Genomic DNA, 144,179 nt, shown 5'->3' with positions numbered 1-144,179 from the left:
CGGTTATGAAGTCGTGACCCAAAAATAATGTAATTTCCGAAACATCATTTATTCCATAAAACAACTTGTACGGTATTCTACAATGTATACACGCTTTTATAAACAGAAAACAAATGGCTTCCTTCCACATTGGACAGTGCAGTAATCACAGCGCTAGTGAAAGTGCTGTAAACTAAACGGTCATTGAAACTAGGGAAACGTTTCGCCCGAAAACACCCCTTTTGGTCATTGGCTGAAATTAAAAAACCCCGCCCCTCGCCACCACCAGCCGCTGCTCGGTAGTTCTCAGCCTTACCTGAGAAACCATCAATCGATCCTGCCACTGGGCATAGAGATGAGCAAAGGAAAGATGGCCTCCACTCATCTCTATGCCCTTGGAGGACCAGAGCGATGTCACTTCCGGCTCCACCCATTTTATTTATTTTTTTTTAAAAGAACTAGATCAATGCTTTTTCTTGATCCAATGCTTTACATTGTAGAGGAGACATGTGGGGTCTTGTTGACCCCATATCTCTCCATAAAGAGGACCTGTCACTAATTATCTCTATCACAAGGGATGCATGCATTCCTTGTGGTAAGAATAAAAGTGATTACTTTAAAAGTAATTATTTTAAAAGGGACAGTGCAAAAACAAAACCATTAAATAAATAATAATAAAGAAAAAAGTTTAAAAAGTGCCCCGTCCCCTCATAGTAGTGAATGCATACATAGGCCACACCCACATATGTAAATGGAGTTCAAGCCACACATGTGAGGTATCGCCACGAACATCGGAGCAAGAGCAATAATTCTCACACTAGACCTCCTCTGTAACTTTTAGAAATTTTTAAAGCATCACCCATGAAGATTTGTAAGTACCGCAGTTTCACGCCATTCCACGAGCTTGCGCAATTTTAAAGCGTAACATGTTGGTTATCTATTTACTCGCCGTAACATCCTCTTTAATATTTTACCAAAAAATTGCAAGAGATATATATATGTGTGTATGTATGTGTGTATATGTATGTGTCTTCTGTCTGGTATTCTCAGAGTGGATTAGATATTTTGTTCCCTAACCATACAGCTGATTATTTATATTTACAACTACATAAAGATATTGGGGCAGCACAGTGGTTAAATAGTTAGCACTTCCTCCTGGCAGTACTGGGGTCGCTGGTTCGAATCCCAACCACGGCACCACCTGCCTGGAGTTTGCATGTTCTCCATGTGCCTGCGTGGGTTTCCTCCAGGTACTCCGGTTTCCTCCCACACTCCAAAGACATGCTGGTAGGTGAATTGGCCCTAATATGTGTATGTATGAATGTAAGTTAGGGACCTTAGATTGTACACCCCTTGAGGGTTAGGGACCTTAGATTGTACGCCCCTTGAGGGTTAGGGACCTTAGATTGTACGCCCCTTGAGGGTTAGGGACTGATGTGAATGTACAATATATATGTAAAGTGCTGCGTAAATTGACAGTGCTATACAAGTACCTGAAATAAATAAATAATATAAAAGAAAAAGAATAAATTGACTTTTTTAAGCTTTATATATTAACTAAATTTTACAAATTAGGATTATCCAATTAATCGAAACAATAAATCGGCCAACTAATTGATTCTGAAAGTAATAGTTAGTAGCAGCCCTATATTGTACATTGGAAGTGTAATTCCAGCCTCCAATGAGAGCCAAAATATTTAAGCCTTCAGTGGGAACTCAGAAAGAAATGTTTGTGTGACCTGGCTGGTTATTGAGTCTGAAAGGCCGGATAATGATGACAGACAGAAGCAGCAATGGAAAATATGGAAATGGCCGGAGCAGACGACTCCATGTAAACAAATCAGTACGCCATGACTTCTGCATTTGCATGTCAGGAAGCCGGACCGATCTTATCACACGGTGCAACATTCTAAAGAATAACATGGGATTCTGTACTTCCTGTTCTCTTGTCATAACCCCACATTTCCTGAACAGATGACGACTTTGTGCTTTTTGAAGGTTTATGGTTTTACATCTTGCTGCACTCTGATTGTGCAATCTTCTTTAGCTTTATCTAGAACTACACGGCCCATGAGTGTGCGTGGTATAATAAACCATGAACGGTATCTGCAAAGCATTTCTGACCCTTTAAATCCCGGATGCCTCCGGCCCTGTTGACACTTTTCATGCGACCCTCTAGGTCCCTGCAGACACCAGTTTGTGTTTCCTTATTGCCCACTTATAGTAGTGATTTCTAGCAATCTCTTGGATCGGGTCTGCGGTCTCTGACCGGCTCTCGGAGCGGGTCTGCGGTCTCTGACCGGCTCTCGGAGCGGGTCTGCGGTCTCTGACCGGCTCTCGGAGCGGGTCTGCGGTCTCTGACCGGCTCTCGGAGCGGGTCTGCGGTCTCTGACCGGCTCTCGGAGCGGGTCTGCGGTCTCTGACCGGCTCTCGGAGCGGGTCTGCGGTCTCTGACCGGCTCTCGGAGCGGGTCTGCGGTCTCTGACCGGCTCTCGGAGCGGGTCTGCGGTCTCTGACCGGCTCTCGGAGCGGGTCTGCGGTCTCTGACCGGCTCTCGGAGCGGGTCTGCGGTCTCTGACCGGCTCTCGGAGCGGGTCTGCGGTCTCTGACCGGCTCTCGGAGCGGGTCTGCGGTCTCTGACCGGCTCCTGGAGCGGGTCTACGGTCTCTGACCGGCTCCTGGAGCGGGTCTACGGTCTCTGACCGGCTCCTGGAGCGGGTCTACGGTCTCTGACCGGCTCCTGGAGCGGGTCTACGGTCTCTGACCGGCTCCTGGAGCGGGTCTACGGTCTCTGACCGGCTCCTGGAGCGGGTCTACGGTCTCTGACCGGCTCCTGGAGCGGGTCTACGGTCTCTGACCGGCTCCTGGAGCGGGTCTACGGTCTCTGACCGGCTCCTGGAGCGGGTCTACGGTCTCTGACCGGCTCCTGGAGCGGGTCTACGGTCTCTGACCGGCTCCTGGAGCGGGTCTACGGTCTCTGACCGGCTCCTGGAGCGGGTCTACGGACTCTGACCGGCTCCTGGAGCGGGTCTACGGACTCTGACCGGCTCCTGGAGCGGGTCTACGGACTCTGACCGGCTCTTGGAGCGGGTCTACGGACTCTGACCGGCTCTCGGATCGGGTCTACGGTCTCTGTTTTGAAGAACAACAAAGAAATGGGCAACGCTGAGGACCGTAGATGCAGTGGTCGGCCAAAGGAACTTAATGCAGCAGAAGAAAGACACATCATGCTTACTTCTCTTCAACATCGGAAGATGCCCAGCACTGCCATCAGCACAGAATTGGCAAAAACCAGTGGGACCCAGCTACACCCATCAATTGACTGGAGAAGTCTGTCCAGAAGTGGTCATCATGGAAGAATTGAGGCCAAGAGCTATACCTTCAACGTGACACAGGTACACCCATCGACTGTCTGGAGAAGTCTGTCCAGAAGTGGTCTTCATGGAAGAATTGAGGCCAAGGGCTATACCTTCAATGTAGAAACAAGGCTAAACGACTCAACTACGCAGGAAAACATAGGAACTGGAAAAAATGGCAGCAGGTGCTCTGGACTGATGAGTCGAAATATGAATTATCTCGGTGTAGCAGGAGGCAGTTTGTTGTTGAAGGGCTGGAGAGCGGTACAATAATGAGTGTCTGCAGGCAACAGTGAAGCATGGTGGAGGTTCTCTGCAAGTCTGGGGCTGAACTTCTACAAATGGAGTTGAAGATTTGGTCAGGATCAATGTGTCCTCAATGCTGAGAAATACAGGAAGATACTTGTCCATCATGTCATACCACCAGGGAGGTGGGTGACTGGCCTCACTTTTTTTTTGAAGCAGGACAACCCCAAACCTACAGCCAATGTCATTAGGAACTATCTTCAGTGTAAAGAAGAACAAGAAGTCCTGGAAGTGATGGTTTGGCCCCCACAGAGCCCTGATCTCAATATCATGGGATTCTGTCTGGGATTACATGAAGAGACTACATGAGGCAGCCTACATCCATAGAAGATGTGTGGTTAGTTCTCCAGGATGTTTGGAACAACCTACCTGCCGAGTTCCTTCAAAAACTGTGTGCCAGTGTACCTAGAAGAATTGTGCTGCTTTGAAGTATATATTTTATGTATTTTAAATGATCCAGAGTACCATAATCCAAACCCCACATGACTGTTGGGAAAGTTGAATTACACAGGTGTCCATTCAGAACTGAAAATATCCCAGATCCTTATTAGTATAGGAGTTCAAAAGAAAATCATGTTATAGAAACACGTGAAGATGTCAGTAATTGGCAGCAGGAAACGACAAACACCGCGCTAGCAGGAAGGAACCAAAATGAGACTCATCGATCGGTCACTTCCACTTCTCACTGAACTGAAGGATTAAGATCAGCACTGTTTGAAAGAGAACGCCAGGAAAACTGCTACACAAATGCCTTAAACACACACATTGGAAGTGCTCTTCCTGCCAAAACGTATGCATTTCTGTTCGGTCAGTGTTGTGATCCAGGTACCCATGCCAGAATGGTGACGCCACAACTCACTACAGCCACCTCCCATCTCACATGACTGCTCATTGGACGTGCTCTGTGTATACTCGCCCTCCACGAATGGTCTGTGACGTCGTAGCCCCTCCCCAATCGGCTATTGATTTTAACGATGAGATTTTAAATTGTATTGAATGTGAGAGCATTTGGGCACCTAATAAAGTAAACTCACCTTAAAAGGATAAGGCACTATCTTTGCATTTCTCTCCCACTGAGGAACACCTGAGGAAAACAAGAGAGTAGCAGCAGGAGAGAGAGATCCCTGCGGGGATAGGAGTACGGGGAGCTGAGAGATACCCACCACCCTTCATATGATGCAACACAAGTTTCAAAAGTTCCATAAGTGAACAAAAAGAGCAGTAAGCCTATCACAGGCAAATAAGGAGGTGAGCGCACGACTTAATCACACTAAAGGAATCACCGGAAATTGATATTTTTTTTTTAATCACATCACTGGGGGTTATCATCTTATTTCGACAGACTTCTTTGCATTATTCAATATTTATTTTTATAGTAGTCACTATATATTTATTTGATCACATTGTTTTTTGTTTTTGATCACATTGTTTTTTGATCACATTGTTTTTTGATCACATTTTATTTTTTTTTTTGATCACATCGTTTTTTGTTCACATAGTTTTTTTGATCACATCGTTTTTTGATCACATCGTTTTTGGATTTGATCGTTAAGATGTTTTTTTGGGAATATTATTAAGATTATGTTTTAGGGATTTATTGAGCTGATTTATATATATTTTTGATATTTTCACTCAGATTGGGAGCGCGACATATATTAATCTTTTTTTGGTACTTATATACACATGAATAGAGGATTATTATTATTATACAGTATTTATAAAGCGCCAATAGTTCGCTCAGCGCTGTACATTACAAAGGGGGACAGAACATGTGACAGAACAATACCAATACAATGCAAAACATGAGGGGATTGAGGGCCCTGCTCCTTGGAGCTTACAATCTAGGAGGGAGGGGATGGTGGCACAGGAGGAGATAGCTGTGGGGGATGGAGTGGTAGGAAGAGTGGAGGAGGTCGGCAGGTTAGCAGGGGGTGGGGTAGGCTTCCCTGAAGAGATGGGTTTTCAGGGTGCGCCTAAAGGAGAGGAGAGTAGGTGATAATCTGATGGGTTTGGGCAGGGAGTTCCAGAGGATGGGTGACACCCTGGAGAAGTCCTGGAGGCGGGCATGGGAGGAGGAGACCAGGGAACTAGAGAGAAGGAGGTCTTGTGAGGAGTGGAGTGTGCGTGCTGGGCGGTACTTGGATATTAGGTCAGTGATGTAGTTCGGGGCAGTATGGTGGACAGCTTTGTATGTCAGTGTTAGGATGTTTAATTTGATCCGTTGCGCAATCGGAAGCCAGTGGAGGGATTGGCAGAGGGGGGTGGCGGAAACAGAGCGGTTGGAAAGGTGAATGAGTCTGGCAGCCGTATTCAGGATGGACTGAAGCGGGGATAGCCAGCGGCGAGGCAAGCCAGTGAGGAGGGAGTTGCAGTAGTCCAGTCGTGATATGATGAGGGAGTGGATGAGCTGTTTAGTGGTTTCTGGGGTTAGGAACGTGCGGATTTTGGCGATGTTGCGGAGGTGGAGTCTGCACGAGTTTGTTAAAGATTGGACTTGGGGCTGGAAGGATAGGATGTGTTTGATGTCAGCGCACCTGTATTGATTTTAATTAGTGGCTCACAAGTAACAGTCAATACTGTTGTGGGTTTAGTAACGCTTCAGCTGATTTTAACTTTTTTTTAACCCATTTTCTTTACATCTGCATGGAGTGTGGCCTTAATGATTTTATTGGAAGTGAAGATTTTATTAGATGCAGAATACTGCTTTAAGATAGAATTGACGCTAAAGACATCGAGGAGTATTCATTTAGTGTGTGCGTCTTATCTGAAGATCACGCAGCGAGGGTGACGTGAGATAAGCTGGCTTACTGCCAGGAGTAATGATATCAGATGCTGTAGACCTCGTTCATCAAAGTGGCTGAAACAAGAAACACATCCGGAGTGCCTCATGGCCATGGAAGCTATTCCGTCTTACTGAGATAGAGAAGTAAAAGAATAAAGTCCTCCATAGATATTACAGGACAACTGGACATGCAACCAGAACCCGGCCACCCTGGCGGTGTTCTCGGCAGCCACACAAAGGGTGCGGGGAAGGGGGCGTGCTGACAACACCCGGGGAAGATCGTTCTGTCCTGCATGACTGACATTCCCACTTGTGCTGGTCATGTGACCAATAACCATTCCCTCCTGATGTGCTGGTCATGTGACCAATAACCATTCCCTCCTGATGTGCTGGTCATGTGACCAATAACCATTCCCTCCTGATGTGCTGGTCATGTGACCAATAACCATTCCCTCCTGATGTGCTGGTCATGTGACCAATAACCATTCCCTCCTGATGTGCTGGTCATGTGACCAATAACCATTCCCTCCTGATGTGCTGGTCATGTGACCAATAACCATTCCCTCCTGATGTGCTGGTCATGTGACCAATAACCAGCGCCTTTGGTCACATGATCTCTTGATTAAGGCGAGGATAAGCCAGTTTTCAACAGACATCACAGGACTAAACACCGAAACTAAGAATACGGAAATCATGGAACCATTTTTTTTCCCCCCATTTCCCATCACAGATGACCGGTCACCCCATTTGCTACAGCCTCTGCTTCCTTAGTACATCAACCTACACAGAAGAAATGGTCACCCCGAAGTTTACGCAGAAAGCTCTTTCACCCTCCACAATTAACCTTTGCCGCTCTCAGACGCACATCTACATTGAGTCCACCCCAACCAATCCACTTTTCAATATTGGATGGATTCTGCTGTCCGTACAACCTCATTCACGCTGGCAATGACATACACTGTATTGCCAAAAGTATTGGGCCGCCTGCCTTTCCACTCACATGACCTTTAATGGCCTCCCAGTCTCAGTCCGTAGGGTTCAATATTGAGTTGGCCCCGCCCCTTGCAGCTATAACAGCTTCAACTCTTCTGGGAAGGCCGTCCACAAGGTTTAGGAGGGTGTCTATGGGAAGGTTGGACCATTCTTCCAGAAGCACATTTGTGAGGTCAGGCACTGATGTCGGGGGAGGAGGCCTGGCTCACAGTCTCCGCTCTAATTCATCCCAAAGGGGTTCTATCAGGTTGAGGTCAGGACTCTGTACAGGCCAGTCAAGTTCCTCCACCCCAAACTGGCTCCTCCATGTCTTTATGGACCTTGCCTTGTGCACTGGTGCGCAGTCATGTTGGAACAGGAAGGGGCCATCCCCAAACTCTTCCCACAAAGTTGGGAGCATGAAATTGTCCAAAATGTCTTGGTATGCTGATGGCTTAAGAGTTCCTTTCACTGGAACTAGGGGGCCAAGCCCAACCCCTGAAAAACAACCCCACACCATCCCCCCTCCACCAAACTTTACACTTGGCACAATGTAGTGAGGCAAATAATGTTCTCCTGACAACCGCCAAACCCAGACACGTCCACCGGACTGCCAGATAGAGAAGCATGATTGGTCACTCCAGAGAACACGTCTCCACTGCGAGTCCAGTGGCGGCGTGCTTTACACCACTGCATCTGACACTTTGTATTGCACTTGATGTAAGGCTTGGATGCAGCTGCTCGGCCATGGAAACCCATTCCATGGAAGCTCTCTACACACTGTTGTTGTGCTAATCTGAAGGCCACACCAAGTTTGTAGGTCTTTAGCTGTTGACTCTGCAGACAGTTGGCGACTTCTGCGCACTGTGCGCTTCAGCATGCGCTGACCCCGCTCTGTCATGTGACGTGGCCTACCACTTGGTGGCTGAGTCGCTGTTGTTCCCAGTTGCTTCCACTTTGTTATAGTCCCACTAACCGTTGAATGTGAAAAACAACCCCAAAGATATAAAATGTATATAATTTACATAAATGGTATAATTCACACTCTACATTTAGGTGTATTTCAGTTAGAGAAAATAAAAATCAGAACATCCGGGGCAGATGAGGCACTCTTACGCCATGTTCACACTTTCGGGCTAAAGTAAGAATTCTGACAGCAACAATAGAGGATCCCTGTGGCAAACATGACGGGTGTTTGTGGTCAGCTGTAGCTGCTCAGCTTATACAAAGAAATGACAGGCTGACAACATCCGCAGCTGATTGCACATCCAGAGATTAGCTACATCCAGGTCCAATCACCCGTCCCTGAATGCAGCACAGTGGCTATCACGTCTGCCTAGCAGCACTAAGGTCATCAATTCGAATCCCGACCACGGAACCACCTGCCTGGAGTTTGCATGTTCTCCCTGTGCCTCCACCCAAGGCAGGATGGATCCACTACACCAGCCTGAACCACTGATACAAGGCAGGATGGATCCACTACACCACCACCAGCCTGAACCACTGATACAAGGCAGGATGGATCCACTACACCACCACCACCACCCTGAACCATTGATACAAGGCAGGGTGGATCCACTACACCACCACCATCCTGAACCATTGATACAAGGCAGGATGGATCCACTACACCACCACCATCATGAACCATTGATACAAGGCAGGATGGATCCACTACACCACCACCATCCTGAACCATTGATACAAGGCAGGGTGGATCCACTACACCACCACCATCCTGAACCATGGATACAAGGCAGGGTGGATCCACTACACCACCACCATCCTGAACCATTGATACAAGGCAGGATGGATCCACTACACCACCACCAGCCTGAACCACTGATACAAGGCAGGATGGATCCACTACACCACCACCACCACCCTGAACCATTGATACAAGGCAGGGTGGATCCACTACACCACCACCATCCTGAACCATTGATACAAGGCAGGATGGATCCACTACACCACCACCATCATGAACCATTGATACAAGGCAGGATGGATCCACTACACCACCACCATCCTGAACCATTGATACAAGGCAGGGTGGATCCACTACACCACCACCATCCTGAACCATGGATACAAGGCAGGGTGGATCCACTACACCACCACCATCCTGAACCATTGATACAAGGCAGGATGGATCCACTACACCACCACCATCCTGAACCATTGATACAAGGCAGGATGGATCCACTACACCACCACCAACCTGAGCCATTGATACAAGGCAGGATGGATCCATTCTTTCATGTTGTTTACGCCAAATTCTGACCCTACCATCTGAATGTCGCAGCAACCAGTCTGCCCGTTCTCCTCTGACATCAACAAGGCATTTTCCTCCACACAACTGCCGCTCACTGGATATTTTCTCTTTTTCGGACCATTCTCTGTAAACCCTAGAGATTACCAAGAAAACAAAATAATATAATCTTGTGAGCTTCTATGGATAACAACAACCCTTCTCCTGAAAACACCTCAGTGTAGATGAAAAGTAGAACCTAAATAATTTGTTTTTCCAAAAATAAGAAGAAAATATCCGCTCGTGTACATAACTCTTATCTCATGTCAGGCATAACTAATAAACACGGTGACCAGCGCAGCACTACAACATATAGTGAAATCACTAAAATGTGTAAATAAATCCATTCATCGCTAAAATGCTTCCATCCTCCTGTAACCACCAAGTGCTCCAAAGCATGGAAGTGCAATTATCCCACCCGCAGAAGTCTGCTCACCTCCCGCAGTAGGAGCTCTCATAGTACCATGTTTGGTCTAATTGCGCTTTTGGTCCCAAGACGGACGCTGAAGATCAACGATGGATTCCAGCTATGATTCACAACTTGTCCGGAATATAACTCCACCAACACATCACCTCAAAAACAAAAGACTCCGCATAGAACAACTTGAAAATATTTTAATATCTGAAAAATAAATGTAAAGGGTGCCCAGCCGCGCCAAGTACAATCAGCCTCTGATTATATCAATTACTCCGCGGTCTGTGGAACTGTGCCATGGGGGGTCGGCTATGATGGGGCTCATGCAGTGGCTAAACCAAAGTTACCATATATCAATCAGTGAACACTACTAATGCCACTACCATCGCCGGCTCCGTAGAGCGTTGTGACGTCATCCAAAGCCCCACCCCAATGTGTTTTGTCACTCGTCACAAGACCTTCTCAAGAAGAACGTAATGGGATTGATCAATACTTCGCAGTCTGTGGAACTGTGATGTGGGGGGGTCAGCTATGATGGGGCTCATGCAGTGGATAAACCAAAGTTACCGTGTATCAATCAGTGAACACTACTAATGCCACTACCATCGCTGGCTCCGTAGAGCGTTGTGACGTCATCCAAAGCCCCACCCCAACGCGTTTCACCACTCGTCACAAGACCTTCTCAAGAAGAACGTAATGGGATTGATCAATACTTCGCAGTCTGTGGAACTGTGATGTGGGGGGGTCAGCTATGATGGGGCTCATGCAGTGGATAAACCAAAGTTACCATATATCAATGAGTGAACACTACTAATGCCACTACCATCGCCGGCTCCATAGAGCGTCGTTACGTCATCCAAAACCCCACCCCAACGTGTTTTGTCACTCGTCACGTGACCTTCTCAAGGAGAACGTAATGGGATTGATCAATACTTCGCGGTCTGTGAAACTGTGATGTGGGGGGGGGGGGGGGGTCAGCTATGATGGGGCTCATGTAATGGATAAACCAATACTTCGCGGTCTGTGGAACTGTGATGTGGGGGGTCAGCTATGATGGGGCTCATGCAGTGGATAAACCAATACTTCGCGGTCTGTGGAACTGTGATGTGGGGGGTCAGCTATGATGGGGCTCATGCAGTGGATAAACCAAAGTTACTGTGTATCAATCAGTGAACACCGCTAATGTTGCTACCATCACCGGCTCCGTAGTAGAGCGTCGTGACGTCATCCAAAGCCCCACCCCAAACGTGTTTTGTCACTCGTCACATGACCTTCTCAAGGAGAACGTAATGGGATTGATCAATACTTCGCGGTCTGTGAAACTGTGATGTGGGGGGGGGTCAGCTATGATGGGGCTCATGCAGTGGATAAACCAAAGTTACCGTGTATCAATCAGTGAACACTACTAATGCCGCTACCATCACCGGCTCCGCAGAGCGTCGTGACGTCATCCAAAGCCCCGACATGGGGATCATGGGGCCCCTGTGTCCTTGCCCAAACTCAAAAAAGCCTATGAAAAAGGTACCAGGGACATCTCATGGGGCCCCCTACTGACCCCGGGCCCTCGGGCAGTGCCTGAGTTTACAAATGGTCAGTCCGCCCCTGCTAGGGACACATTCAAAATGATCCGTGGTAAAAACGCATATACGGTTTTATCGCAATTTTACCTGCGTTGTTTTTCACAGGACATGCAATTCAAAAACCGCATCAAAAATGCAACACAGGTGTGTTTTTGGTGTGTATTTGCTTCATTTTCAATGCATTTCCAAACTGATCAAATATGCCTCGAAAATGCGGCAAGCAGGATTTTTTACGCCGCAATGGACCAGTGTGAAGATATACATAGGGAAGCATTTTTCTTCAGGCTTTTAAAAACTCCTTAGTGTGAAAGCAGCCCAAAGCTTGCAGGCGGCTGACCGCTCATGTCATAAATCTCCTCTGACCATGTTGATCTAACCTCCGCCAGACACCGTCCATTACAAACAAAACAATGGCAGTCGCCTTACAACAAAAGCACTTACAGAGCGACCCGGAGCAGAAGCCCCGAGGTAGGAGGAAGGTTATTCCCGGAGATGTGGTGGAGCACAATCTTCTGACAGAGGAGAGCGCAGTGTGGTCAGCCGCTCTCGGATCGCCCGTTCATGTACAGTAATCTGATCTAGATTGCACATTAATGACCGGCACTCCAACCAACTGCCTTCCCTGTCCACCAGCTGCTGCCGCTGCGGAGAGCCGTGTGAGTGACACGTAGAGCCGCTGCTTCCATATCTGGAGGGGAGGGAGAGCCAGCAGTGACACCGTGTCACCGTCATTTTGGACAAATTATAGTGGGGCACTATAAATACCGACTAGATGAAATCACATCTCTCTGTAGAGGCGGACAGGTATCATTGCCTTGTGTACACAACCTTCACACTGGGCTGTGCTTAACCCCTTCCAGTCCGGACGCTCTCACCCCCCTTCCAGTCCGGACGCTCTCACCCCCCTTCCAGTCCGGACGCTCTCACCCCCCTTCCAGTCCGGACGCTCTCACCCCCCTTCCAGTCCGGACGCTCTCACCTCCTTCCAGTCCGCACACTTTCACCCCCTTCCAGTCCAGACACTCCCCCCCCCCCCCCCCCCTCCCTCCAGTCCAGGCCAATTTTCAGCTTTCAGCGCTATCACACTTTGAATGACAATTGCGCGGTCATGCAACACTGTACCCATATGAATTTTTTAGCATTTTTTTGAGACAGATAAAACTTTATTTTGGTGGTATTTATTCACCCCTGGGATGTATTCCATTATCTTTTTAGTAAAAATAAATAAGTAAATAACACAAATTAGTTTATAACCAAAAATTATAATTTTAAACTTTTTTTTTATTTTAATTTTATTTTTTTTAGATTATTTTTTTTTTTTTTACATACTGTCACCCTAGCAGTACAATGTCACCATGGTGACACTGTACTATTTGTGGGGGGTGATGAAGATTTTTTTTTTTTTTTTTTACACAGGTTGCTTTTACACCCTTACAAGCAATCATTTCTCCTTCTCTCTGGCTGCATTCCTGCAGCCATTGAGAACTACTGTGTGAGCTGTGATTGGTCACAGCTTGTCACATGGTACAAGGCTGTTGTGAATAGCCCTGTACCTTATGACCTCTGTAATCATTCACAGATTTCACACGTAGTAAGCAATGATGTCAGAAGTGACATCTTGCTTACTACTCTGCATGTGATCACGGATTGGCCGATCAGTGATCACATGATCAGGACCTTGCACAGAAGTCCCGTACGACGATCGGTGTTCCACTGTGTCCTGAGGACACAGCGGGCACCGGATCGCAGTGCTTCGAGCTCCCAGGGAGTGCGTACAAGCAGGAGACCGTTTATAAATGGCCCCCCGATTCTGCACTGCTACCATCCAGACGTTTATATACAACTTCTTCCCACTGACCACCAATGTAAGGAGCGTTCTTCCCACTGACCACCAATGTAAGGAGCGTTCTTCCCACTGACCACCAATGTAAGGAGCGTTCTTCCCACTGACCACCAATGTAAGGAGCGTTCTTCCCACTGACCACCAATGTAAGGAGCGTTCTTCCCACTGACCACCAATGTAAGGAGCGTTCTTCCCACTGACCACCAATGTAAGGAGCGTTCTTCCCACTGATCACCAATGTAAGGGGCATTCTTCCCACTGACCACCAATGTAAGGGGCATTCTTCCCACTGACCACCAATGTGAGGGACATTCTTCCCACTGATCACCAATGTAAGGAGCATTCTTCCCACTGATCACCAATGTGAGGGACATTCTTCCCACTGATCACCAATGTGAGGGCATTCTTCCCACTGATCACCAATGTAAGGGGCATTCTTCCCACTGACCACCAATGTAAGGGGCATTCTTCCCACTGACCACCAATGTAAGGGGCATTCTTCCCACTGACCACCAATGTGAGGGACATTCTTCCCACTGATCACCAATGTAAGGAGCATTCTTCCCACTGCCCACCAATGTAAGGGACATTCTTCCCACTGCCCACCAATGTAAGGGACATTCTTCCCAATGACCACCAATGTAAGGGACATTCTTCCCACTGATCACCAATGTAAGGGACATTCTTCCCACTGACCTCCAATGTAAGGCGCATTCTTCCCACTGACCACCAATGCAAGGACAGGTCCGCTCCCCTCCCCTTCTTGTCCTGACCCGGAAGTGACGTTATGATGTCACTTCCTGTCCCTGTTGAGAGATTCCCAAGCCGGGAAAGAATGTAATGTGGTGCGTTGTGCACAGCATTACATTCAGTGGAGTACAGGGGAGACATTGGGGGTCTTTTAGACCCTGGATGCCTCAATAAAGAGAACCTGTCACCAAAAAATCATCACATAGGGGACTTTGTCCCCTATGATGGAAAAAAAAACAAAAAGTTTTTTTTTTTTTAATTGTACGCACGTACAAATGTAAAAGCACACGCTGGGGCGCCTACGCATGGAAACGTCGATTGCGACACACGTCACCGCGCACGCCATAATGAGAGCGATAATTCCAGCAGCAGACCTCCTCCGTAACACTAAACTGGTGACCTAGAAGGAGCTTTAGAAGTGTCGCCTAAGAAAATACGGGGTACTGAAGTTGGTCGCCATGTCACGAGCGCGCGCAAATGTAAGGTTTGACAAGCTGGATATCCATTTACTGGCTGCAACCTCGTCTTTTATATTTTACAAATTGGATCATTTACTGCTTTTTGTGCCCTAAAATTAACTTTTCTGTATTTTTTACTGAAATGTTGTGGTAATATCATGCGACATAAAAAATTGGAACTACCACTGTTGTATTCTCTGGGGTCTCTGCTTTCAGAAAATATATCATGTTTGGGGGTTTTGTATCTTCAGGCCGAAAATCATTTTTTAAATGTGCAAAAAAAGCAGGGAAGCATTTAAATACGGTTTTGGTTAAAATTTATTTTTTTCTTCTCTGGACATGTAGATTGCCACGAGGGACCTGTACAGGGTGGATAAAAATCAATGATTTTTTGAAAAAAAATTAAAAAAATCTGATTTTTTTATTTAAATCGGATTTTTTAAATTTAAATCAGATTTTTTTTAAATAACATGCTTTTTGAGGAAAATATATTACCATCCAAAGGTTATTCCATCATGAAATAAAGATTACTTTTTTAATTATGTAGAATAAGGCTGTATATGTTTAATTTTTTTGGTAAATAAATTCCATGAATCCATTCACAATGTCATGCTCTTCCAGAGGTTTTTGTAAGATTATTGGGCAGTTTCTCTGCCTACAAGATATTATCACAGATGATCGGTTTACTTTTGCAGTTCTCAAAACTGAACTTGACTCAGCGGAGATCACATGACTCTTCACAGCAAAAATGTTATAACATGAACAGAGTTAAGAAAAAGACCTTCATCCTAACTTCTACAAACCTATGAATACAGAATCAACCCCTTCACTGCTAAGGTTCAAGAAGTTCAGTGAATAGAATAGAAACAATATTTTTCTGATTGTTTGGAGTGGAATAGATCTGCACAAGAAGAAAGTGAAACTAAGTGTGAGGGGGAGGGGCTGACAGTCTAAGGTTCTTAAAATATATATATTTTGTTTAGCCAAATTAGTTCACAAACATGGATGTTTAAGCAAATCACATCTGCTGGAATGTTATTGTTTCAGATGAATAAATCTATTTAAATTGTTATTATTACGGTAATGATTATTTTTCTCCTTCCTAATTACAACAGAAAAGTTGTCCAAATATGAATGATTAACCTATTAAACTGGGGATAAAAAACTAATATGAAAAGTTGTTATTCTAAAAATCTTCATCTACTTGTATATTAAAGTTATACCAGCAAGAATTAGTCTTTATGTAGAAAACTAGGATTACATCAATCCTTACTGACTAGTGATTTCAATCAAATCCACCCTGGACCTGGAGATGGCCGCGAGGGACCTGCAGATGGCCGCGAGGGACGTGCAGATGGCCGCCAGGGACGTGCAGATGGCCGCCAGGGACGTGCAGATGGCCGCCAGGGACGTGCAGATGGCCGCCAGGGACGTGCAGATGGCCGCCAGGGACGTGCAGATGGCCGCCAGGGACGTGCAGATGGCCGCCAGGGACGTGCAGATGGCCGCCAGGGACGTGCAGATGGCCGCCAGGGACGTGCAGATGGCCGCGAGGGACCAGCAGATGGCCGCGAGGGACGTGCAGATGGCCGCGAGGGACGTGCAGATGGCCGCGAGGGACGTGCAGATGGCCGCGAGGGACGTGCAGATGGCCGCGAGGGACGTGCAGATGGCCGCGAGGGACGTGTAGATGGTCACAAGGAACATGTAAATTAGGACCACGATTTAATCCCTGGACAAGAAGTTTTGTCAAAACTTTCCACACCCTGATTATATATATCACTGCTGGGGGTGCATTTGGTAGTCAGCTTTGACATAAGTAATATGGAGGGCCATGGCAACCAAAACACCTTATACCTGTGACATGGGACACAGCACATACCTAACACAGAACATCCCTGAATGACATAACAATAACATGCCACGGCTGGGCCCACCACATAGAGCCGGTGCCAGGGTGGTTCTTATCAAGCACTTCCCACACCACAGCTGTGCCCATCGCATGCCATGACTGAGCCCATCACAGGTGCCACTACGGTTCTCATCCCACATCGTGACTGAGCCCATCTCACGCCACCAACAACTGTGCCCAGCGTGTCACAGACCATGATCGTGCCCATCCCATATTGTGACTGTCCCATCACGTCACAACAATTCTCATCAAGCACAAGACACGCCATAACTATGCCAGGCCCATGCCTTAGCTGCATCCACTTCACATGTCCCACGCTACAACTGTGCCCATCACAACGCCAATCACACAACTGTGCATGTCACAAGCAACAACTTCACCAATCACACACCACGATGATACCACACACTAGGACTGCGCCGCTCATGCGCCACTACTGTGCCCATCACACGCTACAACTATGTGTGTCACAACCGACAACTGCACCAATCATATGCCACAGCTGTGTCCATCACACGCCATGGCTGCGCCAATCACACGCCACAACTGCACCAACCACACACCATGACAGTACCACACGCTACGCCATGCGTCATGACTGTGCCCATCACGTCACGATTGCACCAATCACATGCCACAGCTGTGCCCGTCACACGTGGCAACTGCACCAATCACACGCCACGACTGTGCCCGTCATACATCACGACTGCACCAATCACATGCCACAGCTCTGTCCATTACACACCATGACTGTGCATGTCACAAGCGACAACTGCACCAGTCACGCCAAAACTGAGCCACACACAACAATCTTACCACACACCGTGACTGCGCCTGTCACGTGCCACAACTGCACCAATCACACGCCACAAGTGCATCAATCATATGCCATAGCTGTGCCTGTGAAACGCCATGATTGGGCCAATCACACACCATGAATGTGTGTCACAAGTGCACCAATCACATTCCACAACCATAACATGCGCACAACTGTGCCCATCACGCACCACGACTGATCACACGCCATGACTGGGCCAATCACACACCATGACTGTGCGTCACAAGTGCACCAAACACACGCCACGACCATACTACAACTGAGCCCGTCACATGCCACAACTGATCACACACCATGACTGCCGATCACAAGCCACGGCTGTGCCCTTCACACGCTACAAATACCCCAATCACATGCCACAAAAGTGCCAATCACGAGCCATAACTGCACCGATCTCACATCACAACTGTACCCATCACACACGATTGCACCAATCACACGCACTGACTGCACCAATCACATGCCACGACTACACCAGTCACAAGCCACAGCTGTGCCTGTCAAATGCCACGACTGGGCCAATCACACACAATGACTGTGTGCCACAAGTGCACCACACCACACCATGACTATACTATGCGTCACGCACCACAACTGCGCCCGTCATGCGTCACAACTGATCACACGTCACGACTGCGCCGAACATACGCCACAAATACACCAATCCCACGCCATGACCGCACCAATCACACGCCACGACCATCCCACGCCATGACCGCACCAATCACACGCCACGACCATCCCACACCAATTACATGCCACACCATGACTGCGACAATCATATGCCACAACTGCAACCATCACACGAAACGACTGCACCCATCATATGCCACGACCATCCCACGCCATGACTTGCGCCAATCACACACTACAACTGCACCCACAAATGAACCCATCACACATTACAACTGCGCCAATCAAGCGCCACGACTGAGCAAATCACACACCATGATTGCACCCACAACACGCCACGACTGCACCCACAACTGTAACCATCACATGCCATGACTGCACCCACCACACCTGTGCCAATCACATGCCACAACTGCATCCACACCATGACTATGCCCGTCACACGCTACGACTGCGACCACAACTGAACCCGTCATGCGCCACGACTGCACCCAGCACATGCCACAGCTGTGTCAACCACGTGCCACGACTACACCCACAACTGAACAAGTCACACGCCACGACTGAGCAAATCACGACTGCGCCCACAACTGTAACCATCACATGCCACAAATGCACCCACAACATGCCACGACTGCACCCATCACACACCAATACTGCGCCCTTTACAAGCCATCCCATGCTGCCCATCACTAGTCCGGACCGGTAACCAGCCACAGCGGAGCCATCTCACCCCGCGCACAGCGGAGCCATCACACATCACACCCCGCGGAGCCATCACCGCGCACAGCGGATCCATCACACACAGCGGAGCCATCACACCCCGCGGAGCCATCACCGCGCACAGCGGATCCATCACACACAGCGGAGCCATCACACCCCGCGCACAGCGGACACGTCCCGTGATGGGATGTTACCAATCATGTCTCGTACACACACCTGTACACGGGTCACATGACCCCCAACACATGCCCGGACACATCACCTGACCCCCCACACGGAGCCATCACACCGCTCCCCCCGACATCACATGTCCGGTCACATGACCACGGGAACACACACCGCCCCCATGTACGAGGCCCCGGTGCCCCAGTGTAGGACACTCACCTCCAACAGGCGGCCGCTCCTCCTCCTCGGTGCCGGCTCCGCTCCTCTCTCCCCCTCTCTCTCTCTCACACACTGAAAATGGCGGCTCTGCCACAGCCTGGGGAGCGCCGATGTCATGGATGCAACCCAGACGGCTCCCCTTCCCTCCGCCTCTCTGCCGGTGACGTCAACGCTGCCAGGGCCTGTCAATGGCAGGGAAGCCGAATGACGGGGATGGCCGAGCGCATCGATGCACCATCAGCACCAGCGGGGACCGGAGAGAACAAAGGAGGAGCGCCGGCTGCTGGAGGCGGGTGGGGACAATGGCTCCTGTCACCCCGCTGTGTGCTCGCTGAGCGCCTGACCCCGCCTTCTCAGTGTGAGTCTCTGTACCGGTCAGTGTCACCCAGGGGCAGTGTGAGAAGCCTGCTGAGGGATGGATCCAGGTGAGAGGGTCACACGTGACTGACCAGATGTCTGCCGGGAAATGTTCAAATCTCCAGAAAATGACAGAAAATCCCGGCAGGAAGTGACCGTGTCCCGCACACGGGAGGAGGGTCACGTGGTGGCCGCCGTGCGATTGTGTGTCGCAGGATAGTCGCACAGATCTTTGTCACGTGTTCAGGAAAACTGGATATGGAGATACACAGGGAGTGCCGGGAATGTTCTACCCGAGTCATGGAGAGAGACCTTCACCCCCCGTGTGACCCCCTTTACCCCCATCCCCCCGTCCTGTGTGACCCCCATCACCCCCCTGTGTGACCCCCTTCACCCCTGTGTGACCCCCATCACCCCCACGTGCGACCCCCTTCACCCCCACGTGCGACCCCCTTCACCCCCGTGCGACCCCCATCACCCTCTTCACCTTGTGCCAACCCCGTGCGACCCCCATCACCCCCGTGCGGCCCCTTCACCTTGTGTGACCCCCATCACCCCCGTGTGACCCCCATCACCCTTTTGTGACTCTCGTGTGACCCCCCTTCACCCCCCTGTGTGACCCCCCGTGCAACCCCCATCACCCCCACGTGACCCCCTTCACCTTGTGTGACCCCCTTCACCCCCATCACTCCCGCGTGACCCCCCTGTGCGACCCCCATCACTCCTGCGTGACCCCCCTTCACCCCCGTGCGACTCTGTGCAGCAGAAACACTCATCCTTGGTCGAAGTTAAAGTCACACTCATCCAAAGTCACATGAAAGTCGCACCTGAATGTTGTACATGCGACTTGTTACTTTGTACAGCAGAAACAATTATCCTTGGTCAAAGTCGCACGCATCCAAAGTCGCATGAAAGTCACACTTGAATGTTGTACATGCGACTTGTTACTTTGTACAGCAGAAACAATCATTCTTGGTTAAAGCCAAAGTCGCACTCATCCAAAGTCGCATCAAAATGCATGAAAATTGCACCTGAATGTTGTGCATGCGACTTGTGTGCGACTTTTTACAGCAGAAACCATCATCAGAGTCACGTGAAAATCGCACCTAAATGTTTTACATGTGACTTGTGTGCAACTCCACAGCAGAAACACTCATCCTTGGACAAAGCCAAAGTCACACTCATCAAAAGTTGCATCAAAGTCACACTGTAAAGTCGCTATGAAAATGTTGAAGTCGCACGCGTGTGAACGGAGCCTGAACACACACCAAACATGCCAAGTCCTAAAATTGCGCACACTGGTGGAAACAGAAAAAACAAAAAGCATGCTACCCTAAATCCTCCATAGGTGGCGCTATAAAGGCTTTTAGCTGATCAATGAAGGCGGAGTTCCAGATGAATAAAAATAATAATAAAAGTCAGCCGCTACAAAGACCAGCCGCTCACCTGTCCCTCGGTCCCGCAGTGTACAACCCTCCCCCCAGCCAGGTCACTGGCCGGCCTTGATCCTGACGCCACCATTTTTAGTGTGGGCACCCGGCTATGACCGCTTGCGGCTTCACATCCTGGTACCCACTGAGCATGTGCGAGAAGCCCTGCGCTTTCTGAATGGCCCTGTAGTCTTGTCATTGTCCCAGGAGACTATGTTTCCAGCCGCCTTAGGCGCAGTGGAAGTGGTACCTCATCCCCCTCCCCCAAGGTGCCAATCCTTAACAGGTTAATGCATTAAAATGGAACTTCCCCTTTAAGGGGAGATTTACAGGCGCATCCAAATCTTCCCTCTGAAGTCCGATTTGTGTTTGAATCGTGCTTCAGAGGTGACTGGCAGGCAGTGAGGCCTGTGTCATGTGATGCCTCCTTCCAGCCTGTGTTAACCCCATCACAGCCGTGTGCAGGCCGGTCTGCTCTTGCTTCGGTGTTTGGTGTTCAGCAGGCTCGCTGCCCAGCGATCGCTATACGTCGGGTAAACTTTTCCACGGTGCAAAGCGAAGCGTCTTGTAACCTCCGCAATCCACTGCCTAGTGTTACTAAACCCACAACAGTAACATCGGTCTGTATATGCATTAAAGCATGCTTGTCATTGTGTAAAAACGATGTTTGATCCTGTCTTCTCTGATGCTCCCCTTCTGTCCCCAATCCATCTGCTGATAGAACAGAGCCTTGGGGACACTGCACATGCTCAGTTTGGTGTGTATTGCTGGAGAGTTGTTTTTTTCTTGGGAGAGTGCATGTGATCAGCACAGGGCCAATCACCACTGTCCAGACAGAAGTCCGGGGTTCTGCATCCTCCAAGAGAAAGAAAACTCCCACAAGCTTTAACCAATTCTCTGCTGAACACTGATAGAAGTCACAAGACTGCTATAACTGCTGATGAGAAAAGGGATTTAGCAGTTTATATTTAATAAAATAATTGCATTTCCATGTTCTGTGTACTGTGGGAGACCGGATATAGTGAATGCAGGGTCCGGGGAGAGTGGATATAGTGAATGCAGGGTCCGGGGAGACCAGATATAGTGAATGCAGGGTCCGGGGAAACCAGATATAGTGAATGCAGGGTCCGGGGAGACCAGATATAGTGAATGCAGGGTCCTGGGAGACCGGATATAGTGAATGCAGGGTCCAGGGAGACCGCCTATAGTGAATGAAGAGTCCTAGGAGACCAGATATAGTGAATGCAGGGTCCGGGGAGACCGCCTATAGTGAATGCAGGGTCCGGGGAGACCGGATATAGTGAATGCAGGGTCCGGGGAGACCGGATATAGTGAATGCAGGGTCCGGGGAGACCGGATATAGTGAATGCAGGGTCCGGGGGAGACCGGATATAGTGAATGCAGGGTCCAGGGAGACCAGATATAGTGAATGCAGGGTCAGGGGAGACCGGATATAGTGAATGCGGGGTCCGGGGAGAGTGGATATAGTGAATGCAGGGTCCGGGGAGAGCGGATATAGTGAATGCAGGGTCTGGGGAGAGCGGATATAGTGAATGCGGGGTCTGGGGAGACCAGATATAGTGAATGCGGGATCAGGGGAGACCGGATATAGTGAATGCGGGGTCCGGGGAGCCCGGATATAGTAAATGCGGGGTCCGGGGAGACCGGATATAGTGAATGCAGGGTCCGGGGAGACCGGATATAGTGAATGCAGGGTCCGGGGAGACCGGGTATAGTGAATGCGGGATCAGGGGAGACCGGATATAGTGAATGCGGGATCAGGGGAGACCGGATATAGTGAATGCGGGGTCCGGGGAGACCGGATATAGTAAATGCGGGGTCCGGGGAGACCGGATATAGTGAATGCAGGGTCCGGGGAGACAGGATATAGTGAAAGCAGGAGGAAAGAATGCACTGGTGAGCTCAGCAACATAATAAGGCATGGACATCCATGGAAGACAACAGTGGTGGATGATCGCAGGATCCTCTCTATGGTAAAGAAAAACCCATTCCCAACATCCAGACAAGTGAAGGACACTCTGCAGGAGGTGGGCGTGTCATTGTCAAAGTCTACAATCAAGAGAAGACTTCATGAGAGCAAATACAGAGGGTTCACCACAAGGTGCAAACCATTCATATGCCTGAAGAATAGAAAAGCCAGATTAGGCTTCGCCAAAAAACATCTAAAAAAGCCGGACCAGTTCTGGAAAAGCATTCTTTGGACGGATGAAACTAAGATTAATCTGTACCAGAATGACAGGAAGAAAAAAGTGTGGAGAAGGCTTGGAACAGCTCATGATCCAAAGCACACGTCATCTGTAAAACATGGTGGAGGCAGTGTGATGGCATGGGCATGCATGGCTTCCAGTGGCACTGGGTCATTGGTGTTTATTGATGATGTGACAGAAGACAGAAGCAGCCGGATGAATTCTGCAGTGTTTACAGATATACTGTCAGCCCAGATTCAGCCAAATGCAGCAAAGGTAATTGGACGGCGCTTCACAGTACAGATGGACAATGATCCAAAACACACTGCAAAAGCAACCCAGGAGCTTTGAAGGAAAAGAAGTGGAATATTCTGCAATGGCTGAGTCAATCACCTGATCTCAACCCCATTGAGCATGCATGTCACTTGCTGAAGGCAAAACTAAAGGCAGAAAGTCCCACAATCAAAGAACAACTGAAAACAGATGCAGGTAGAGCCTGGCAAAGCATCAGAAAGGAGGAAACCCAGTCTTTGGTATTGTCCATGGGGTCCAGACTTCAGGTAGTCATTGCAAGTAAAGGATTCTCATCAAAATATTACTAATTAGCATTTTATTTATGATTGTATACATTTCTCCAATTACATCTGAGCCCCTGAAAATTATGTTCCACCATTTTAGTGGCTCATTTTTAACAATAAAGTGGTAATTGTTATATAAATTTAGATTTTCTATTGTTCGGTGCGGTACCTTAAAAACCCCATTTGTTTTTTGTAGCTAGGGCCCCTATCTGCAGATGCTTTTCAGGACATTTTTATTTTTAATACTTATTGACTTGTGACTGAGGAGTGTCCTGGAGATCCCCCAGCAGGATCGGCCCACACACACCTCTCGGCCCGCACACACTTCCCGGCCCGCACATACCTCCCGGCCCGCACACACCTCCCGGCCCGCACACACCGCTCGGCCCGCACACACCTCCCGGCCCACACACACTTCCCGGCCCGCACACACCTCTTGGCCCGCACACACCGCTCGGCCCACACACACAGCCCGGCCCGCACACACCTCCCGGCCCGCACACACAGCCCGACCCGCACACACCTCCCGGCCCGCACACACCTCCCGGCCCGCACACACAGCCCGACCCGCACACACCTCTTGGCCCGCACACACAGCCCGACCCGCACACAACTCTCGGCCCGCACACACCGCCCGGCCCGCACACACAGCCCGGCCCGCACACACCGCCCGGCCCGCACACACACCTCCCGGCCCGCACACACAGCCCGGCCCGCACACAGTGCCCGGCCCGCACACACACAGCCCGGCCCGCACACACCTCCCGGCCCGCACACACAGCCCGGCCCGCACACACCTCCCGGCCCGCACACACAGCCCGGCCCGCACACACAGCCCGGCCCGCACACACCGCCCGGCCCGCACACACCTCCCGGCCCGCACACACAGCCCGGCCCGCACACACCTCCCGGCCCGCACACACAGCCCGGCCCGCACACACCGCCCGGCCCGCACACACACCTCCCGGCCCGCACACACAGCCCGGCCCGCACACAGTGCCCGGCCCGCACACATGGCTCAGAGAGACGGCGCCCAGCGTAAGCCCCCAGAGAACCCCCCATCAGCACTTCTTCGTTGTCAGTGATCGGTGTCACCTGTCTCTCTGCATTGTAGGATCGCCCCGCAGGGATCGGGAGCAGCTGTCACGGTGTAATGCTTCATCACTCTGCGGCTCGGATGTCTTCACTTTATCGCAGATAATCGCCTCGCTCTTGTAACATTCTGTAAATGAACGCTTGTCATCACACTGGCTGCTAGCATTTGGCGGGACTAAAGCCCAGAGATTAGAGGAGGAACATGGGACTTTACACATCGCAGGGGAGCCGCTAACTGTCCCCAGATACCAGCACAGCCCCCCCCCAATCACAGCCAGGATGGTCTTCCAGGACCTGTTATGATCTGCGCAGCATGCGGGGTCAGGGAGCTGCATTGTTTGATGTTAGAGAGGAGCATTATCATGCATCAATATGTCTTCCCATGTGCGATGACACGCCTTCCCGTGTGCAATGACACGCCTTCCCGTGTGCAATGACACTCCTTCCCGTGTGCGATGGCATGCGTTCTGATGTGCGCTGACACGTGTGACTTCTACGGGACTCAGATGGGATTTAGAGCAACAGAGAACTCCAGGATATCAAACACATTTCAAATAAACTCACCTTCATCGGATCCCCCTCCTTACACCAGGGTCCCCATTAAAGTCCTTCTTATATCAGAGTCCCCATCAGAGCCCCCTTACACCAGGGTCCCCAGAGTCCTTATATCAGAGTCCCCCTTTACATTAGAGTCCCCATCAAACTCCTTCTTATATCAGGGTTTCCATCAGAGCCCCCCTTACATCAGGGTCCCCATCAGAGTCCTTTTTATATCAGGGTCCCCATCAGTGTCCTTCCATCATCAGGGTCCCCATCAGAGTCCTTCTTATATCAGGGTTTCCATCAGAGCCCCCCTTACATCAGGGTCCCCATCAGAGTCCTTCTTATATCAGGGTTTCCATCAGAGCCCCCCTTACATCAGGGTCCCCATCAGAGTCCTTCTTATATCAGGGTCCCTATAAGTGTCCTTCTTATGTCAGAGTCCCCCCTTACATTAGACTTCCCATCAGAGCCTCTCTTACATCAGGTTCCCCATAACAGCCCCCCCCCCTTACATGAGAGTCAACATCAGAGTCCCCTCTTACCACTTACACTTTCAGCTAATTAACCCAGATACAGTGCACCTTTGTTATAGACAGAATGTCCTTTTGTTTACTTTTAGGGTCCCCAACACAGACAGAATATCTTTTACATCAGACTCCTTCCTTACAGCAAGGTCTCTATCAAAGTCCCCTTTTATATCAGAGTCCCCTTTACATCAGGGTTCCCATCAGAGTTTCCCTACATCAGAGTCCTCTTTACATCAGAGTTTCCATCAGAGTTCTTCTGATCTCAGAATCCCCATCAGAGTCCTGTTATGATCAGAGTCCCCCCTTACATAAGAGTCCCCCTTACATTAGGTTCCCCTATCAGAGTCTTCCCTTACGAGAGTCAACATCACCATTACCTCACACACTTTCAGCTAATAAACCAGATAAACTGCACCTGTGCGACAGTCAGAATGTCCTATTTTTTACTTTTAGGGTCCCCATTAGAGTCTGCCTTACATCAATGTCTTCATCAGAGTCCCCACTTACATCAGCATCCTAATCAGAGTCCTTCCTTACATCAGAATTTCCATCAAAGTCCCCCCTTATAGCAGGGTCCCCATCATAATCCCACTTATATTACAGTATATCAGTCTCTCTTACATCAGAGTTCCTCTAAAATTAGAGTCCCCCTTACATCAGGGTCCCCATTAGATTCCTCTGTTACATCAGGTTCTCCATCAGAGTCCCCTCTTATATCAGAGCCTTCCCCCCCCATCAGAGTCCCCTCTTACATTAGAATCCCTCCCTTACAGCAGAGCCTCCATCAGATTCCTCCCTTACATTGGAGTCCCCTCTTATATTAGAGTCCCCCTTACATCAGGGTTGCCATCAGAGTTTTCCTTACATTAGAGTCCCTTCCCACAATCCCTCCTTACATGAATCATCATTGGACAATCTTGCAGCAAAACGCACCTTTAAAAAAAATCACGTGAAGCTTGTCGCCTAGAATGGAGCAGGAGCTTCTTTTGGGCAACGAACGCGCACAGGGCAGCCTAATGAAGTTGAATGGGCTGCCCTATCCGCAACACGCGGAATTATGCAAAAGTCGCCCCCACACGAAATCGCAAGCGGGAACGAGAGTTACCGCAATACGAAGTGTGAATGGGGCCTGAAATGCTGGATATACTGCGTAGTGAGTATACTGACGCTGCAGGGGGCCCGGAAGGAAGAAGGACAAGCAATACACGGAGAAGACAACAGGTAGGTCAGCTGAAGGTGGAATGTGGAAATATGAGCTCAGAAACGGCCTGAGAGCGCAGGAATAACTGCATGAGACTAGTTCCTCCAACGGTCGTACCGGTCACGTAGGCTTGCCGGATGAAGGTGAGGGGCCTTCGTATTGTTTTGCTTCACATAGCTGAGCACCAGAGCTTGCTGGACCTGCACACAGCCATTGTTCTGTTGTCAAGGTTTTCGTTTTGTCAGTTTCAGTGTTTGGAAAGCCGAGCCTAACATCATAAACTGACACTAGGTCAACCGTTCCTCCATTAGTTCCCCTAATTCTATTGCTGTGAAATCATTCCAAAGGCTTCGCTCACATGGGTGTACTGTAGGGTGTCTGCCTACACGGGGATGTACAGGTGTTCCATGTGTAGTTCCTTTAGCTGGGATTTTTACTATAAGTCAGGGGCTTGTTAGAAGAACGGGATGAGTCAGCCTGGAAGTGAGGTTACCTCAGGACAGGCTGGGAGGCTGTATGGGTCAGGGTTTCTGGAGCTCTCCCGCCCTTCTAGAAACTAGAGGAACGTTCTAGAAGAGGAGGAGAGGAGGCCTGGTTTTGCATGTTTAAGGGAACTTGGCCAATCCCCAGGCAGGAGGCCAGGCATGGTGGCTAAGAGCAAGAAAAAAACAACATACAGGTGGTGCAAACGGCTAGTGCATTATAGAAGGTTTATTTGAAATGTAAAAAAGGACAAAAAACATACAAAACATAGCATGTACAGTTGTGTTCAAAATACTAGCAGTCAGACATCACTAACCGGATCAATCACTGTTTTTGGTAGAAATGATATCTCTACATGGCAAATAATTTCCTAGCAGGTGTAGTAGAGTAATAGAAATCCAACAGACCCAACAGTCATGACATGCATGCTGCTGATTCTGTGTAATTGAATCACTCATTGAAAGGGGCATGTTCAAAATAATAGCAGTGTGGAGTTCTATTAGTGAGGTCATTCATTCTTTGAAAAACAGGTGGCAATTATTGCCCTTATTTAAGGAAGGAAGGCAGCAAATGTTGTACATGCTGGTTACAGTGCATTTCTCTCTGAAATTCTGAGGAAAATGGGTCGTTCCAGACATTGTTCAGAAAAACAGCGTACCTTGATTAAAAAGTTGATTGGAGAGGGGAAAACATATAAAGAAGTGCAGAAAATGATCGGCTGCTCAGCTAAAATGATCGCAAATGCTTTAAAATGGCAACCAAAACCTGAAAGACGTGGAAGAAAGCAAAAAACTACCATTCGAATGGATAGAAGAATAGCCAAAATGGCAAGGACTCAGCCAACAATCAGCTCCAGGAAGATGAAAGAAGGTGTGACGTTCCCTGTGAGGAATGTTACAATTAGAAGACGCCTATGTGAAGCCAAGCTATCTGCAAGAAGCCCCCGCAAAGTCCCACTGTTGGAAAAAAGACGTGTGCTGAAGAGGTTACAATCTGCCAAAGAGCACATTGACTGGCCTAAAGAGAAATGGCCCAACATTTTGTGGACTGATGAAAGTAAGATTGTTCTTTTTGGGTCTAGTGGCCAGAGACAGTTTGTCAGACGACCCCCAAACACTGAATTCAGGCCACAGGACACTGTGAAGACCGTGAAGCATGGTGGTGCAAGCATCATGATATGGGGATGTTTCTCATACTACGGTGTTGGGCCTATTTATCGCATACCAGGGATCATGGATCAGTTTGAATACATCAGAATACTTGAAGAGGTCATGCTGCCTTATGCTGAAGAGGAAATGCCCTTGAAATGGGTGTTCCAACAAGACAACGACCCCAAACACACCAGTAAACGTGCAACATCTTGGTTCCAGACCAACAAGATGGACGTTATGGAGTGGCCAGCCCAATCCCCGGATCTTAATCCAATAGAAAACTTGTGGGGTGACATCAAAAATGCATTTTCTGAGGCAAAACCAAGAAATAGAGAAGAACTGTGGAATGTGGTCCAATCATCCTGGGCTGGAATACCTGATCACAGGGGCCAGAAGTTGGGTGACTCCATGCAACACAGATGTACAGCAGTTCTCAGAAACAGTGCGACTACAACCAAATATTCATGAAGTCATTCAAAGGAAAGCAAAATCTTCAAACATTTTTCAGTTTATATAGTGAATGTTTGAGTTTGTAAAGAAGAATATAAACACTGCTATTTTTTTGAACAGTCAAATATTCACTTTTCTTTCATTTTTTTAGAGGAACAACACAAATGTGATATATATTTCTTCATGTTTTGATTTGGAATAGAATGTGTCGTGTTCCCAATGCATTTGTGTGGATGGAAATATAACCTATTAGAAGGATTTTGAGCTTTATTCACTTTTTTCAACACACTGCTATTATTTTGAACACAACTGTATGTAAAGCCTGTAAGACCATGGAGATGGCCACACGAATGGCAGAGTGTCTGATTGATGGTGCGGTCGGCCTACTGACACTTTTCGGGGACAAATTCCTTTCCTCAGAGCTATCTGGTGGCTAAGAGCAACCCTTAAATGTGAGAAAGACTGAACAGCAGGGGAAGTTGTTGGAGTCAGGTGGAAGATGGACTGAAGGAAGGTGCTGGAGTGTGGAGCCTTGCAGGGGGCCCCAGGGAGGGAGGACTACCTACAGGCTGGAGCAGAAGGATCTCCACTGGCCTACAGTCACCTAGAGAGGACATCCTGTCAGCAGGGAAGGAGCCAGCCCTGTGTAAGGCCTGAAAGCAGCTGCAGCCCACCAAGCTATGGGAAAGGACATTGTGAGTACTTCTTCACCTCCTGGGCTACAGAAGGGAGAGGGTGGCCAAGTGCAAGACCCAACCAGGGGCAGACTGACAACTCATGGGCCCCCGGGCAATAGGGGATCATAGGGCCCCTGTGTCCTTGCCCAAACTCAAAAAAGCCTATGAAAAAGGTACCAGGGGCATCACATGGGGCCCCCTACTGACCCCAGGCCCTCGGGCAGTGCCTGAGTTTCCAAATGGTCAGTCCGCCCCTGGACCCAACTAGTCCTCCTCTGGGACTGTGTCATGGTAGATTCTGGAATCTCTTGCCCAGGGATACCCTCAGGACAGCCGTGTGAATGAGGAGAGATTCATCTGGGATCTGAGGAGGTTCACCAGAGGGGACTCAGAGACGGTTGCTGATTTTTGGTCCACATTTTGTAGTGTAGAGTGTTTGCTGAGAAGTTGTCCTCAAGTTGTACAGTTCATTGGGCATCCCAAATACCCCTAGACCCCATCCAAGTTGTTAACCCCTAATAAAAGCAGCAACAAAAAAGCTCAAGGACGGTTTTACTGACTCTGTGAAAAAGTGTGGAAAATGCATGTTGCCTGGCTGTGTCTGGATATGCTGCAGAAGACAATATGAAGCCAGGAACATGAGGGTTGTAGTGATCAATGCTATTACTCAAATCAATGTTCCTACTATAGCTGAGGTCCAAGGGCCACACATCATATACCATAGGGTTGCATGCAACCCCCGGGCCACAGATTGTGCATCAGGAGTATAGGCTATGTACAGCACAGCGATGTCCACTCCTACTTTTACAAGGTAATAACTGGGTTTGTAAAGGCATTTGCTGTACACAAAGTGGATTTAGATCATTTGTGGCTATTGAGGAATATATATAAAAGCTCTGTCCATCTTTCAAACCAGGTTGTATGGTACATCTATATTTTGGTTGGAACTTGAAACATGGTCATAATCTGTACCCCCCACATGTGCACACTTACAGAATCTGGGGGTTCTTGTCCCCGCAGGCTCCTGACATTTTTTGAATCTTTCAGCGGTGTCATTCCCTAACAGGTGAAGGGACTCGTAGTTCTCAGACGAGCGCTGGTGCGGTGACGTCATTGTGCTTGTAGTCCATTGATGAGTCCTTCAACCTATAAATGGAGGCTGGGGACCTGCGCTGGAGGAATAGTCTGCAGGAGCCCAAGCATTGCTCTCACGGATCTGCAGGCTCCAGTGCAACAAAAAAGTAATTTTTTTATGATTATGGATGCATTTATTATGATGATTAATATTTTTTTTTCTTTTGCAAAAGATAGAATTAGCCTTAAATGAAAGATTTTGCTGAAAATCTGCTACATCGTCACCACATATGATGAGGAGGGATGACTGCACCGAAAATCGATTCTTGCAAGGCGATCGCTTGCATTTTAAAACGTTATTAAGATTTGTACATTGGTGTAGATATTGTTAGGTCTTCATGGTATTGGATGACAAAGTGACTCCTCTATGACCCACCTGAGGCCATGACAGCCATTCACCTTTTGTTGGGCCAGGGGTTCCAACATCTGTGGAGTGGATGTTGCACCATCTAGTGGTGAAATCTGTAATTGTATGTGCAAATTCATTTTTAAAAAAAACTAAAAGTTGTATGTTGAGGGCCCCTTAGCAATAATGCAGGGGCGGACTGACAACTCATGGGGCCCGTGTCCTCACCCACACTCAAACCACACCCAAAAAAGCCTATGAAAAGGTACCAGGGGGCATCTCATGGGGGCCCCCTACTGACCCCGGGCAGTGCCTGAGTTCCCAAATGCTCAGTCCACCCCTGCAATGATGCATTTGGGCATGAAAGCTTATTATAAAAGTACATTTAAGATGGTCAAAACTATCCGCAATGGGATTAGTAGCCAGTTTTGTACCCTACCATGCAAGCCATACTGGGACAAGATCATCCAGAGCCCAGGGCAAAAATACCAAACTGCAACCCCACCCCCCCTTCATGATGTGCAAGCTTGGGGGATCCTACAGTGCCTTGAGAAAGTCTTCACACCCCTTGAAGTGTTCCACATTTTGTCATGTTACAACCAAAACCGTCAATGTATTCTATCGGGATTTGATGCGATAGACCAACACAAAGTGGCACATAATTGTGAAGTGGAAAGAAAGTGAGAAATGGTTTTCAACATTTCAACAAATCTGTGAAAATGTGGGGTGCATTTGTATTCAACCCCCCAGAGTCAATACTTTGTAGGACCCCCTTTGGCTGCAATTCCAGCTGCAAGTCTCCTTGGGGATGTCTCTTTGCACATCTAGAGAGGGACATTTCTGCCCATTCTTCTTTGCAGAATCACTCAAGCTCTGTCAGATTGGATGGAGAGCGTCTGGGAACAGCAATTTTCAAGTCTTGCCACAGATTCTTCATTGGATTTCGGTCTGGACTGTGACTGGGCCATTCTAACACAGGAATATGCTTCGATCTAAACCATTCCATTGTATCTCTGGCTGGATGTTTTGGGTCGTTGTCCTGCTGGAAGGTGAACCTCCGCCCCGCAGACTCTAACAGGTTTTCTTCTAAGATTGCCCTGTATTTGGCTCCATCCATCTTCCCATCAACTCAGACCAGCTTCCCTGTCCCTGCTGAAGAAAAGTATCCCCACAGCATGATGCTGCCACCATGTTTCACAGTGGGGATGGTGTGGTCAGGGTGATGTGCAGTGTTAGTTTACCACCACACATAGCATTTTAATTTTTAGGCCAAAAAGTAAAATTTTGGTCTCATCTGACCAGACCACCTTCTTCCACATTTGCTGTGTCCCCCACATGGCTTCTCGCAAACTACAAACAGGACTTCTTATGGCTTTCTTTCAACAATGGCTTTCTTCTTGCCACTCTTCCATAGAGGCCAGATTTGTGGATCGCACAACTAATAGTTGTGCTGTGGATAGATTCTCCCACCTGAGCTGTGGATCTCTGCAGCTCCTCCAGAGTTCCCATGGGCCTCTTGGCTGCTTCTCTGATTAATGCTCTCCTTGCCTGGCCTGTCAGTTTAGATGGACGGCCATGTCTTGGGAGGTTTGCAGTTGTCATACTCTTTCCATTTTCGGATGATGGATTGAACAGTGCTCCGTGAGATACTCAAAGCTTGGGAGATTTTATTTATAACCTAACCCGGCGTTAAACTTCTCCACAACTTTATCCCTGGCTTGTCTGGTGTGTTTCTTGGCCTTCATGATGCTGTTTGTGTACTAATGTTCTCTAGCAAACCTTTGAGGGCTTCACAGAACAGCTGTGTTTATACTGAGATTAAATTACACACAGGGGGACTCAATTAACCACCTCCCGTCCGGATGTTGTATATAAACGGCCGGACGGTGGCACTGCAGGGTCGGGTGGCCGTTTATAAACGGCCTCCCCACACACTGCTTGTGCTCACTCCCTGGGAGTGCGCAGTGCCGCAATCCGGTGCCCGCTGTGTCCTCCGGACACAGTGGAACATCGATCGGACAGGACCTCTTTACGAGGTCCCGATCATGTGATCACTGATGGGCCAATCAGTGATCACATGCAAAGTAGTAAGCAAGATGTCACTTGTGACATCATTGCTTACTACATGTGAAATCTGTGAATGATCACAGAGGTCACATGGTACAAGGCTATTCACAACAGCCTTGAACCATGTGACAAGCTGTGACCAATCACAGCGCACACAGTATTTCTCAATGGCTGCAAGAATGCAGCTAGAGAGAAGGAGAAATGATTGCTTTTACAGCCTTTATCAGTGTAAAAAAAAAAAATCTTCATCACCCCCCACAAGTAGTACAGTGTCACCATGGTGGCACTGTACTGCTAGGGTGACAGTATGTAAAATAAATAAAAATATAAAAAAATGTTTAAAAATTATAATTTTTGGTTATAAACTAATTTGGGTTATTTTTTAATTTTTTTTACTAAAATATAACGGAATAAATTTTGCCCAAGATTTTTGATGAAATATTTGCAAAATTTAATTAAAAAAAAACTTTCAAAATTTTTGGACTTTTTAATTTACATAGAAAAAAAAATAAAAATCCCAGTGGTGAATAAATACCACCAAAATAAAGCTTTATCGGTCTCAAAAAAATGCTAAAAAAGTCATTTGGGTACAGTGTTGCATGACCACACAATTGTCATTCAAAGTGTGATAGCACTGAAAGCTGAAAATTGGCCTGGACAGAAAGGGGGTAAAAGTGTCCGGACAGGAAGGGGGTAAAAGTGTCCGGACTGGAAGGGGGTAAAAGTGTCCGGACTGGAAGTGGTTAATAAAAGAATAAAATTAAACAAAATTTAAAAAAAAAAAAAAAGATATACTTTCATAGTTTTGTATATTAAAACAAGACCACAATCTGTGAACACTTTCTTAAAACAAGTCATACACTGCCATCTTCTGGTCAATAAAAGGTACAGCATCAGTAAGAGACAAAAGACTTTTGGAGTCAACTGAACTGAGTGGTTTATTTAAAGGATTTCAGAAACAGCAGCAATGTCGGAGACATAATCAGATGATATTCAACAATAATTTCTAAGCAAAAAACAGAAAAAAAAAAAAAAAAAACCTCACACACTCCTTTGCTTGCACCAACAAAACACACACTAATACAAAGCGATAGCCCTGTTGGGATGTGCAGTATTTGGTATATATAAGTAGTGGTCACTTGGTGAATCATCGTGGTCCTCGCTCTGTTCCTGGAGCCATTTTGTCTGTTCCATGGGTTCCGGTGGCAGTGGACATTAAAATTTGCCTTTCACGTTTCAGAGATGGTTTACACTGAAATCAGTATTGTGTACAATCTATCAGGGTGCCCTGCATTTTCAACAAATTTGAATCAACGTATAATTGAAACCCCCTCGACATGGGAGGATGCGAGATATTTTCAAAACACACCACTGCATATCATTACTGCAAGAATGGGCCTCTTACATGAACCATTGGCCCAGCTTATTGTACTTTTTATTGTATTGTACAGTGGGGAAGGGTATATACAGAAAGTGTTAGATTTCAGTTTTTATTTTTACTCCATTGGAGAGCTTTCCCCTCACTTCTTTTTGATACAGGATGTGGTGAAAAATCTCTTGTAGGGACACAGACTATGACAAAACATTTATTTATTTCAATAAAACTAGGAAGGGTTAAAACCACGGTGAGGTTATTAAAAACTATCTGTCCTGTTCCAGAAACAACCGCTCCCTTCTGAGGCAACCTACCTACCTGGCAGACGGAGACTCAGATCTGTCTCTTGTAGAGCCAAGGTGCCCAAATAATCTTTAGCATCGAACACACCCGGTTGCCTGCTTTGTGTTCTTTGGTTCTGCCCACTGGCTGCTATGTTACATGACAGAGTAGTGACACAGGGGCAGGCAGCTAGGACCAATGCACACAGGGGCAACATGCACTGAACATACGCAGAAGGGTGTTTGATGCAGAAAATCCTTTGCCTGGCAAACCAAGAATAATCGGATTTTTCTACCGTAAAATCTTTTACTTGCAGTCAATTGAGAAGCATAGGAATTCAGAAACAGTTGGGTTATGCTGCCACCCACAGGAGGTTGGGACACCGGCAAACAGAAAAGTCAAAGACCAGCCTCCGTATAACCCCTCCTCCAACCGACATGCCTCAGTTTTTTTGGAAATCAATACCAGGTGCCAGAGCACAAAAAAGGGGTGGGACCTGCAAGTACAAAAATCTTATTATCCTTTTTGTCCAACAGGAATTCAGAAACAGTCTGGACAGCCGAAAGTAGTCCAACCTGAGGGGCGGGCAACAGTTGCTGACAGGTCCTTAAAAAGAGCCCTAGGCACGGTCTGCAACTCAGGACTACCTTAAAGCGGAGCTGCTGACTTTTAAAAAACAGCCACTTACCTGTCCCTCGGTCCCGTTGTGTGTCCCCCGCAGCTCGTTTCACCAGCCGTCCTGTATTCCAGGAGGCCGGCATCTTCAGTGTGGGCACCCAGCTGTGATAGCTTGCGGCTTCACAGCCGGGTACCCACTGAGCATGCGCAAGTAGTGCTGCACTTCATGAGTGGTGCTGTAGTCTTCTAGGACCTGTCACGTGTCCCAAAAGACTACGGGGGGGGGAGGGAGGACACCTTCCGCTTCAGAAAGCCTAGGTGATAAGACCAGAAGTGGGAGCGGGTACCTGTCAAATTCAGGTACCCGCTCCTCCCCCCCGCCCCCCAAAGGTGCCAATCCTTAATGGGGAGCAGTCCTTAAAGTGGAACTTCCCCTTTTGGGCGGAGCTCCACTTTAAGGACCAATGCAAAATCTGAACCTGATGAGGTGAAACCCTTTGAAAAACAGGGGTAGCTGCCAACAACCAATGGAAAGCCACAAAGGGTCAACCCAATGCTGAAAACCAGGATAGAAGAGATCTCTGCCATGGGGGAATGACTTGACCTGAATGGACACTGAGCATGAATAAGCAAGAGGCTTTAAAATAGGCAGAACCTCATACTTAGACCAACAACAAAAGGCACTCAACAGAAAAAAAAAACAGGAGGCAAACACAGAAAAACAGGCCTCCAGAGGAGACCTTTGACAACAAAAAAAACAAACAAAAAAAGAACAAACAAAAAAAAACAAACAAGGCACGCTGGGTAGAGGTTATATACAATTTTTCTTTGCAAGCCTCCTGTAGGTGACAGCACAACCCGAATGTTTCTAAATTCCTGTGTCTCGCAATGGATGAAAATGATTAGTTATAGATTGACTTGGATGGCTTTTGTACATATGTCAGCGACTGTGCCTGAAACATGTTAGTTTAATATCTGCAGCCTCTTTTTATCTCTTTCCCTGAGGGACCTAGTAATACGTACAAGGATATCAGCAAGGCCTTCTATGACAACTACTCGTGTGTGAAGACGTCTACAGACAACGTTACTAACCTTCATGCAATCCGGATTGGCTTAGACTGTTAAAGTATAACTAAAGGGAACACAATTTTTTGTGTGTTTTCGATAGAGAGGGGTTAGAACGCTTGTCAGTTTCTACTGCCGTCTTTGCCAGTGTTATGGAGATTCAGCATCTCTAACTGTCCTGTTTACCATCATCACTGAAAGTATTTTTGGGTTGTCCCCAGAAAAGGAATAAACGGGGAAATATTCCAATGGGGTTACTAGTTCTGGTGACCAGGGGGTCCCCAAGGAATTCTCTTAATTTGCAGGGATTTCCTCTCACTTCCTGTTTTGGCTATGGGACACAGATGGTGAAAAAAAAAAATCTGTCAAGGGTTATAACCCTCCCTTGTAGCACCAAAAAAAAAAAATAGTCTTGCCTATAGTTCTGCCTTAGGCCGGACATACATTGATCAAAATTTGTCCGGATCAGCAGGGAACCGGCTGAGAATCGATTCATGTATGGACAGACTGGTTGTACCCAGGTTAATCCATCAATGGACTTGGGCACAAACTGCCTATCAGATTTTTTGACATTCGATTATAGCCAGCTGCTAGCAGTAACCATTGCTTTCTACCTGCTGGGAAGATGCCACCTTCCCCCCAAAACACAATAGTGCTGTGGGAGGCATTGCCCCATCAACATTGGCTGTGCTGATGGGGCAACTGAGCGATTTCCTTTCCTTCCACCCATAGTGGAAGAAAAGAAAATTGAGGAAATATGCACCGCTTTAGTCAAGTTCACATTTGCAAGCTTGTACTCCTCCACAGCAAAAGCATGATGTTAAATACAAAGGACTAATGTACTCCAAGGCACCTTTGTGAAGCCCGGGGCATAGCCACAATCACTTATACTGCTTATACAGCCAGGAGAAAGGCTGGGCTAAAGGACAATCCAGACCATGTCAACCAGGGTGCCCAGGTACCCTGGGGTGCCTTGAGGTTTCTTCAGGGGCGCCTTGACAAACTGTCTACAAATTGCACAAAACTTGTACAAAAGCCAGCAGGTGGGACAAGCCCGCCTTTTAGTTACACAAAGCCACAGGTTTTCATTGTGCACCATTACCACCTTCTAGCCGCCAGCGTCCTGACAACCAATGACATCATCAGTTCATAAGGAGGATGTCAGCTGCCTGCACACCATCCTAGTTTGACCCTACCCCGCCCCTCTCCATCAGTGCTGGGGTCACATTAGGTCAGTAATGGAGAAAAACTGAGGGAGAGGAGAAACAATGGTATACTAGTCAGTACCAGTGTGCAAAAGTGTATTTGCTTTGGAAGAAAAAATCAGCCCTAATGTTGGGTGTCCTACATGTGTGGATGTCGCTGCATTATATACAACTATTAGAATAGTTTTTTACATTTTAGAATGGGGTGCCTCAAGACTGTCCATAATTTTAGAGGGTGCCTCGGGACTGTCCATAATTTTAAAGGGTGCCTCGGGACTGTCCATAATTTTAAAGGGTGCCTCGGGACTGTCCATAATTTTAAAGGGTGCCTCGGGACTGTCCATAATTTTAAAGGGTGCCTCGGGACTGTCCATAATTGTAAAGGGTGCCTCGGGACTGTCCATAATTTTAAAGGGTGCCTCGGGACTGTCCATAATTTTAAAGGGTGCCTCGGGACTGTCCATAATTTTAAAGGGTGCCTCGGGACTGTCCATAATTTTAAAGGGTGCCCTGACATTGTCCATAATTGACTAATAAAAGGTTGATAAACACTGCTTTAGCCCAATCAAAATATCAGATGTACCCATTTATGAAGACATTATGTACCATTCTGACACCCATATTTTCATCACCAACAAATACCATCACTGTCGCTCGCAGGAACATGTTCATTTGCATACAAATCAAACTTTTAAAAATGTTACGTTTAATAAAGTGTTCTTGAAGCACCGTTTCAGTGCAAATATTAAACTCATGTTTACAAGCATAACACATAAAAAATGGAAAGATCAAAGCCTAAATTTGAATGCGGTGGGGTTGGTTTCTGAAAAAAAAAAAAAGAAGTGGGAAGTTGTTGCCCCTGACTATTGGGGATTTGACTATTGTGCAAGATCTGTTGTCAGACTCTATTTCAGTGTAAGGATTCAAGTAAAGAACTTCGATATATTGGTGAGATGTAAAAAGGCATTTTCACCTTACCTGTGCACAGCAAAGTGATAGTGTTTATTGAAAGCCCAGCCCTGACCATCTTCTATATCCAAATAATGGAAGGAGGTCACATACTACCCTGTACCTGCTGCAAGTATTTTGCAGTGGTGACCACAGAAGAAAGAGCTATGGGGTTGTCACCGGATAGAAGAGTATAAGGTGGTGGTAGTGGTGGTGGTGGGAGACAATGATACTTTACCCTAAATAAGGGGACAGTGCCTTTTTAAAACCATTGCAAAACATGACCTGTATGGTAACAGCCTGTAAATAAATAGTACCTGCTGAGTTCGGAGAAGCAGCCATCTTGTGCATTTATAACCAACTTGCCTGAGTGTCCTGTTTCCTGGGAGCCCTTAAATCTTCCCATAGACGGGAAGTTATTCACCCTTTTCGGCCTGATCAGGTGACAATCTCATGGTCATGAGCAGGACTGCCGGCTGACCTCTCTCAAGAGTAAGACTAATCACACAGGTCTGAGGGACCTGTTCCAACAATTGATTTTCCCATCTGAAGATTAGTGGTCCAGCAGCACAGCCAGGAGACCAGTGCAAGAAGGCAGCTGGACCATGCCTGACCACCCTCTGAGGTCTCTGGACACCCTTCTATAGCATAGTGGTCCAGGTCACAAAGTGGCTGCCTCAAACACTCAAGGAGCGGGTGCCCTTTAAAAACTAGTCTGCAAGATTCTATCTGTAAAAATGGGTTTACGCAATCCAGCACCAGGACATGAATATTTGAACACTGTAGGACAGCGTTCTAGATCAGACGATTCCTGCACAAGCAGACAGCGATCCTGCACCACGTATGAATACTCTAACACAAGCAGACGGCATTCCTGCACTAGATTTGAATATTCTACCAGCAGCAGGAAGTGTTCCTTCACCAGATATGAACCCTCAAAGCCAGGCAGTAGTCCCTGTGCCAAATTTATTTACAGTTAAGTCCTTTGATGTCAGAAGTGTAAACCAAGAAGGGGGTCTGACAATAAAGGCCTTGCCACATATGCCCTGGCCACACATGAGTTTGAAAGTTCTTCGGTAAGCTTCAAGTCTGCCAGTGCTACAAGTTCACAGAACCGGTAACGTCTGTTCCAAGGAAAGAAGGTGAAAGTAGATTTGGCTAGAACTAGGGAAAGACATCATCACGTCTGTGCTAGGCTTAGCTCTTCAAGGCCGTTTTTGCCAATCCGGTAGCGAGCGAGATCTTTCCTAGTGACCAAACCAACAACCTGCGGGTTAGAGAAAGGAGAGAATAAGACAGCAGTTCTTCTGGAGTAGTGAAGAATTTCCTTAAAGTGATTATAAAGGTTTTATTTTTTGCTTTTTTTCTCTAAAATAACAGAACATGTCATACCTACACTGTGTGATGGTTTTGCACAGATCCTCCTCTACTGGGGTTCCCAGCTGGTGCTCCTGGCTCCTTTTGAGTGCCCCCATAGCAGCTGCTTGCTATGGGGGCAGTCATGCAGGCTTGATCCCAATCCATGCTGTGTGTGTCCATAGATGCACACAGTGCGGCTCAGCCCCACCCACTGATCACAGGGGTTGATTGACAGCACCCACTGATCACAGGGGTTGATTGACAGCACCCACTGATCACAGGGGTTGATTGACAGCACCCACTGATCACAGGGGCTGACTGACAGCACCCACTGATCACAGGGGTTGACTGACAGCACCCACTTATCACAGGGGTTGACTGACAGCACCCACTGATCACAGGGGTTGACTGACAGCACCCACTGATCACAGGGGTTGACTGACAGCACCCACTGATCACAGGGGTTGACTGACAGCACCCACTGATCACAGGGGTTGATTGACAGCACCCACTGATCACAGGGGTTGATTGACAGCACCCACTGATCACAGGGGTTGATTGACAGCACCCACTGATCACAGGGGTTGATTGACAGCACCCACTGATCACAGGGGTTGATTGACAGCACCCACTGATCACAGGGGTTGATTGACAGCACCCACTGATCACAGGGGTTGATTGACAGCACCCACTGATCACAGGAGTTGATTGACAGCATCCACTGATCACAGGGGTTGATTGACAGCACCCACTGATCACAGGAGTTGATTGACAGCACCCACTGATCACAGGAGTTGATTGACAGCACCCACTGATCACAGAAATTGATTGACAGCACATACTGATCACAGGAGTTGATTGACAGCACCCACTGATCACAGGAGTTGATTGACAGCACCCACTGATCACAGGAGTTGATTGAAAGCACCCACTGATCACAGGAGTTGATTGACAGCACCCACTGATCACAGGAGTTGATTGACAGCACCCACTGATCACAGTGGTTGATTGACAGCACCCACTGATCACAGTGGTTGATTGACAGCACCCACTGATCACAGGAGATGATTGACAGCACCCACTGATCACAGGAGTTGATTGACAACAACAAATTGCCAATGGCTCCCGCTGCTGCTGAACAACCTGTGAGAGGGGAGAGCAGAGCAGTGCTGCTGCAGATGGGCAAAGCGCTGGATCAGCTCCAGCTCAGGTAATCAGTTATGGCGGGCTGACACTGAAAATTTTTTTTTACCCTAATGCAGGTAAAAAACCTTTTATCTTTACAACCACTTTAAGCAAGTAGTGAAATGAACCATTCATAGTCAGTAATAACAAAAAAGACACAAAGAATATTGCTTGAACTTAATAGCTTAGGCTCATGTCATGTTAGTGATCCTGTCACTGGTGGCAACCTGCCAACAACAGGATTGCTATGAGAGAAGAGGGGACTTGCCTACTCCTATAGCAGCAATACCTTGCCTGGTAAACCCAATGAGGTGTCACAGAACTGCCACTGCAGGACCGATAAAGTGCCCTCTTTAGCAAACCTGTGGCTGGCAAGTTGCCACCTGCATACAATACAAAACATTTAGCTCCAGCAAGTCAGTTACCAAACACTCAATCCAAAAAAGACTGATTTGGGCTATCACACCCACATTAGGATTTGTGTTGCAGCACACCTAGTGCTTGCCCTTCTCAAGTCCAGGGTTGGCTGTGATGTCAGCTCTTGGGCCAAGAATCATAGCTTGTGAATAGTACAGACACTCGGTATTCTGGCAGTTTCTGTGGTTGGCGTTCTTTTAACCAAAGGGTGATAAAATGCACACATTACATAGACAGAGACCGCCCTGTTCCATACAGGAACGCACTCGGGTCCTCCCAATATAATGCTAGCATGTACAAAGAAGCTATGTGTGACTATAATATTTTTGCTAGCACCGATGTTCTATGCTTGGATAATGAAATCACAAAAATTCTTCAGCATTGGATCAAAACAAAACTAACTGAACTCCATTACACTTACCTCCCCTTCAATGGTCCCAACATCGCTCGACGGCACTTTTTAGATGACAGGCTGCGGCCATCTTGGCTGGTGCGGGATGTATAATGGATTACAGAGTTGCATTATTGTTTGTCTTCTATGTGTACTTTGTCCTAGCCACGGGTGCCTTTACCTTGCTAGCTATTGTATAAACACTACAACAGCTGTCATTTTTGATCTGCTGGATCATAACAGAGACTTTGTGCCCTAATCGCATCTGGAGGAAGAGGTGATGCCTACGCTGCCCATACTAACCAATCAGATGCCAGCTGTCATTCTTCTAGCACAGTTTGAAAAAGAATCGCAGCTGGAATATTTCTTATTGATGTCATCCGCTCTTCTCATTTTCAGAAACCTCACCTGCAATATTTCTAGAAAATGTATTCGAATATAAATGGGATGCTTACTCTATTATGACTGTCTACCACAACCAGATGCCGCAGTCCGAGCGCACGGAACAGCTTGAACACTCGCGGTAATGATGCTTCCTGTGAATTACATACACACAGTGATTACAATATGTACATTGATTGGCATCGATATGTCATTGGGTGTTGTAGGTGGCACAAGTAATACCTCTATTTTTAAAATATATATATATAAATATATATATATATATATATATATATATATATATATATATATATATTTTAATACTGTATAATAATAATATTTTACTAGATTTTGTAAAAGGACAGCTCCATGGCACTCCGATATTTCAGGCTTGTGTGGATACTGGGCAGTTGTATAATCTTATTTGGTTAAAGTCACCATCAACAAAATCTCAGTACCTGAATTTCCATTTCTGTCTAGCTGCTGCAATCATAAAGACGCCCAATCGCAGTCCCGTGAAGACTGCGGCATTACAAACATCATCATATACAGTTTCCAGGAAACCCCTACAGGCAGGGGTGTATTTACCACAAGGCAAACAAGGCATTTGCCTAGGGCGGCATTTTTCAGGGGGGCAGCACTGCCCCCTGGAAGGAGAGACAGAAGAAGGGACACACGCGGCATGGGAACCGGGTGGGATCCAAGAGAGGCTGCGGGCTCCTTGATGGTGGATGAAGAGCCTGACTCTCATTCCAGGGGATGTCTGGAGCTGTCAAGGTGTGACTTTCTCTCTCTCGTTGAACGGTGTGGTTGGGGTTGGGGGGGGAGGTTTGGTGTATGGAGAGTGGTGGTAGTGGAAGGCTCTCTTGGGTTTGGGGTGGGGTGTTGGTTGGTTGGTGTCAGGCTCTCTCCGTATGAGGGGGGGGGGGGGCTTCCCATTTTTCTGTTGCCTAGGGCAGCACAAACCCTAAATACACCACTGCCTACAGGGGTTGGACAAAAATGGAAACGCTGAATGATTTGCAGGTGTGGAAGTGACGACATGTTTCACGTTGGAGGTGGAAGTGATGTAACATTCTTTTGCTTCCGCTGTGTGATGAGACACCTAGTTAACCCCGAAATTAGATATTTATTATACTGCAGCTTACCAATACATATATGTGGTGGTTGTAATAGTTTTCTTTTAAAGTAATACTAAAGGATTACATTTTTGTTTAAAAAAAAACAAACATACATATTATACTTACCTGCTCTGTGGAATAGTTTTGCACAGAGCAGCCTGGATCCTCCTCCTTCTCAGGTCCCCCACCGGAGCTAAAAATGGAAATGCTACATGATTTGCAGGTGTGGAAGTGACGACATGTTTCACGTTGGAGGCGGAAGTGATGTAACACTCTTTTGCTTCCGCTGTGTGATGAGACACCTAGCTAACAGGTGAGAAGCCTCACTTTTGTCATTCACTGTGTGCACGTCTAGTAATACAGAGTCATGTCAGAGCTTACTGAGCTCCAAAGAGGGCAAATTGTTGGTGCCACTTAGCTGGTGCCTCTGTGATTGAAGTTGCCAATTTATTTGCCATGCGGCGAGGTACATTATCAAAGGTTAGGACGGTATATACAGTTTCCAGGAAAACATTGTCTGATAAACGTAAGTGCAGGCGACATGGTCAGCTGACTGAAAGAGACAAAAGGCCATTGTGCAGGATTGTGAAAACAAGAAAACTGCTGCAAAAGTGACTGCAGAGCTCAATCTCAGTCCTCTGAAGACTGAGATTGAGCTCTACAGTCACTTTTGCAGCAGTTTTCTTATTCCGGGTCACAATCCTGCAAAATGGCCTTTTTTTTCTTTCAGTCAGCTGACCATGTCGCCTGCACTTACGTTTATCAGACGATGCTTTCCTGGGAACTGTATATGCCATCATAACCTTTGATACTGTACCTCGCCACACCGCAAATAAATTGACAACTTCAATCACAGAGATACCAGCTAAGAGGCACCAACAATTTGCCCTCTTTGGAGCTCAGTAAGCTCTGACATGACTCTGTATTACTAGACGTGCACACAGTGAATGAGGCTTCTCACCTGTTAGCTAGGTGTCTCATCACACAGCGGAAGCAAAAGAGTGTTACATCACTTCTGTCTCCAACGCAAAACAGGTAGTCACTTTCACACCTGCAAATCATGCAGCGTTTCCATTTTTTTGTCCAACCCCAGTAGGTGGCGCGTATGCCGAGCTAGAATGTTTGACAGCATGTCATGTCACCCCTCCCTCCACCACCGTTTGACCATTGCTGCTCACAAGGAGACAGAATATAGTTTAGCTGGGTACATACGGTCCAAATAACTGACCATGTGTACAGCCGCCCTTCCGAAAGAAGCTGGTCTAAAAACTGGCTTTTGTTGAAGGAACATATTAAAAAACCAGCATCTGATCAGCACTCGCAGCCAATGGCACGGATTACTGTGTTTTGGAGGTGAGGGGGGAAGGGGGGGGGGTAGTCCCCCTATTATAACACAAAGGCACAGCGGTAGAGATCGCGGAACTAAGATCATTTATTTAGTACAGCAACCCACTGGGTTGGTAGGTTAATTGGATCCTGTCCAAATTGTCCCTAGTATGTGTATGTATGAATGTGAGTTAGGGACCTTAGATTGTACACCCCTTGAGGGTTAGGGACCTTAGATTGTACACCCCTTGAGGGTTAGGGACCTTAGATTGTACACCCCTTGAGGGTTAGGGACCTCAGATTGTACCCCCTTGAGGGTTAGGGACCTTAGATTGTACACCCCTTGGGGGTTAGGGACCTTAGATTGTACGCCCCTTGAGGGTTAGGGACCTTAGATTGTACACCCCTTGAGGGTTAGGGACCTTAGATTGTACGCCCCTTGAGGGTTAGGGACCTTAGATTGTACACCCCTTGAGGGTTAGGGACCTTAGATTGTACGCCCCTTGAGGGTTAGGGACCTTAGATTGTACGCCCCTTGAGGGTTAGGGACCTTAGATTGTACGCCCCTTGAGGGTTAGGGACCTTAGATTATACGCCCCTTGAGGGTTAGGGACCTTAGATTGTACGCCCCTTGAGGGTTAGGGACCTTAGATTGTACACCCCTTGAGGGTTAGGGACCTTAGATTGTACACCCCTTGAGGGTTAGGGACCTTAGATTGTACACCCCTTGAGGGTTAGGGACTGATGTGAATGTACAATATATATGTAAAGCGCGGCGTAAATTGACGCCGCTATATAAGTACCTGAAATAATAAAAATAATTAATTGTACCTGCAGATGGTTGGTCATATACTGTAGCTTCTGAAGCACAGATATTTTTTTTTTTCTTTACATGACCAGCAAGTAATCTTTTATTGCTGACATTTCCTCTCTCCCTTTCAAAGGATTTTTTTAATTAAGTTTTCAGAAGAAAAAAAAAAAAAAAAGTCGTAACGGTTACGCCCTCGCAGTGGATTAAGAATGGGAAACCATTAATGCTAAGACTTCCTCTTTACCATTATAATGAATATATATATTTAGCAGGAGAGAGCAGATAATATAGCAGTTGGTGCTGTGCCAGAAACACCAACCAATCATTGCTGGAGTCTACAGGACATAAAGGACAGTGGCGGAAGATTCATTTATCTATTTTGGGTAGACCGACCCTTTAAGTCTATGGCTGAATTACTAGCCATGCAAGTCTATAAGCCTGGCCATTCTACTAATGGGTTTAATAAAAATTGGTTACCACAGAGCTCTGAGCTTGCTAAAACCAGCCATGGACAAGTCCATGTCCTTCATGGAATGACTGACGCATACATGTGCACAGTTTTGGTCTAGTGTGCATATGTATGCCTTGTGCCTATAGCCCTACAGTCATCTCAGATCTATAGGGTGCCTTAGTTAGAACCTGTACAAGTGGCCCATGGCCAGCCCACACACGAGGCCCAGGCCCATAGCTGACCCACACAAGAAAGTCTGGTCATCACCATTGGTGTATTCAGGTTTTGTGCTGCCCTAGGCAACACAAAAATTGTCTGCCCCCACAGACAACGACCAACAACCCCCCCCTCCCCCTCTCATGGAGAGAGCCTGACATTGCATTGACCAACAACACCCCTGCCCCCCCACCTGGGAGAGCCTTCCACTACCCCCACCCCACGGCGATAGAGAGAAAGACACTCATCTTCACCTCCGGACATCCCCAGGAATGAGAACCAGGCTCTAAATACATCATCAAGCAGCCCGCAGCCTCTCTCTCGGATCCCACCTGGTTCCCATGTAGCACGTATCCCTTCTTTCATCCCTTCTTCTGGTGGGAGGTGCTGCCCCCCTGAAAAATGCCTCCCTAGGCAAGTGCCTTGTGGTAAATACGCCCCTGGTCATCACCCCACCTTAGGGTTCAGATGAGAATAAATGTGTACACAGTTAAAATATCAGATAGAATGGACCCACCTGGGGCACCGTGTATGGTGTGGGATTCATGAACTCAGAGAGATCCATCAGACAGTCCTGCTCGTCCTGTGACACATGTATGGACTGGATTGGTGGGAAGCGGGGGTAAGCATCTCGGAAATCTTTCAGCTTTAACCGCCTTAGATTTAGGCTCATGTTCTCCCTCTCTACAAACACCTACAGAGAAGAGGATGTCAATCACATCAAGTATCCACACTACTAGTGTCATCTGTAGGCAATACTGTATGACATTCCAGAAACAAAGGGCTCATGCAGTACCTTATGTTTGAGAAGAACGATCAGCTGGGATCTCAGGATCAGTCCACACAATCGTGGTGGCTGTAAAAGAAAAGAAAAAAAAAAACAGAGAGAGACTGTAAAGCAAAGGAAAACCACCTGACACCATTAAAGGGCCACACATAATATGCAGTATAAAATGATGCTACAGGCAGGGGCGGACTGAGAACTCATGGGGCTCCCAGGCAATAGGGGATCTCATGGGGCCCCCTACTGACCCCGGGCCCTCGGGCAGTGACCAAGTTTCCAAATGGTCAGTCTGCCCCTGGCTACAGGATACGGTCAGACTGTGGATTTGGGAAAGCAGACATTGAAAACATGATGACGGGGATGGTCTGAGAGCCCAGAGTCGACAAAGCTGAAGATTTAAAGCGGATTTAAACCGAAAAGCAAATAAAAAAAATATATATAACAATATTTGGATGTGATGGCTGCATTCGTTTTTTTCTTTAGGCTTTGTTTCACCCTGCACAACAGATGGAGGAGCAACAGAGACACCCTTGGACAGCAGCACTGTCAGTCAGGAGGAGGGCAGTGCTGGCTACACATTATACAATTTTCTTGTTCAGATTTTAGATTTACCTTCAATTATGTAGTACAAGGGCCTCCCTGATTGCATAACATTTGAAAATGTTTAAGTTTGACCTCATATTATACGGTTCTGGTAAATCTAAAGGAAATTGTACAAAAAAAAAAAAATGTATAATGTGTTGCCAGCTTAGACTGGCATATACAGATGGACTTGACTAACAATTTTAAACCAAACTTCAGCTATCAATTTATAAGCAATTAAAGCCACTGTTTTTTTTCTCCTTTTTGGGAAAAAGGTTTGACCTCAATGAACAAAAGCTGACCATTGTAAGCACGCCTGCCAGTGTTAAATGGTTTGAATATTTTTTCTGCCGCTGGAGCAAACTGGGCCATGCATTATTGTTTTGGTTTTTTTTTTTTGTCTTCATTTGAATCAACTGTTGGCATACGATAGTGTATATGGAAGTTTTCGATTTGTTTTTTTATTTTTTTCTTGGCTGCACTAGATGGACTTTTTAAATTTTTTTTTTTTTTTTTTTAAACTTTACTATGTCCCAACCCTCTAATTACCACTTTAGCTGGACAGCTTGGTCTTTTACAGGATGTTGGGGAAACCCCCCCCCCCCCCAAAAAACAAACAAAAATAAATTACTGACCACATCATCATGTGAAAATAAAGGAGAAAAAGAATGCAGCCACCACATGATGCAACATAGTACATTTTTGTTGTTGGGTTTAATACTACGTTAAGTATCGCATTAAGTTCACCTTTGGGACAGGGGCGGACTGACAACTCATGGGGCCCCCGGGCAATAGGGGATCATGGGGCCCCTGTGTCCTTTCCCAAACTCAAAAAAGCCTATGAAAAAGGTACCAGGGGCATCTCATGGGACCCCCTACTGATCCCGGGCCCTCGGGCAGTGCCCGAGTTTCCTAATGGTCAGTCCACCCCTGCTTTTTTAGGGTTGAACATGTAACATGTTCCCCATGCTGCAGCTGCTGCCCCTCCTCCCTCTGACAGAAATACTTTGAGAAGTTCCCAGTACAATTGGCTACTTAAAAAAAAAAAAAAAAGAAAAATCGCAGCCTTGCAAGGCTCCGCCCATGCAGCCATGTCATTCATCCACAGTGTTCTGTAAATGATGATCTACTAGTCCTGACAGCCTTACCGGCTGTCAGCTTGCAGTTCTCAATGAACTACTGCAGCGCTGTGGATCACCATGGTAGTTCATTGATTCTTCCGGTCAGTATATCTGCTCACCCATACGAGCAAGCAGATATAGTGACAGGTCTGCAGGAGACCTGCATGGCACCAGCGATCTTCTGCTTGCTGGTGTAATGCTTTACAGGCTCCTGCAACAAAAAATAATAAATGCACATTTTTTACCTGCCAAAAAAAAAAAAAGTGCATTTATCATTTTTGGTCAAAAGGTGAACTTATCCTTTAAGATAGGTTGTTGGAGATCATTGCTATTATAATCCTTCTTGGAGATCATTGCTATTATAATCCCTTTTAAGTGGTTTTAATAGCAGTGATCTTTAGCAATCAAGTTCCCACATTTCTGTTACAAGCCCCTTAAAAAAAAAAAACAAAAAAAAACAGTGGTCACCACATTCAGTTGTACCTGCCGCAACATCCATTAAAAACATTACATCAAAGTATACATTAAAAAAAAAAAAAAAAAGGTAAACAGACAGCACTTTCTGTTCCAGGATATGTGCTGACCATTCAGGTCTAAGTATACACCTAAAATATAAATAGATATAATATTAGATATAAATAGATAGGTGCTACATTTGCCCAAACAATAAACTTCATATAGTAAAATAAGTACAAAATTAGTACCACCTGAGGATTATCTCAATTTTGGTCCATGCAAAAAAAAAAATTTAGGACTACAACACCTGGTATTCCCAGGCGGTCCCCCATTCAGATCCGACCCTGCTTAGCTTCCAAGATCAGACAAGATCGGGTGCATTCAGGGTGATGTAGCCGTGGGCGGCTAACTGTGCTTAGACCAAAAAGATATTGTAACCCCACCATATAGCAATTCAACCAATAGTGAAGTATAATATAATGACAACTCTTGTAACTGTCCCAAAACAGAATAGAAAATTCCAAAGAGTGTAAAAAAATAAAAAAAATGTGAAAAAAAAACAAACAAAATATATATAAAAATAAATGTGACTGTGATCTTCACTGCGTGTTCATAACCGTGAAGTGTAGATTACGCACTTACCAGATCCTTTGACCCCAGTTATGGTGGTCAAATGCGTCTTTGGTTATATAGGGAACCACCCTTTCTTTTTATATATTTTTATATATTTTTTGATTTTTTACAGTTTATTGTTTGAGCAAATGTAGCGCCTATTTATATTTTATTTGCATGTTGTAAGTGTTAATCACACTTAATTAGGGGCAGCTTCACTTAGAATAGAATAACACTGAGACAGGATTTGTCTGGGGTTACTACGATTGGCCCAGGTTTTGGGGACCGTACACTGTATAGAGTGATTAGTTATAGGGATTATTTGTATATACAAATCCCTTCTATATTGTATTTTGAGAGAATATATATATAGATAGATAGATAGATAGATATAGATAGAGGGAGATAGATATATATATATATATATATATATATATATATATCTATATATATATATCTCTCTATCTATCTATATATAGATAGATAGATATATATAGATAGAGAGAGGGAGATATAGATATAGATATATATATATATATATATATATATATATATCTATCTCCCTCTCTCTATCTATATATATCTATCTATATATTTATATATCTATAGCTCTCTCTCTCTATATATATATTTTTATCTATCTCTATATATATATACCCTATCTATTCCATCTTTATTTCCATGTATACACCTAGGCAAGGAAAACTACTAGCTACTGGAGCCTTTGGACAAGTGAACACATCAGCAAAGTTTAAAGCTGAATTCCAGGAATTCAGCCTCTTTGTAGGAAGTGAAGGCACACTATTATTATTATTATTATAATACAGGATTTATATAGTGCCAACAGCTTGAGCAGCGCTTTACTATGTGAGGACAGACAGTACTTACAATACAATTTAATACAGTAGGAAACAGAGGGCCCTGCTCATTAGAGCTTACAATCTAAAAGGGAGGGTCAATTGATACAAAAGGTAATAACTGCCTGGGATGAATAAAAGCTGAACTTTACCAATAACAACTTGATAAAAAATAAATTTTCTTTAGCAAGGAACATACATTCCACATTAATAATTATACTACCAGAATTAGTTTGTGCTGCTAATTGCTTCCAGCATTGTTCCTCTTTCTTCTTGCTGGAAGCTGCCGTTTCACTGAAGCCAGGAGCCCCTGAGCAGCAGTAAATCTTTGGCCTATCAGCAGACTGAGCTCTAGCAGCTCTGATTTTCTGCACATTGCCAAAAAACAGATTAAATGAGCATGTGCAGATCAGGGTGAGGACAGTGTATTACTGGATTTTAAACTGTATAAGCACTTATTTTAAGTGTTTTACATAGCTGTACCTTCAAAAGGGGCCAGCATAAAGTGATCTAGCAGGGCTTAATTTTCTGACTAAGTTTCCACTTTAAGTGCAACGAGGTCCATGACATCTCCTGGACTTCACTCTAGTATTTACATCTGAAAGGTTTATACCGGAGAGACACTCTGGGATCTGAGGAGAGAGAAGCACAAAAAACAGCTATGCCCACCCCTCCCCTCTGATGCCCATTCACAGAAGTCTTTGTATTTTGTGATTGAGTTCATATAATACAAAGGCTTCAGTGATTAGGCAGGAGGAAAGAAGGGGCGGGCATTGCAGCTGCAGCGACTCTACTACTGAAGATGCAGAGATCAGAAGGATCAGGCTCCCAGGAATAAAGTGATAACCATCTTCCAAGGAGTACTATAAACCTGTCAGATAAAAATAATAGACAGACGTCCAAGAGATGCCATGCACCTCACTAGACTTCACTCGTAGTGTGCCTTCACTTTTTACAAAGAACTTCAGCTTTAATACATTACAATTTAACAGGACAAAACTGCAGGGACCACAAGGTGACAATACATACTGCTGGAAGATTTCTCCACTGTGTGCCCAGGGAGCTCCTATATTTATTAAACACGCAGTACACAAATGGTAAGCCACACTTTAGAGCTCCTGTGCGCCCTGAAGAATCAACCTTTTATTCCTGATATTAACTTCGCACTATGATCACTACACAGTGGTCTGTCCTCACCTGTCCAGAACTATTTTCTACAACCGGGAATCCGTTGTGGTTTGATGAAGTGTCGCTCAGGATGTCTACGATGAGACGCACTTTCTCTTTCCGTCGTAGACAGGTGACTGGTGTGCTCATTACCTCCCTCAAAAAAAAAAAAAAAAGCACACAGTAGATGAACGAACAAGGCTGATACAAAATAGGTAGTATTGCGCACCAACACCCTAGTGAAACCATGATTTGTCTATGCAGGGCAAAGGAAGAAGTTCACTTTATTGCATCTCTCCTAGCAGCTTCTTTCCTGTATTCCTCAGCTTTTCTATTGGACCAGGGAAGCTTAATTGCATGAATGTACATCCATGTATAGAACAGCACGACTCATTCCCCTTCTTTCCATGTGACAGCGTGGGTGCTTGGTGACTGACAATCCTTCAAACCTTCATATGTTTTTATTCTTTATTTTGGGCACAGCACCACACAAGCTTGTCAGGTTTAATGTATCATAGAATGAGGATAATAAAATCGTGAGCAGAATTATCCCTGTATAGAGAATATTAATTACATAAAAATATAACTCCTAACCATATCTGGACATTAAATAGTCTCCACTGTTGGTTCATTGGTATTTCTTGAATGCTATCAGGTCATGCGCTGTTAAATCCCTCATCTCTTAACCTCTTCATAATGTCCTAAGCTCATCCATGACACGTCATATCATTCCAGGGCATCTATAACTTCTTTACATTGTCTTCTTCGCATTCACATAAGACCGTCCGCGGCCTTCGCACTGTCCTAGCCCGTCCACGGCCTTCGCACTGTCCTAGCTCGTCCGCAACCTTCCAATTGCCCTAGCCCGTCCGCGGCCTTCGCACTGTCCTAGCCCGTCCGCAACCTTCCAATCGCCCTAGCCCATCCGCAACCTTCGCACTGTCCTAGCCCATCCGCAACCTTCGCACTGTCCTAGCCCATCCGCAACCTTCGCACTGTCCTAGCCCATCCGCAACCTTCGCACTGTCCTAGCCCATCCGCAACCTTCGCACTGTCCTAGCCCATCCGCAACCTTCGCACTGTCCTAGCCCATCCGCAACCTTCGCACTGTCCTAGCCCATCCGCAACCTTCGCACTGTCCTAGCCCATCCGCAACCTTCGCACTGTCCTAGCCCATCCGCAACCTTCGCACTGTCCTAGCCCATCCGCAACCTTCGCACTGTCCTAGCCCATCCGCAACCTTCGCACTGTCCTAGCCCATCCGCAACCTTCGCACTGTCCTAGCCCATCCGCAACCTTCGCACTGTCCTAGCCCATCCGCAACCTTCGCACTGTCCTAGCCCATCCGCAACCTTCGCACTGTCCTAGCCCATCCGCAACCTTCGCACTGTCCTAGCCCATCCGCAACCTTCGCACTGTCCTAGCCCATCCGCAACCGTTGCACTGTCCTAGCCCATCCGCAACCGTTGCACTGTCCTAGCCCATCCGCAACCGTTGCACTGTCCTAGCCCATCCGCAACCTTCGCACTGTCCTAGCCCATCCGCAACCGTTGCACTGTCCTAGCTCATCCGCAACCTTCGCACTGTCCTAGCCCATCCGCAACCTTCGCACTGTCCTAGCCCATCCGCAACCTTCGCACTGTCCTAGCCCATCCGCAACCTTCGCACTGTCCTAGCCCATCCGCAACCTTCGCACTGTCCTAGCCCATCCGCAACCGTTGCACTGTCCTAGCCCATCCGCAACCGTTGCACTGTCCTAGCCCATCCGCAACCGTTGCACTGTCCTAGCCCATCCGCAACCGTTGCACTGTCCTAGCCCATCCGCAACCTTCCAATTGCCCTAGCTCATCTCAAAAGCTTAGTACACACAAACAGAAAATCGTACAAAAAATACCGCTTTCAAAGCGATAGTATAATAATCTGATCGTTAGTACACAGCTGTCATCTGAAATTAATCAAAGGGACAAGCACACATTTCTTTCTCGTACAATACCAGTACGATTTTTGTTTAATCAGTACAGTTTTTGTCCGAAAATACAATACAAATACATTACATCACCTTCAATTTTTTTTTCTGTATTCTGTTCTGTACAAGAGTTTTTGTAACTTTAGCAACCTCTCCACTTACAATATGGAGACTAGCATGCAAAAAAAAACCCCACTATCATTTGTCCAATATTTTCATTGTGTGTATGGGCTTTACTCCCCTTATTTTGTCTTAGTTTATCTAAAAACAGCCTTTTATTGTCCTAGCTCATCTATAACCGCCCCATATTGTCCCTGCTCATTTATAACCGCCCCATATTGTCCCTGCTCATCTATAACTGCCCCATATTGCCCCTGCTCATCTGCAGTTCTTGCATGTTCTTGGAGGACGAAAGATTATGAATCATTAGCTGCACTTGGAATATCCATTAAAAACGGATTTTTATTTTTCACTTTGAGTAGAAATAAATTTAAAATGCGAAGATTGCCAAGCATATTCCTTCAAAATCCACAATGTACAAAGCCCCATTCTATTATCCGTTATGGAGGATTTCAAGCTTGTTAAACCTCAATGTTTCAGTTCAGAAAGAATCAGCTATACATCAGATACAGACGTACAGACTAGAGAAGGTCGAATATTCTGAAAGCCAAACCACAAATCACCAGAACAGACACAGTTTCCTGTGAATTATATCTATGATAAGATTACACAAGTGGCAAACCTCAAACTACAGAGCATGCTGTACTTCTTTTTTCCCCTCTGATCTTACCTCATGTTAATCAGTATTAAACTTCTGAATTAAGTTCACATATGTGCGGTATGTCACGTGATTCGCACAGGAACCACACCGCATTCCTGTGCAAATCACATGCGATTTGTGTGCGGTGGGAGGCATACATTTTGTATGGTTCTAATCGCACCGCACCTGCACCAAAAAAGGTGCAGAACCCTTTTCTATGTCCACACTAGAATCGGATAGCATGGGTATTCACACCTATGCGATCCGATCCTGCACATCGCACTGCGTTTTGTGGACCACTTTCGGGGTGTTGTTAACATAACATACACACCCGCAGCGGTTCGCATTGAACGGGGTGCGATTTTGATGCGGTGGGGAATTCGCACTGAAAACGCTGCAAATTCCAGACCGCATCAGTGTGAACCAGGGCTTATAATGTGATAAATTAGGAAGGCCATAAACCTATTGAGAATAACAGTACAGCTCTTCATTGTGTTAGGACTTGGCGGTTTCTAGCACTTAAGAGACACTTCTTATCTTACAAGGGGATTTTAAATTTGTTGGAAAATTTCCTTCAGAGCCAACCTGATCCATCCCTGTGCTGAAGAAGAATTTTGGACCAAAGTACCCAATATGCCCTCCTGTCATCCCTGGACATGTATCACATCAGGTCCTGCCACTCCAAAGACGATGACCTATCAATCTCAGGGAATTTCTGCCCATCTTAAAAGGTGACCTTTCACCTATTATGCCCCACTTGAGCTAATATCACTGTTTACCCTTGACTTTACAAAACTGCATACCACTTGCTAACCTTTTTTTACTTAAAATACTTTTTTTTCTTGTTCTGTTCCGCTAACTTATATATTTCTCACCTAGGTGAGAATGAAGTAGATTGCACTGCCTGCAGACTCTTGGGATATGAATGTCTTAAATCCCCAGAGCCGTCAGCCAATTCAAAGTTCTTGCAATAATTCCTTCTTGATCGGGTGACATTGGCGATACTATACCAATGTAAAAATATAATTTCATGGCCAACGTGCCACCAATCCCACACATGCAAGTGTACAATCCAAACGCACACGTTCCTGCGTTAAAAATGGCTGTGTGTATGAATGGGTGCTGCAGCGACCGTCTGCTGGAACCCAACAGAATCAGAAAGGGAGAATGTCACCAGCACACAGAGGACCACCAATATGTGCCCAAAAGTTTTAATGAACGATCACATAGTTACAGCAAGGCAACGTTTCGCAGGACCAGCATAGGTGAGAATGACCAGCATAGGTGATCACATAGTTATAGCAAGGCAACGTTTTGGAGTCTCGCAGGACCAGCATAGGTGAGAATGACCAGCATAGGTGAGAATGACATAGGTTGCGCTGCCTGCAGACTCTTGGGATATGACTGTCTGAAATCCCCAGAGCCGTTAGCCAATTCAAAGTTCTTGCAATACCGCAGGACCAGCATAGGTGAGAATGACCAGCATAGGTGAGAATGACCAGCATAGGTGATCACAGTTACAGCGAGGCAACGTTTTGGAGTCTCGCAGGACCAGCATAGGTGAGAATGACGAGCATAGGTGAGAATGACTAGCATAGGTGAGAATGACTAGCATAGGCGAGAATGACTAGCATAGGTGAGAATGACTAGCATAGGTGAGAATGACTAGCATAGGTGAGAATGACTAGCATAGGTGAGAATGACTAGCATAGGTGAGAATGACTAGCATAGGTGAGAATGACTAGCATAGGTGAGAATGACTAGCGTAGGTGAGAATGACTAGCATAGGTGAGAATGACATAGGTTGCACTGCCTGCAGACTCTTGGGATATGACTGTCTTAAATCCCCAGAGCCGTCAGCCAATTCAAAGTTCTTGCGATACAGCAGGACCAGCATAGGTGAGAATGACCAGCATAGGTGAGAATGACCAGCATAGGTGAGAATGACCAGCATAGGTGATCACATAGTTACAGCAAGGCAACGTTTCAGGGTCTCACAGGACCAGCATAGGTGAGAATGACCAGCATAGGTGAGAATGACGTAGGTTGCGCTTCCTGCAGACTCTTGGGATATGACTGTCTTAAATCCCCAGAGCCGTCAGCCAATTCAAAGTTCTTGCGATATTTTCTTCTTGATCGGGTGACATTGGCGATACTATGCCAACGTAAAAATATAATTTCATGGCCAACGTGCCACCAATCCCACACATGCAAGTGTACAATCCAAACGCACGCGTTCCTGCGTTACAAAAATGGCTGTGTGTATAAGTGGGTGATGAAGTGACCATTGGCTGGAAACAAACAGAATCAGCAAGGGAGAATGTCACCAGCACACCGAGGATCACCAATATGGGTCCAAAGGTTTTAATGAACGATCGCATAGTTACAGCAAGGCAACGTTTCGGAGTCTCGCAGGACCAGCGTAGTTGCCTTGCTGTAACTATGTGATCGTTCATTAAAACTTTTGGACCCATATTGGTGATCCTCGGTGTGCTGGTGACATTCTCCTTTAGCAATCTCACACATGCACACCCAGAACTCTAGCCAGGGAATCATATTGTCTACAAATTGCCCTAGTATGGGCTACATCATAGCTCAAGCTTTGAGTGCATATGCACGGCATTAGTGGTGCGTCATCAATGGGGCCGGCTTAGAAAACGAAGCAGCCGGATCACCAGATGCCCTTACAGAGGATAGAGGCATTGAAGTCAAGGCAGTTCGAAACGTTCACTGGAATGGACAATAACGTTGGCTTGCATGGAAGGGTAAGCTGGGCCATACATGAAGTAATTTTCTCTATTTCAACCACCGGTTGAAAGAAAAAAAAAAAATTAAAAAAAAAAATCACCCGATTTCCCCATCAACACATTTAGAGCCGGTTTACATATATGCGGATTGGATGTGGTTTGAACTGCATCCATCCGCATGACGTGTAATGACATTGCTTCCTATGGTGCCTGTTCACATACGTCCAAATGCACTGATAGTACGGATTGAAAAAGAGATTGCTTCTGAGTAGAGAGGTCCATTTTAGGTGAGAATTACAGGCTCATTGACTTCAATGCGACTTCTATAGGAACAGCTTCTGAATCGCACGTCATGAGTTTGTGAACATGATTTCAGGCCAGTTTTCTCTCCTGATCCTGATATAACCTGCCCTGATCCTGACATAACCTGACCTGAACCGATACTTTGTCAATTAGCTGTGAAAATGGAGCTTCAAATTGCACATGTATGAATTCACAGTGTTGATAAGAGAAACCCTCCCGCCGCACTATTGTATTGACAGCGGGAGATTTCTTCGCTGTCAGAATACAATAGTGCTCAGCAGTAATTGTACGAATAAATCCCAACAGGCTGGTTGTACTGAAGTCAATCAATAGACTGACTTCAGTAAGAGTAGCCTGCCCATAGTTTGAGCGAAATTCAGCTGCTTCAGCAGAATTCAGCTGAATTTCGATCAAACTATGGCTGGCTTAAGTATGTCTATTATAAATGTCATGCAACAACATTTTTATGCGTGCCATTTTAGATATTACAGGTATTATGGAAGTTCCTCTTTAGGCTACTTCATGAAAGAAAATTAATGCTTCCATAACAACCACACCAAGTTTTTTTTTTATCAAAAAAAAAAAAAAAAACACATCTTAGAATTGCCAATTATCACAGAGATTTCTGTTTTAAAGGAAAATGTCTGCAAAAGAAACTCCAATCATCCCCTGTTTGTCTTATGCACCAGGATCTCTGTACTTACTTAGCAGTGAGAGAATGAGAAGTGACTGGAGCTTCCCAGTGCAAGAATGGGACACTCTGCAGCTTGATATGGAGATCATACAGACCCTGAGAGACAGGACAGCACAAGGGTCACCAACATCTCATATGCAGGTCATTGTCAGCAAAACATCAAATGACATACAAGAAAAAAAGAGAACACAAAGAATTATCAAATCTAGTCACCCTCACCTCAACAAAGATATCTCCAACTATTTTGGCTGTTATGAGAACAAGCATGATGGGAAAACCGTAGGTGACGTTTCCCGTGGCTTCGACCATGATGACTGTTAAACTCAGCGTCATCCGTACTATGCCGCCTGCGGAGGACAAGATGCCATGAATATTATACTTTAACATGACCCTTAATACAAAATGTACAACAACACTCAATACATATTATAACCTCTATTGTTAAAGTGTCATTAAACCTTAGTTTTTGTCTTTTTTATTAAAATAACGAACATGTCCATACTTACCTGCTCTGTGCAATGCTTTTGCACAGAGCAGCCCTGATTCTCTCCTACGGGGGTTCCTTGCCGGTGTCCCAAACCCCTCCTCTTCGGCGGGTGCCCCCACGGAAAGCAGCATTGGCGGAGACAGCAAGGGGGCGGGGCTGATCCACGGCTACGTGTATGAATGAACACACGGATAATCGGGTGTCCCCATAGCAAGCTGCTTGCTGTGGGGGCTCCTGACAGACAAGAGGAGCCAGGAGAACATGTGGGGGACCTGAGAAGTGGAGGATCTGGGCTACTCTGTGCAAAACTACTGCACACAGTAGGTAAATATAACATGTTTGTTATTTTACAAAAAAAAAATAAAACCTTTAGAATCACTTTTGAGGATATCTTAACGGTGATTCCAGAATTGAGAGGGACCAGCCGGCATCCATTCTATATGAAATTCTCACCTCGGTTCTACCATCTGGCTATGAGGCGCACTGCAAACCCATATGAGCCTGTCTGTCATTTAGAAGATGCGAGTTGTTAAACTTACTGTTTTAATCATTAACCCCTTTGTGCCGGCGCCTCCTGGCCCTTTAAGAGTTTCAGAAGCCAGGAGGCAGGCGGGGTTTTAGGGTCATGTGATCGCCGTGATTCGCCATCACATGATCGGAAAAGGTCCTGATCGCAAGGGGATATCGGGACCTTTCCATGAGTCACGGACAGATGTGCTGGGAGCGCGCATGCTCTCAGCACACATGTATTTTCTAATGACACGCAAATATGTGGCAACTCGGCGTGAAGACGTCCAGAGGCCGCATATTTGCGTGCGCTCGGCGTCTAGGGGTTAAAGCTGTCATACAGTCTACACGTAGAGGCGCTGTGTTCTTTCCCTCTGTTTTTGTCCAATTTAGAGTTTTTGCTTCACTCTACCTCAGCTGGCCCTGGTATTTAGACTGTCTACCCTCCCGTCCATCTATCTAAAAGACTATGCGGACTGCATATTCCACGCGCCTGTCTATCCTTTTGATATATGACAGAGAGATGAGCTCATCAGTCTGCAGCTTCTCCTTTCACTGTCCAGTCACAGGCTGGGGGAGGGACAAGACCCTGTACGTCGTAAATGAACTGCAGCAGTGCAAAATCAGGTCTCCTGCCATGCCAGAAAGGTCTGCGCTGTCTAGCAGAGCCAACTATATCTCAGGACTGAATGGACAGAAATATAAGTTTGTTGGCAGATAAAACCGCTTCCTAGCATTTCATCTCTGTATTTAGCTGTGAAGACTGGAATTCGGCTCTAAAACAAAACTACAGCCAATTTTCAGAAAGCACAATTTATGGCGTTGCTGTAAAATAAATGTAGTCATGACTTACACATAACACACTCACCTAGCTGTGCGGCTGCTCCCATCAGAGCGTATTTCCCAGGATCGGCCCATGCCTACGCAAGACAATCAAAAAAGCGCATTCACTCTTGGTGCACAAAATTCAAACTGCTGAGAAACTGCAAATGTTTTTGTGTTACTCAAACTGCCATTCACAAAAGTAGTTTAAAGGGTTAGTTCACCTTTACCAAAAAAAAAAAACTGCCTATGCAGAAAAGGGACATCTGTAGATAAAAACTGTGCAGCTCTGGCTAAAGCTAAATAATGCCTGTGCTATAGAAGTAATCCATTTACATACCTCCTGAAGCCTGACTGGAATACTCCCAGGGTGTTGTTGGGGCATTGCCTAGTGTAATACCTATGAAATGTGTTAGCCTTGGACCCTTTGTTTCTTAGGTAATTTTTACAATAAAGCATTGTTGCCCAAATGCCAGGAGCATGAGAGGTGACTAATGTCATTTCTCTAAGCCCAAGGAACAGAGGCACAAGATATTCCTCTTTATAGCAAGATAAAAACTTGTTTATGGAATTGAACGCATTGATGACATCTAGTAACCTCACATTAGAAGATAAAAACCTGTATAAAGATGTCTACCTGCTTGAGAAGTTAGAAATCTTTAAGTTTAGGGTAGATGAGAAGAGGTTTGGGGTAGATGAGAAGAAATTTAGGGTAGATAAGAAGCAAAAATGTGACTTTTCAGATAACGATGTGGGATCAATATGGTGGTTGAGCTTGACTCGGTTATCCTCGCGGGACACTTCTGCTAGCCCCTCCTGTGGTGGGTGTGGCGCCCGCCCACTATTGGAAAGCTTCTAGAAAAATGGTTTAAAAGCTGGGAGTCCAAGGGACATCGATTAGGAAGCCATTCCATGCATGACGGGACGCTCTGATGCTGGGACTTTTGTCAAGGCTATATGGGCTTATCAATCGGTCGCGCTTACGGCTTCCCCGTGACCCCCCTGGGCAGTAAGGTTCAGGATGTGATTTGTTCCTTCCAGCATCTAACATCGCTTTGGTAATGTATCAATTCTATACTGTGACACTGTCAAATAATGTGTTTATTTCATGCTGTACTGCTCACATTATTATTGGCATGTGCTATTATGCAGATTGTGATGACTATAAGATATATCCTCCGGTGTGTCGTGAGATAATAAAAGTGGAGGTTTTGACAGTGCAAGAATATTGCAGTTGGATTCTGTTATTTCTTGGAGTGCCGAGTGAATGCTATGATGTGCCAGGGCAGGTATTCATTGGGCAGTGGGTCTTTCACATGCGTAGAATATGTAATGGTATAAAAAGTACCTGTGTGTGACTACCTGTTGATGTTGTGGACTTGCTTTTAGTTATTGCACCCAGCATTTGTATTACACCTAGTCGTTATTGCTCAGCTCCACAATCACAAAAGTGAGCTATCAAAATGCTGAGCTCAGAGCTACTGCATCAGGGGAGAATAAGCACAGTTTTGAATCAAAGTGCTCACTCCTGTGGTGGTGGTGGTGAGCACTAATGACTAGGTCTTATTTAGAGACATCCTGGGAGTTATCCAGTCAGGCTTCAGGAGGTATGTAAATGGCCTATAGCAAGGACATTATTCAATTTTACTCATATCTGCAAAGTTTGTTTTTATCTACAGACACCTCTTATCTGCATAGGTATTTTTTTTTGTAAAGGTGAACTCTTAAGTTGAGCTCCTGTGTGTAGCCACTCCTCAATCCTAGCATATAGAATAGAATATGGAAATCAGGAAAAATCTGGAAAAAAATGAAATGGCTGTTAGAAAATGGTCCATTCCTGTTCTGTTCTATATATGCAATTATGTCAATTATCATGGAATGTGTATGTACAAAATGCCAAACTGGTGAGGCTTTTGGGACTGTATGAGTCAGGTTCATTTTAAAGGGTAGGTGCACTTTGACAACAGACAGTGCATGCTCTTTCCCCAGCCTCCCCCTGAGAATTTGGAAATACAAGAACAAACCTCAGATTTAAACAAAAGGGAAACTTTTGAGGTCCAGAATCCATGCATATGTCCTGTGATACACGACTGTTCTCTGAAAGAGCAAGTGACGATCTAAAATGTGTAGGTGGTCATTCTCCAAGGCAGGGCCCCACACTCACACAATTTCAGAGAATGTACATTGTGCCACTCTGGGGCTGCCTTTGCAGCAAACACTTTGCTTTTGCCTAAATCTGAGTTGTGCTTTTCTATTTCCAAATATCATGAGCTGGGCAAGGAAAGAGGACAGGAGTTCTCAAGGTGCATTTATTTTTTTAAACCTGTACCTTAACTCAGAAACAGTGCAGCTGCATGTTCATTCCATCATAACCTGCCATCTGTTCTTAAAGTGTATCTAAACCCAAGACAAAAAAAAGCATAGTGCAGTTTACTAATCTTCAAATTTAGTTGGCTATTTAAATTTCTTCCTTTTTGTTTACCTGGCGATCCTGCCAGTAACACACTCGTTATCCTAGGTCCGGACTGCTAACAGTTCTCCCTCCTTTCTTCTTAAAGTGGTATTAATGTGATGTGAAGGGGTACAAAAGACACTGCTTTGGGGGAGGAGCACAGGACACTGCTTTGGGGGGGGGGGGGGGGGAGGAGCACAGGACACTGCTTTGGGGGGGGGGGAGCACAGGACACTGCTTTGGGGGGGGGGGGGGAGCACAGGACACTGCTTTGGGGGGGGAGGGGCAGAGGACCCCGTTGTGGGGTTGAGGGGGGGGGGGGAGCAGAGGTAACTACTGCGGGGCAGGCAGGGAAACTACTGCGGGGCAGGCAGGGAAACTACTGCGGGGCAGGCAGGGAAACTACTGCGGGGCAGGCAGGGAAACTACTGCGGGGCAGGCAGGGAAACTACTGCGGGGCAGGCAGGGAAACTACTGCGGGGCAGGCAGGGAAACTACTGCGGGGCAGGCAGGGAAACTACTGCGGGGCAGGCAGGGAAACTACTGCGGGGCAGGCAGGGAAACTACTGCGGGGCAGGCAGGGAAACTACTGCGGGGCAGGCAGGGAAACTACTGCGGGGCAGGCAGGGAAACTACTGCGGGGCAGGCAGGGAAACTACTGCGGGGCAGGCAGGGAAACTACTGCGGGGCAGGCAGGGAAACTACTGCGGGGCAGGCAGGGAAACTACTGCGGGGCAGGCAGGGAAACTACTGCGGGGCAGGCAGGGAAACTACTGCGGGGCAGGCAGGGAAACTACTGCGGGGCAGGCAGGGAAACTACTGCGGGGCAGGCAGGGAAACTACTGCGGGGCAGGCAGGGAAACTACTGCGGGGCAGGCAGGGAAACTACTGCGGGGCAGGCAGGGAAACTACTGCGGGGCAGGCAGGGAAACTACTGCGGGGCAGGCAGGGAAACTACTGCGGGGCAGGCAGGGAAACTACTGCGGGGCAGGCAGGGAAACTACTGCGGGGCAGGCAGGGAAACTACTGCGGGGCAGGCAGGGAAACTACTGCGGGGCAGGCAGGGAAACTACTGCGGGGCAGGCAGGGAAACTACTGCGGGGCAGGCAGGGAAACTACTGCGGGGCAGGCAGGGAAACTACTGCGGGGCAGGCAGGGAAACTACTGCGGGGCAGGCAGGGAAACTACTGCGGGGCAGGCAGGGAAACTACTGCGGGGCAGGCAGGGAAACTACTGCGGGGCAGGCAGGGAAACTACTGCGGGGCAGGCAGGGAAACTACTGCGGGGCAGGCAGGGAAACTACTGCGGGGCAGGCAGGGAAACTACTGCGGGGCAGGCAGGGAAACTACTGCGGGGCAGGCAGGGAAACTACTGCGGGGCAGGCAGGGAAACTACTGCGGGGCAGGCAGGGAAACTACTGCGGGGCAGGCAGGGAAACTACTGCGGGGCAGGCAGGGAAACTACTGCGGGGCAGGCAGGGAAACTACTGCGGGGGAATTATGTGAAGGGGAGCGCAGGACACTAGTGGAAGGGGCACAGTACACTATGCTGTGTTTTTACTGGGGGCTTGATAGTTGTTTTTTTTAAGGGTGCAATCCCTCCCCTTTCTCCTGGGGATCTTTGATTTCCTCCATGTTGTCCAGGAAGATTTCAAACTCTGAAAGTTTGCTTACCCCTGACATGGGGGTGATCTGTAGTCCACAGAAAGAGCTAGGCAGGTCTGAGAACAATGCTTGAGATAACAAGGTAGAGCACACAGGACAGCTTTCTGGCAAGAACAGGTATTTTTTGCACATTTAAAATATATCTTGAGACACTTTCAGTGTTATATTTAACAGATTAAAGGAGAGCAAATAGAAGTTCATGGTTAGGGTTTACATAAACCCCCAAACTTTTTTTATGGTACATAAACTTTAATCAAACCTTTGAAGGCACTGAAAATCTATCAGCATGGATCTGAAGTGGAAGTATGGAAATTCCTGGAATTGGGATCAAGCACCCCAGAAGGCTTTGCTATGCACCTAACACCTCCTTGTAGTTCTGTTCAGGGACTACTAACATTACTACAACACGCTACTTGCAGTAACCATTGAAGGAGCAGACAGGCTTTGTTGCCTCCTCCCTTTCTACCAACATTCTCTTTCATTACAGGAGCATAGGCAGTGATATGAGAGTTCTCTAGATCCCTCTCACCACCCACAAACCTATGGAACAACACACATCAGGTACACTGCAGGTCCCTCACCCTGGCCGCCGGTATCAGTCTATGACCAGTTTTGAAAAGGTTATTCCCTTTTCCGGACAGCAGAGGGGGTAGTACAAAAGCAGCAATAGCTTACTGGCTGCAATTCACTGTAGACTGTTGACATTTCCATAATGACCTCCGCAGATAGTACAGCAATTTGACAATTTAAATTTATGGAAAGATTTGAAGGAAATTTGTCAGCGCTATTTCTGCACTTTTTTTGGCACTGGTCATCAGCAATGTCCTGTACATGTTTTTTTGCTCTATCCTTCAAATAACACAAGCTCCTTCTGCTTTTGAATTTATTTTTTTTTTGATGGCTGCAAAAAGTCTGCATCGTGTTTGTGGACTTTGTTTTTTTTTTCAGCCAAAGTCCTCTGCAGACGTCCTCGTACACTCTTTTCAGGGGTGCACAATCTGCAACTGTAGTATAGATCTCAAGAAATTATACGTATCAATGTATAGGCAGGGCATACCTTGCAATCCTAAAATGGTCACCTGTGGATGCCGATAACTAGAACAGAATGCTGGCATTTTCCACACGTGTGGGAGTCAACAAGATTTTAAGGCACCAATGTCAAAAGGTGAAGTGAAAGTGCACCTAACAAACAGAAATTAGAACTTCCCAAAAGAGACTTACAATAGTTTCAGTAGAAAGACTGGACAACAGGATTCCAAAGAGTCGTCCCCATGCGGCTCCAAGGAGTAGAGACGGGATAAAGACACCGGCAGACACAGTCAAGCCATAGGTCCAGCAGGCCAGGAAGAAATATAGCAATGTGAACAGGCCCAGAGTCTGGGGGTTGAAAGAACCTGTAGGGGGGGAATATGCACAATTTATTAAAGGATACCTCTGGACAAACATAAAAACCCACCCTTTAAGTTCTGCTATACACCGATTCAAAAATCATTCATTAAAAATACCTTTAACCAACTTCCCGCCCGCCATATAAGAAAATGACGGGCGCAAGGCAGTTCTCTCGTTTTGGGAGGACGTCATATGACATCCTCCCACTTTAACCGCGCGTGCGCGCCCCGGGGGTTAGCAGCGTGGCGATCAGTGGTGCGCTGTGTGCCTGTGACACAGCGGATCACCGTTCAATGGAAAGAGCCGAAGATGTCGGCTCTGTCATGTGATCAGCTGTGTCCAATCACAGCTGATTGCATGTAAATAAGGAAATGCCAGTTATCGGCATTCCTCTCCTCACAAGCTGTCACGCTGACAGAGGAGAGGAGAGCAGGTAATCAGCATTACTCAGAGGAACATGTGCACTGATGATCAGTGTGCCCTATCAATGCCACCTGCCAGTGCCCATCAATGCCACATATCAGTGCCCATCTGAAGTGCCAGTCAGTGCCGCCTAACAGTGCCATATATGAGTGCTGCCTTTCAGTGCCACCCACCAGTGCCTCCTCATCAGTGCCCATCAGTGCAGCCTATCAGTGCCCATCACTGCACCCTCATTAGCGCACATCAGTGAAAGAGAAAAATCACTTATTTACAAAATTTTATAACAGAAACTAAGAAAAAACTTTTTTTTTTAAATGTACTGTGGTGAGGCGGCAAGCGGTTAAGCATCAAAATTTAGCAAGATCTCAGTTCCTAGAATTTGGCTTTAAGGTGGTAGTAAAGTCACTTTGTAGATTATAACCTATAGGTAAGCTTATAATGAAGCTTACCTGTAGGCAAAATGAATATCTCATAAACAGTCACCGTTTAGGAGATATTCTACAGAGCAGCAGCTGGTGACAATACCGCCGCATGCGCTCTGAAGGAACAGCCTACCTGTGCCATTCCTTCAGGGCCAGTTCACACTACATTCATTTCAGTTGCTTTTTTTCTGTATCCAAAATGCACAAAAAGTAGGTTATATGGTTGTCAATGTTACAGTTCACATCAGTGCTTGCAGTTCCAGTGTGTTCCGGATGCAGACAAAAAGTAAAACAGGCTGCATTTTTCCTGCACAGAACTGTCTGGAACACAGCAAAACGCATCAAAAATGCACCAAAAAGGCACTGGAACAAACGTACCTATTTCAATTGAAGAAAAAAAAAAAGGAAATGAACTGGAACGCATCAAAAATGCACCGGAACACGCCAAACACACATGTAGAAACGTGCATGCAGAAACTAATCCGGAACGCATCTGGACTGTTTTTCTATAGTATGATACAGCCCTCAAAGCTGTGTGAAACTCCTTCGCGCATGAGCAACGTCATCTGCAGCTTGGCCTTTCAAGCAGCCTCAGCCTGCGGACTTGGAAGGAAGACCAGGTGAAGATGGAAGCTTCCTGAAGCAATGACAGCACACCGCTGGAGGGCTTAGTTCTAAGGTAAGTCGTTCATAATGTGCTACTATGCAATGCATCCTAGCACATTATATTACCTTGCAGCAGGAAACTTTTTTTTTTTTTTTTTTTTACTACCACTTTAACATTTGCATGTACAATGGAAAATTCTTCTTTGGATGTCTGGATGGACTTTTGTCTTTTTTCAGCTAACTCTACTTGTGCATTCATGAGATTAGATCCACTTTATCAATATCTGAAAAAGGAGCTCACGAACTAAACTCACCAGCGGGATCATGAAACAGCCTGCGGACGCTGATCTCTGGAGTGGTAAAGAAGGCCGATGCCATAGCATTGTATTGGCCATCTGGGCAGAAGAGCTGGGGAAATAAGAATACACTTGTGTTTAAAAGACACCTTCACAAAAACGTAGATAACCGACTTCCTAGCCATAAATAATTTGTATCACTGCCCAGCCTTCTGGGAGTGCCCCTCTGTCTAAATGCTTCCCTGACCATCAGGTCAGGGAATGACTGAGGGCTGGTTCACACCAGCTGCAGCATTGCGGATGATGTGCAGTCTGACTGAGCACAATGGTGCAGCGCTGAGCTTGGAGAATCACACTGCTTCCATAACCTCCTCGGCGGTATGATTCTTTCCGATTTTTTGTGCTGAAAGCGGTACATTTTTTTGCATGGAAATATGTAGTTTTAGATTGTAGGCTGTAATTTTTAGGAATAACTCACTGAAATCTGTCCGAACAAGAGTTTAGAAAACATTCCGGGTAGGATAAAACTTGAAACACGAAATCATAAATTATAATTTAATAAATAATCATAAAAAATTATAATATAATAATAAATTTAATTCAATAATATAATCAAACCAAAAACACTGAAATTTGAAATACAGAGGCAAATTTGCACATCGCTGAGCAAAGTCGCAAAATCATTTTCAGTGTCTGATGAGGAATTTCCCCCACGAATCATTATCACTCAATTCTGCAAGTGGTTCTGATTTACTATCGCTGTTCTCCAGCTGATCTAAAACCGCTTTTGACGTAAAAGGGACGCTTTTTGGACGCCATGGACTTTTCTAAGTTTCCAGGCAGAAAGAACATTCAAAATGCAGGCAGGGCGCCGGACAAAGCACTCGGGACAAAATATATGTGAAATGCATTGAAACAGCAATGACAGCTAAAATGATATTTTTTAAAAATTTCAAATTTGCCGCCGGTTCTGGCGCCTGTACGTCCCGACGTCACAGGGACCGGAACACAGAAGCCGGAATCGGCCGGAGGAGATGGCCGGGGACGCTGCAGGGGACACATCGCGGGAGCGAAGGACAAGGTAAGTGCTGCAGGGACTCCCTGAGCAACGCCGCATGGTAAGCCCGAGCGTAGCTCAGGGTTACCGCTCTTGGTGCTCAAATTTTACCCCGAGCTACACTCGGGAAAACCGCTAAGGAGGTTAACAAAAAAAAAAAAAAAAAAAACACAAAGACATCCCAGAAAGTTCAATTGCCATCCGCGCAGTGCAAGGCAGTGAATTGCCTCTTACTGTGCTGCACAAATAAAAATTAATGCATGCAGTACTTTTTCTCAGCGCTCTGTGCCTGCACACCACTGCAGCACAATGGTGTGATCCAGACACATAAGGAGACCAGGCATTTTGCCTTGTCCATGTGGTGCGACTTCACTAGAATAGACTCCCAATGCAGTCCCACCGCATCTGGTGTGAATATTCCTTTAGACAATTGGGTAATTGCAATGCTTGCAGCATTTGATATACCTAGGGGCCCGATAGGCTACCTGCAATGAGTATTCACCAGAACCCTCTCGCAGTGGCTGGCAGTCGGAGGAGGAATAAATCAAGACAAAGGCAATGTTGGCTGTCACAGCTGCTACCAAAATGGCCTCAATCACCTGCATGTAGCGACGATGTAAATACCTGAAGAGAGAACAGCGTTTAGTTATGCAGTACAAAACACACACCATATTTTATAGAGATGCGATGAGTAATGCCTTCCCAATAACCATATTAAAATCATGATGATCACTGTGTAGGGATAAATATGATCCTTACTAAATCACGTATATAGAATATTATAAGATGGCTGTATACCACATTTTATGTTTTTATAACTTCATATATTTCAAGTGGTTTATTGCAAAACACATATCTTGATTGGAGTTGTGCCATTAAGGCGTGTGTGCTGATCTAAGAAAGGAATGGTGTCCGCTTTGGTCCTTTCAGGGTGATCTGTTTCGGTTTGATAAGAAAGGCTATATAAGCAGAGAAGGATTCAATGAAAGACGGGATGCAGGAAGGACGGACACTGCATTCCCCATATACATATAATGCGGAGACTTGTCTCGTCTGAAGGTAATTATTCAACTTTCCTTAACCCCTTTGCGCCGGCACCTCTCAGCCCTTTAAGAGTTTCAGAAGTCGGGAGGCGGGCGAGGTTTTAGGGTCATGGTTCCGCCGCGATTCGCCATCACATGATCCGAAAAGGTCTCGATCACAAAGGGAGATCGAGACCTTTCCGTGAGTCACGGACACATGTGCAGGGAGCACGCTCTCAGCACATATGTATTTTCTAATGGCACGTAAATATGCGGCCGTTCAGCGTCAAGGCCCAGGCGCCGAGAGGCTGCATATTTGCGTGTGCTCGGCGTCTAGGGGTTAAAATAAAGGAACTAGAGCAGGAGGTACTAACCTCTCTATACATCACATTCAGAGGTGTATCCCCCACTGTCTGCAATGGAGGAAGAGCACAGACAAAGCACACTTCCAGGGTTCTTAAAGAGGACTCCTACTGTGAGAGCTGTGCCCAAAACAGGCAGGCAGTGGGCAAAGGACTACTCACCAGTATTCCTTTGGGTCTCCCTGCAGCTAATGCTTCCCTCCTACTTACCATGCATTGTTCAGCACCTTCTTGTGTGGAGGCAGCCACACTAGAGGGGTAGGGCTTTGCTTCCTGATGTCAGAGTAGCTCCCTTGAGGAATAGCGATTTGATGACTGGCGGGAGAAGGATCATAAAGAAGCAGGAGAGGTGGAGCAAGTACAGATCCAGTGAATGAAGCAGAAGAAAGGAAATACTTGCACTTCAGCTTCCTTTCCAGCAAGGAGAACAATGAGCACCAGTAGTGGCATCACCATATCTCAATGAAGAAGCCTCTACATGACAGCAGTGCGGAACAAAGAATGGTAAATCATGGGGACAAATCAGCGGCAGGGTGACCACAGGGATAACCAGTGACTAGTTGTTTTCCCTCCTCCTGCCTTTCTCAGGCAAAGCTTCCACAGTACAGGTCCACTTTAACAGACCTCTACTGCTGAAAGACATTTTAACTGCACATCTGATTTTATCATCTATATTCTATTTCAGAGTGGTCATTATTACTAATATGATTGGCATTTACACCCACTCATGCTGTCATCACAGGATACACTATGCACGTTCTTGCAGATCCATTTATTACTTCACATGAATTTCTCAAATTACCCAAAAAACAAATGACATATTGCTGGGAAAATTATTGTTGGCAACACAAAGACATGAATGAAAACTCAAACTATTTCACTCAGGAAGAAACAAATTAATGACATTCATCCTAATACAGCTAGAAGGTAAAGTCATTTTGCAGGAGGCTAATGGTAAAAACAAAAGTAGAAGGGGAAAAAAATTGTCGACGGTTACATCTGTTATAGTGAAACTCCAGTTTAAACCAAAAGTTCACCTTTTAAAAAAAAAAAATTATACATGCACAATTTTTTTTTTTGCAGGTAAAAAAATGTGCATTTATTATTTTTTTTTGTTTCTGGAGCCTCTAAAGCAGCAATGGGCAAACTACGGCCCGGCGGACCTTTTAATCCGGCCCGCGGAGCTAGGCTCCTCTCACAGTCCGCCCTGAAGACCGGTGTAGCATGAAAATCTGTCTCCTATGAGGATCTGTCCCCCTCGACGTATCTGCGCATGTGCCGGAGATCGCCGATCGGCTGCGAATGCCTGAAACTGGCACATGTGCAGATACGTCGAGGGGGACAGATCCTCATAGGAGACAGATTTTCATGCTACACCGGAACGGCGCGGGAATACGGCGAGAGGAACGCGCGGAGCAAAGGTAAGTGAATTGACACAGGGGGGACTTGGGGACTTAATATGGGGGATGAATTACTATAGGGGGGATGAATTACTATATGGGGGATGAATTACTATATGGGGGATGAATTACTATGGGGGATGAATTACTATGCTTACTATGGGGGAATATTACTATACTTACTATGGATGACACATACACATAGTTCATCTACTCTTGGTCCGGCCCCCGGGTCCAATATATGAACCCATTGCGGCCCTCAAGTCAAAAAGTTTGCCCACCCCTGCTCTAAAGCATTGCCATGAAAGTCTCTGGCAGACCTATCAGTATATGTCCTTGTCCATACGGGATGTACAGGCACGCAGATAAACAAAAATTAAGAATCAATGAGCTACCACGGCACTCCACAGCACTGTGCTAATTCAATGAGAACTACAAGTTGACAGCTGCAAAGGCTGTTGGGACTTGTAGTTCATTCATTCACAAAACACTGTGGATGGAAGACACAGCTGGGTGGGTGGAGTCCCCCACAGCCCCCTCCCCATGTTTTATTGTAACAGCTAGCAGGCTGTCACAACAGGGAGAGGGGACAATCCTTTTGTAACATGTTACATCATGAATATGGGTGTAACATGTTACAAAAGGTGAAGTTATCCTTAAAAAAAAAAAAAAAAAAAAAAAAAAAAATGTTCTCTGGGTCTTCTATATACATCACATGTATGGATCTAATCATTCCACATTCCTATTAAAAGAAGGGAATTTACTAGTGTCCTACTGCTTCCTGTGTATTTTCTATGTGAAAAGGCTGCAGCATCACCAGGGTGTCAAAACACTAGACGCCCAAACGTGTACACAGATAAAGGAATTGGGTAAAGACGGAACACAAAACTTTACCGGATTCTAAACACTGTGAGCCAGTTATTCAAGGCATTAAACAGCGCTCCCAGCGAGCCTCCTGCCAAGAAAAGATAAGAAGTTGCAGAACATAAAAAAGCATTTGATATATATATATATATATATATATATATATATGTATGTATGTACAAGTAGTAAAAAGCGCCTCGGATCCGATAGAGGGAAGACCACCCATCCCCTGACATCAGGATAATTATACACACAATATGCGCATCCGGTGAGTGCGCATTTCATTACCACCTCTACATGGATATCAAAGTCACCTCAACTATTCATACTCACCTGTATTTGCGGGACTACCCCATATCCTTTATTTTGTATCTATTATTTGATCCACTAAGGACTTTTGTATACCTATTGTTTACAAGCGCTGCACCTTTTACACACACACACACACACACACACACACACACATATCTATATATATATATACATACATATACACACACACACACAGGGTGGACTGACAACTCATGAGGCCCCCGGACAATAGGGGATCATGGGGCCCGTGTCCTTGCCCAAACTCGAAAAAGCCTATGAGAAAAAGGTACCAGGGGCATCTCATGGGGCCCCCTATTGACCCTGGGCCCTCGGGCGGTGCCCGAGTTTCCAAATGGTCAGTCCGCCCCTGTATACACATACACACACACACACACACACTCACCAGCCACATTATTAGTACACCTTGCTAACACCAGGTCCCCCTTTTGCCTTCGGAACTGCCTTAATTCTTTGTGGCATAGATTCAACAAGGTGTTGAAAACATTTCTCAGAAATTTTGATCTATATTGATATGAGTTACTGTTGCCTTTCTATCATCTGGAACCAGTCTGCCCATTCTCCTCTGACATCAACAAGGCATTTTCCTCCACACAACTGCTTCTCACTGGACATTTTCTCCTTTTCGGACCATTCTATGTAAACTCTAGAGATGGTTGTGCATGAAAATCCCAGTAGACCGGCAGTTTTTGAAATATTCAGACCAGCTCTTCTGGCACCAACAACAATGCCATGTTCAAAGTCACTTAAGTCCCCTTACTTCCCCATTCTGATGCTCGGTTTCAACAAGTTGTCTACATGCCTATATGCACTGAGTTGCTGCCATGCGATTGGCTGATTAGCAATTTGTGTTCCCAAGCACTTGAACAGGTGTACCTAATACAGGGGGTGTGTGGTGTGTGTGTGTGTGTGTGTTAATCGTAATAAACAGATTTTTTTGATAAGCAGTTTCAAAATACACTAGCATTCTGCTATGGAAATTCAAACAATGATCAGTTGCATATTTAACAATCTTTCATCTTCGTGAAGTATTAAAAGGTTTTCTTTGGTCTTACCTATTGCTCCCATGCCAATAAAGATTGGAAGTTCAAAGTACTTGTAGCTGTTTTCCTGCCAATCAACAAACAACAATAGTTGAGAAAAGGAACACTGTCTTGTCTCTTTTACAGCATACAGCCACCATGAAAAGTTGTTCCAGTGTTTCTACATCAAAAATGTCCTTTTTGAGTTTTTTTGTTTTTTTTTTTAATTCTAGCATAGGAAATAGTAACAACCGCTGTTAGGTTTTCATTGCTGTCCATGTCTAGTGCTCCCTGGGGAGATACAGCATCTCTATAGGTTTTGGGGACCATTGTCGCGGCATAGAAAGTGTATGAGAAATCAAAACTGGTGTGTTACCAATAAGACAGACAAAAAATAAAAAATGATTGCAATCACAAGGAGGCGAACCTTCAGAGCCCTGTAAACGTGATAGGGTGGCTTCAGCCTAAACATGTATTGCAATATGTGTGAACCAAAAATCTGTTTTTTTTCATTAGGTTTGTAGAAAGGGGTATATAGCAGGGTATATAGCAGTGTGCAAAGGATTCATCCAGAATTTCTAGAGTTAACAGCCCTTTAGCACCTGATGAATTATATACATGCACCAGCAATTGGGATTTGAGCACAGGTAGATTTTCTCGCATAGCCCAGGTTAGTGACCAGACCTGAACCAGTAGCTCTCCCCCAACTTGTGTCTATCTGCCCCATACTGGCACTATATCCACTGTAGCATTTCCATTTTGCAGAGGTTAGGGACTAGTCATAGAGGGATCACTGACACAGTTGGCCAGTATTGCAATACGTGTGAACCAGAAATCCCTGTGTTTTCATTGCAAAGTCTTCTAGAAAGGGTATATAGCAGTGCGCAGACGGGGTTCATCTAGAATTTCTGTGGTGGCTCTAGAGTCACCCAGATCACTTTTATCTAAGAGCACATCGCCTGCTCTAAAATTCAGTACCAAGCTCACAGGCTGCTACAGCTATGGGCTTGTTTTAACCCCTTGAATACAAGATTAAGGTGATAATAAACCCAAACATTTTTTTTTACCTTAACCCCTTGGCGCCGGCGCCTCCTGGCCCTATAAGGGTTTCGGAAGAAGGGAGGCAGGCGGGATTTAAGGGTCATGTGACCACTGTGATTCGCCGTCACATGATTGGGAAAGGTCCTGATCGAAAGAGGAGATTGGGACCTTTCCGTGAGTACCGGACAGGTGTGCTGGGAGCGCGCAGGGCACGTGCTCTCAGCACATATGTTTTTCTAAACGCACGCCAATGTGCGGCCGCTCAGCATCAAGGCCCGGACGCCGGGAGGCCACACATTTGTATGCAACAGTGAAATCAGTCGTATATGCAGTAAAGCATGCTTGTTATACTCACTGTGGAACCTAAGAGGTTAATGCTCTTCAGTCTCCGATCCTCCCCTTCTTCCAATGCCCCCCCTCTTATCTCTTGATAAGACATAATGTGTAGAGTCACTCTGCACATGCTCAGTTTAGTGTGTATTGCTAGAGAGGTTTTTTTATTTCTTGGAAGAGTGTATGTGATCAACAAAGGGCCAATCAGCACTGCCCAGACAGAGGTCAGCGGTTCTGCATCCTGCTAGAGCAGAAAGAAAACTCCTCCTACAAGCTTTAACCAGTGCTTTGCTGGACACTGATAAAAGTCACACGACTGCTATATACAGCTGATTAGAAAAGGTATTTAGCAGTTTATATTTACTAAAATAATTGCATTGCAAAATTCTGTGTACTGTAGGAGATCAGACTGAGTGAATTCAGGGTCCTGGGTTTAGTAATAATTTAACTCATTGCTTTCAAAAAAGTAAAACATGTCTAAGTTCCCCGTGCTCCCCTTTCCTTGTGTGAAGGGGAAGAGGGCAGAAGAGATCAGTGATGTGCACGGCTGCATACCTTCCCACAGGGACCCAAACAGAAGCAAAAGCCGTTGGGGGGGGCAGGGCTACGTCCCGCTGTGCGTATCTATGGAGTGTGGCTCCGTAGACATACAGATCGGGAGAGTTTGACCCCATACAAACGGCTTGCTATGAGGACACACAAAGAAGAGGAGGAGCCAGGATCGCCGGCGGGGGACTTAAGAAGAGGAGGATCAGGGCCACTGTGCAATACCACTGCACAGAGCATAACATGTTTCTTATTTTAATAAAAAAAATGTCTGCCTTTAGTAACACTTTAAAGTATTACTCACCAGTATTGACTGTGGTCTCCCTGCAGCTAATCTTTTCCCAATTACTGGTTTACCCCACCTCGTTCTGCACTTTGTGTGTGGAGGCAGCTAGTTTGTGAGAGAATCAGGGTTTACCTTATGCACACCAGAGATACTCCCCACCAAACGAATAATGGGGGGAGTATTAAAAAAAAAAAAAAAAAAGCATATTGTTGAGAAAGCACAGATGCATTACTGCAGCAGAGGAATTCTTGCACTGCAGGTTCTCAGGTACAGCTCCCTCTCCAGCAAGGAGAGCAGCACGGTTGTGACATCACCAAATCTCACTCCAGATCTAGTAACACTAGCAGACAAAGGCAGCAGGTTCTTAGATTACTTCAAACTGCAGAAATACAGCTATGAGGCAAAAGAACAGAAGTGCCTAGGCACAGTAAAATCATAGCCGTTTTGCAGTTGGAATTCAAGGCAAAAAGTTTAATTTTCCAAGTTATATATAAATAAATTCATTATTTGATAGTGTTTCTTATCACACAGCAAATCCCTTTTTTTTTTGTAGTTTAAGTTCACTTTAAACTATTATTTCTACATGTACATAGTGGTGGGAGGGAACCTATATTGAATTCTTGCATTTGTTTCTCTTGGGAAAAATACACAGAACACGAATATGGAAAGGCCATCAGGAGTTCAAGCATGCCCAAAAGCAGTAATTCATTTTGCGATCATACACATTATTCCAAATTGTTATAGATTTCCATTTTCCTCTGAGGAGGACCACCAGGACATGCCATTAAGATCATGAGACTTACTCCTGACTTGAGTTTCTCCTACAGAGAGATTGAGGAGATAGAAGAATTGTGGCGTTTCTCTCCATAATTTATTAACCCCATTATGTCACACACAGAAGTAATTGCTCATGCAGTGGAAGAAAGAACAAAGATCTGTGTGTCTCACTTTCCTTCATCATTTAGAATAGAAGTATCTCAGAATGAAAAAACAGAATTCTCCAAGCACCCCAATTCCTGCATCACTACCCACGTCTGAAAGTAAAGTTTGCCCTCAATATCTCTCTGTATCTCTGGAATTCTGACAACGCTGCAGTTCAGCTGCAGTGTTGTCACCCTTTACTGCATACTTGCCGGAGCTGGCGTCAGAATACCAACTTTTTCAAACGAATGTCGGGCAGGAGGAGACCATCAGGGCCATTTAGCGAATTTTAGCTGGTTCTTCAGGAACGGGGGGAAAATTTGCAACTTTACTTTCAATTTGCAACTTTACTTTCAATAAAGTGGTCCTAAAGGCTGAAGGTAAAAAACCTTCCAATAAGCAGCTCCCCCAATCCTTACCTGAGACCAATCGCGATTCAGCAATGTGCACAAGAGCCAGGTCTCTGCCTCCTCATTGGCTGAGAGACAGCAGAGGGGGCCATTGGTTCCCACATCTGTCAATCAGAGCCAGTGAGGAGGAAGTGGGGGCGGGGTCCAGCCCCATTCTGTGTGTCGTATAGACACACAGAGCGGGACTCAGGAACGACCACGCTTGCTATGGGGGCACTCGGCGAAGAAGAGCCAGTAGCACCAGCGGGTGACCTGAGAAAAGAAGGATTGGGGCTGCTCTGTGTAAAACCACTGCACAGAACAACTATAATACGTTTGTTATCTATCACTTTAAATCAGAACATGCTGCCTATTTATCTTTTACACGAAAGATGTCCTTTTGATGACGAAATGCGTAGGGTAGAGCCCTGTTGACGTCATTGCATACCAGAAGTCATCATGGCCTGCCAGCTCTGGTGAATTTAATAATGCACATTATGTTTTTACGCTTGTGAGTGATATTTTAAAGTCTAATAAAAGGTACCAGTATATATAGTATGCTATGCAGAGCGCTCTATACTGGTGCAGATGCTTGGGAAATCTCATCTGAACATGATCCTATATGTATGGAGAGATGCCATGGAGGTCGAAAATGTACAGCCGATGCCTTTTTTTGACAGCTCTGAGTGGGGGGGGGGGGGGGGGGTAATTGCAATTGTGTAAACTGACATCTTGTCACTATCCTCGGTGTTGGTGGACACACTGGGCACTCTTTGAAGATTAAACTCACTTGCTGAAGGGGACTTTTTTTGACTTTTGGAGTTTATGAGACTTCTATTGATTATGAAGTTTATACACTCTATAGACTTTTTTTTTTTATTTCTCACACAGTGATTATGCATGCATTTTTTTATTTTCACGTCTAATAATCCACGATCATATTTATTTTCTGTATATAATTTGTAGCGCAACACATTCTATATTATATGAAAGATTAAACTGTAAAAAGGTAAGGCCAGGCTAGTAGCTATGGACTCAACATAAAGGCAAAAAAAAAAAAAAGGAGGGCCAGACTTACATCTGTATCAAATCTTCCGAAGTTTATGAGACCGGGATTGCTCAGGTCACCTGGTTTGCGGTTGTAAATGCTGAGGACAAAGTTCAGCGTGAAAGTGGAGATCATAGAAGCAAAGAACTGTAAAATGAGAGAAAAACAATAAATCATATAAAAGCACAAATCTAGTCCATGGGTAAAATAGCCCGATGTGGGACTTGACAATTTGAATGCTCCACATGAGGAAGATGTTAAAAGGAGGACACAAATGAACATGAAATTGGTCCGAAAATGGGAACCAGTTGTACCTGGAACAACCATGCAGTCATCATGTCATCATGCATTACAGGGATTGACAGACTGAATCGGTTTTAATAGGAACCTCAAACTAAACATTTAAAGCAGTTTTAACCCTCAACTGAATAGCATTTGAGTATCAAAAAGCAGGCGTTTCTTTTTTCCAACATAGATACTTGTTTTCACACTTTATTCACCTATTATTGCACCTTAGTGCTGCAGCCTCTTTTGCAGCCAATTTAGTATGTCAGAAAATGGAATTTCTCAGGGTGGCTTTCCAAAATGGTGACAACAGCAAGCATGGTTCCATTATGCGTGTTGAAACAGCCACCTGTAGTCTCCATTGGAAGCCTGTGCAATAGGGTGACAAGGCAGGAGCACTATTGGGAGACTGGGACAGAGAGTTGTCACCCCAAGAAGTGCATGAAGAAGGACCTTTGTGGCAGAATCAACAGGTATTAATTCCATTAAAGACCCTGCTTTAAAATATGGAAAATGGCTTTTGAAATTATTTTAACATATTAAAGCTGATAGAAGATTTTAATAATTGAATCCAAAATTACAAAAACTTATCTTTGAGATGCATACAGTATACCTGCTCAGTACTTTAGTTCATCTAGGTATTGCTGTATTGCACCACTCTACCTCACATTCTTTGCCAGTAATCTGCTGACATTTCCATTCATCCTTTTCCAGGCTGCATGTTGAGCCATTCATGCAGAAAGCCGGTTATATCAATGTAAGAAATATCAAAGTGATCAGTGATGCAGAATCAGACTATACATGGTTTAAGAGTCCTTCTCCCACTGACCCTGAGTAGTGATCTATGAAATGTGCCATGGAATAAAGCGGTAGTAAATTAAAAAGCAAAAAAAAAAAAAACACATTTTAAATCCGCCAGTTCCCTTGGCTTCCATCTTCCCCTGGTCTTCCTTCCGGGTTCCCTCTTTGGCTGCCTGAATGGCGGGGCCACAATGCAATCACTTCCACGCATGTGCACGGAATCACATCACGAGTTCCGTAAATGTGGCTGAGCTGTGCATGTGTGGCTCAGGATACATTGCTGCCGATAAACAGGGGAGGCATTTTTGACTGTATTAAAACCCTGCCTGTCAATACCACTTTAAACAATTTATTTCAGGTACCGTATTTTCCGACGTATAAGACGACCCCCTACTTTTCCTGTTAAAATATAGGGTTTGGGCTATACTTGCCGTATAAGACTACCCAATGTCGCTGCCCCCCCAAATGTCACTGTTCTCCCCATGTCAGGCCCCCCCATGTCACTGCCCCCCCTCATGTCACTGTCCTCTTCATGTCAGTGGCCCCCCTCATGTCACTGCCCCCCCAATGTCACTGTCCTCCCCATGTCAGGCCCCACCATGTCACTGACCCCCCCCACGTCACTGTCCTCCCCATGGCAGCCCCCCCCCCCCCCCCACGTCACTGTCCTCCCATGTCACAGCCCCCCCCCCCCGTGTCACTGACCCTACCACATGTCACTGTTCTCCCCCCACGTCACTGTCCTTCCCATGTCATTCACCCCTCCCATGTCAGTCCCCCCCCTCATGTCACTGGCTCCCCACATGTCAATGTCCTCCGCATGTCATGCCCCCCATGTTATGGCCACCCATGTCACTGACCCCCCTCCCATGTCAGTCCCCCCCCCTCATGTTATGGCCCCCCCCCCCCCCAATGTAACTGTCCTCTCTCCGATCGATGATGCTCCCCAATACGCATCTTTGATCCATCTTGCTGGAGCATCGGCGGCGGCTAGTGATCCGCGGGATCAGCAGTGTGTTTAAGTGTGATCAGCGGTGCAGCAGAAAAGGGGTTAACTGTGTCAGCTCGATGCTGTTGTTGACTGGCGATCAGCTTCTTATGCCTAAAACTGTGACATGCGCAGTTGCTTCAAGGGGGACAGATCTTCACGGGAGACAGATCTTGCCGCTACACCGGCTCGGAAGTACCAGTAAGTTTAGCCCAAGTGCTCCGTTACGGGGCTCAGGTTTGGTCGTGGGGGAATGGTCAGCATCTCCAGATCCTCGTGCTGTAGAGGGGCAGATGGAAGGTCCTGACTGTGCAGCTGATCAGACATCGGTCATCTCCAGCTCGGCGGCGTCCGTCTCTTCTAGTTCAGCGTCCTCGTCTTCCTCCTCCAATACCGGCTTATAAGACGACACCCGGCGTATAAGACGACCCCCGACTTTTGAGAAGATTTTCATTGGTTAAAAAGTCGTCTTATATGCCGGAAAATACAGTACTTACATAGTTGTCAATTTACACACTGCTTACATATATAATGTGCATTCACATCAGTCCCTAACCCTCAAGGGGCGTACGCTCTAAAGTCCCCAACTCACATTCATACATACACATACTAGGACCAATTTAAACAGGATCCGATTAACCTACCAGCATGTCTTTGGAGTGTGAGAGGAAACAAGAGTACCGGGAGGAAATCCACCCACGCACAGGGAGAACATGCAAACTCCAGGCAGGTGGTGCTGTGGTTGGGATTCGAACCAATGACTCTAGTACTGCCAGGCGGAAGTGCTAACCATTTATCCACTGTGCTGCCCACATTAAAACCAATCGAAGTCTCACACTTTCTTTACAGACATGTATTCCCAAACGTTATGATTAGAGATTCACTATTGCTTAGAAATGCCTCAGTATACCTTTTCTTTTAGTAAACACGAGTAGATCTGTTTCCTCCTGCTCTTACACCACAGTGCTGGCATAGCAGAGTAACAGCCACATTCTCAGCACACAGGCTTGTATTTCAGAAAAGGGAAGTGGGTCTGTCGGTGCTATTTATTGAATGGTGATTACTAAGAGCACTCTCTCATCTGGTGCCTATTGGACTGCAGTCATAGTTACACACCCTGCACAACTGCTATGAAATGTGGCGGTAAGACAATAGAAACAGAGGCTTGTTAGTACAAAGTTGAACTAAATTATTTTCTGTGACATCAACAGGGCATTAAACAAAACATTCACTTTATGTACTTTAAAACAGAGCTCCACCCAAAAGGGGAAGTTCTGCTCTAAGGACTGCTCCCCCGCTCCCCATTAAGGATTGGCACCTTTGGGGGGCAAGGGGGGAGCGGGTACCCAAATTTGACAGGTACCCGCTCCCACTTCCGGTTCGATCGCCCAGGAGATCAGAAACGGAAGGTGTCCTCTCTTCCTCCCTGTAGTCTTGTGTGACACGTGACAGGTCCCAGAAGAATACAGGACTATTCATGAAGCGCAGCGCTACTCACGCATGTGCAGTGGGTACCCGGCTGTGAAGCCGCAAGCTGTCACAGCTGGGTGCCCACACTGAAGATGTCGGCCTCCTGGAACACAGGACGGCCGTTGAAACACACCGCGGGACCAAGGGACAGGTAAGTGGCTGTTTTTTAAAAGTCAGCAGCTACAGTTTTTGTAGCTGCTGACTTATTTTTTGACAGCGTGAGTGGAACTCCGCTTTGAGTGAAGTGTTTGCTGCAGAGAATTTGTATCTCAGAGAACAGTTTAATTTGTTGCCTGGAACTACTTTTAGTATACATTCAGGCACATGCTGGATTTGCTTCACTTCCAAAATATTTGTAAAAGGTATACACAAATCTGCGATCCACCAACTCTTGAGGCACTATACATTGTCATGCTATACAGCGGGTAAAAGTAGTATTCAACACGTCACCATTTTTCTCAGTACATATATTTCTAAATGTGCTATTGACATGAAATTTTCACTACATGTCGGTAACAACCCATGTAATCCATACATACAAAGAAACCAAAACAAATAAAGTTCAAAAATTAAGTCACATGTAATAAAATTAAATGACACAGGGAAAAAGTATTGAACACATGAAGAAAGGGAGGTGCAAAAAGCCAAGACACCAGCTGAAATCTATCAGTAGTTGGAAAGCAATCCTGCCCCTTGTCAGTGCAAATTAATATCAGCTGGTTAAGTCTCAACTGATGCCTATAAAAAGGTGTCTCATTACCAAGGTGTCACACAAGAAACATCTCATAATGCGTAAAAGTAAAGAGCTCTCTAAAGACCTTTGCAACCTTATTGTTGCAAAACATACTGATGGCATTGGTTACAGAAGGATTTCTAAACTTCTGAATGTTCCAGTGAGCACTGCTGGGGCCATAATCTGGAAGTGGAAAGAACATAATTTCACCATAACCAGCCACGACTAGGTGCTCCTCGCAAGATTTCTGACAGAGGAGTGAAAAGAATTATCATAAAAGTTGTCCAAGAGCCAATAACCACTTGTGGAGAGCTTCAGAAAGACCTGGAATTAACAGACACAATTATTTCAAAGAAAACAATAAGTAATGCACTCAACTGCCATGGCCTGTATGCACCCTCACCATGCAAGACTACATTGCTGAAGAAAAAGCATATTGAAGCGTGTTTAAAGTTTGCTGCCCAACATTGAGACAAGCCTGTGAAATACTGGGGGAATATAGCCTGGTCAGATGAGACCAAAATGGAACTCTTTGGATGCCATAAAACACACCATGTTTGGAGGTCAAATGGCACTGCACATCACCCCAAAAACACCGTACCAACTGTGAAGTATGGAGGTGGGAACATCATGGCGTGGGGCTGTTTTTCAGCATACTGTACTGGCAAACTTCATTTCATTGAAGGAAGGATAAATGGAAAAATGTATCAAGACATTCTTGATAATCTCCTGCCATCTATCAGGTTGATGAAGATGAAACGACGGCGGATATTTCAGCAAGACAATGATCCCAAAGACAAAGCCAAGGTAAAAAGAAAGAAAATCAAGCTGCTGGAATGGCGCACCCAATCACCTGACTTGATTCCAATAGAAAATCTATATAAATAAAGGTCAGAGTTCATAGAAAAGGCCCACAAAAACCTTCAAGATTTGAAGACTGTGTGGAAGAATAGGCCAAAAACACACCTGAGCAATGCATGCAACTACTTTCTCCATACAGGAGGCGTCTTGAATCTGTCATTACCAACAAAGTATTTTGTACAAATTTACAAATAAATTTTAGTTTGCGTGTTTAATACTATTTCCCTGTGTCATTCCATTTAATTCCACATAATTCAATTTCTGCACTTATTTGTTTTGGTCTCTTTGCCTGTATGGATTGCATGGGTTGTAACTGGCATGTGGTTAAAATTTCCTGTCAATAGCACCTATAGAAATATTTACCAAGAAAAATGTTCAGTACTTATTTTACCCACTGTACATCGTTACATTCATTTTAGCTTGGACTAATGTAACCATGTACAGGATATGACATACTCGGCTAATGCCTCTGGAAGTTGGAAATCACTAAAGTGGACGCCGCCTCTACAGCTATCACCCCTTGCTTTCAGATCTCATGTTGATCAGCTGGCCTAATGCATTGTGAACATTTGGTACAGGCACCCTACCCCTCTACCTCGTGCAATCAGAGAACATTGTGCATTCATTCAGAAAAAGCAAAGCATTCGCTGAATGGTGCCTGTGCTGAGCAGCCGACCTCCTGTGTTTAACCCTAGGTTCACATCTGTGCGGGTGGTGCCGCTGCAGATCAGCACGAAAATCCGTGCAGCCGCACCACCCGCACAGAGAATTGCGGACCCGCGGGTGGGTGCCATTAGTTCTAATGGCACGCCACCCGCACTGGAAAACGCAACCGTACTGGGAACCAAGGATCCCGTGTGGGCTGCGTTTTCCAAAGAAGTGCAGGGACTGCTTTCCCTGCGTGTCACAGGCACGGGAATCCATTCAAATGAATGGGCTCTCGTGCCCAAGCAAAACACAGCCCGCGCGGCCGCATAGATGTGAACCGGGGGATAAGATACATCAGGCCACCCGTTCAGCACTAGTCCCAGAAGCAAGTGGAAATCACTGGAATAGTGGTGTCTACTTCATTGATTTCCAGATTCCGCAGCATCGGCCAGGTATGGCATATCTTTGGTTACATTAGTGCAAGCTTGACCAATGTAACTATGTATACCATGCAGATGCCTTGAATTATTCTTTAATCCTAAAGCTTACATGACACTACCTGTGCTTTGACCTACTAGCGACCATTACACTGGTAGCGACCACCCTCAAATCATTCCTTCTTGTAAGTTTAACGAAGTATTGACTCCTTTCCACAAGTTTACAGAAAATACACTCCCGCTGCTTGCTTCGAGTCTCTCCTTAACCTATGCCGGCAATTCTTGCATTGTTCTTGCGATTCGGAGTTTGGCCGAGTTAGGTGAGGTCAAGAACAAACCTTTGCCAATCCTTGTGATCAGGATCAGTCATTTTATCTCCCCTGGGCTCAAGATGCCGCGCCATCTGATATTTCCAGCGCTGGCACAGAACAAAGTCTGCTCTGTCTGCTACAAAAAGCTGCAGGCTAAAGTTCTTAAATTTTACTAGTATCACAAACTGATCTACAAACATCCAAATGTCCCTTCTACATTTTTATAGTCTTATAAAATGAGAACCGATGAAGGAATCTATGTACACAATGTAAAAGCTGCAACGTACATCGTGAATAATGGTCAGCGGGTGTGCAAACCATGACTTACCCTAGGTTCACATCTGTGCGGGTGGTGCCGCTGCAGATCAGCATGAAAATACGAGCAGCCGTACCAACCGCACAGAGAAATGCAGACCCGCGGGTGGGTGACATTAGTTCTAATGGCACGCCACCCGCACTGGAAAAGGCAACCGTACTGGGAGCCAAGGTTCCCGTGCGGGCTGCATTTTCCAAAGAAGTGCAGGGACTTTTTCCCTGCGTGTCACGGGCACGGAAGTCCATTCAAATGAATGGGCTCTCAGGCCCGTGCAAAACATGGCCCGCACGGCCACATATATGTGAACCAGGGGTCAAAGCAAACCTGTTACAAGGCAATATGTAGGGTGCCATTAATGGTGCTAGCGGTTTGGGTTTAACACTTTAGATATAGCACATGTGTGTCAGAGGTACTCATCTCTCTACTTGTTCAGGGTCAGCCAATGAATATACTATAGTCAAAAAATTAACAAAATCTAGGCAACTAGCATTTTCAAAAGAAGGGTCTGAAAAGGAAGCCTACAGGCAGGTGCTCTTTGTGCTGTGCAGATATACTTCAGATGTGCAAGGCTGATCTAGTTGTTGGAAGAGGTTTTCCCTAAGTGTTTTCTTGCAAAAACATTAATTCTTGAGTCCCCCAACTGGACGTTGACATTCCTACTTTATAGGCTGGGCTCCAAAAGGTTGCTGAGACTCTAACATTGCTTTACGTGATGTGAGTAGGAAGGACAGAAGATAATCTACACCTGGGGCACTCAGCAGAGTGTTTTTAAAAAGGTAGTGTTATGTATGTGGGGTCTTTTATCATACAGTGTGGGGCTTGTCAATGATTATAGAAGCAAACTGTTATGATTTTTATTTTAAAAATAAATAAAAAAAAATCATCCATCAGAAAGCTGGACACTTACTATTCTCCATGTCAGCAGTTGGTTCCAGAATGAGGCTCCTTCTTCCAAGCTAAAAAGTACACCACCTAAAAAACACACAGAACACAAGCCGGTGACACAGGATCCAAAGTAATGTGCACTACATCCACTTCAATGTTAAACACACCTTGCAATAAAAATGCAAGGCCCACTTACTGTATTTATGTACAAATTCAGAGTCTTGAGATACAAGATGAGGAGAATGTCCCCTTTTCAGTTTGGGAACAGTAAATGTAAATGAGCACTCCTTGTTCTTTAAGTGATTAAAAAAAAAAAATGACCCTTTTGTAACAAACATGTTATACTTACTTGCTCGGGTCCCCCGCTGGCACTCCTTGCTTCCCCCACTCAGTGCCCCCAAAGCAAGCTGCTTGTGGGTGCTTACTCCCAAGCTGACTCTATATCTATAAAGACCACAAGCGCAGCTTGGCTCCGCCCCTTCTCAATAGCTGCGATTGACAGCAGCAGGAACCAATGGCTCCCCCTGCTGTGTCTCAGCCAAGGAGGAGGGATAAACCCACTACTCTTGTGAACAGCACTAGATTGAAATCTAAGGTAAGTATTGGGGGGGCTGAGAGGGGAGCTGCACGCTTAAGGTTTGTAACTTTCATGCATAGAATGCATGAGGGTAAAAAACTTTCAGCCTTTAGAACCTCTTTAAAGTGATATTAAACCCCAAACCAAATAATTGAATATTTTGCAGCTTAACAATCGTTAGATGTGATGGCTGCATTGGTTTTCTATTGGTTCCACAGGATTTACAGTACAGATGGACATTGATCCAAAACACACTGCAAAAGCAACCCAGGAGCTTTTGAAGAAGTAGAATATTCTGCAATGGCCGAGTCAATCACCTGATCTCAACCCCATTGAGCATTCATTTCACTTGCTGAAGGCAAAACTAAAAGGCAGAAAGACCCAAAACAAAGAACAACTGAAGACAGCTGCAGTTAGAGCCTGGCAAAGCATCAGAAACGAGGAAACCCAGTCTTTAGTAATGTCCATGGTTTCCAGACTTCAGGCAGTCATTGCCAGCAAAGGATTCTCAACAAAATATTACAAATGAACATTATTTATGACCGTATTCATTCGTCCAATTATTTAATTTTATATTTCAGATACTTATATAGCGCCGTCAATTTCTGCAGCACTTTACATATATATTGTACATTCACACCAGTCCCCAACCCTCAAGGGGCGTACAATCTAAGGTCCCTAACTTACATTCATACATACACATACTAGGGACAATTTACATATATATTGTACATTCACATCAGCCCCTAACCCTCAAGGGGTGTACAATCTAAGGTCCCTAACTCACATTCATACATACACATACTAGGGACAATTTAGACAGGAGCCAATTAACCTACCAGCATGTCTTTAGAGTGTGGGAGGAAACCGAAGTACCCGGAGAAAACCCACGCAGGCACAGGGAGAACATGCAAACTCCAGGCAGGTGGTGCCGTGGTTGGGATTTGAACCAACGACCCGAGTACTGCCAGGCGGTAGTGCTAACCATTTAGCCATTGTGCTGCCCCAATTACATTTGGTCCCTTGAAAAATGGGGGATGGCTACTCTTAAAAGCTGTAATTCCTAAACCCTTCCTCCAATTTGGATGTACATACCCTCAAATTAAACCTGAGAGTGAGCACTTTCAGCCTATATCCATTATAGAACTACAGCTTCAATACATTTTGGAAAATACCTGAAAAAAAACTAAAAGCGGAGGCTGTTGATCACATATTTTTAGCTGAATTGAAACATTACAGATGATACCTGGCAGGCACTCACCCTGTGCTTGCCTTTCCCTATTTGCCCCCTTTACAGTGTGTTTTTTTCCTACAAGAGCAGACTGTACTAACTAAATTACTACCTTTTTCCAACCACAGCAGTCATTGAGGTTGGAGGAAGCTGCGGTCACAAGGGGAACCTGTGCTTGGAATCCTCAGACTTCCCAAAGAAATAACTACATCTGACAAAGTTTCCTTGTTTTGTCCTGCAAACTGTAATACAGGATGGGCAAAATACTGAACCCCAGTAGACTTGAAAAAAATAATCGTCTAATACAACTATGCATTCACAAAAAGTATTTTTATTAATTAAAACAAGCATAAGCAGCCCCCTGCACAGCACCTAGACAAGGAGAGGGTCAAGGAAAGCCAACAGGCTTTGCAGAGTTCTTCCGGTTTACAAATTGAACATGCTTGAGGTCATCATGCTTCATGATCACCTCATCAGGGTGCTGCTGCTTCTTCATTGTTAAATTGAAGTTGAGGCACATCCCAGACCAGGCTTTACTGCAAAAGTAGTCACCAGATAGGGCCCAGGACCTGGTTGTGCTCTTTGACCAGGTGGTGCCTAGATCACAAGATTGTCCAAACAGAACTACAAACTCATAGGCAGGGGAAGCAGTTAATTAATGTGCTTCTGTTGAGTATTTAGCAGTCTCCCTGGACCCCAGCTTTAAAAGGCTGAGAAAATGTAGACAACTTCAAGAATAACAGTGATGTCACCATCACAAACCCATCTTATACCAGTCCTCACTGAAGTCCAGGTATTAACAGGAAGCCAGGAGCCCTTGCATAACCAGTTAAGTCCAGACACTTCCCCCCACCCCCCTTCCAGGCCAATTTTCAGCTTTCAGCGCTATCACACTTTGAATGACAATTGCGTGGTCATGCAACACTGTACCCATATGAATTTTTTAGCATTTTTTTTTAGACAGATAAAACTTTATTTTGGTGGTATTTATTCACCACTGGGATTTTTATTTTTTTTGCTATATAAATGAAAAAGTCCAAAAAAAATTTGAAAAAAAGTTTCTTATAAAATTTTGCAAATAAATAATCTTTCTTCATAAATCTTGGCCAAAATGTATTCAGTTATCTTTTTGGTAAAAAAAAAAAAAATAACCCAAATTATTTTATAACCAAAAATAATTTTTCTAAAATTTTTTCTTATTTTTTTTCTTTTTACATACTGTCACCCTAGCAGTACAGTGTCACCATAGTGACACTTTACTACTTGTGGGGGGGTGGTGAAGATTTTTTTTTTAATTTTTTACACGGATTGCTTTTATACCCATAAAGGCTGTAAAAGCAATCATTTCTCCTCTCTGGCTGCATTCTTGCAGCCATTGAGAAATACTGTGAGAGCTGTGATTGGTCACAGCTTGTCACATGGTACAAGGCTGTTGTGAATAGCCTTGTACCATGTGACCTCTGTGATCATTCACAGATTTCAAGAGTAGTAAGCAATGATGTCAGGAAGTGACCTCTTACTACTATTCATGTGATCACCGATTGGCCAATCAGCGATCACATGAATCGGGACCTCACTAAGAGGTCCCATACAGCGATCCAGAGGACACAGCGGGCACCGGATCGTGGTGCCATGTGCTCCCAGGGAGTGCACACAGGCTGTGAATGCGGGTGCCATTTATAAACAGCAACCCGCTCCTGCACTGCTCCCATCCGGTCCTTTATGTACATGGGCCAGACGGGAAGTGGTTAATTAACATGATCAGTGTGGACTACTTAGGTAAACAGGTTCTCTTTAGACAAGTTCAGGCCAAGATACTTTATCTCTGCAAAAGGCCACAAATAGCCGCTTTAAAAAAGAATTAAAGCCTCTGCCAGGAAAATACAAAAATAAGGCCTATAAAATGTCAGTATGGGCTTATGGATATAAATAAATAAATCTCCTGGTTTAAAAGCTGTATTAGATGACTAAGTACTCCAGCCTGGCAACACACAAAGCATGCCCTATTTCAGCATAAAAACTGGAAGCTGGAAATAGCTGTCCTTGACCCAGATATCATTTAGCCGATTTACCCTAAACAAAAAAAAACAAAAAAATCACTTTACTTTTTTTCCTAAAATTTTGCAGATTTATTAAATTAAGGTTTTAAAAAATTGTTACTATTCATGTAAAATATTTTTTTTAATACAAAATCGCTAAACACACAGTTTCAATATCTATGAATATTCTGCACAGAAAACTTGTGAAATACACAGGTCTGCCACACTGCACAATCAGAAAGTCAACACTTTTACAATAAACCTTCTTTGTTGGCTTCTTCATACCCCAGCTGCTCTATGGACAATGAATTGGCACCGACACTTCTGTCCAATTAGTAGGGAAGAGATTCAGAAAGCAGTAAAGCCGGACCTATTATAGAAAGAGGCCGTATATATGTGTACCAGAACAGGGGCGGACTGACCATTTGGAAACTCGGGCACTGCCCGAGGTCAGTTGGGGGCCCCATGAGATGCCCCTGGTACCTTTTTCATGGGCTTTTTTGAGTTTGGGCAAGGACACAAGGGCCCCATGATCCCCTATTGCCCGGGGGCCCCATGAGTTGTCAGTCCGCCCCTGTACCAGAATGAAAAACACAGCTGTGCAGAGAGCGCTCACTCTGTGCGCTCCCGGCACAGTTACGGTTAACGGAAAGCTCTCGCCTCTACTTGCGATCGGGAGCTTTCCAATGATGTGATCGCTGTGACAGCCAATCACGGCAGCCACATGATCAGAGAACCCGCCCCGCCTTCCGGCATCAGACACCTTTTAAAGGGCCAGGAGACACCGGCATTAGGGGGTTAAAGTGGTTGTAAACCCTTAGGTCACATTCACACTAGCCTTGTTAGCAAGCGACAGACAGGCGTTTGGGAAGCGTTTTTACCGTTTACCAAACTCCTGGGAAAATTCTGCACATTGCAGCATATAGTGCTGTTCAAACGGGAGCGTTAGCGTTGCGTCACGGCAAAACGGACGCCTCTGGTCAAGTCAGGAGGAGATGAAGCCTCCTATTTAAGTCTATGGTGCCGCTCTGCAAACGCCCGGCCAGCGTTTGCGACACGTTTGCGGAGCGGTAACACCATTTAAACTTCATTATAGGCGTTTGTGGGGCGTTTTTAACGCTTGGCAAATGCCTAGCAACTTCCGCTAAACCGCGCATGCGTTAAAAACGCTCCGCAAATGCCGGACCAACGCTTGTCAAACGCTATACGGGCGTTTGGCAAGAGTTGTAAAAACAGTCAAGTGTGAACGATCCCTTACATGTACCCAGTGAAGGGACTCTGATACACAGAGATGAAACAAATCCTCCTACATAAGTTGTAACTGTCTTATCTGAAGCCTTCTCTATAGCCACTCAAAGTGCTGAATTTATACAGCTTGTCAGAGTTCAGAAAAAAGGGGGCGGAGAGCTGAAGTTACACAAAGAGCTCAGTGAGAACTCAGAGCTGATTGGAGGGAAGTGACACCCCTCCCCCGTCCAAACAGTTTACAGAAACAGAGCTGAGGCTGTCAATCTGCTGGAGGTGCCTCCCCTGTCACCATTCATCTCTTGGGTGTCAGGAAAACTTGTCAGAACGGATTCATGCTGACAGCAAAGGAACAAAGCAGCAGACAGAAATGATAGTCCTCTTAATTGAGACAATTACACACAATAGAGGAATATGCTTCATATTTCATATCTAAGGTTTACAACCACTTTAAGGGTTAACATTAGGGGTTAGGATACATTCATTTAGGAGGTCAGGGAATGGGGAGGGGGGGGGGGGGAGAGGTTTTTTTTTTCCCTTGATTTTGTAACCAAAACAGCTACTGCCTTTTTGATTTATGAACTTAATATAGTGAACTCGGTGTAGAGTTATTCACCCTGAGGTCATCACATAGGGCAAGGGGGCACGCTTTACATTTGGAGGAAAATAAATGTAATCTCCAAACACAGAAAGGTTTCTTCACAGTAAGAGCTGTGAAAATATGGAATAGACTCCCTCAAGAGTTGGAAGAGAGGTGTAACTGATGGACTTCTGTTTTTTTTCAGCCAGACTAACTATGTAACTATGTAAGATGAACCTAGCTGTACAGGAGAACAGGTAAGGTAAGTGTCAATGAGTAGGCAACTGGCCTGTCAAGAGAAGCGGTCAATGAATGAAAAAAATGACAGATTCGCTTTACGAAAGCAGCAAGATCAGTGTGGAGGTGGTGATGATTACTATTTAAGCATTTGATCAGCTAAATTATGTTATCAGCAGTGGACCCAATATACACCAAATTGCTGGGAGGATTTTCAAAGAGTTAAGGAGACACATACCAACTGGTGCTCCAAAAGCTGCCGACACCCCAGCAGCCGCCCCTGCTGACACAAAGTCCCTCTTCTCTGTGTCCCTGCGAAAGTATTCAAAGATCTGCAAAGACACACAATGATCATTCACAAAGGTTATGCAGTAAACACTCACAAGCAGTCCATTGAGCTGCAAGTAAGGCCCCAGGCCTGAGTGGAAAACAGACTCCATATGTATCTAATCCCAAGGACAGAAAAATGTGATCTGTTGCAGTGTGCTTTAGAAGTGATGGCTGCATTTGTTTTTTTTTAAATATTTCTTTCCTTTATAGGCACCTGGTGATCCTACTAGTAACACATGTCTTGTCCTAGGAAGACAATGCTCTCTTCCCTGTATTGTACCAATGAAGGAGCAGTGCTGTCACCCTAGGATAGGACTACAATAAGCTCCTGCAAAAACAGAGGGAAGAGTTCTGTACCCCTCAGAGATAGCTGGGAACAATGCAACTGATAATCTGCAGATGGAGATAGCACAGAAAGGTATCAGCAGACAAGATTCCTGCCAGAATTAAAATATATTTGTCTGCACTTATTAAACAGATATAACACAACGTACATATACTGAATACATAACACATACAGTACATAAGCGGAATTCCAGGTATGGATAAATACATTGGTTCACCTTGGATCAAAGTAACTATTATAACAGTGCATGGCCCTGTCACAGGATCAAAACAGGTGGAAGGGGTCTGGTGATGGACACAGGGCCTGCACATGTGCAAGTGGAAGGGGTCTGGTGATGGACACAGGGTCTGCACATGTGCGAAGTGCAGAACTACGGAGTGTAGATTGTGAGTGGAGAAAACTGCTGTTGCAGGTTTCTCTAGCTTTTGATATTTCTGGATGGTGCTCCGTAGTTTGGAGATTTCAAAGTGCCTTGGGAGGGAAGAAATCTCCAATCCAGTGTCCAGGGTTTGAAGTCAACCAGCAGGGTGTGGACCCAGGTGCTCACAGCCCATATAATGATGGTTTGCTGAGTGTTGCAAGGGGGGAGTGCAGTGGCTGACCTTGAGTGTCTATGTGTGAGACAGAAGCTACGTGCGATCGAGGGCCCGACGCTGCGTGCGTTCGAGGGCCCGACGCTGCGTGCGATCGACGGCCCGACGCTGCGTGCGATCGACGGCCCGACGCTGCGTGCGATCGACGGCCCGACGCTGCGTGCGATCGACGGCCCGACGCTGCGTGCGATCGACGGCCCGACGCTGCGTGCGATCGACGGCCCGACGCTGCGTGCGATCGACGGCCCGACGCTGCGTGCGATCGAGGGCCCGACGCTGCGTGCGATCGAGGGCCCGACGCTGCGTGCGATCGAGGGCCCGACGCTGCGTGCGATCGAGGGCCCGACGCTGCGTGCGTTCGAGGGCCCGACGCTGCGTGCGTTCGAGGGCCCGACGCTGCGTGCGTTCGAGGGCCCGACGCTGCGTGCGTTCGAGGGCCCGACGCTGCGTGCGTTCGAGGGCCCGACGCTGCGTGCGTTCGAGGGCCCGACGCTGCGTGCGTCAAAAGAGCTCAATGCTGAGTGCCGGGACTAGCCAGGGGTCTGGGAGACCCATACCAGCAGAGGTACTGCTAACAAAGAGTAGCCAGGAGGCTTGATAACTTTTCTTTTGTCTTTACTATTGGAGAAGAACCCCTGTGTGGGAAAGCTTATTTTGGACTTTTGAGATTTTGTTTGCCTTTTAATAAAAGTGGGCTACCAAGCCCTGAAAAAGCATTTCTGGCTAGCATGGACTCACTTGGAAAGCATCTACCACTAGAGCTAACCATCCCCCATGTCACACTATGCATATGTAAATACCGGTGGGATCCTTGTGGAAGATGGAAATCGCTGTAGTCTCCACTACTACAGTAATCATCACAGTATTCCGGGTCCTGTGCCGGAAAAGAGGGAGAGGCAGGGCAATGACATCATGGTCTCCACCTAGTCCAGACACAGAACATTTTGCATTCATATAGAAAAATGCAAGGCGTTCTGTAAATTGCACCCGTGCCAAGCAAGCAGCCACACGTGTTCACAATACAGCAATCACTATATTAGAGAAGTGATTTCCAGCTTCCACAGGGATCCTAGTGCTATGGCACATAAACAGTTACTTTGCTCCAAGGTGGACCAATGTAACTATGCTATAGAATACATCTCTGGAATTCAGCTTTATGGATACTTCTGTCCTACTGCTACAGCAACATTATGTAGAGCATGCAACTGAAAACATTTGGATGGATATCTGATATAAATTATTTTAAGTTGCTTTTTCCATTTCTCACATTTTTATTTAAAATATCCTAGTTTTCAGTAACTGGCAATTTTTCTCCTAGACTGTAAGCTCTGATGAGACGGGCCCTCTGTTTCCTCTTGTGCCAAACTGTATTGTGACTGTAATGTCTACCTTCATTTTGTAAAGCGTTGCTCAAACTGTTGCCGCTATAGAAATCCTGTATAATAATAATTAAAGCGGAGCTCCACCCAAAAGGGGAAGTTCCGCTTTAAGGACAGCTCCCCTGCTCCCCATTAAGGATTGGCACCTTTGGGGGGCAGGGGGGGAGCAGGTACCCGAATTTGACAAGTACCCGCTGCCACTTCCAATCCGATCGCCTAGGCCAGTGGTCGGCAAGCCGCGGCTCGCGAGCCACATGCGGCTCTTTACAAACTTTAATGCGGCTCTTCTGTGTGCCGGGCGCCCGCTCCCCTCCCTCCTCTCAGGCGGCCGCCCCAAAAGTCAGGACTCTGCAGCTAGCCCGGCGGACCTTTTAATCCGGCCAGCGGAGCGTGGCAAACATTGGCTGTCAGGATGTAGGCGGGGCAGCGCGACAAACTCTTCTCCTCTCACAGTCCACCCTGAAGACCGGAACGGCGCGGGAACACGGCGAGAGGAACGTGCGGAGCAAAGGTAAGTGAATTGACACAATATGGGGAATGAATTACTATAGGGGGAATGAATTACTATATGGGGGATGAATTACTATATGGGGGATGAATTACTATGGGGGATGAATTACTATAAGGGGGATGAATTACTATAGGGGGGATGAATTACTATAAGGGGGATGAATTACTATAGGGGGGATGAATTACTATAGGGGGGATGAATTACTATAGGGGGGATGAATTACTATAAGGGGGATGAATTACTATAAGGGGGATGAATTACTATAGGGGGGATGAATTACTATAGGGGGGATGAATTACTATAGGGGGGATGAATTACTATATGGGGGATGAATTACTATATGAGGGATGAATTACTATATGGGGGATAATTTACTATGGGGATGAATTACTATATGGGGGATGAATTACTATGGGGGATGAATTACTATATGGGGGATGAATTACTATATGGGGGATGAATTACTATATGGGGGATGTATTTTCAGTTTTAAAAATGTGGCTCTCAAAATAAATTTCAATCGTGGTTTTGGCGAGATTTGGCTCAGTTGAAAAAAAAAGGTTGCCCACCACTGGCCTAGGCTATCCGAAACGGAAGGTGTCCTCCCTCCCTCCCTGTAGTCTTTTGGGACACGTGACAGGTCCCAGAAGACTAAAGGACCATTCGTGAAACGCAGCGCTACTTGTGCATGCGCAATGGGCACCCAGCTGTGAAGCTGCAAGCTATCACAGCCGAGTGCCCACACTGAAGATGCCGGCCTCCTGGAATACAGGACAGCCGGTGAAACGAGCTGCGGGGGACACACCACGGGACCGAGGGACAGGTGAGGGGCTGTTTTTTTAAAAGCCAGCAGCTACAGTTTTTGTTGCTTCTGACTTTTATTTTTTGACAGCTTGAGTGGAACTCACCTTTAAATGTCTTCTATGAATTATAAAACCTGTCTGAGTTAAACACATCAACCAGATTCACAACACTTTTTTCAAAGGGTGACTGCTGAAAAATGAAAGCTAAAAGCCGACTGGTAGCTGTGGGCAACACAGGAAGTTCTAATTTCATACATCAGGCTATTCTCTGAGCCTGTGGCGTAACGGCTATCAAAAGCCACAGAACGAGATCTGATTCCTGTAAGATAGAGCTTACCTTAAAGTCTTTCTTGAGCGACGTTGACCTGCCTTGAGAAATACCAGCTGCCACCACTGCCCCGGAATGAATCATCGGCCCTTCCTAAATAAGGAAGGAACACAAGTCAGCACAGTGCTCTTCGCTTTTATTCAGCCCATGCAAAATGTAAATACCAGGATGCTGGACTGCTTGAACAGGTAGAGTGCCCATGCAAGACAAAGCAACAGGTTCACTAAAATACCACACTCGACAGCTGCACATATGCACGAGGTCATGAGCTTACACAGGTCTGAGCACTTTCTCTCCTGACCCCATGTGACAGCACGGGGAGTCTGAGCAGCCAATCATCAGTGCGGTCACGTCAGAGCAAGGGTCATTCGTCACATATTGCCCCATACCCTGAAGTATGATCTATTTGGCCCCAGTGGTCAATCTATAAGCGGGGTAGCAAAAGAGCTTGGAGTATATGCTGCTTTTAGCTTCACCATTAACCCCGGTTCACATCTATGCGGCCGTGCGGGCTGCGTTTTGCAAAGACGTTTGGACAAAGATGGTGCCTGTCAGAATGGTTGGCCGCACAAACAGCAATGTGGTGGATGGAATCCTTTACATGCAATATGATAAAAAACATGACAGCTCCAAGACAGGACAGAGGAGCAGTAGACGTGTTTCACACGAACACTTTCTTACTCCTGGTTCACATCTATGCGGCCGTGCAGGCCGCGTTTTGTGCGGATACGAGAGCCCATTAATTTGAATGGACTCCCGAGCCTGTGACACGCAGGGAAGAAGTCCCTTCACTTCTTTGGAAAACGCAGCCCGCACGGGAACCTCGGTTCCCAGTACGGTTGCGTTTCACAGTGCGGGCGGCATGCCATTAGAACTAATGGCACCCGCCCGCGGGTCCGCAATTCTCTGTGCGGGTGGTGCGGCTGCACGGATTTTCATGTGGATCCGCAGCGGCACCACCAGCACAGATGTGAACCTAGGGTTAAAGTGAACCTGCTGCTTTGTCCTACATAGGCATAGTACAGATTTAATTTTAACTGGCCATACACATTAACATCTGATTGTACAATCTCTTTTTGATCTATGAACAATTATGCCATGAAAAAGCCTGCCCGCAGACACACTGTCCTTACATAACAGTGTTGGCAAATCTAAAGGCTTTTGTACATTCATTTTGGCCAGTTTTATGGATGGTTTACACCATTCTAGCGGTTGAACAAAGGTTTTTTTAGTTGATTGCAGCACATCTCTCTAATAGGACCTGCTGTGTCCAGAAAAACCCAATGCAAAGCAGATCAAACCCAGTCTTTAAAAGGTTGTCTGTTTTTTGTTTTTTTTTTTATAAAAACTTACCTTACCCACAGCCAATCCTCCAACTACAGACAATATGACTCCAGACACCTTCACCACCAAGGTCTGCCAAAACACCAAGATGTTTTACAGATGAATACATAAAACAGAAGCGATAGAAGGGAAAAAAGATTTTTAAAAAGTTTGGTTCAATGTTGCACCATTATTCTGCAGCGAGCTAACTTAGTGGTTGTAAAGGCTCAGTGTTTGTTTACATTCTATGCATGAAGGTAAAAAACCTTCTCTGTGCAGCTTTCCCCCCTAACACTCACCGAAGCCCCCACTCCATCCTGGAGTCTCGTCTATCCCGGGACTCCCTATCCTCATCGGCTGAGACAGCAGTGGGAGCCACTGGCTCTCGCTGCTGTCATTCACAGCCAGTGAGCTAATGAGGAGACAGAGGGAGTGGGGCTGAATGGCGGCTTCATGTGTGAATGGGCACGTGGAGCAGCGGCTGAGTGCGCATGCTCGGGTGCCCCCATACCAAGCTGCTTGCTATGAGGGAACCCGACAGGAGGGAGGGTTGAGCAGTACCAGCGGGGTCCCAAGAAGAGGAGAATCTGCGCTGCTCTGTGCAAAACCACTACACACAGAAGGCAAGTACAAACATGTTTCTTCATTTAATTTTTTAAATTAAGCCTTTAGAATCACTTTAAACCATTAGTAGTCAACTTTTTTGACAGAAAGGGTCACCGACGTCACCAAGGAGCCTCACATAAAATGAAATAAGTGTATTGCTACAGGAAGCTGTCAAAAAACGCAGCAGGAGATCACCAGAAACTGCAGGCATGTTACAAGTGATTGTCAGAGACTGCAAATGTGCTATAGGAGTTTATGGAGATCGGGGAGTCATAGACTGGATACACATAGGGATTATTTACTAAAGCTGGAGTGCGCAAAATCAGCCTCACTACTGCATAGAGACCAGCCAGCTTCCATTGCCAAAGCCTAATTGAACAAGTGGAGGTTAGGAACGGATTGGTTTCTATGCAGACATGAGCCTGGTTTTGCACTCTCCAGCTTTAGTAAATAAGCGCCACTGTAAGACTGCAACAGATCATGTCTATTAGACTCCTTTCAGAAATCAATGCTTCCAACTTTTGTGCTTCGTACAGGTCCCTTAGAAAACTATTGTGCTACATTTGCCATTTCTCTCAACAAAGTCCATTATAAAAGTTCAGGGGGAAAATTAAAATGAAAGAGGGATAGGCAGCACTGAAAATAAGATAGCATGGAAGAAACAGAACAAGCCCTTCTAGCTACTTCATAGGCCTAAGGCAGCACAGTGGCTAAATGGTTGGCACTTGCGCCTGGCAGTACTAGGGTCGTTGGTCCGAATCCCAACTACGGCACCACCTGCCTGGAGTTTGCATGTTCTCCCTGTGTGGGTTTCCTCTGGGTACTCCGGTTTCCTCCCACACTCCAAAGACATGCTGGTAGGTTAATTGGATCCTGTCTAAACTGTCCCTAGTATGTGTATGTATGAATGTGAGTTAGGGACCTTAGATTGTACGCCCCTTGAGGGTTAGGGACTGATGTGAATGTACTATATGTAAAGTGCTGCGTAAATTGACGGCACTATACAAGTACCTGAAATAATAACAACACCTATGGTAGGATAAAACAGGAGCCCCTAGGGTTTTTTTTAAAAAAACCCGTGAGCCAATATAGTGACTTTCACCTTCAGAATGTGTAACAAAATACTATTTTTTTAAAAAATGAATAAAAACCTAAAGTAAACCAAAAATAAAAACAATATGTGGTTCGCAAACACTTCACACCCAACTCATATAATAGTGTATATAATAGTAAATAAATAAATTATTGTGCTGCGCTCCCTAAAAACAAAAACAGCATGTGCATATATATCAATTTTCAGAAACATGCAATAACCCTCCTAATTGTGTTCCACTAAAAATCCACCCATGCAGCAAAAACATCCCAATATAATACACAAAAAATCCTCATAAAAAAATCACCCATGCATCAAAAAAACATCCCAGTGTAATAAACAAAAGTCCTCTTTCCCATAAATCAGCTTCAATCAAATGGATTAATTCCAGGTTTCCAAGTTCCTTATAGCAACACTGCTGCTCTATTATGTGCTCACCTATATCAATCAATTCCCCCTGATGAAGCCACGTGACCAGAGGCGTAACGCGTAGGGGAGGGGCTCTGACGTCACCACGTTCGATCGGCTTTGCTGTGATACGGCGAGTACTGAGAGAGAGTGTGATACACACTGATGGCTATTTTTACTGATGGGCTTGTTTTTATCTGTTACAATATTGCTGGAGTAATCTTCAGGAGGTTCATTCCCCAGGAGGGGTGGAAGAGGCATACTATATCCATTTATCCGTATGTCCATAGAAGAGGATTAAGTGTCCAGGTGGTTAATCAGAAACACTGAAGTGTGGAGAGATCCAAAGAAGGTGGTGGTCATCCAAAGGATCCTTCATCCTCATGTGGGATAAACTGCGTTTATTAGCCTGATAGGCTATGAATTGAGGTGAGCGCATAATAGAGCAGCAGTGTTGCTATAAGGGACTTGGAAACCTAGAATTAATCCATTTGATTGAAGCTGATTTATGGGAAAGAGGACATTTGTTTATTACACTGGGATGTTTTTTGATGCATGGGTGATTTTTTTATGAGGATTTTTTGTGTATTATATTGGGATGTTTTTGCTGCATGGGTGGATTTTTACTGGCCCCTAGGGTTGCACAATAACCTAGGCCCAAAGGATCACAAGAGAATACAATATATACACACACTTTCTTTCTCCTTACCTTAAGTCGTACAACATGTGGAATTTTCACACCGTTTAGGAAACACTTAATCTGAGGAATGCCGCTTCCGGCTGCCACTGGCTGGGAAGTAGAACAAATACATAGGAAGTTTTAAACTTATAACCAGAAATTATGGCAACAAGCCAAAAAAAAATAAATAAAAGCCAGCTTCAGAGACCTTACCTCCACGAAGGCGACAATTAGTGACCCGACCATGACAATGACAGCGTTTAAACTTGCCCACAGCAGCAAGGAGTAAGACAGTCCTCCTTGTTTTGTAAAGTTATCGATATCTAACAGAGTTCTAGATAAGGACATTAAAGCAGAACTTCACTTTCTCAATCAACATGGACCATTCTTAATTCTTATGCTGCTAGCATTAGTAAATAAATAGGAAAGTATATTATATTTACTGGTTTAAAACATTTTTTTTTTTTTTTACATTTTTTTAGTTGCTTCCTGGTTTCCATGTCTAGGCAAATGTCGTCATACATCCCAGGAGTCTTCAGGAAGGTAGGAGGGGTTTTCGCCGCTAAGCACACCTTCCTGCCTGAGCTAAGGAAAGAAGGATTCCAGGAAGTAAATGCTACATTAATCATCTGCCCTTACTCAAGATGGGCCTGGCCAGAAATGCTGGGGGGTGTATTTTGAAGAAATTTATCAACAAAATAGAGCACGGAGACATGGATGGATGTGTTTGCTTTGAATATTAACAATAAATGAATGGCGCTTTTGGTTTGTGGTGCTCAGATATAGTGTAGTTCCACTTTAAAATAACCAAACAATAACAGCTGCATGATTTCCATTATACAGGGTGCAGCAACATAACTGCCTTTTTTGAAATGCGTGCCATTCAGGCTGTAGCGACCATAGCGGGGCGGGAGTGGTCTCAGGCGACAGGCGTAGTTCTAAGGTTTTTGTTCTCTTCCAGGTCAGTCATCATCATGCGTTGGAACAGTGAGCAGCCTGCGTTTGCCGTAGGGGCCTACTTTTCGAACAGATTTTCTGTGAGCGCAACCCAACGCGCCTTTCGACATCGCTTCAATGTAGCCCCGTTGGGGGTTTTAAGGGAACACTTAAATTTCAAACTTTAAATTTTAAACTTTAAACTTAAACTTTAAGGGAAACACTTATGGCTGTTTCAAGGGAACACTTCCCGGAGCGCCTCATCTCAATAAGGGGCGATTTGGAGTGGCCAGCCCGCTCCCCTGATTTGGCCCCTTGCGACTTTTTTTTGTGGGGTTTTTTGAAATCCCGCGTTTATGTCCAAGGACCCTACAAGACCTGAAGGCCAACATCTGCGCAGAAATTGCCAACATACCCGCTGGTATGCTGGTAAGGGTCATAAAAAATGCCAGAAATCTGCTTATTCAGTGTATGGACAATGGGGGGCGTCACCTACCTGATATGATTTTCAAAACTGTGTAAAACAGAACTTTAGATATGTACCTACATTATTAAAGACAATAAAAACAATTCTGATTCATAAAATGGGTTTTATTGCGTTTTGAAAAAAGGAAGTTATGTTACCACACCCTGTACAAATGTGTATGAGGATTATTTCTGAGGAGCAAGCATGTGGATGTTTTGAAAATCCTCCCAGAGAATACAGTTCGCTGTGCAAAAATGTCAGTCTGCTGCAGGATAGAGGAAGCATTTCCTTAGTCTCCCCTCCCTCAATGATTAGAAACGATTGAACAAAATGATTGCAACTTTTTAGCAAGTCACAAGGCGACATGTACAGCAGGGTTGATCTATGTCAGCCATATGTGAACACAGCCAAGAACTGCAGTGTCTCCAGGATTTACATGATCATCATCTGAGCGGCCATCTCAGTTCAGGAAATAGACATTGACCCCGTGTGATGTCTGGACAAAGATGGTGCTGTCAGAATGGTTGGCCGCACAAACAGCAATGTGCTGGATGAAATCTATTGGAATCCTTTACATGCAATATGATAAGAAAATGGCAGCTCCAAGACAGGACAGAGGAGCAGTAGACATGTTTCACACGAACACGTGCTTACCCCCGGTTCACATCTATGCAGCTGTGCGGGCCGCGTATTGCATGGGCACGAGAGCCCATTCATTTGAATGGACTCCCGTGCTCCAGGACACGCAGGGAAAGAAGTCCCCGCACTTCTTCGGAAAACGCAGCCCGCACAGGAACCTCAGTTCCCAGTACGGTTGCGTTTCTCCAGTGTGGACGGCGTGCCATCAGAACTAATGGCACCCGCCTGCAGGGTCCGCAATTCTCTGTGAGGGTGGTGCAGTTGCACGGATTTTCGTGCGGATCCGCAGCAGCACCACCTGCACATATGTGAACCTAGCCTTAGTCATTACTGATTTTCATTTGTCAGAGGAAGCTTTAAACAGAAAACAGTAGCTGATGAAAATTGGCAATTAAACTTGAATCAGGAATAACATAAGCCCTGTACACACGATGAGAATATCGGACGAACGATCGCCCGTTTTTTTTTCGCCTCAAAACACAGCAGCCTGTGAATGGAGAGGAGTGAGAGGGCTCATATGACACAATGAGAAGAAGTCGCAGCTTGCTTCTGAGCCCATCTACTTATCCCTCATACCTTCCCTGGACATCTCAGTTGTCAAAGCACAGTGTCAGGATGTCAGGAGTCAGAGAGTTAGAAATCTGAATATCATTTCTTCAAGAACAGATTATTAGAGCCTTCAGGAAGTCTACAATGCATCATTTAGAGATTTTCTTTTTTTTAATAAAAGATACTGCTTTTAATGAGTTGGAATTTTATCCCGGCCAGCTGCTCCACCGCGATGTCGATAAAGCAAGCGATAAGCCCAGTCAGTATCCCGATCAATCCGCAGATGCCCCATCTCTTTACTTCCACACTGCGGAAAGTCTGGAGTGAGAAGAGAACACATGAGAGTAACCATTAGGGCCTTTGTCAAAGGGATTTTGTTTGCTTCCAGTGGGTTTTGCATGCCCACCCCAGTCTATGGGATTGCAAAGCCCACTTGATGCAGGTCAAATGCAAACCATATTAAAGCGGAGCTCCACTCACCCTGTCAAAAAATAAGTCAGCAGCTACAAAAACTGTAGCTGCTGACTGTTAAAAAACAGCCACTTACCTGTCCCTCGTTCCCGTGGTGTGTCCCCTGCAGCCCGTTTCACCGGCTGTCCTGTATTCCAGGAGGCCGGCATCTTCAGTGTGGGCACCCGGCTGTGATAGCTTGCGACTTCACAGCCGGGTACCCACTGCGCATGCGCGAGCAGCGCTGCACTTCATGAATGGTCCTGTAGTCTTCTGAGACCTGTCATGTGTCCCAAAAGACTACAGGAAGGGAGGGAGGGAGGACACCTTATGCTTCCATTCGCCTAGGCGATCAGACCGGAAGTGGGAGCGGGTACCTGTCAAATTCGGGTACCCGCCCCCAAAAGGTGCCATTCCTTAATGGGGAGCAGTTCTTAAAGCGGAACTTCCCCATTTGGGTGGAGCTCCGCTTTAAGGTCAACTGCAGATCAAATGCACCTGTCAGTGTATTCCAATAGGATTCAATCGGATGTGCTCACCACCCATACGGACTTGTGAAGTAGTATATATGGCTCTGGTTCATTCCTCTCAGTGCAAGTGCACCATTCTCAAGTTAGAACGTGCAAAGTCGTCCAAAGTAAATTTTTGCACGCTTACTATACTTGAGAATTACAAATAAAATTAAAAATACAACCAAACTGCGCCACATTGGGCAGAAGTGCAAATAATAGCCACAAATGAAAAAAAAAAAAAAAAGTCAAGACCATTGTCTGCATTGCACAACACAGTGCTCTGGAATATTAGCTCAGTGTTTTTACCATAACCCTTTATTTCTGCACACATCTTCGGTGATTGACAAGCATTCGGAGTGGTTGAACTACTTTTCTCGTTGTATTGCTGAAAAAAAAGTAGCGTTTCATTTGGATACATTCTGTCTGTACCAATTGTGAACTGGATGTTATGTGATATTTTGCTCTCTGTATAGTGCATATCAGAAAAAAACATTTATAAAGAAAAAAAAAAAAATAAAAAATACCCTTACATTACATGGCATTGGACAGGATCACCTTTGAGGCTAAGGCTTCATTCACACCATGAGCGCAGAAAACCTGATGGAAAATGACGCGCAGATTTCACTTGCAGAGATATCAGTTTCCATCAGTTTTCCTGCGTGCTGCACTGAGTTTTATGCATGTTGAAGATTCCTGCTCAGAAAAAATCTACACGTGATATTGGTGTTGTGGAGTGAACAGGGCACATTGAGAACAATTGATTTCGTTGTGCCCTTGCAGACCGCGTGTACAAAAACTGACATCTCTGCACCATGGTGTGACCGAGCCCTTAATTCTCAAAAGGTAACACAACAGGATAAGGATCTGGAAAAGTGACAGTCATCTTCAGTCCCGGCCGGTGATTCCCCGCCAGCGCCTGCCGATTACCGAGCATCTCCAATGGGGAGCTTTGTTTACCAACACTCCTCCTTCCTGTCAGCTCAGACACACTGCTCTGGATGGCTGTGCACAGCACAGCCATCCAGAGCAGTGTGCTTACAGTGAACAGCACACACACCACCCCATAGTAAAACACTCCCAACTCTTTGATCGCCCCTCATGTTAACCCCTTCCTGCCCAGTGCCATTAGTACAGTGTCAGTGCTTTTTTTTTTTTAGCACTGATCACTGTATTGGTGTCACTGGGGATGGCAGTGACACCATGTCAGTAACCTCCAGTGTCAGAATGCCCGCCGCAGTCCGGCTATAAGTTGCTGATTGCGCCATTATTAGTAAACAAAAAAAAATTCCAGTATCTATACCGCCATTTGTAAACACTATAACTTTCACGTAAACCGATTAACTCACATATTGGGATAGCAAAGACATAGCAGAATACATTTGGCGTAAATTTATGATAAAATTCGTTTTTTTTTTTTTTACTGGACATGTTTAATAGCAAAAAGTCAAAAATATTGTTTTTAATCTCAAAATTTGTTGGCCTTTTTTTTCTATAGCACAAAAAATGTAAAAAACGCACAGGCGATCAAATACCACCAAAAGAAAGCTCAATACGCAGGAAAAAAAAAGGACGTAAATTTAATTTGGGTGCAGCGTTGCGTTGTCAGTTAAAGTAATGCAGCGCCGTAACGCAAAAAACGGACTGGTCCAGAAGGGGGGTAAATCCTCAGGCGGGCAAGGGGTTAAATTATCGTCTGCTCAATCCAGTGCATGTTGATTCTGTTTCCAGTTGGTCTGCTTAGATTCTCCACATGGCTAACTCATTTACTCTCACCGATCTCCTTAAGGGCCAATTCACACTATGCGCTGTGACAGATGCTTTACCACATGGCAAAACTTCTGTCACCGCAGGGATACACAGGAAACAATTGTTTCCTACGTGTCTCATTCACACGCCAACACAGCCTAGCGCTGCACTGCAGAGTGTTGTGATAAAATGCAGACATGGTACATTTTATCGCAGCCACCGGCCCGAATCGCACTGCAATGTCAGGCAGAGCTCCACCCAACATTGCAGCGAATGAAGTGTACATTTTGCAATGTAGCAACGGAGAGCTGTTGCAGCGGTAAAGCACTGCGGCAGCAGCTCTCCATACAGTGTGAAGTGGGCCTAAGAACAGCTGACCACATTCCCAGATTTCCCAAAATTCTGTATATGAAATGCTGTTAAGAAAAATTTAAAATAAAAGAATTCCAACATCAACAAAAATGTAATTAAACAATTGTTGCAATTCCTCTAATGCAGGCCATAGACGGGTCGAAAACCGGCAAATTTAAAAAAAAAAAAAAGAAAAAAAAAAAAAAAAAAAAAGCTAGTAAAAACCGTACATATCACAACTACTTTGTACATCCAGGTGAATTATACCGTGTTTTTTTCATGACAAATTGGGCTTTCATTTGGTGGTAAATGGTAATGGATATCTCCTGATTTTATTTTTTATTATCAAAAGGAATACTGGCCAAAAATAGCAAAAAAAAAAAATTTTGTTTTTTAATTTAGCTGTGTGTTTCTTGTTACTACCATAACCTACCACCAAAGAACAACCCAAAATAAATTTTCCAGCTCTTGACAATCACAGTGATATCATATATGTGTATGTTATATGTGTATGTTATATGTGTATGTTATATGTAACAAACATTTTTTTCCTCTCTATGCCAGGAGTACAATGTATCTCTCTCCTCCATTCATAGATAGAGAAAAAGAAAAAAAAACAAAAAACAAGGGGCCAGGCTGTACAGTGACTGATCACAGTGATAGCCAATCAGAGGCTATCACAGCAATTTTGCGACCCAGAATCGGGAGTCCCAGGTCCCGATCGTCAGAACGGGACCCAGGGCTCTCAGTGACACCCCAGTCTTTGTGCTGGGAGTGTGCTGTGCGGCGTGCTCCCAGCACAAAGACAGGTACACAAATATGCGACCCCATGGAAAAAAGCCCAGTTCTGTGAGACTGCATATTTTTGTCAGGGGTTAATCTGCGGTTGGGTTTAGCCTATATATACTCAGCTCTGAAGCTCCCAACTCTCTATATAAACTAAGCTAAAAACTCCCCCCACCCCCCTGGGAGGTATTTACCACCCTTGATAGGGATGGCATCACACATTGTCTACATCCTGGCTGGTAAAAATCTAATACTGGGCTGCCCACACTACACACTAACCTCCCATAGACTTGGATGCAGAGAGCAAATGTGTCATTCAGGCCTATAGGGTGCGCAGGAAGCCTGGTACTAAATTACTGGACAGGATGCAGGCAATGGAGGCCACCCAACGTTGGAAGACGTATGTGAGCAACTGCAGGGGTGATTCAGCTTAGTGTTTTTTGAAGGCTGGGATGAGGGAATTACACCCAGAATTACTAAACTTCACATAGTAAGTTCAGCTGAAACAAGATTGCAGGTTGCTGTTCCCTATGAAAAAGATTGGCTGGGTTGTTCCTGCATGTTCCTGCATGTTCAACCACCCTCTTGAACGTATTTGCAGCTTAAATGTGAACACCCTAAATCCAGCCTATGGTTTACCTCTAATAAAAGCATAGCAGATGACTGATAATTTATATTACTTCTTAATTAAATACCATTTCTTTTAGAGATGCTTTTCCTGCGTTAAAGGATAGGTGCCTCCCTTAGGCCCTGGTTCACTCCGCTGAGACTTCAGGTACGACATGCAATTTACAAATCGTATCTGAGGTCGCATCTAATGTATTTTTATGGCACTGACTTAATAGGCGCAACTTCAAAAACAATTCCTGTATACCTTTTCCACCACTTCAGTGCGATTTAACTCTCAGACTAGAAGGTAAATGGCACTGAAATCGCACCTGTGTCTATATCAGCGCTACTTTGAAGTCCAGCTGAACGAGGGCTTAGACAGCTGCCCCACACTCCGCCACCGCTGCCCCTGCCCCTCACTCCGCGACAGCTACCCCTCACTCCGCGACAGCTACCCCTCACTCCGCGACAGCTACCCCTCACTCCGCGACAGCTACCCCTCACTCCGCGACAGCTACCCCTCACTCCGCGACAGCTACCCCTCACTCAGCCTCCTCTGTAGCAAATTTCTGAATAAAACATACCAATTAGGGTAAAAGCACAATTAAACCACATAATAGCAGGTTGTGTAAACTTTCCCTGCTATTTTACTGCAAGCTGCAGCACCGCCCAAAACTGAGACAGAGCTTACAATCAAGGAATTGTGTGGAAGGTTTCATGGTTTGTACAATTGCAAGCTTGCTCTCTAAAACCAACAAATCAATTGTTTGTGTAGATGGGCTTGATTTTAGAACACAAAGACTTCATAGGAGAAAATAACAGGGAAACAACTTACCGTATGGTTTATCCTTCGCTCCTCTTCAAGGAACAGCTGGTTTTCACTGTTGTCATAATCCAAACTCTACAAATAAAGCAGAAAGGACAACAAGTTGACAGCTTGCAAAAATTCTCGCTAGAGAACGCAATCAGCTTCATTTAAAAGTGATATTTCAGTTATAGGTGTAGTCAGGTGGGTTATTTCCCAATGGCTATACATGCACTTAAACACCTAGTTTAAAGGATAAGGTCACCTTTGGGAACATGTTACATGTTCCACCCGTTTTTAGGATAGAACATGTAACATGGTCCCATAGCTGCAGACGCGCCCGCCACCCCACTCTGACAGATAATATGGGGAGAAGTTTCCCTGTACTGTCAGATTTGAAAACCGTGCGGCTGTGTGGGGCTCCACCAACATGGCCGTGTCATTCATTCACGGACGTCCGTGAATGAACAGCAAGTCCTGACAGCCTTAGTGGCTGTTGGCTTGTAGTTTTCAATGAACTACCACGGTGCTGTGGAGTACCGTGGTAGTTCATTGAAGCTTCCTGTCAGAATATCTGCTTGCTCATACATCCCGTACAGCAAGCAGATATTCTGACAGGTCTGTAGGAGACCTGCATGGAATCAGCGATCTACTGATCACTGGCACAATACTTTACAGGATCCTTTGTACAAAAATCAAATACACTTTTTATAATCAAAATATGCAAGCGAGCGCTAATTGAAAATAAATATATAGTAGCTGCTAGCACTCAAGGTATAGGCAACAATCCCAACGCAAACATGTATATATAAAAGTGCAGCACTATAAACGCACAATCTGTATATTAGTAATGGTGAAGTGACCTAACATAAAATTTTTTTCATATTGATCACTTCACCATTACGAATATACAGATTGTGCGTTTATAGCACAGCACGTTTATATATGCACTTTTTTTTACCTGCAAAAAAATGTGAATTTATTATCTTTGTCCAAAAGGTGAACTTATCCTTTCAAGTGCATGTATAGCCAAGATTGGAGTAGGGAAGGGTTAGCCCTCCGATCCGGTTTTTCATTACGGTCTGTAATCTCACTGGGGAGATTTAACATCTCTTTTTCAGTAATACTTGGTACACACTGGGCTGACATAAACCCCCCCGAAAAACACAACTTAGGTGCTCGCAAGAAGCTCGCTGTACAAACTGTGCAATGTTAGTACAGCAATCTCCCAGCTGAGCTACTGTGATCAGACAGGGGGACCTACAGTGGGACCACTCCCCAAAATACGCTCGCAGGCACTGGTAGAGAGTGCTGATAGGATGCTGATCAGCAGATATTTTCCTAGCATGCCTGCTCAAAAGGAAAGAATCCGGACATTCAGCCGGCTTCTGTCGGACAGGCTGTTGTAACACACAGGTCAATTGTCAGCCGGTTTCTGCTGAACTGGCAAAGTCCAGCTGATATTCGGTCTGTGTGTACCAAAATTTTACAGTGAACACAAGAACAAATACAAGGGGGTGGGGGGGGGACATTCATCTAATGTGGACACTTGCTCCTGTGACAAGTGTCTGGGAAGGAATTCCCCTCACATTGGAGAGACTTCCTATGTTCTGTTCTTATGACAGGATATTAAAGGCAATTTACCAAAGAAGACACAGAAAGCAAAAAATAAACTGCCATTGGTATTAATCCTTTCCTGCTCGATCCAAACTAAAAGAAAAAGCTTTGACTATACATATTCTTTAAAGAGAAACAATGAGGCTGTTGGATCAAACTGCTAAACACAAATAGGTGTTGGGAGACTATGGGGTCTATGTATAAAACATATTTTGGACAAATGTCACACACATTTGTGCAGGCTGTTTGGCCATAATTTCTCTAATAGAGGAATTCCTAAGATCATCAGCTCCATCTAGTGGCAAAAATGCAGTATATCTTCTCATTGAGATATTTCAGAAAACTATTCTGCATTTTAGCTACTAGATGGAGCAGATGATTATAGGAATAAAACTATTGTAGAAATTACAGCGAACATGTGAGCAGCCTGTATGAATGTGTCTGACATTCATCCAACAAAAGTGGTATAAATGGACCCCAATAAGATATTTAGGAACTATTGGGGGGGGGGGGGGGGATATTTTACAAGTGAGCTTCAACAATTGCAATATAGCAATGAATATTGTAGAAATGGGGATGTTCTGTACATGTTCAACTCTAAAGCTATAAACCACTTCAAGTCCGGACACTTTTACCCCCTTCCCCCCCAGGCCAATTTTCAGCGCTGTCACACTTTGAATGACAATTGCGCGGTCATGCAACACTGTACCCATATTTTTATAATTTTTTTGAGACAGATAAAACTTTATTTTGGTGGTATTTATTCACCACTGAGATTATTATTTGTTTGCTATATAAATGAAAAAGTCCAAACATTTTGAAGAAAAAAAAGTGTTTTTCTTATAAAATTTTGCAAATAATCTTTCTTCATAAATCTTGGCCTAAACGTATTCATAATTTTTCAAATTTTTATTATTATTTATGGGTTTTTTTTAACATACCGTCACCCTAGCAGTACAGTATCACTATGGTAGCACTGTACTACTTCTGGGGGGTGATGAAGATTTTTTTTTCTTTTTTTACACTGATTGCTTTTACACCCATAAAGGCTGTAAAAACAATCATTTCTCCTCTCTGGCTGCATTCTTGCAGCCATTGAGAAATACTGTGTGAGCTGTGACTGGTCACAGCTTGTCACATAGTACAATACTGTTGTGAATAACCATGTACCACGTACAAAGCTGTTAATGACACTTCCCCAAACTACATCACCAACCTGACATCCATCTACCACCCAAAACGCATTCTCCGCTCCTCACAAGACCTACTCTCCAGTTCCCTGGTCTCCTCCTCCCATGCCCATCTCCAGGGCTTCCCCCATCCTCTGGAACTCACTACCCCAATCCATCAGACTGTAACCTACCCTCCTCACCTTTAGGCGCACCCTGAAAACCCATCTCTCCAGAGAAGCCTACCCCGCCCTCACCTAACTGCTGATCTCCTCCACTCCTCCTACCACTCCCTCCCCCACAGCTATTTCTTCCTGTACCACTCTCCCCTCCCTCCTAGATTGTAAGCTCCAAGGAGCAGGGCCCTCCAACCCCTCGTGTATTTCATTGTATTGTTACTGTACTGTCTCATGTATTGTCTCCCATTGTAATGTACAGCGCTGAGCAAACTGTTGGCGCGATATAAATACTGTGTAATAATAATAATAATGTGATCTCTCTGATCATTCACAGATTTCACTAGTAGTAAGCAATGATGTCAGAAGAGACATCTTGTTTACTACTGTTCCTGTGATCACTGATTGGCCAATCAGTGATCACATGAATCGGGACCTCACACAGAGGTGCCGTGCGGTCACAGGGAGCGCACACAGGCAGTGAATGCGGAGGCAGTTTATAAACGGCCACCCACGCCTGCACTGCTCCCGTCCGGCCCATGTACATAAACGGCCAGACAGGAGCAGTGCAGGAGCGGTTAAAATGGAACTTCAGTTCAACCTCAATAAATCGTGACTAATGCAGGCCATACATAGTTCGAATTCCGAAACGATTTTTCGTCTGAAAATCGAAACGCCGTTCTGCGCAACCAATGCTTTTGAAAATCGGTCGTTTTTCACGAATTTTCCAGCATTGCCCCACTAACAGAGCAAAAGTCGGCCGATTATTCAGCCTGCATTAGACTTACACATACCTCATATTTGAGCGAGAGCAGGTTTTCAGTGTGAGGAATTTCTTCGAGAACCGTGGAAGAAAGTTCCGTTTCCTACAATGAAAAACAGAAAAAAAAAGTTCAAAATATGCAGCTCTCATGGTGAACCAGTGCAGTCAAGCTGAAATACAAGTCAAGGATAGTAATGATTTTAGGGAACCTTAAGGAGCTGCAGCGAACATTCCATTCCCCTACTAAGTGACAATGGAGAAATATGCAAATATCAACTTCCTAAAAGTCAGCATTTTTATAATTTAGGCATACAAGCCCAAGCCCTTTCCCTTGACAGCCCTCATATGTAGGGATTGGCTGCTTAGGCACTGAGCCCTGCTGCGGAGCCCTCAGAGGTTGAGGTTGTGTCCTCGAAACGCGTTAGCAAGTTGGTCATCCAGGGTTCATCGTATGGACTCAGATGTTGTTTGGATCATACATCTTGTTCAGTTTGACATGCCTGTGTTATGTCCATTGTGAGTATGATACCTATTTTTGTTTCTTTAATAAATTATTTTAAACGATAATGCACTAGGTCGGTGCGCCCTTTTTCTGTTTCTCCATTTGTATCCAGTGTATTCGGACCACCCCGGTCTGTTGAGGGCAGCAAGCAGTGCATATTCCAGAAAATTCCAGAACATTCCTATTGGGTCTACTGAGTCCTTTCCTAGCGCAGGAGTAAAGTGTTTGTTGTGTTGGATGTCATTTTAACGTCTATGACTCACCGCTTCCTGATTTTCATCTCCGAGGTCCACAGTACTCAGCTGCCCGATACGAAACAGGACTGAACTAGAAAACTGGAGAAAAAAAAGAAAAAGAAAACAATCATCTGTTAAAAGTACATAGTAAGCTGTATTATGCTCAGAGGGTCACAAGTGGCATTGTGGTGTGGATCATTTGCATTAGATGCTGATATGACATGGCAGTTCTTCGATGCCAATAATCTGATGCATCCCATGGCAGTACCTACAATTTTCTCCTCCATATATTCCATACATTTGTTCTAGCACATGTTACAGTATTAGTATCCGTGTGATTGTGTAACTTTTTCCATGATAAGATCACCAGCCCTAGAGATCTAGTTAGCCTTGAAGTTCACCATGTGGTTATGTTGGAAGTTTATACTAAAAGGGTTTTGGATACAATGGAGGGAAAATTAAAGCAGAACTTAAAGCGGAGCTCCACTCACCCGTCAAAAAATAAAGTCACCAGCTACAAAAACTGTAGCTGCTGACTTTTAAAAAACAGCCACTTACCTGTCCCTCGGTCCCGTGGTGTGTCCCCCGCAGCCCATTTCACCGGCCTTCCTGTATTCCAGGAGGCCGGCATCTTCAGTGTGGGCACTGAAGACATTTAAAGCGGAGTTCCACTCACGCTGTCAAAAAATAAAAAAGTCAGAAGCTACAAAAACTGTAGCTGCTGACTTTTAAAAAAACAGCCACTTACCTGTCCCTCGGTCCCGTGGTGTGTCCTCCGCAGCCCGTTTCACCGGCCGTCCTGTATTCCAAGGAGGCCGGCATCTTCAGTGTGGGCACCCGGCTGTGACAGCTTGCGGCTTGACAGCCGGGTACCCGCTGAGCTTCATGAATGGTCCTGTAGTCTTCTGGGACCTGTCACGTGTCCCAAAAGACTACAGGGAGGGAGGGAGGACACCTTCCGCTTCCGATCGCCTAGGCCAGTGTTTCTCAATCTTTTTTTAGTCAAGGCACCCTTTAAAATTATGGACAGTCTTGAGGCACCCCAATCTAAAATAGAGTGCTTCAAGACAGTCCATAATTTTAAAAGAGCGCCCCATTCTAAAACGTGAAAAACTATTCTAATAGTTTTTATAACAGAGCAACATCCACACATGTAGGACACCCAACGTTGGAGGTGATTAACTAAAAGGCAGGGTCGTCCACCCATTGGCTTGTATACAAGTTTTGGTAAATTTTTAGACATTTTACCAAGGCACCCCTGAAGAAACCTCAAGGCACCCTGGTTGGGAAAGGCTGGCCTAGGCGATCGGACCAGAAGTAGGAGCGTGTACCTGTCAAATTTGGGTACCCGCTCCCCCCCCCCCACCCCCCAAAGGTGCCAATCCTTAATGGGGAGCGGGGGAGCAGTCCTTAAAGCAGAACTTCCCCTTTTGGGTGCAGCTCCACTTTAAGGTCTGGTTCACACCAATGAAGTTTGCTTTTGATCTGTTTTTGCAATTCTTTTTTTGCATTTCGCTTTGTGTTTTTACACGCACATTTTTACAACGGTTCCCTTTTTTTTTTTTATTAAAAGGGGACATTTTTTTGTAGCTAGGCAGAATAGAAACACAAAACATGGCAAAAACGCACAACATGTGTTTCAGCAGCATCTCCATTGAACTCCATTGTGGCAAAAACGCTGCTTTTTGCATTTAAAAAAGTCCCTGAACCTTTTAAAAAATGCGGCTGCTCAAAAATGCATAGATGTGAATGTGTCCCACAGGAAATTATTAGATGGACTGTAGTGCATTTTTTTTTGCATAAACCACTAAAAAAACGCATTGGTGTGAACCAGGCCTAACTGTATCTGAGCCCCAGCGACCCTCACTCCTTCCTTCCACAAATGTTATCATGTAGGGAACTCGGACCTGACCCGGACCTGTACACAAAGTTTGGACTGTTGATCCGGATGGTAAGTGGAAGGTAGCAGCAGTAGACGGGCTCCTCCTAAACCCCTCACTGCAAGGAACATGAGTGCACTCATCGGGAACATGAGTATTTTGCTGATCTGAACCGCGTAACTTAACTCTGGTTTCTTTAGCTTGCAGCTCATTGCACTGCCTTCTGACAGTTTGGCACGCAAGCTACCAACACAACTAGAAGATTTTAGGTTGCAAGATGCGAATGGCTGATGAGGAAGCAGAAAGAGGAACAGCTTTAAAAAGGAACCAACATAACGTGAGCTGTTTCTCCACGAAGTTCACAGAACCTAATCTACTTGGAAACACAGGAGACCTAATTTAGTAACCTCAACCGTTTGACACTCAATAATGAACATAGAAATTCTTCATTCTCATGGCAGATGTGATGTAAAGGCTCTAGCAAGACCTGTATTTATCCTGAAGGAACCCTTGAAATAATTTTGATGATCTCAGTAAAAATAATATTTACATTTCACGGTTCTACAGAATGACCCCACGGTTCACGTATATGCGGCCGTGGGGGCAGTGTTTTGCGCAGGCACGAGAGCCCATTCATTTGAATGGACTCCTGTGCCCCGGGACACGCAGGGAAAGAAGTCCCGGCACTTCTGAAAACACAGCCCGCACGGGAACCTTGGTTCCCAGTACGGTTGCGGTTTCCAGTGTGGGAGGCGTGCCATTAGAACTAATGGCATCCGCCCGCGGGTCCGCATTCCTCTGTGCAGGTGGTGCGACTGCACGGATTTTTGTGCATATCCGCAGCGGAACCACTTGCACAGATGTAAACCTAGCCTGACTATGAAACTGATAAAAGTTTTTAATAGAATAAGGAAAATAGCATACCTGGCGGGCAGAGGAAGCGCGGCCCCTTGCGCTGGCGGGCAGAGGAAGCGCGGCCCCTTGCGCTGGCGGGCAGAGGAAGCGCGGCCCCTTGCGCTGGCGGGCAGAGGAAGCGCGGCCCCTTGCGCTGGCGGGCAGAGGAAGCGCGGCCCCTTGCGCTGGCGGGCAGAGGAAGCGCGGCCCCTTGCGCTGGCGGGCAGAGGAAGCGCGGCCCCTTGCGCTGGCGGGCAGAGGAAGCGCGGCCCCTTGCGCTGGCGGGCAGAGGAAGCGCGGCCCCTTGCGCTGGCGGGCAGAGGAAACGCGGCCCCTTGCGCTGGCGGGCAGAGGAAACAAGGCCCCTTGCGCTGGTGGTGAGTGGGGAAAGTCCCCTTGAGTTGGATTTTAGAAGTGACCCCCATACATTGAATGTCAGCGGTAAACTTCCCCCTTACATTAGTTGTCATTGCAGATTGATATGTCAGTGCACACAGCTCAAGGAGCCCCAAGCAAACTCTGGGGGCTCACATCACCCCATTAAGAAAGCCCACTGCAACAAAATGATCACCAGAGTACAGACCGAAAAAAAAAAAAAAAAACCTGACAGGGGTCCAGGAGTTGCAATGCATTACTGCATGTATGTTAATGTACTGCATTTTGATCAAAACGAGTTGCGGCACACAATCTGAAATGGAATGTGCACTGCAATAGCTCATTTATTGGGAATAGGCAGCCAACACAGAGCAACGGACCAATACCCAGATCTACACTTTGTATGCTGTAACGCCGTGTCCTGCAGGTCTATCGGCACCTATTGTATATGTATGGTGAGATGCCATTCTAAACTAGAAAAGCTACAATTTCTGGGAAAATTGTGTGAAGTGTTCTTGCCTCCACCAGTAGTCTACAACTGGAGTGGGCGTTGAAACACCTCAAACACTCTCTACTGTAGAAAACTTATTTCCAAACCTTTAACCAGAAGCCGGCCAAACTGTCACGAATTCAAAATTAGATTTCAAATAAGGCAGAGAAGAGCGGTTAAAAACAAACTGCTCCAAATTGCTCACTTCACTGGCATCTTCAAATGGTCGTAGTTTTAAAAACTATAAATCCTACAGTGAAGAGCTTTATATTGTGAGAATCACAAGATCCAGACCTACATTTTGAAGCATAGTATGTCTCTGAAATATTAAAAATGAAGGCACAGTCGCAGTTTAGAAATTGCCCTTCAAATTTGAGGTGGCTAGAGTTGAGTTTCAATGAATGTCAATGGGCGGCGTGAGTTGCAAACTAATGGTCATATTGTGAAAATTATCAGGACTATGGCTTGTGGCAGCAGGGACAGCTGAACGTTTTGATATAAGATTTGTGTAGGTGGGCTTGAAAATGAGGGAGTGATGGCAGTTTAGAAATCATGTCCTGATTTTTCAGCTCACACTCTAGCTTTTGTCAGCTCCCACTCTAGTTTTGAATATTCCGCCATTCATTCCTATGGGACCAATTTCACCACAAAAACGCCGATATTTCATGAACCATTCGGTGAAACATTCCACAAAGTAATAGCACACCAATCGGGAACAATCCACACGTTTCGGTATATTACTGTCTATGTAGTGTAAAAACTGTGGGAGGAGTTAGGGTGGTAAATTTGGCTATAATAATCAGAATATATATGTGAGATAACAGGAAGTGGTCTGCCATGCAAAAACACTTAATAAATGGCACTGCAATGCACCCAACAGTGTGCTGTGCGTTACGGATAACATGCATTAAAAACTGCTTTTGGCCATACATTTCCTATCAAGCCCTTGTATCCAACAGATTCAGGGTCCATTCATACATGTCTACATTCCAGCAGTGACTAGTTCACGTCAACGCGCCACAGCCTTTGGAATTTTAAAATATAAGACATGCTGCAACTTTCAGCATTTACTAAAAATTGAAAAATCGAGCAGGACCATTATAAAACTGTAAATGCACAAGATAAACGTAGGCATTTTGTGTGTGTTTTTAACTCCTCTGCACCGCAGATATCAGTTCTGAATTTTTACCCTTCACCCTGCATGATGGGCAAAGGATGTCAAACACAAAATGCACATAAAGGCATGCAGCTCTATGGGTAAGTGTGAAGAGGCCATTATTGTCCTCCCTCTTAGATTGTAAGCTCCCAGGATCAGGGCCCTCCTAACCCTCTTGTATTGAACTGTATTGTTGCTGTATTGTCTCCCGTTATATTGTAAAGCGCTGAGCAAACTGTTGGCGCTATATAAATCCTGTATAATAATAATATTGTACAGTCCGTATACAAGGCCCGCTGTGTCGCAGAAACGTATCTTAGCTCTGATTCTCTGCAAAATGAAATAATCACAAATAATCTCTCCGATGGTGTATACACTGCAAACACACATCCTCCAGAGCAATTGCTTTGGGAAATTGTGTGAACAACAGGCCACTTATGGCTCTAGCTGGAGGGGGTGAAGAAAGAGCCTGCAAAACCGACAAACTGGTTCTACCAACACAATCCACCTCCAGTGTTTTGACAACTATGAATGCGGTCAAAGGAATCTGAATGCATGAACATTGCAGAATGATTTAATTACCAACCAAAGTGAATCATGGACTTCAGCTGGGGATCCGCTTATTGAATGAGGCCCCTTTCCTGAAAGGCAAAGTTCACCTTTAACTTTAAAAAAAAATTTTTAAAAAAAGCACATTTTGGCAGGTGAAAAAGGTTTGCGGTACCCCGCACTCCCAGAGAGCGCACACAGGCATTGAATGTTTATAAATGGCCACCCGCTTCGGCACTGCTCCCGTCTGGCCGTTTATGTACATGGGCCGGACAGGAAGTGGTTAAAGTGTAAGTTCACCTTTATGGAAATGAAAAGGTACACACTTTACATCCTTCCCACCCCCCCGGTCCCCACTTTACTTACCTCTGGGGATGCGGAGCTGTCAGTGCCCATGCAACTGGTCTAGTTGTCGGGGGATTTAAACTCCTCACTCTTCCCTCACTACTCTGTGCAATGCTTCTGGGGCGGACCAGAGCAATTCTGATTGGTCAGTGCCGGCACAGTATGTCCTGGAAGCGTTGGAGAGGAGAAGGGGAAGAGTGGGGATTTCAAGTTCCCAGACCGCTGAACCAGCTGCCTGGGCATTGACAGCTCAGCATCCCCAGAAGTAAGTACAGCGGGGACCAAGGGAGGAAAGATGTACAGCAGGGGTGCTCAACCTTTTGAACAGCAAGGGAAACTTAAGTGATCTGGAATCCAGTCGCAGGACACAATGAAATGAAAGGATTCAAAATTTTAAATTTTAGTTTTTATTTTGAATAGTATAATGAACATTTTTCTCCTGCAGCTGCTGAATGCCGGCGGAAGAGAGAGGAGTATAATCCAGCTTTCAGCAGTTGCAGGAGGAAAATGAAGAGGATCCATTTCTGTATATTATTATTATTATTATACAGTATTTATATTGTGCTAAAAGGTTTGCTCAGCGCTGTACATTATAGTGGGGGACAGTACATGAGACAATACAGTAACAATACAATACACGAGGGGTTCGAGGGCCCTGCTCTTTCGAGCTTACAATCTAGGAGGGAGGGGATAGTGGTACAGGAGGAAGTGGCTGTGAGGGATGGAGTGGTAGGAGGAGATCGGCTGTTAGGTGAGGGTGGGGTAGGCTTCCCTGAAGAGCTGGGTTTTCAGGGTGCGCTTAAAGGTGAAGAGGGTAGGTGACAGTCTGATGGATTGGGGTAGTGAGTTCCAGAGGATGGGGGAAGTCCTAGAGAAGTCCCGAAGTTGGGCGTGGGAGGTGGAGACCAGGGAGCTAGAAAGTAGGAGGTCTTGTGAGGAGCGGGTTGGGTGGTATTTGGGTATCAGGTCAGTGAGGTAGTTTGGGGCAGCATTATGAATGGCTTTGTATGTCTGTGTTAGTAGTTTGAATTTAATGCATTGGGCAATTGGGAGACAGTGGAGGGAATGACAGAGGGGGGTGGCAGATGCGGGGCGGTTGGTAAGGTGGATGAGTCTGGCCGCTGAGTTCAGGATAGACTGAAGCGGGGATAGCCTGTGATGAGGTAGGCCGGTGAGGAGGGAGTTGCAGTAGTCCAGACATGAGATAATAAGGGAGTGAATGAGTTGTTTAGTAATGTCTGGGGTTAGGAACGAACGTATTTTGGAGATGTTGCGGAGGTGGAGCCTGCATGAGTTTGCCAATGATTGGACATGGGGTTGGAAGGACAGGTTTGAGTCTAGAGTGACACCTAGGACTTTGGCTTGTGGGGTGGGACTGATGGTGGCGTTGTTGGTCATGATGGAGAGGGTGGGGGGGAGGGGGGCACGGGCTGGAGGGAAAATCAGGAGCTCGGTTTTGGAAAGGTTAAATTTGAGGAAATGGAGCAACATTCAGTCTGATACGTTGTTCAGTAGGTGGGTGATACGGGCGGAGACTGAAGGGGTGAGGCGAGGGGTGGAGAGGTAAATTTGCGTGTCATCGGCGTAGAGGTGAGAGTTGAAGCCGTGGGAATGTATCAGTTTGCCGAGGGAGGAGGTGTAGATGGAAAAGAGAAGGGGCCCGAGGACCGAGCCTTGGAGGACCCAACAGAGAGGGGGAGAGAGAGGGGGAGGTGGTAGCGTTATAGGTAACGCTGAAAGAGCGTTGGGATAGATAGGAGGAGAGCCAGGAGAGAGCGGAGTCTCTGATGCCGAGGGAGTGTATATGCCACCCCTGTTGCCCCTCTCATCCAAGTGTAACACAGAACATAGCAGGGAGGCTGCACGGGCCCCCTGGAGAATACATCAGTGGTGGTAGGGGGGTGGCAAACCACCTGTCCCCTCTCCCCCCGAAACCACAAATGTAATTGAGCCATTACTGTCCTCAGTGCCCTATAAGGCTGCTTTCATATGGATGTGCTGAGATTTACCTGCACCGCAGGTGCAACGACTTTCCTGCAGATATGCTGCACTTTGCCATAACCTTCTGTTCTATCTCATGGGTGTGGTGTACTTTCCGAAAACGCACCAAAACTCACGCATTCAGTTTAAGGTTGAGGGCCACATTTGACCGACGGGCCCCGGGTTGAACACCTCTGATGTACAGAGTTAATTCAGCTTTTACATTTTTGTGAAAGGTGAACACTTCAAACGCTTATATACAACCTGTTTTGAAGCAACTGTTTCAAAACTGTGATCTTAAGTACTGTAACGAATATTGAAATTTCAATTTTATTACATTATTTATATATATATATATATATATAGCGTCAACAATTCACTCTGCACTTTACATATTTCACATTAAAGCGGAGCTCCACCTGAAAAAAATAAAAAAAGTCACCAGCTACAAAAACTGTAGCTGCTGACTTTTAAAATACAGACACTTATCTGTCCCTCGGTCCAGCGATGTCCTCACCACGGCTGGTTTCACTGGCTGTCTGTTCTCCCCGGAGTCGGCATCTTCAGTGTGGGCACCCGGCTGTGACAGCTTGCGGCTTCACAGCTGGGTGCCCACTGCATATGTGCGAGAAGCTCTGCGCTTTATGAATGTTTTGTAGTCTTCTGGGACCTGTCACGTGTACCAGAAGACTAATGGGGAGGGGGGGGGGGTGGGCAGACAACTTCCACTTCCGATCGCAACGGAAGTGGGTACCTGTCAAATTCGGGTACCCGCTCCCCAAAGGTGCCAATCCTTAATGGGGAGCGGGGGACAAAGGCTTAACCCTTTGAGGACCATAAGATTACGGAACGCCAAAATAATCAATTTTTTTGTTTTTAAAGTTCGTATACTTCAGTTGCTGTAACTAAGCCATTTCATGAAATAATTGGCAAAAAAGCTAGATCCATTTGCTGTTTGTTGATAAGAACTAATATTTTGACTCAAACCAAAAAAAAAAAAAAAAAAAAGTTTTAAGCTCTTATTTAGATGATACAGGCAATTAAAAACATGGGACAAATACGTCCCTTGGTCCTCAAAGGGTTAAAGTGGAACTTCCCCTTTTGAGTGGAACTCCGCTTTAAAGAACAGGACCTGACATGAAAGAGCTTACAATCTAAAGGTCCCTATAACGAACACACACACACGTTGATTTGCTAAAACTGGAGACTGCAAAATATGATGCAGCTCTGCATAGAAACCAATCAGCTTACAGTTTGTTTTGGGAAAGCTTAACAAGTTAGAAGCTGATTGGCTACCATGCGGAGCTGCACCATATTTTGCAGTCTCCAGTTTGAGTAAATTAGCCTCATAGTAGGGTCCATTTAGACAGGATCCAATTACCCTGCCAGAACGTTGCGGAGTGTGGGAAGAAACCACCAAGAAAAACCCAAGCTAGCTAAGAGAACACGCAAACTCCATGCAGGTAGTGTCCAGGTTGAGATTCAAACAGAGGACCCTGGTGCTACAAGGTAGAAGTGCTAACCACTGAGCCACTGTTCAATAAAGGCTGAGTTACTACAAAGTTTCGGACACTCCGGATTATCCTGGCATCAGATTAAACCACATCGAACCAATGTGCCTGCTAATTAAGTGTGACTCCTCTGCTTCTGCCCAAACAAAGCTCCTATTAACAGCCTGATGTTTTACATGACTAGCATGCCGATTCCAATTTCCTGGTGTGATGCTGCGGCCTTCCATAGAGCCAGGGAATTCGAACGCCGTCAAATTACAATTGCTGATAAAAAGTTGGCAGATTCAATCATAACTGCTGCATAAAATCAGAAATTAAAGGGAACTGGTGCTGAACCATGGAAATCAAACTAGTATCAGGTGCATGAACTGTATATAGTCATATTCATGTCATTCTTTTAGCTGTACACAACTCTGCCACACAGCGCACCTCTGTCTGGCATGGCAGGAGATCGGATATTTCTCTGCTGCAGCTCCGTAACACTTATAGGTCTTGCCCTCGCCTCTTCATGACTGGACAATGAAAGGAGAAGTTGCAGAGTGATGAGCTCGTCTGTCACTCTGCTCTCCCCTTCTATCAGCATGCTGCTTGCTAGCACTGTTGTACAGATGATTGGCTCAGTGTGCTGCTTCTCACTTTTCCAGTCTGAGCTTTGCTGTACAGAGAGCAAGAAGATGATACCAGGTCAAATTCAGGTACGTACACTGCCTGCATTAAAATTACACTTCAGGATGTATTAAAGCAGAGTGTTCCATGAACCCCCATGCAGGCAGTCCCCTTCATGTCAATTGAGACACAATGGCTGCATGGACACAGTGGCTGCTCCCAATTTGACAGCCATGTGGTAATGTAATGACATCTCCGCTATCGGAGGTTTCAGGCTCACAAGTCTCTTGGTTTGTTCCTCCCATTTTACAGGGCAAAAGTCATTATGTCTGTCCCACCCATGTATGCCTGCATGACTTGACTGACTAATGTAAAGGCCCACCACCAGTGCCAATGACCTAAAGCATCATGGGACCTATAGGCAGCCGAATAGGAGAAGGACGTGACATCTGCCACCTCAAAGTTACCTGCTGCCAGATGTACCTATACTGTGATATGAAGGAGGATGATGTCACAGGAGACTAAAAGTTTCTTTTTTTTCTCAGGTAACGTAAAAGTAAATCAGATGAAAAAAATGCTTTTTTTTCCTCTTGAAGGGAACATTTAAAAAGGTTCCTGGAGTTCAGCTTTAAGCCAAGAGCTAAATTAGATCTTTTTTTTTTTAATTTAATCTTGCAATTAGGCTGCAACAATAACGTGCAATTCAACACTTTTTCTGCATCACCCTACTTAACTGTGAGCTGCTACAAAGAGGACATCCAAGAGGCTGCAGGGGGATTCAGAGGAGGTCAAATACAATAGGAGGTCTCAGATTCAAATGTTAGAAAACTGAATTCTCTGCTTTGGGGAAAAAGACAACTTCGATGTGATTTAATTTGTTTGTATAAATATATGAAAAAGTCATTTTTAAAGACTTGACCAGCTTTCTGTCCAAAGAAACCCCGCATCCGCTATATCCGGCCTCTCCGGACCCCGCATCCGCTATATCCGGCCTCCCCGCATCCGCTATATCCGGCCTCCCCGCATCCGCTATATCCGGCCTCCCCGGACCCAGCATCCGCTATATCCGGCCTCCTCGGACCCCGCATCCGCTATATCCGGCCTCCCCGCATCCGCTATATCCGGCCTCCCCGGACCCCGCATCCGCTATATCCGGCCTCCCCGGACCCCGCATCCGCTATATCCGGCCTCCCCGGACCCCGCATTCGCTATATCCGGCCTCCCCGGACCCCGCATTCGCTATATCCGGCCTCCCCGGACCCCGCATTCGCTATATCCGGCCTCCCCGGACCCCGCATTCGCTATATCCGGCCTCCCCGGACCCCGCATTCGCTATATCCGGCCTCCCCGGACCCCGCATTCGCTATATCCGGCCTCCCCGGACCCCGCATTCGCTATATCCGGCCTCCCCGGACCCCGCATTCGCTATATCCGGCCTCCCCGGACCCCGCATTCGCTATATCCGGCCTCCCCGGACCCCGCATTCGCTATATCCGGCCTCCCCGGACCCCGCATTCGCTATATCCGGCCTCCCCGGACCCCGCATCCGCTATATCCGGCCTCCCCGGACCCCGCATCCGCTATATCCGGCCTCCCCGGACCCCACATTCGCTATATCCGTTCTCCCCGGACCCCGCATCCGCTATATCCGGCCTCCCCGGACCCCACATTCGCTATATCCGTTCTCCCCGGACCCCGCATTCGCTATATCCGTTCTCCCCGAACCCCGCATTCTCTATATCCGGTCTCCCCGGACCCTGCATTCACTATATCCAGCCTCCCCGGACCCAGCATTCACTATATCCGGTTACCCCGGACCCCACACTCACTATATCCGGTCTCCCTGGACCCTGCATTCACTATATCTGGTCTCCCACAATACACACAACATGGAAATGCAATTACTTTAGTAAATATAAACTGCTAAATACCTTTTCTCATCAGCAGTATATAGCAGTCTTGTGACTTCCATCAGCGTCCGGCCAGGAACTGGTTAAAGCTCATAGGAGGAGTTTTCATTCTCCCCTTATTGTCCTATAACGCTGCAGGACCCCTGACCCTCTTTCTGGACAGTGCTGATTGGCCCTGTACTGATCACATGCACCCTCCCCAAAAAAGCCCTCTCTAGCAATACACACAAACTGAGCATGTGCAGCTTGCCCCCAAAGGCTCTGTACTATCAGCAGATGGATTGGGGACAGTAGAAGAGGAGGATCAGAGAAGACAGGATCAAACATCCTTTTAACACAATGCAGAGGATTAACCCCTTAGGTTCCACAGTGAGTATAACAAGCATGCTTTACTGCATATACAGACTGATTGTACTGTTGTGGGTTTAGTAACGCTTTAAGGAGGCAAAATTGAAAGAATTAAACATTTTTTTAAAAATTAAATACACACACACAGAATATAACTGGATATAACATTTATAGGTAAAGTTGATAAACGGAATATCCGATTGCCTCTCGGGGATCAGGAAGGAATTTTTTTTCCCGCAGGAGCAAATTGGTTCATTCTTTGCTGGTTTTTTTTGCCTTCCTCTGGATCAACTGTGGGTATAGGATTATAACTTTTTTTTAATGGTTGGCTGAAAAAAGAAAAAAGTCCATCCAGTACAAACTATGTAACACTGGATCCTGACCTATCTTGCCAATATTGTGTTTTTTGTTTTTTTTTTTAATTTAAATATTTATTAATTTTTCATATTATTACAAATATTCCATATGAAGACACACAATACATATAAATAATCAATATATTTCTACTTTGTCCCTTCTGTTTACCTCTTTTCTTTCCCTTCCCTCCCAACCCACCTTTCCCCCCCCTTTCCCCCTCCCTCCTCTCTGCAAGATCTCTAAATCTCTCTAGGCCCAATAACTTCAAATAACTTCCTGGTTTAGGGTTTTCTATATTTCTCTTTCAATCCTGATTTTTCCCATTTGTCCCATCGCAAATAATATAATTTCAACCTGTCTTCCTGAATATAAGATTTTTCCATTCTGCTAATCTGGTTTACCCTATTGATCCAATCCTCCTCCGTCGGAACCTCTGTCTTCCACCAAAACTTGGGAATCAACCCTTTTGCAGCACTTAAGTAGTACCATACGCCTGATTCTTTATATTTTTTTACTGTTGTCTCAACACTATGTAAGAGACATATGGTTGGGTCTAATCCTATGTCATTTCCAGTTATTATTTCTATTAATTTAACTATTGTCTTCCAGAAAACCTGAATTTTTGGACATTGCCACCATATGTGAAACACCGTGCCCTCTTCCCCACATCCTCTCCAACACATTTTTGAATTCTCCCCCCTCATCCTGTGCTCAGTGCTCGGTGTAATATGCCATCGTGTCAAACATTTATAGTTAATCTCAACGTCTCTCATACTAACACTCTCGTGAACTAATCTAAATATCTTATTCCGTTGATCTTCATCTATCACCACCTCCATATCTCTTTCCCAATTTGTTATAAAGATTAACTTTGTGTCTGTGTCCAGTTCTGCGAGTATTCTATACATTTTTGTAACACCGTGTTTCCCATCTCTACGTGTTTCTAATAGCCTTTCAATCATATTCCACTCCTTTTTTAATCTCAAGGGTTTTGGGAGAGTTCCAATAAAACATTTTAATTGGTGATATTTCCACTCATCAATTTTAGTAAACATATCTCCTTCCCTCTCTTTTAATTCTTTAAATGTTCTCAATTCCCCCTCTACCAATACGTCTCTCAATTGGATATCTTCCTTTTTAATCCATCTCCCTGATATCTCATCTTTTCCTGGAGGGAAAAACTCCGTGTTTGCAAGAGGCATTAATATAGAGTTGAATTCCCATTTCATGTGTTTATGTAAATTATCCCATATCCTTAAAACATTTAAAGTGTAAGTGCTTGTGCTCTCTTTAATTCTTCTATAATGTGCTGGAACCCATATCATCTTACTCAAATTAATTCCACTCAGTTCATTTTCTATTTTTACCCAACTTTTCCCCTTATGGTTAAAAGTCCAATCATAAATTCTTGCTAACATTACTGCTTTGTAATATCTCTTGACATCAGGTAGTCCCATCCTCCCTTTCTCTTTAGTCCTACTTAGTGTTTCATATGATATTCTTGGTTTTTTATTCCTCCATATATATCTTGTTGCCTTCCTCTGGATCAACTGTGGGTATAGGATTATAACTTTTTTTTAACGGTTGGCTGAAAAAAGAAAAAAGTCCATCCAGTACAAACTATGTAACACCGGATCCTGACCTATCTTGCCAATATTGTGTTAGTTGGAAATTATGTCTATATTGAGTTAAATTCCTGAATATGAAGTGTGACGAATGGGGAGAAACAGATCTCGGAAAATGAGTTATTTTAAACTGAAGGGACCAATTATTCCGGGTCATCTGACTGCGGAGTCACAAGGCATATAATGCTGTTATCCCAGAGGAACAATGTACACTTTCTGATGATGTTCAGACCACAATCATGGCCCATACTACAGCCCTGTGCTTTGACCCAACAAACAAAGCAATAATCATGGCTAGGGCCCATCAATCAGAGTCATATTCCATAATATAGCCCGATGATCAGAGTCATGCTCTATGCTATGACCCAACAATCATGCTCCATGCTACAGCTCAATGATCAGAGTCATGCTCTATGCTATGACCGTACAATCATGCCCCATGTTACAGCTCAATGATCAGAGTCATTGCTCTATGCTATGACCCAACAATCATGCTCCATGCTACAGCTCAATGATCAGAGTCATGCTCTATGCTATGACCGTACAATCATGCACCATGTTACAGCTCAATGATCACAGTCATGCTCTATGCTATGACCCAACAATCATGCTCCATGCTACAGCTCAATGATCACAGTCATGCTCTATGCTATGACCCAACAATCATGCTCCATGATACAGCTCCATGATCAGAGTCATGCTCTATGCTATGACCCAACAATCATGCTCCATGATCAGAGTCATGCTCTATGCTATGACCCAACAATCATGCTCCATGCTACAGCTCAATGATCAGAGTCATGCTCTATGCTATGACCCAACAATCATGCTCCATGTTACAGCTCAAGGATCAGAGTCATGTTACAGTTCACAGATGAAGAGTTCTGCTCTCTACTACAGCCCAACAATCAGAGTCACACTCCATACTAACAGCCCAAAGATCGGAGTCACTCCATAATGGAGCTCAACAGAGTCATTCTATACTACAGACCAACAGTCAGTTAAACCCCATACTACGGCCAATGGTTGGAGTCATACACCAAACTACAGCCACTGCCTTTGAGCCCAACCTGTCATTTGCACACCCGCTAGGGGCACATCACCATGCAGACTGGGCTCACAGTACATCAAGACCGATTCCTCATGTGAACACCATTCAGTCTTGAAAGAATGTCTGCCTCCTGCCAATACTGGAGGACGAAAAGGAGACTGCCATGACATATTTTCTCTATTTTTCTTCTGTTTATGAAGGGTTGGTAAAAAGCCTGGGGTTTCCAACTACCCCACATCCCCCCAACCACCCCCCACAAAAAAGCAAAAATATATCAATGCATTTACAGATGATTTACCATGCCAGGGGTGGGCAACTGTGGCCCTCCAGCTGTTGTAGAACTACAAGTCCCATGAGGCATTGCAAAACTGACAGTTACAAGCATGACTCCCAGAGGCAGAAGCATGATGGGACTTGTAGTTCACCAACAGCTGGAGGGCCACAGTTGCCCACCCCTGCTCTATGCAGTAGATACAAGTATAGAGGAACATGTAACATCCCCTCCCCCACCACCTCCCTACAATGCAGTGCTTACTAGCCCAGCAGCCAATCACCATGCAGTGAGGAACCGCGCACCATCTAAGTACAGTTCAACCAAGTCAAACCTTACACAGAACCCCGGGCACTCGGTCAGTGGATTGGAATGGTGGGGAAGCGATGAATGGCAAGTAAATCCTATTACAGTAGTATTCCTGGATTTACCCAACTAATCTTCAAGCTGCTCCCTCCCCCCTCCTAACAATGACACGATCTACTCTGTGGGAGAAAGATCTGTATGCTGAACTATTTTCAGTGCCGGTTCACATAAATGCGATATAAACCGCAGCCAAACCGCATGACGTGAAATATCATTGCTTCCTATGGGGTCTGTTCACATATGTCCGGTGCGCTGGTGGTGTGGATCCAGCGTGATTTGAAAAAGAGTCCTGTATGATTTCTGAGCAGTGCAGGTTCAGGTGTCGATTACAGGCTATTGACATCTATGGGAACCGTTTCTAAACCACATATGTGTGAACAGGATAAAATCCTGAGCTAATCCTGTCCTGAACTTGATGTGAACCTGACCTGAACAACTACTGTATTAGCTGTGAAACCTGAGCTTCAATCCGCACTGCACATGTGTGAATCAGCTCTAAGGCTGCCCTGATCATGACTGTCTGCCATGTGTCAGCAAGCAGCAGCTGCTGCAGGGGAGAGGAAGGAGGGCAGATAATGGATAGCCATAGTAAGCCTATGGGTGATGTCGCCGTTCAGGCATTACTAGCCAAGCACTCTCTCTCCTCTCCCTTGCAGCTACTTCTGGCTGACACATGGGAGACTATTATTATTATTATACAGGATTTATATAGCACCAACAGTTTGCTCAGCGCTTTACAATATAACGGGAGACAAAACAGTTCAATACAAGAGGGAAAGGAGGGCCCTGATTCTGGGAGTTTACAATCTAGGAGGGAGGGGCTAGTGGCACAAAAGGTAGTAACTATGGGGGATGGACTGGTAGGAGGTGTAGAAGATTCCATTATTAGCTAAGGGCAGGATAGGCTTCCCTGAAGAGATAGGTTTTCAGAGATCGCCTAAAAGTGAGCAGAGTAGGCGATAGTCTGATAAATTGGGGTAGAGAGTTCCAGAGGATGGGGAAAGCTCTGGAAATTTCCTGGAGACGAGCATGGGAGATCACATGACCATACTGAAGCACCCTGACAATAGGCAAGTACTGTATACAAATCTTTTCCTACACAGCTTAGTGTAGGTGTTGGGAGGGAGCAGTTTAGAGAATAGTTACACATATCCCAGAATTCTACTTTAAGGATCCTTTAAGGCAGTGGTTCTCAACCTGGGGGTCGTACGACCCTTTCACAGGGGTCGCCTAAGACCATCGGAAAACACATATTTCCGATGGTCTTAGGAACCGAGACACCGCTCCTCTATCCATCTCAAGGCAGGTCCACCCACATGCAGATATGCCCACATACGAGTATCCGGCGTGATGACATCATTGCACCAACCCCATCACATACACCCCGTACAAATACAGGTGTATTGAAAGGGTTGGCGCCATAATGTACTTATGTGAACCAGTCACACATGTGTAAAGAGCAGCTACTGTGTAGAAAGCAGCTACTGTGTTGAAAGCAGCTACTGTGTTGAAAGCAGCAGTATTGGAGGTAAGATATTTACATTACGATTCATAATAGTAGCAAAATTACAGTTATGAAGTAGCAACGAAAATAATATTATGGTTGGGGGTCACCGCAACATGGGGAACTGTATTAAAGGGTCACGGCATTAGGAAGGTTGAGAACCACTGCTTTAAGAAAATCAAACTTGTCCCTGCGCAGAATACGGGCGAAGTACAGGTTCACTAAAAGAGGTTAGAACAGCATGAGTAAACTGCAAACCATTTCAGTCTGTTTGCTTTGATTTAAAGAATGTACTTATACCCCGGCTTGTCCTTCAAGTCCTGCCGTGCAAATACAAACGTCGGAGGAGACGGCTCATTCATAGGCGACATCGAACAAATCTTACACAAGATACTGAGCAATCGATTATTCACCTATGTGTAGTAGACCGTGACATAAAATGTATGTTTTTTTTATAACAGCTGCAACGTCTTGTTTTTTTAAGAATTTAAAAAGATCTGAAAAAGGTATGACCTGCACTAAAACTCTGCAAGCACTGATCATCACTGCCAGTATACGCAGCCATAGAACACCCCACCCATAACCGAGCCAGAGATAAGTGGGTGTGATCCTGTTAACCCCTTGCCTACCGGGCATTTATACCCCCTTCCTGCCCAGGACAATTTTCTGCTTTCAGCGTTGTCACACTTTGAGTGACAATTGCGCGGTCATGCAACATTGTACCCATATGAAATTTTTATCTTTTTTTCACACAAATAGAGCTTTCTTTTGGTGGTATGTACTCGCTGCTTGGTATTTTATTTTTTGTGCTAGAAACAAAAAAAGAGCAAATATTTTTTTTTCTTTGTTTCTATTATAAAATTTTGCAAACAGGTAATTTTTCTCCTTCACTGATGTGCGTTGATGAGGCTGCACTGATAGGCAGCACTGACGGGCACGGATATGCAACAAAGATGGGCACTGATAGGCGGCACTGATGGGTGGCACCAACTGACGGCACTGATGGGTGGCACCAACTGACGGCACTGATGGGTGGCACCAACTGACGGCACTGACTGGCAGCACAGGTGGGAGGCACTGATGGGCACCGATCAGGGCAATGATCATCAGTGCCGATCCCTCCTCTGACAATTGCCGGTTATCAGCAATACTTTCCTCACACTGTCACAGCTGTGCAGCCGATAACCAGCAAATGCATTTACCAGTGATCTGCTGTGTCATTGGACACGGCTGATCACGTGGTAAAAGGCCGCTGTGATTGGCCTTTTACCACATCACGTGAATCAGTAGGACACAGCGATCACGGAGATCGCCGGGTGTGCGCCTCTGGGGACGTGCTGGGAGGACGTCGTGCGACGCCCTCCCAGAACAGGCCGGCCGCAGTGAAGCCGTCATTCGGCTATCTGCTGTTGGCAAATGGTTAAAGTAGTATTAAACCCTTCAACACTTTTCTGTTAGCTTAACACATTGAGCAAAATAAAAAACATTTCCTAGTAAACTATATGCAAGATTTATTACCACTTTTAATTCTGCTGGCTCCTGCTCTCTCTGTGCTGCTTCCCCGAACTTCTAATTTTCACAAAAAAAAACAAAAAAAACCATGGATAGTGCAGTCTCCAGTCACTCAGCTAGCTTGGAGAAGGGAAGGGGAGAAGGAAGGGACTGCCGTGCCATGTTAGGTTACAAAGCTGTGTGTTTCTATTGAAAAACAGTGTAGGGAGACATAACTCTAGTCCCTGCACGCAATATTGGCTCCACTAGCTTAACCCCTTGGTGACGGCGCCTCCCGGCCCTTTAAGGGTTCTAGAAGACGGGGGGCGGGGTTTTAGGGTCGTGACCGCCGTGATTCGCTGTCACATGATCGGGAAAGGTCCCGATCGAAAGAGATCGGGACCTTTCCGTGAGTACCGAACGTGTGTGCTGGGAGAGTGCAGGGCACTTGTTCCTGTTACATCAGTGGTTTTCAACCTGGGGGTCGAATGACTCTTTCACAGGGGTCGCCTAAGACCATCAGAAAACACATATTTCCGATGTGTAAAGAGCAGCTACTGTGTAGAAAGCAGCTACTGTGTAGAAAGCAGCTACTGTGTAGAAAGCAGCAGTATTGGAGGCAAAATGACACTTCATGAATTATAATTACTGGGTAAATAATTTTATGGTTGGGGGGGGGTCACCACAACATGAGGAACTGTATTAAAGGGTCACGGCATTAGGAAGGTTGAGAACCACTGTGTTACATTATCTTAATTGAGAGAGAGTGGTTACCCATAACCGGAAATGCCTGAATAGGGATCTTCATGGCAGGATCACCAGATACTATTTTAATGAAAACTGCAGGTTTAAAAAGATTAAAAATAATTTTTGGTATTATAACATGTTAAAGGTTGTATGAGATATTAGTGACTGGATGTAGATCTGACACCAATTCAATACCCAAATGGCGCCAGCAATTTAAAAAAAAAAAAAAAAGTTAAAAATACTTTGATGATTTCTGCAACCCTGCTTTGGGAAACTGTGAAATATTGGAATGTCAAACCACAAGATCTATTGCGAAACTCAACACAAAGGCCCAAAAAAAGCTGCACTGTACACAACAGGGATCTGTGATTTGCTGCAACAGGAAGTGGAACTGTCCTGCGAGACACCAGAACGCACATGCATTACTGGGAAATTACTTGGGCAATCTGTGGTAATCCGCAGCAGTGAACCTAAAGGTCTCGGCGTGTTCCGCAAACTCCTAACTGGCTTTGGCCTGCTGGGACTTGTAGTTGTGCTGCCGCTGAAACCGCCTGGTGTTGATTACCTCTTGACTGCGGAGCCTAACCGAAAACAGATGGCTGATTTTCATGTTTGAGTCCTGTTTTAAAGATAATAAACAAAACGATTGTATAAAACCCTTTGTCTGCAGGGAGCAGTGACTGCCTGGCAAAGTGCGAGACAACCCGTTGAAATGAAAATAAAAACAGATAAAGCTGGTAACATCTGCACGGACCAGGGGGTCGAAATTGCTGAAATATTTCAGGAGGAGCTCTGCGGATATTATTGGGCTCTGCAGACAAAAGCTGCAAATTTGTAGCAAAACGAGTCTGTAAAATATTCTCTGTAAAATGTTACAAAGTATACAAGTGTATATTATATGAGAACAATGTATTTCCTGCACCTCTTCCTTCTCTCACACCTGTCATGTCTCTCCTGATGTCAAATTGAAGTGAGATTTGTGTTCTGGAATGTACATCCTATTTTCTCAGCTGTCATCCCTTTATTGGCTCATCCCCCCCCCCCCCTCCTTAGAGTAAACCAGATGTACTGACAAGACACTTCATTATCACCTCTGAACCCGGCACCTTGCTACATCTATGGTTACATTGTGACATCCCCACACTACATCCAATCACCCGTCTCCTTGGCGATTTACCAAAGAATATTGCTGATAGTCTTGATCATGTATCAATGTTTCTGTGCACCATATTGGTAAATATTAGAAGTCTCCTGCCCCTCCCCCCCCCCCCCCCAAGCAGAAGAAATTATTATTATACAGGATTTATATAGCGCCAACAGTTTGCTCAGCACTTTACAATACAACGGGAGACAATACAGCAACAATACAGTTCAATACAAGAGGGATAGGAGGGCCCTGATCCTGGGAGCTTACAATCTAAGAGGGAGGGGCTGGTGGTACAAAAGGTAATAACTGTGGGGGATGGACTGGTAGGAGGAGTAGAAGATTCCATTATTAGCTGAGGGCAGGATAGGCTTCCCTGAAGAGATAGGTTTTTAGAGATCGCCTAAAAGTGAGTAGAGTAGGCGATAGTCTGATAGATTGGGGTAGAGAGTTCCAGAGGATGGGGGAGGCTCTGGAAAAGTTCTGGAGACGAGCATGGGAGGAGGAGACAAGGGAGCTAGAGAGCAGGAGGTGGTGGGAGGAGCGGAGAGGACGGTTTGGGTGATATTTGGAGACAAGATTGGTGATGTAATTTGGGGCAGAGTTATAAATGGCTTTATATGTTATTGTTAAAGTTTTGAATTTTATTTGTTGGGCAATGGGAAGCCAGTGGAGGGATTGGCAGAGAGGGGGGAAGGCCAGTGGAGGGATTGGCAGAGAGGGAGGAAGGCCAGTGGAGGGATTGGCAGAGAGGGGGGAAGTCGAAAAAGAATTCTCCTGCGCTCCAGGACTCAGACAGGTGGCACAAGATGGAACCAGGCCTAGGGAAAGCGACCACCACTGCATAAAGGGCCGTGCAGCTCCAAACCAAGGCTGGGGAAGCCCAATCTGCACTGCAAAATGAAATAAAAAACAAGAAGCGCACCAGCCTTGCGCATTACCTCAATAACCAAAGTTTATTACTTGTAAAAAACATACTCACAAACAGCGAATAAAATCAGGCATGTAAGTCCTCTCAGGGACTTGAAGATAACATGAGTCCCATCAGAGGAATGGGTGTTCAGTACAGCTGACGCGTTTCGAAGGGGGTCCCTTCTTCCTCAGAGCTGATGAGGAAGAAGGGACCCCCTTCGAAACGCGTCAGCTGTACTGAACACCCATTCCTCTGATGGGACTCATGTTATCTTCAAGTCCCTGAGAGGACTTACATGCCTGATTTTATTCGCTGTTTGTGAGTATGTTTTTTACAAGTAATAAACTTTGGTTATTGAGGTAATGCGCAAGGCTGGTGCGCTTCTTGTTTTTTATTTCATTTTGCAGAGAGGGGGGAAGGCCAGCGGAGGGATTGGCAGAGAGGGGGGAAGGCCAGCGGAGGGATTGGCAGAGAGGGGGGAAGGCCAGCGGAGGGATTGGCAGAGAGGGGGGAAGGCCAGCGGAGGGATTGGCAGAGATACATCCCATTTACAAGGCATTACTACACCATATCCACGGGTGTGTAGGGTAGGGGGGTGCAGCATGAAGCTATACTTTGATAAGTAGGATGGTAAATGAGATTTGATTCAATATTGTCCTGTAGATTCCGGACTATAACTGGCCCGGTGAGGTTTAATGCCTTGTGACACCCTCGATGACCACCCTCAGGGGGAGGGGGATAAGACTGGTGGCTGGGGGTCTGTGCACTCCAGAAACAGGCTGACCTGACCCTACGTGTTCATTCAGGGATCTAATAATAGCAGTAATTGTCCTTAGGACTGTCTTCATACCCAGCTGACATCTTTATGGCCTAATGGTGGTGGGTGAGCTGCCTGTCAATGCCTGCATCCATCATACTGAACACACACATTACAGCAGGGGGTGTACACCAGGTGCCCTGAGGTTTCCGGTTGGGGGAGGGAAATCAGTGGAATCTATCTGCCCAACTGTGGCCTCTGAATCCCCCATGCAGGCCGCCACCACCAGCATACCTAGAGAGCCAACACAGAACTCTGACAGTCCGCAATGATAATCTATGATGTGTCTATGTGGTCCCAGCAATCATCACCAAGTCTGGGCCTGTCCATGTGCCTCCGATATACCCTGACTGGGCTGGGCTCTGTAGTGTGGTCACCTGTCTAGGAGTCTGATCACATTGTAGTAGTGTATCACTAAGTCCGTAAGAGTGTGGTCAGTGTTGGTGTCACCCCACGAGGAGCAATCAATGTTGGTGTCACCCTATGAGGATCATTCGATGAGATCAGTGTGGGTGTCACCCTATGAGAAGTTTTCAATGTGGCCAGTGATGGTGTCACCGTATGAGGACCTCTCAGTGTTGGTGTCACCCTATGAGAAGCTTTCAATGTGGTTAGTGTGTGTGTGAACCTATGAGGGGCTTTCGATTAGTCTATGATTGGGTCACCCTAAGAGCGGCTGTCGATGTCACCCTAGGAGGGGCTCTAGATTTAGTCAGTGTTGGTGTCACCCTAGGAGGGGCTCTCGGTGTCAGTGTCACCCTATGAGAAGCTTTCATTGTGGTCAGTGTTAGTGTCACCTCCATGAGGGCTCCCAGTAATGTTGTCAACCTATGAGGAGCTTTTGATTAAGTCAGTGTTGGTGTCACCCTATGATGGGTTCTCAGTATTGGTGTCACCATGAAAAGCTTTCAATGTGGTCAGTGTGTGTGAACCTATGAGGGGCTTTCGATTTAGTCTATGATCATGTCACCCTAGGAGGGACTCTCGGTGTTGATGCCACCTTAGGAGGAGCTTTACAATTAGTGTTGGTGTCACCCTATGAGTGTTGGGGTCATCCTATGAGAGGTTTTGATGTGGTCAGTGTTGGTGTCACCCTATGATGCACACTCAGTGCCAGTGTCACCCTATGAGTGTTGGGGTCATCCTATGAGAAGTTTTGATGTGGTCAGTATTGGTGTCACCCTTTGAGTGTTGGGGTCATCCTATGAGACGTTTTGATGTGGTCAGTGTTGGTGTTACCCAATGAGGGGTTAGCAGTGTTGCTGTCACCTTAGCAGAAGGGCTATCGCTGTCACCTTAGGAGAAGCTTTCAATGTGGTCAGTGTTGGTGTCACCCCCATGAGGTGCTCTCACTAATGGTGTCAACCTATGAGGAGCTTTTGATTAGGAAGGGTTCTCAGTGTAGGTGTCACCATGAGAAGCTTTTGATGTGGTCCATGTTTATGTCACCCAATGAGGGGCTCCTAGTGTCGGTGTCACCCTAGGAGAGGGGCAGTCGGTGTCACCCCAGGAGAGGGGCTGTCGGTGTCACCCCAGGAGAGGGGCTGTCGGTGTCACCCCAGGAGAGGGGCTGTCGGTGTCACCCCAGGAGAGGGGCTGTCAGTGTCACCCCAGGAGAGGGGCTGTCGGTGTCACCCCAGGAGAGGGGCTGTCGGTGTCACCCTAGGAGAGGGGCAGTCGGTGTCACCCTAGGAGAAGCTTTCAATGTGGTCAGTGTAGGTGTCACCCAATGAAGGGGCTCCCTGTGTTGGTGTCACCCTATGACGGGTTCTTGGTGTCAGTGTCACCCAATGAGGGGCTCCTGGTGTCAGTGTCACCCAATGAGGGCATCTCACCCGTCTCGGGGTACCGGCTCCGTTCAGCAATGGGGTCCTCTCGGCGGCTCCCCCCTCCTCCTCAGGCCGGCCGGACCAGGACTCTCTGGTGGCCACGTTGGCCATGTCTGATGTCTCTCCCGCTGTGTCTCCGCCGGTCAGTGTTTGGTCACGTGACACCCTCAGCTCTCAGAGAGTCCCCCCGAATCACGTGGCCAGCCCAGCTACGGACCGCCCCTGGGAACAGGTCGGGACGTAGCTCCCGCGCTGCATGCCGGGAGATGTAGTTCTAGCCTAGACTGAGTGTGGCCACGTGATCGCCGCTTCTCCGAATACTGTGGAGAGCACGTGTGCGGCTGTTTCGGTGTGACCTATATACTTGTATATAACATGCAGTATTTATCTCCCACAAAGGATCACAGTGCTAAACCTTTCACTGTGGAGGTTTCTGCATTGGGATATGTACAAAACTAGTGTAAGGCCCCTTCCACCCCCTCGGTCCATATTTTTCATCAGTTAAATTTTTTTCCAAGAAAAAACGGATCAGCTTACATCTGTGTCGGTTTTCGTCCTTTCTGTGTCAAATTACATCCGTTCTGTCGGTTTTCTTCCATTCTGTGTCGGTTTACATCCGTTCTGGGTCGGTTTACATCCGTTCTGTGTCGGTTTACATCCGTTCTGTCGGTTTTCGTTCTTTCTGTGTCGGTTTACATCCGTTCTGCTTCGGTTTACATCCGTTCTGCGTCGGTTTTCGTCCTTTCTGCGTCGGTTTACATCCGTTCTGTGTCGGTTTACATCCGTTCTGCGTCGGTTTACTTCTGTTCTGCGTCGGTTTACGTCCTTTCTGCGTCGGTTTACGTCCTTTCTGCGTCGGTTTTCGTCCGTTCTGCGTCGGTTTTCATCCGTTCTGCGTTGGTTTTCATCTGTTCTGTGTCGTTTTTTTATCCTGTGTCGGTTTACATCCATTCTGTGTCGGTTTTCATCCGTTCTGTGTCGGTTTTCATCCGTTCTGTGTCGGTTTTCATCCGTTCTGTGTCAGTTTTCATCTGTGTCAGTTTTCATCCGTTCTGTGTCAGTTTACATCTGTTTTCATCCATCTACATCCGTTTTTCACCCACTCCTTTTTTTTTTTTTACAGAAGAAAAATAGGGTTTTCTTCCGTTCAAAAAAAAACAGATGTTAACGGATGCGGACATTACCCCTTCGCCCTCCTGAGGATTTACCCCCTTTCCTGACCAGGCCATATTTTGTGTTACGGCGCTGCGTTACTTTAACTGACAATTGCGCGGTCATGCAACGCTGCACCCAAATGAAATATATGAATTTTTTCCCCACGAATAGAGCTTTTTTTCGGTGATATTTGATCACCTCTACAATTTTTTTGCACTAAAAAAAAAAAATTTTTAGAAAACAATATTTTGGACTTTTTGCTATTAAACATGTCCAGTAAAAAAATCAAATTTCGGCACAAATTTAGGCCAAAATGTATTCTGCTCCGTGTCTTTGCTAAAAAAATCCCAATACGTGTAAATTAATTGGTTTATGTGAAAGTTATAGCATTTACAAATGGCGGTATATATACTGGGATTTTTTTAATTTTTACTAGTAATGGCAGCGATCAGCGACTTATAGCAAGACTTCGGCGGGCATTCTGACACTGGGGGGGAACTGACTTGGTGTCACTGACATCCCCAGTGACACCAATACAGTGATCAGTGCTAATAAAAAGCATTGACACTGTACTAATGACACTGGGCAGGAAGGGGTTAACAGGAGGAGTGATCAAAGGGTTAACTGTGTGCTTTTACTAGGGGCTGTGTCCCTGCTTCACTGTAATGCAGGCCATACATGGTTCAAATTCCAAACGATTTTTCATCCGAAAAAAAAATGGCGCCATCGATCATTTCGAAAATCGGCCGACCAAGTCGTAAAGTTCTCCCCATATAAAAGGCAAAACTTCTGCTCCTTCCAGGTCACGGCTCATGCGCATATTCTTTTCAGAAAAATGATCATACGATTTATTTATTTCAGGTACTTATATAGTGCTGTCAATTTGCGCAGCGCTTTAATATATATTGTACATTCACATCAGTCCCTAACCCTCAAGGGGTGTACAATCTAAGGCCCCTAACCCTCAAGGGGTGTACAATCTAAGGTCCCTAACCCTCAAGGGGCGTACAGTCTAAGGTCCCCAACCCTCAAGGGGTGTACAATCTAAGGTCCCTAACCCTCAAGGAGTGTACAATCTAAGGTCCCTAACCCTCAAGGGGTGTACAATCTAAGGTCCCTAACCCTCAAGGGGCGTACAATCTAAGGTCCCTAACTTACATTCATACATACACATACTAGGGACAATTTTAGACAGGAGCCAATTCACCTACTAGCATGTCTTTGGACTGTGGGAGGAAACCGGAGTATCCAGAGGAAACCCACGCAGGCACAGGGAGAACATGCAAACTCCAAGCAGGTGGTGCCGTGGCTGGGATTTGAACCAACAACCCCTAGTACTGCCAGACAGAAGTGCCACTGTGCTGCCCCAATGATTTGACCATCATTGAGTCGAAAATTGGTCGTTTTTCACAAATTTTCCACCATGCCCGATCACCAAAAAGGGGAGGAGCCACGAAAATCAGCCGGTGCCATTGACCCACTAACAGAGCGAAAGTCGGGCGATTATTCTTAGGTCCGATTTTCAGACGACAAATCGGTCGAATTTCGACCCATGTATGGCCGGCCTGAGGCTCCATGCACACGGGGCATTTTAATTACGCTGGTAACGTTAGCTGTGTAAAGTCACGTTAAAACGTAAGTTTTTCAGCGTTTTTGCATTAGTGTTTTGCTGCGTTTTTCACATTTGCATTTTTTAGCGTTTTGTTTTACCTCAAAAAAAAATTTGGGGGTCAAAAAAAGTCCAAAAACGCCGGTTTGCCACGATTTACTGCACTTTGCAGTGTTTTACCCCGTTTTGCCGCATTTTTCAGCGTAAGACCTCATGCACACGGGGTGTTTTGATAACGCTGGTAACATTTGCTGTGTGAAGTCACATTAAAAAGTGAGTTTTTCAGCTTTTTTAGCATTTTTGCATTAGCATTTAGCAGCGTTTTGCCACATTTTTCCGCATTTGCGTTTTTTGTTACCAAAACAAATATATATTTTTTGGTCAAAAAAACATCAGTTTGCAGCATTTTACTGCATTTTGCAGCGTTACAGCGTTTTTACAGCTAAAAACTCCTCTAGAAATCCACTAGTCCTGGATTCTTTTTCCAGCCAAAAAACGTCCCTGCTAAAAAAACATTGATTCCAGTCTACACTCTGTTCCAAATTATTATGCAAATTCTATTTAAGTGTCACAAAGATGAAATATTTTGTTTTTCAGTTTAAGGGCTCGTTCACACTAGGCTGTTTTGCCAACGCTTGCCAAACGCCCCTATAGCTTTTGGCAAGCGTTGGTCCGGCGTTTGCGGAGCGTTATTAACGCTCCGCAAACGCCGCATGCGCGGTTTAGCGGCGGTTGCTAGGCGTTTGCCGAGCGTTAATAACGCCCCACAAACGCCTATAATGCAGTTTGAGTGGTGTTACCGCTCCGCAAACGCCCCGCAACCGCGTCGCAACCGCACCGCAAACGCCGGCCGGGCGTTTGCGGAGCGGCACCATAGACGAGAATAGGAGGCTTCAAAGCCTCATGACTCGTCCAGAGGCGTCCGTTTTGCCGCGACGCAACGCGACGCGACGCAAACGCTCCCGTTAGAACAGCACCGTGTGCTGTAATGTGCAGAATTGGCAGAGGCGTTTGGGAAGCGGTAAAAACGCTTCCCAAACGCCTCTCTGCCGCCTGCACACAAGGCTAGTGTGAACGTAGCCTTACTCATGGATGGCATTGTGTGTCAGGGCTCTTTTGATCACTGAAAACAATCTCGGACACCTGTGATAATTAGATTGGCCGGTGAGCCCAATTTAAGGAAAAACTACTAAAGGAGGGTGTTCCACATTATTAAGCAGAGCACCATTTTCAAGCAATATGGGAAAGAAAAAGGATCTCTCTGCTGCCGAAAAGAGTGAAATAGTTCAATGCCTTGGACGAGGTATGAAAACATTAGAGATTTCACGAAAACTTAAGCGTGATCATCGCACTATGAAGAGATTTGTGGCTGATTCAGAGCACAGACGGGTTGGTGCAGATAAAGGCACATTGAGGAAGATTTCTGCCAGATCCATGCATCGGATCAAGAGAGCAGCTGCTAAAATACCATTACATAGCAGCAAACAGATATTTGAAGCTGCTGGTGCCTCTGGAGTCCCACGGACATCAAGGTGTAGAGTCCTCCAGAGTCTTGCCACTGTGCATAAACCTTCTATTCGGCCACCACTAACCAATGCTCACAAGCAGAAACGGCTGCATTGGGCAGAAAAATACATGAAGACTAATATTCAAACAGTCCTGTTCACTGATGAGGGCCGTGCAACCCTGGATGGTCCAGATGGATGGAGTAGTGGATGGTTGGTGGACGGCCACCCTGTTCCAACAAGGCTGCGACGTCAGCAAGGTGGTGGTGGAGTCATGTTTTGTGCCGGAATCATGGAAACAGAGCTGGTCGGCCCCTTTAGGGTCCCCGAAGGTGTAAAGATGACCTCTGCAAAGTATGTGGAGTTTATGACTGACCGCTTTCTTCCCTGGTACAGAAGGAAGAACTATGCTTTCCGTAATAAAATCATCTCCATGCATGACAATGCACCATCTTATGCTGCAAAGAATACCTCGGCATCAATGGCTGGTATGGAGATAAAAGGAGAGAAAGTCATGGTGTGGCCTCCATCCTCCCCTGACCTCAATCCTATTGAGAACCTTTGGAGCATCCTCAAGCAAAAGATCTATGAGGGTGGGAGGCAGTTTACATCCAAACAGCAGCTCTGGGAGGCTATTCTGACATCTTGCAAACAAATTCAAGCAGAAACTGTCCAAAAACTCACAAGTTCAATGGATGCAAGACTTGTGATCTGCTATCATATAAGGGGTCCTATGTTACAATTTCAGTAAATATGCTGCAAACACAACAAATTACAATTTTCAGTTCTTTACAACCTAGAAAGTGTTTTGAAACTTACTGTGCGGAATAATTTGGAACAAAAATCCTGTTATCATTAGGAGGTTTGTGCAATAAAATGTGAATTGTACTCTTAATAGTTGATAACATGAGAATTATGCTGACTGTTATTTACATCAATTATTTAGGTAAAGGAGAAAAATATTATTTGCATAATAATTTGGAACAGGGTGTATGTGTGTATGGACCCACATGCTGGTGGGTTTACTGGCTGTAGAAAAAAACATCAAAAGCCAAAAACTGCCCCTGTAAAAATGTCAAGTGTGCATGAGGACTAGGTACACTGCTTTGCATGGCTCTGCTGTGCATAGCCATCCAAAGCAGCGTGCAGGAGCTGATAGGGAGGAGAACTTTTCTTTACAAACAGTTCTCATCCCCATCAAAGATGCTCGGCAATCACCTGCCAGGACCCGGTGACTGACAGCCACGAATGGTGGCGCAGGTAGGGCACACGCGTACCTCGCATGCGCCCCCTACCCGGAATTGCGAAATCACGTGTATACAATATACATGATTCTGTGTACCAAGAGCGGACTGACAACTCATGGGGCCCCTGGGCAATAGGGGATCATTGGGTCCCTGTGTCCTTGCCCAAACTAAAAAAAAACCTATGAAAAAGGTACCAGGGGCATCTCATGGGGCCCCCTACTGACCTCGGGCAGTGCCCGAATTTCCAAATGGTTCCCACTTTAACCAGATTCTAAAGCAAGTCCAATAAAAGTATGACTAAACCCACAACAGTACAATCAATCTGTATATGCAGTAAAGCATGCTTGTTATACTCACTGTGGAACCTAAGGGGTTAATCCTCTGCATTGTGTAAAAATGCTGTTCCCTTGTGATCTCTGATCCTCCCCTTCTTCCAGTGTCCCCCTCTTATCTCCTTCTTCTACTGTCCCCAATCCATCTGCCATAGTACAGAGCAGCAGGGGCATGTCTGCACATGCTCAGTTTGTTGTGTATTACTAGAGAGGTTTTTTTTTAGGGGAAGGTGCATGTGATCAGCACAGGGCCAATCAGCACTGTCCAGATAGAGGGTCAGGGGTTATGCAGCCTCATAGGACAGGCAGAGCAGAATGAAAACTCCACTTACAAGATTAACCAGTGCTCAGATGGACACTGATAGAAGTCACAAGACTGCTATATACTGCTGGTGAGAAAAGGTATTCAGCAGTTTATATTTACTAAAATAATTGCATTTCCATGTTCTGTGGGGGACTGTATATAGTGAATGCAGGGCCTGGGGAGACCAGATATAGTGAATGCAGGGTCCGGGGAGACCAGATAGTGAATGCAGGGTCCGGGGAGACCGGATATAGTGAATGCGGGGTCCAGGGAGACCAGATATAGTGAATGCAGGGTCCGGGGAGACCAGATATAGTGAATGCAGGGTCTGGGGAGACCGGATATAGTGAACGCAGGGTCTGGGGAGACCGGATATAGTGAATGCAGGATCAGGGGAGACCAGATATAGTGAATGCAGGGTCCGGGGAGACCGGATACAGTGAATGCAGGGTCCGGGGAGACCAGATATAGTGAATGCAGGGTCCGGGGAGACCGGATATAGTGAATGCAGGGTCCGGGGAAACCGGACATAGTGAATGCAGGGTCCGGGGAGACCGGACATAGTGAATGCAGGGTCCAGGGAGCCTGTAGATGATCCTTGCTTAACCAGCACCCAGAGGAGGGATTCCCTGTAACCAGGCTGAGCACCCATCCATCCTAAAGGGGACCTCTGGATGAGCAGATTTCACTTTATCCCAAGATTTACTGCTGTGCTGTCCCACACCTTGAAGGATGTTCACCAGACGCCTGACATACCCCACCTCCCTAAGTGGTCCATGGTGGATATATTTATATGCGCATATCCAATACGCTTCTGGTGAGTGTGCAATTTTACCGTTACTTCCAAGCACAAGCATTTGAATTCTGCTACAGTGGGGATCATTCATCAACATTGATTATTTATGAACTTTTACTGTCAATTTATTTGGCATTTTATCAGCGCTGCAGTTTTATTTATACAGTTTTTTTGAGGTTTATATGGTTACCATTAGTGCTACAGCTGCTACACCAAGAGCGCTCACTTTGTCTTATCACTTACTAATAGAATAAAATATACACAGGCAATCACAGAGGAGACATCTGCAAGGAAGGAATGTACTGGTGCTGCCCACAGCAATAAATGATCTTTTCTCCAA

General features: G+C 45.7%; 1 protein-coding gene across 1 annotated transcript; it reads right to left on the bottom strand.

The window, feature by feature from the left end:
- Positions 1–34,408: 34,408 nt before the first annotated feature.
- On the bottom strand, positions 34,409–137,067 carry CLCN7 (Cl-/H+ antiporter 7). The gene is made up of 25 exons (XM_089694109.1): positions 136,898–137,067; positions 112,760–112,831; positions 112,026–112,097; positions 108,300–108,365; positions 103,196–103,328; positions 100,634–100,743; positions 100,451–100,531; positions 97,665–97,727; positions 96,321–96,404; positions 92,260–92,353; positions 86,135–86,199; positions 78,408–78,524; positions 73,847–73,901; positions 72,492–72,552; positions 69,299–69,437; positions 67,775–67,868; positions 65,842–66,014; positions 60,551–60,602; positions 58,908–59,035; positions 58,699–58,784; positions 52,249–52,375; positions 47,436–47,495; positions 47,157–47,333; positions 42,789–42,869; positions 34,409–40,248 (listed from the first exon to the last, which is right to left on the bottom strand). The coding sequence occupies exons 1-25, from the start codon at positions 137,000–137,002 to the stop codon at positions 40,162–40,164; spliced, it is 2,382 nt and encodes a 793-aa protein (XP_089550235.1). The 5' UTR covers positions 137,003–137,067; the 3' UTR covers positions 34,409–40,161.
- Between the last annotated feature and the right edge of the window lie 7,112 nt (positions 137,068–144,179).

This window comes from Staurois parvus, unplaced genomic scaffold (assembly GCF_062004578.1).
Source record: "Staurois parvus isolate SC_StPar_1 unplaced genomic scaffold, SC_StPar_1.0 ptg000649l, whole genome shotgun sequence".
Classification (NCBI taxonomy): domain Eukaryota; kingdom Metazoa; phylum Chordata; class Amphibia; order Anura; family Ranidae; genus Staurois; species Staurois parvus.
The sequence above is the reverse complement of the archived record's forward strand: the minus strand, read 5'-3'. Positions and strand labels throughout refer to the sequence as shown.

What these genes read in the sequence shown, in the direction of transcription:
- CLCN7 (XM_089694109.1), bottom strand. Translation starts at nt 137,002, where the DNA reads ATGGCCAACGTGGCCACCAGAGAGTCCTGGTCCGGCCGGCCTGAGGAG. An exon ending in TCGGAAGATTTGATACAGAT is followed by an intron (nt 73,902 to 78,407) that starts GTAAGTCTGGCC and finishes GTTGATTGGCAG; the next exon opens with GAAAACAGCTACAAGTACTT. An exon ending in TGGTAGACAGTCATAATAGA is followed by an intron (nt 40,249 to 42,788) that starts GTAAGCATCCCA and finishes TCTAACCCGCAG; the next exon opens with GTTGTTGGTTTGGTCACTAG.